Genomic DNA, 102,268 nt, shown 5'->3' with positions numbered 1-102,268 from the left:
CGTACAAAATCAAAACTTCAACTGGAAAGGTTTTCATGTACGGAAAGTTAAAAAATTGCAAAACCTGTATGTTGATGGCTGTTAACCTTCTTAATTCTACTATGCACCCCTGCAGAGTTAAGAAGATAACCTTTATCCATCAAATGTTAATTTTTTTTTATTTTTCAAAATTATACCTTTAACAACATTTTAGTATCTGAAATGAAAAACTGTTTTCAATGAAGTTAAATTTGACACGGGAAATTACGGAAAATACAGAGTTGTATATTGTTATTTGAAAGGAAGCGTTTTCGAATTTGTGTTTTTCAAATTTGTATATGATTATTTCGCGGTTTCCTGCATTTTATACCATCTTGCTATTCTTATTTAACAACATTTATTTAAATAAATATTTGATTAGAAACAATTACAAATAAAATCACCACCACAATGGCCAGACATGTGACCCAGGTTTTTGCAGAACAAAATGCAATTCAAATGGTTTCCGATTTCGTCACAGTACACCAACACCGGCTTTGTTCTGCCCTGCATCTTGGAATTGTCATCGAATTCAGTTTGTTGTCCTACAGAAATTGGAAATATGAGGAAACAAAACAAAAATTTGAACTCAAACATACTTTTCAGGTTAAGTGTGGGTGCTTTTTATGCAAATTCTAGTTACCAAGTATGGGCACGGCATAGCCAAAATTGCTGTGATGTGTCATAATAGCCAAGACAACTAGGAAGATTGTGACCATATTAATACGCCGCTGCAACATCATCGTTTTATTTTAGGCGATGGTGTTTTTTTGCTAATTGAATTTGGGAAATCAGTATTACCGTCACGTTTCGGAAACCACCGACGACTTTCAATTTCGTTCTTCTTTCAATAATTCGGAATGATGCACCGTGTGGAGCTGGTGAATTGAGCTGCGTTGTTGATACTTTGAGTAATCTTTTTCAACTGATTGAGGGACGCAATAAACGCATAGCCCACAGAACATTTAACATTTTTGTTTTATTTCGAAATTGTTTTCTTGCTTTTTTTATACTTTTCTTTGCCGTCGTCTGGGATCTGTGTTCAAACGACCAGCATTCTGTGAGGGTTTTGGCTTTTAATTGAATCTTATGAATATGAAGCGATTGAACGATGTGGATGGGTGGATGGATTGAACGGCTCGAGATTGATTGATAACGACGTAAACGTAACGAAAATGTCTAGAACACAAAGTTTATTTGTAAATATGAATATGATGGACGTTGTTCTCATCTCACCGAGGAAGAAATTTATTTAAACAAACAAATATGTATGCATGTGTGTGTGTGAGTAAACGGGTGATGCACCCTGATTACGGAAATGTAATAGAATTGAACTTGAACTTTCGCAAGAGTAAATAAATGACTGACTTATTCTTTTATACATTGTATAGCCCTCCAGAAATACAGACCTGAGGCTGTGTCGCTTCCTGTCAGAAATGTTCAGTATTTTATGCAACAACTACCTGATTCCGGTGCGCTTCGCTAACCCTTTTAATTTTATATGCATTCAAAATTTTATATACGAATATTTTGTGGTTAAAAAAAACGTATTTATTGTAATACTTTAATGCGTAAACAAACAAAACACCCGGTCCACCAACGTGTGAACATGCCAGGCACAACTGACCATGAGAAAATAGGAATATGCCAAATTTGTAAAATCGGCCGAAAATATATATGGAAGCTATATCCGAACCTCAACCGATTTAAATATAATTTGGCATTTTTGTACTAAATTCCGTGTATTCCAAACTTCATGGCAGTCAGACCTAAATATGGTGTTTGGTGCGTAAAATGTGTGATATCGGCAGAAAATATATATGGGAGCTATGTCCAAATCTTAACCGATTTTAATATAATTTCACAAAATTATTTTTGCTCGAAATTCCGCTACGCGCTCCAATATGTGCATACAAATTCTAAATTCTGATGCTATATCTTCGGTTCCAAGTATAATTTTAAAAAAGCATACAGCAAACGTTTTCATCTTTTATACAGGGTGAGATGAAAAAAACTGCAGACTGCTGTTATTTCTAAGTCACTCGTCCGACAGCTGTTAAAATTATTCCCGTGACAGCTCATTATATTTTTTACAAGCGAACAAAAGCATTTTGGTGAGAATTTTCCAGAAAAAAGTTATTCGTGATGGAATTCGAGCGTGAGAGTGTGATTTCTTTATATTTGGCTTGAAAACCACAAGTGGCTATCGTTAGAGCAATCCAGCATTTAAATTGGAATAAATCCTTTGTGTCCCGTACCATCGCTCGTTACCGTTATACTGGAAGTGGACGGAAGAAAATAGCAACATTAGCAGAAGTGGTTAGAAAAGTAAAGAAGCGACTTGATCGAAACTCGCGTGGCAGTGGCCGAAAAATGGCTCGTGAACTGATCATATCGCTATATTCCATTCGGCAAATATTGAAAAATTAGCTCGGGGTAAAGCCATTGAAATTCCAAAAAGTGCAAAAACATACACCGCAAAGAAAAAAAATATATTCGAAAAAAGAGCTAAAGAGTTGCTTCGCTTGGCCGAAAGTGGTGAACTGCCGAATTTAGTTTTCTCCGATGAGAAAACATTCGTTGTCCAGCAGTTTGTAAACAAACAAAGTGATCGTGTTTACTTGCCCACCAGAACTCAAGCGCCGGCCATGGTGATGGTGTGGGCCGCCATAACAGCCGAAGGTCGCTCTGCGCTCGTATTAATTAACAGTGGCATCAAGGCGCGATCGACGAAGGGGTTTTTGTTGCAACAGACAAAACTAACTTACATGGTTATGCTACTTCGTTCATGTAAAACGAACGCATAACAAGTGGAGAAAGATAAAAATGTTTATAAGTGCGGTTGTAAGATTTAGAAGATTTTCCAAAAGAATTTTAGTTTTATGTAATTCTTTGGTTCCACTTCGTTGAGCTTACGATTTCGTCACTTGGATAAAAAAGTTTTTTGTCATAGGAGTTGTTTTTAAAATAACTCCTGGGGAGAATATCCCAGACAAATAACAAGCGAACTGATGCGGGTTGGTGGCTGTTTCTGAAACCTAGGTATTCCCTGCCTTACCCTCTGGTAAACATTATCATCGTTCTCCACTAATAAACAAGTGTTTTTTTTCTTAACAACAATAATGGGATTAAGGAAGACCATTTGGCAACAACAACATATTTATTTTTAAAAACTCAAGCACAATTTGTTTCGTTTTGACAACTCAGCTGATAGCTTGCAAGTGTTTGCAGAGATTCCGTTTGTTTACTTTTCACAGTTTTCTTGCAAAAGAGAATAAAACTACCTCACTCTCTCAGAAAGAAGTTGCTGGACAATTCCTGCATGGAAAGTAACCAGGCATACCTATTTTAATGCAGTTCGTTTTTATATTATTTTTACAAAAAGAAAAATGAATGAATACAAACAAAACATAAACCGTTCCCATGCACAAAGATACCGTATGCAACAAATACTCATTAGTCCTACATCTCCGTTTTATATAGGCATGGGCAGTTATGTTTCACCAATGCACAATTTTTTAATGATTTATTTATACGATCTTAAATGATTTATTGTACATATTTACTTAAGTTATAATTATACAATTTTAGAAACTTTTTTCCACAAATAATACTTTTGGTTAATTGGTTTGTTTACCAACCAGATGATGTTAATGGATAATTTCTTCCCAAAGGATGTAAATTCTGCTATGACAAAACGATCATTCAAATCCTTTTGGATTTTTTTTTAATTATAACACTGAACATTTTCTTAAAACTCTTTTTTATTTAAAATCTTAATCATGGCGGTTAATAATGGATTTCTTCAAGGGGCTGCCTCGGCTGGCCATGCAGTAGCCAAGACGGTATGTCCAATTTTAAAGCACATTATCGATTGTGTGCAGCTTCATGTCAACAATCGGTTTTCGCCGCCAGAGCTGGAACCCACTATGACCTACATGTAACAATTTTTAGACAAATCCGTTAAAAAATGTGGCACAAATCATAAAAATACCAAATATCGGGAGGTACCGTTATACCAAAACGTGGACATAAATATACTATGTTCCGCTACCGGAGGTAGAATCCATTGCGAACTACAAATGTCATTTTTTAGACAAATGCGTGAAGAAATGTGGCAATGTGGCATGAAAATACGGAATATTGGGAGGGACCGGTATATGGGAGTTATGCAAAAACGTGGACCAATACATACAATGTTCGCCACCGGAGCTAGAACCCTTTATGACCTACAAATAAAAATTGGTATTTGTGAAATCCGTGAAATAATGTGGCGAGAATCATCAAAATACCGAAGATCGGTAGGTATTTTTATCTTTTTATTTAAAATAATTAGCAAATTTGTATAGTTATTGTTGACCTTTGATCAATATGTTTTCTTCCGGTTTTTCGTTTGGCTTGAGGTCAGAATTTAAAAAAACAGACGAATTTGTTTTTTTATATATTAATTTATTTGTCCGATATTTCGACTATCTTCGATAGTCATCATCAGGGATTTAAATTGGATTTTAACTCTTCTGTTTTTAAGTTCTCTGATGCAGCTTTTCCATCCTTTCCTTTTTACTCGAATTTTCCAACCAAATTTTAATTGTTTCTCAATTGACGAAGCCAATTTTCACTTGTGAAAACTAAACAATCTGACCTTACGAATGATAATTTGAAGCAAAGATTAGAAGAAACATAATAAACAAGTAAAAAGCAACTAAATGAAAATGTTATTTGGAGGCCTGCATAGTAATTTTTTGTCATTGGCTGTAGTATGGATTCCGAACTTCAAATACGAAATTTGAAACAATTCCGGTGAATAATGTCGCTAAAATCATCAAAATACCAAATAAAGGGAGGTATCATTATACGCGGTTTATACGAGACGTGGGCGTGGGTTGGTAATATCCATTACAAAATTTGAAACAATTCCCATCTATAATGTCTCTAAAATCATAAAAATAAAGAATATTGGGAGGTACTGCTATATATGGGCTATACGAAGACGTGGACGTGCAAAACTAATTTTAAGTCATAGGTTGTAGTACCCATTAAGATCTTCAAAAACAACATTTGAAATAATAAATAATGTCGCTAAAATCATCAAAATACTGAATATTGGAAGTTACCTTTATATGGGGGTTATCTCAATTCGTTCGAAAGATAGCTTGATTACAACAGACAGACAGCCGGACATCGCTAAGTGGTCTAAGAATTTTACGATTATCGAATATATATATGTATTTTGGGTCTGGCATGAGTATTTCGAGGTGTTACAAACGGAATAAAAAATTTAATATAACCTCCATAGCATGATGAAGGGGATAAAAAATTCATAAAATGGATTTTTGTGCTAAAACGTATTTTAAAAGATTCATTTTGGAATGTTAACGTTTAAAACAATTAGGGCGAGCACAGGACTTTGTTTATAAGTTAGAATTAAACTTGTTATTAAAGTGTCAAATTCACTGGGGTGGGACAAGGGATCAGAATCATCTCTGAATTACCTCCGCCGTATTTTTTCAGTATTGTTTAAAAATTAACAAAACTAGTTTTCTTTCCGCACAAAAAACTGTTTTGCACATACAATTTTTCACAATTTCCACTTCTTCAGTGTTTTCTAATTATGTAGTTTGTTTTTATTCCTCATCCATGGCAGAAGAATACAGGTAGATGCATCAACACTTGGGAGCATTGATATGTCAAAAAATTTAAATGTTTTTTTTTTTAAATATAAGTAGATTTTTATATGTTTTCTTATATTATAATTCGCGTTTTCCAAATTATTACAAATCTAAATAATTTTTCATTCAACATTTTCAATTCCAAAATTGGTTTGACAGTTCATTGTCCCAGCATCTGTGTCGATGCATATACCTATATTCTTCTACCACGTCCTCATCCATTTTTGTTCATTACATGGAAGAAGAATGGATGAGGACATGGTAGAAGAATATAGGTATATGCATCGACACAGCTGCTGGGACAATGAACTGTCAATCCGATTTTGATATTGAAAATCGTGAATGAAAAATTATTGAAATTTGTAAAAATTGTTGAAAAATACATATCATAAGAAAACTTATAAAATTCGACTTATTTTTGACAATGCACTTAACAATTTTTAACATATCAATGTTTACATGGTAGAAGAATATAGGTAGACGCGTCGACACAGCTGCTGGGACAATGAACTGTCAAACCAATTTTAGAATTGAAAATTTTAAATGAAAAATTATTTAAATTTGTAAAAATATTTGTAAACGCGAATTATGATAGCTTTTTTCTGACGTAGTATAAGAAAACATATAAAAATCTACTTATATTTAAAAAAAAAACATTTCAATTTTTTGACATATCAATGCTCCCAAGCGTTGATGCATCTACCTGTATTCTTCTGCCATGAATGTTCTCAAGCGTTGATGCATCTACATATTCTTCTACCATGGTTCATTCCTTCAATGTTGCCATATTTACACTGAATGGGATTTTCGTAGTTCATCAAATCGTACGGAATCTGAAGAAGTTAAAGCAAAACGATAGATTTTGAATTACGGAATTCAAACCATTCCGACTCGATTCTGTGACATGCGTGTACGATTGGAAGTGGAAATTTTTTATTTTTTTTTTTTAATTGTTTAATTTATTGAATCTTTCATATATTTAATGAAAATAACAATAAGGTTTCATATCTTATATACTAATATTTTTATAGGGAGGTTGTCAATACAATCACCCCATATTTTTTTCATGCTTTAATTATTATTGTTTTTTTTTATAATATAGATGTGTGTTATTTTGTGGGCTTGTGGATACAGTTATATCCGTGAATTGATTGAATAGGTAGTTAAGATTAGTTTAGATACAGATATATCTAAGTGAATCGCGGACTACAGAAATAGTCTTACGGATATAATGTTGCTTTGTTTAGATACAGTTATATATAATCATCCCGCGGACTACAGTAATAGTCTTATCGATTTCTTCACTAATCTTCCCGCGGACTACAGTAATAGTCTTTTCGATTTCTTCACAGAAGCAGCTTCCAATTTAGCATACTACTACCTGTAGAAGTATAAAAGTGGGCGACGTTCAATTGGCCAGACAAGAGCTGAAAATAATGAGAGCGTAAGACAAAAAAATAAACTATATGATAGAAAGAGTGTCACGTCTGCGCAGTCTATCGTGGCCTCCGAATAGTAGGAGTTGGCGGGCCAAGTTATTTGGGTGCTCGGATAGTTTGTGTAAGTACTTGCGGCAAAGCTTCTTTATTTCTTCTTCAACAGTAAGTATATTTAGGTCTTTGTGGATGTTTGCGTTCCTTATGTACCATGGTGCACCTGTAATAGATCGAAGAATATTCGACTGTCTTCTTTGTAGTTTACTTACGTTAGAGGCACTAGCTGTACCCCAGAGCTGTATGCCATACGTCCAAATTGGCTTTATTATAGTCTTATATAATAGGACTTTATATTCTAATTTAATAGAAGAACGTATACCAATTAACCACTCAAGATTGGCCTTTTTTAGTTTAATTTGTGTGATTTTTGCATCGATGTGTTGCTTCCATGTAAGTCTTCGGTCCAGGTGCATTCCGAGATATTTTACGGTATCTTTCTGTGGAACTTGAGTATTAAAGATTTTTATCGTGGGGCAAAGTTCACGTCTTAGAGCAAAAGTAACATGTATGCACTTACCGATATTCTCCATTTTGTCAGCCAATTTTCGAGAAGATATACATGGTATTGTAGTTTTTCCGACGCAATCAGAGGATCCTTGTGTATGCTAATGAAAGCAGTATCATCAGCAAACGTTGAGGTTAGAGTTTCATTGGTTGTGGGCATATCGGCAGTAAATAACACGTACAGAATTGGTCCTAAGATACTACCCTGTGGGACGCCAGCCAATATTTTTCTCGAATTTGAAAGTATGTCTTTCGATTTAACAACAAACGTACGATTTGACAAATAACTACAAAAAAGTTTATGAGTGTTTTTAGGTAGAGTTTCACAAATTTTGTATAGAATTCCAAGATGCCAGACTCTGTCAAACGCTTGGGAAATGTCTATAAATAGCGCCGAGCAGTACTCCTTCCTTTCGAATGCCATTCTAATGTTTGTGACTATGCGGTGCACTTGCTCAATAGTACTGTGGTTCTTACGGAAGCCGAATTGGTGGTCGGGGATAATACTGCTATTTGTAATATGGGGAGTTAACTTCCTTAGTAAAGTTGTTTCGAACAGCTTTGAGAGTATAGATAGAAGACTGATGGGTCTATACGATTTTACCTGCGTTGGATCTTTTCCAGGTTTCGGAATCATTACTATTTCAGATTCTTTCCATACAGACGGGAAGTACCCTACTCGAAGAATGCTGTTAAATATAAATAACAATAATTTAACGGCCGGTGTTGGTAATTTCTTGAGCATGTTTGGAGTAATTCTATCTTTACCCGGGGATTTTTTTAGTTTTATCGAGGCTATAGAACTTTCGATTTCTTTTAGAGAAAATCGTATTGGATTCGGAACAATGTCGTCAATTAAAGGTTGAACAACTGTCGATGGTCCGGGATTTGGGGTAAATACAGATTCAAGATGTTCGGCAAATGCGTTTACTTTATCTTCTGTAGATCTTGCCCAAGTCCCATTTTCTAGGCGAATTGGAGATTCGTGGGCGATAGGTCTTCTCAAGTTTTTTGTGGCTTTCCATAAGCTGTAGTCAGTTCTCTCTGTGGGATCCAGGTTATTTAGGAATATTTTTAGGTTTCGCTCTTCATTTAATCTGAGTGCTTGTTGTAAGAGTTTTTCACATTCTTTTAGTTTTTCCCGAAACCTAGGTGATCGGTGCTTCTGCCATTCTCTTCTGGCCTTCCTTTTATCAGACACGAGTTTTCGAATGGTCGATGGATTATAGGAATTATTTTCTAATTTTGAAAATTTAGTGGGAGTGGCAACATTGACAGCGGTGTTGACTATCGAAGTAAATATTTTAACTGCATTGTCAATTTCTTCTCCGGACTTTAGAGGAGTGTTAGAATTCACATGTGTACTGACATATTTTTTGTACTTCATCCAGTTTGTATATTTATTTGGTAGATAATCCGGGGAAGTTGCGAGTTGAACATCATTTAATGTTATTATAGTTGGGGAATGGTCTGACGACAAGTCAAACGAGGGTACCACGGACATTTGTTCCCTCTTAATATTCTTTGTTACCGCAAAGTCAATTAAGTCAGGACGTTTTTGAAGGAAGTGGAAATTGTAAAAAATATTCTGATTGAGAAAAGTTGTTTGTTTTTGCGAAAAGAAACTCAATTTTGTTAATTTTTACACAATCCCGTTAGTTTCGATTGTTTCTGTAATTGTAGCGCAAAGTAATAAACACAATATTAAGAAAAATTTTTGTGGTAAAAATATTTTATTAATTGGTTTCGTCAATTGAGAAACAATTACTTTTATCGATTTATTTTAAATAAAAGGTAACAAATGTAAATTTAATTGTATATTTGTATTACTTGAAAGTGTTTAAGAGTATTTTAAAGTTATCCCACGGAATTAATACCGCTTTCGATTGGAATGCGTTTCTGTAACATGCCTGATAACCTTCCTTGAACGGTTTTGTACGTAAATTGAATTAATGATGTACATATGTATTCTGTTTGAGTTTGGGTTTGCGAATTCGAGTTAGTTGGTAGGAAAAATTCGCATCCGAGATATTTAACTTTCGAAACGAGTTACATAGCCCCCTGATCTACTTTAAAAACACACATGTTGATGAAAGAAATGTTGTATGGTCCGTTAGCAACAAAATATGTATTAAAATATAATTAAATTTCAGAAAAATGTTCGCTTAATTTTAAGCGGAATGCGTTGTTTGAATGGGATATATTCCCATTGGAGGGATATATTCCAATTGGGAGGTAGTTTCAACATCACGCAACACGTACAACATAAAATTATATTAAATTCACATATTTTCGCCATGAAAATCCTAAAAAAATTATAAAAATTTCAGATATATGCTATCGAATAAGAACATTATAAACAAATTTTACAATCATATTCAAAATTAGTTCAAATTTGTGAAAATTATGTTCTGATGTTACAGAAATAATTTCTAATGCATACAACATATGCGGCATAATAAGTTCTCGAGCAATCCTAAACCATAAGGGTAAATAAATGCTGGTAGAATACAATTTACGTAAAATTAAATATGGTATCAATATGGTATCCAAAAGTTAACTTATTATCCAAAATTACTCCCAAACACCTGTCTATCAACAAAAACAACCCTAGAATCTCCTATAAAAATCTCAATATTCTATTCATGAGAAGCTAAAATAATAATTTTCGATTTCCACTAGTTAATATGTAAAGATTTATAATTCTTAGGATACCATTTAAGCAGGAATCTAATTTTCTTTTTTTAAACAATCCATGTTATTTGCTTCAGAATTAAAAAGCAGCGTTACATCATCAGCAAATATGAATAATGATTAGCTCCTTCTATTACATAAGGTCGAGAAAATGTATATTGTACGGAGAATTCCCTCCGGCGTATTAGACTTAATTAGACCATTATAAAAAAGCAAAATTTGAGATTAAAATGACCTAGGGCATGTTATATTTAATAAAGCATTTGATAACTTTATAAAAATGGAAAATGAACGAAAAAACACAATTGTCAATTACGCCTTTATAACTGCACATTTTTTTATAATTTTGTATAGAAAATTCCTAATAACAGAAGAGACATGCACCGCTCAAATACTGGACCTAGGAATCATACTTCAGTGGATTCTTTTAGCAAAAGAAAAAATAAATAAAATAGAAAATTTAACAAGGGAAGACTAAGTTCTGAATTCGCAACCCGTATGGCCATGTTGAAATTTACTGTCTGTTTTCGTAAGCGGTCAACTAATTGTATTTTATAACTTTCTCTTGGTTTGCCGACGATGACTTTTAAACTCACAACATCCAAAAGAGGGTTTATTTCCACTGCACTGTAATTGGTCAATTTTTTACTGAGAAGGTATGTTCAAATGACCTATTCCATACTTACATGACTCTCATTAAAAAAAGTAAACTCTCTAAAAATATGCACGATTATATAATAATACGTCGATATTTATTTCTAATTATTTCGTATGAATTTATATTTTATCCACAATAAAAGTAGTTTATATTTATTTTGTAGAATTTTCATCTCATTTGATAAATCATTCCTATTTAAACAATATTTTCATATTTTGTTTTTATGTTATATTATTTTTATTATCTTATAGAATAAAACTTTATCTCGTGTAAGAGAATCATTTCTCAAAGGGTTTAGCATTTCATAATTTGGATAACCTTAAATATAAAGTAAAATGTTTCAATAAAATAGACTACGACACAATAGCTTAAAGCCCAGAGTATGAAAATTATATATAGACAGATATAAATCAACAGGAAAGGATATTGACATTATTTCGGAAAAAAAGTTTAGAAACAGTTTATAAATAATAAATTAAAAATCTTTAGCAAACGAAATGCAACCGAGGAAAGCGTAAACCATTAAATGTAAGCATTGACATGAGAACGTATACTAAACGACTAAATAATCAAAACTAGAATTATTGTTTATTTTTTGATATTTACTTGTAGAATGCAGAAATAATAACAAATAATATAATAACAATTTTATGAGTGGGACAGGACCTAAATAGGATTTAGGCGATAAAAGGTTAATTCCAAACTTCTTTTTTAATTCGCCATTATGCTTGTAAAGAAATACGTTACGATTACAATTAATTTTTAGAGCACCTCCCACATACGGTTTTTGCTACGTTAAACTACATATAAAACGTTCGTTATAATTAAATAATAAATTCCTACGACGTTTCTTTCTTACGCTTGGTTTTGTTTTAAAATTCTTAAATATTTTGCACCCAAGCTAGGGCACTAATTTTAATGTTAACTACGAGAGAAGTTATACATAAAAATTGCACATATTCTTTACTGAAGTACCGCAAAACGATGACACCATTTTTCTATTGTCATATATTACGGGTCTAGCTCTTTAGTTAATAAATTTAATATATTCAAGAAATGAATATAAATTAACATGCAAAAGTTCATAGGTAGTCGTAGCTACAACTGACCAACTACCTAGCTTGGTAATCTCAATGCAATTTCTATATGTGTATGTTATACCAATTGGGTAGTTATCGATGTAATGATAACAATACATATTGGCCAAACTTTCTTCTCTTATATAAATCACGAAGCATAGATCGCACGATAAAAATTATATTAACCCGACTTTATGTTGAATATTTTATGATTTATCATCAATATTTTCTTTATAATTTGAACTTATCATCGATTATTAAATTACTATTTAACCTGAGTCCGTATGTGTTGCAAGAATTCATAGTATGATAAACTAGATTCACTTCTATCGTCGACTAACTTTTCAATTAGTTGTGGTTTGGCCGTACTTGTATCCCTGTAATAAAAAGAAAAATAAATGTACGTTAGAAAGAGTAGTTGTGGGATATGTTCATGCCTTTCATTACCTTATGATCTGTACAATGGGGGGATAGGGTTTTTCATCATTTAATTTCATTATGAAACGTTTGAGTGCATCATTTTCTGTACTATTTACACTTGGCAGACCATAGTAATAATCTGGCAATTCAGCGGTTGTTTTTATACCTAAAAAAATAAAATTCGTAAAAAATATTTAAAACCAGGCTAATGGCATTTTCAGTCTATGTACGTACCAAATACGCTTTCCAAGATATTAACTGGTACATTTAGACCAACATATATTATTATCAATGTACCACAATCCATTAAGAATATTGAGCGCGAATCCAAGCTATTAGAGAAAATGCGAAACATGTAATCAAAGAAAAAAAGAACAATAATACCTCATAATACTTACTGTTCCGCCGATAACTGTAAACGTTGTACCTCAGGCAAATCGTCATCTTCCTCATCTGCATCACCGGCGGCATTGGTGTTTGCATTTTGGTTATGGTAAAATAATATATCGATGTTGTAAAATTCAGGATAAATGAATTTCATCAATTGATCTAATGGTAATGATTTCATACAGTCCATGGCATACACACGATCGTCAAGGCGCGTGCTGGTACCAACGCGGAAGGCAGGCTACAAGAAGAGTAAAAATAATTATTATTTGTGACACTAGATCGTAGAATTTGCATATTTTTTTTTCTTTCGAAGTTATTTAAAAACTTCGAAGTTATTTAAAAGGGTAATAAATTTAAGGACGTATAAGAAACACTTCTATTGTCGGTTAATAAAAAAGAACATTTTTTCAAATATGCAAATTCTGAAAAATAACCGATAACCTACATGTTTCAATAAGGCCGAAATGTACAAAGGCAACAGAGCCAAACTGCGTGGAGCAATTAGTTGGCCCGACTGTCCAGACGGCAAATTTTGTGCAATTTTAAATGCATTCAATATATCAACTGTTGCATTAATGAATGCTTCCCGGGCGTCCGCTATATTAGAAGTTATGGACCGATCAACGGCCATTTTGGATAGCAATCCTATAATCGCTTCGGTGTCAGCGGCATGCATTACTTCGGGCAATGAAGCTGTAACTGGCAGACACATTGTATGAACTCGAATGCGACGTTCTCCTTCGCTGTTCGTATAAAGCAAAGCCGCTTGGAAGCATATGGTTTTGACGTCCGTTAAACTTTCCTCGTACGAAATCTAGAAATTTCCAATTAAAACAATCAATATGGACTACATAACTAACTACCAAACCAGACATACCTGCATACCATATCCAGCATCTGGATTAACATTGGGCAACGACAGTAAGTCTGTAGAGCGTACAAAGAAATTGCCATGGAATGTGTGTACCTGAAGACCCCTAGTACATCGTATACGCATTACAGCTTCAAAGCCAATCTTGCGCACCAAATAACGCTTAAAGCAATGTTTCAACGAATCCACCAAATGTGCCTTGGTCTTTTGATACAGCGGAAAATGATGAACACAACCACCGCTATGTTTGCTAATGCCAGCTATGAAATACAAAAGAAATTTATTAGGTTGATTTGTAGTCATTGAATGTGTAGACATACATATTGTAGCTATGTCACTATATTGTTGATTTAGAAGGAATAAATCACAAGCAATTTGATACCCGGAGCATTCCAAAGCATATCGTTTGTAAAAATCTGTGGCTGGATTTAAATGGGCGACATCCTTCGCCGAACGGTTGTTGGGATCTTCGCGAGGCTCTAATGCACCAGGCCCTTTATTAGGAAGGCACGTTTGGAAAACGGTTATACGACCACCCGAAGCTTGCTGAAAAGTTATTTTCCAATTAATATAAAATCAAATTGAATCAAAAGCGAAGGAGAATATACCATTAGTTTGAAAGCTACTTGTAAAGCAGCGCCCAATGCTGATCCAGGATCATGTGTGTCTGCAAAACGAGTTGGCAACTGATTTAGCAAATCCTTCACAAGTTCTTTACATTCCTTTAGATTGACCAATAAATTATCAGGCCGTGGCAAAAATGGATCTGAAATACAAATACATATTAAAGATAAGCAGGCTTTATGAATAGAATGAGTGTTAAGTTCAACTGGATGACCTTGGAGATCTTAGCTACTAGACCAGGGGCCCTATTCTGTAACCTTTTAACAACTTTACTGTTTATTTTCCAAAAAATACTTTTGTGTTAGACACAATAACAAAAGAATCTTTAACAATAACAAGAGTAGTTAAAAGTTACATAATAGGCCTACAGTTATGTTATTAGTGGTGATGAACTCAAAATATTTACCATCAATATCTAATAATGTCATTTCATGGGGTTGATTATAGCCCTCTGCCATACTATAAAAGTGAACGTTGCTGTTGTACGCAATAAAACCAACTTGGGTACGAGCATCGCCAGGCATATCATCCAAATGTTTCGTTAACAACGCACACACATTCTCCAAATAACCACATTGTTGAGCAATTATGGAAACGTCGAAAAGGAATAGGTATATTGCTGGTTGTGGGGGTCGCAACTGCAAATTGTAAATAAATAAGATTAAAATTATTGACAACACTCAATAGAATAATGTAAGTTTAAATAGTTACCATATATTCCGAAGGAGCTATAAACTCGATTGTACTTGAACGAACTTCCGGGCGACGAGTAACATCGCCATAGGTTTTCGTAGCGGGATCAAATTGAAAATCTTCGGGTACTAAAAACGAAAAAGCATATACATATCGTTTTACATAAGCGTACAGTTCTTTGCAACAAATAACAAATACAGATTGGAACGGTTTTTGAAACTTACGCTCATTAACTCTATAGCACAGATTGCATTTCCACATTTTACTGTCGACAAAATAAACAAACGGATTTATATATGTTCTGCACAAACGACAACGAACTATATTCGGACATTGGATTACTGGTAGGCTCTGTTCAATAGATAAGAAGTAAAGGAAATTAAAGTTGATTTATGACAATGTTCTCGTTATACTTACATTTATATCACGGAATGGATGAATTACAATTCCCAGTGGTAGCCGAGATTTTTGCAATAATGAATTGCTTTCTGGAATTTTGGCTAATGTACAACGCATTATACTAAAAAAAAAGAATTTTTAAAATAAAAGAATTAAAAAAAAAAAACAAAATAAATATAATATAGAGACATAAAGATAAATATCATAGTTAGGCTACGTACTTGGGATTACAGTTTATGGATTCATGGAACTGATTATGCAGAACTATTTTAGGTGGTGCTAATGTAGCGGGTGACAAAATGTGACGATTTTGCATTAAATCAATTGTATCTTGTCCCCACAAACGGTTAAAGCCCTGGTGTACAACACTACCCGCAGGATATTGAGGAGTTTGCTGTTGTTGCTGATACGCCTGTTTCTGATTTTGATATTGCAAAGGGCCACTATTGGGCTGACCATTAAACATGCCTGTGGGCTGAGGGGGGCCAGTCATTTGTTGCTGAGAATAATTGTAAGCTGCAGAATAAGCTTGCTGTGGCTGCTGCTGAAATTGTTGTGACTGTTGTTGCTGCTGCATTGGGGGAGGCAGTTGTTGATTTGGATACATAGGTTTTCGTTGTCCCATCGGTTGCTGTGATGCGTTAGCTTGTATATGTGGTGTTGGCTGATTATTGTTTAACTGATTTTGTAGTACATTGCCACTATTTGTTGGAGGTCGGGGAATCGATCCACTAATAGGTGGACCACCAACATTGCTATTGGGATAATTGGCATTTTGCGATGGACTCTGTTGATAAGTCATTGGTGTTGATGAGGGAGTGTTATAAGTGCTAATTGGAGGTCGTAGTGGTTGGCCCAATGGCTGTTGCGGTTGGGGAGGACGATTGCTAAGGTTAGCAGTGGTGTTTTGACTTGGATTTGGCGAACCCATCCCGACATGCTGTGTATTTAAAGCAGATGTTTTAAAGTTTGCCTGTAAGGATTTGACAACCATAAAAAGTTAGTTGTTATTTTTAATGTTTTTCGTACTTACCGGGAAATTATTCATTACTGGTTGGGCCTGTGCATTTGGTACAGAAACTGTAGACACATCTTTTCCGGCCATTGGCATTGATTGAGATGCTGACACAGTAGTAGGTGGCAGAGCTGTGCCGTTAATTCGGTTCATATTTAAGTTTTGCATACTGCTATTCAATTGATTCATGCCGGGCGTAGAAGCTGAGGCGATTGGAGGATGTGACGCCGGTGGTATCTTTCCCGAATTCGAGGATGACGTTGGAACGTATTGGTGCTGCTGTTGCGTTAATTGAATGGAAGGGGAAGCTGTCCTTGAAGAATTAGCACTTGCAGTTGCATTGACACCGGCGCCACCACCATTTGAAATTGAATTTGACCCATGGGTCGGTCCATTCATTGCGCCTGGTGGTCTCATATGGGGTGGTAAATTACTGGCTATTGGGGGTTGACTCGAAGGCATTCTTTGCGGGCCGTTGGTGTTTGGTGAAGGTGCAAAGTTTCCTGGAGTCCCACTTGCTGTCATCGAAGGTGGCATAAATTTACTCAAATTGGTGTTTAAGGTAGCCGGTGGAACGGGCATTCCAGGAAATTGTTGCTGTTTTTGCTGCATCGGTTGTGACATTTGTTGTTGCTGCTGTTGCGGTTGCTGTGGAATTTGGGTTGATCCCAGAGGTGGCATGCCGTTAACAGCATTATATTGTCCCATATTTTGTGGTGGTCCATAATTTGAATTGGCATATGACGACATTTTCGTTTATTTTTTAATTAAACATAGAACTTATGGAGAGTCTGAAAACAGAAATGAACCCTTTAGTAGGCACTTTTTGAGTATTCTAAAAATGACGGTGAACATAAATATGAACAGTCTATCTTATCATTACATTAAATAGCCGTGACCTTGCAAATTACAATCATATTTTTGGAGATATTGTGTTTGTTGTTTATCAAGAGTACCTTAATGGCAAGCACATTGTACGCCGACTGTGGGCACTGTCTTATCAATACGTGAAATTTTAAGACGTGTGCTACCTATACTTGTACTCTTGCTAAGTTTATCTATTCAAGAAGGCGGAGAGTCATTGACTGACATTGGCAGCGAAATCTTAATTTAAAATTGTTATTTGGGGAAATGTCAAATATGGGAATAAGAGAGAATGCAAAATGATTGGGAAAATGTTTACTTCTGAAAAAGTATGTGGTTAAGCACATTGTTCATATGAATTTTATTTTGCAAAAAAGCAAACAGAAAAGATTCTCTCTTACTTGGGTTATTTCCTATACAACAATTCACCTTAAAAATTACGAGTGAAATAACTTAAGACGGTATTTTTTAACACATAAAGAGTCTTCGTAAATTTCCGATTTCGATAACGTATGTTTTTATGAAAATGGAGGAAATTTACCCTTAAAAATAACTAAATGTAAACTTCAATGAATAATGGGATTGCAGCGCTAAATGTTTAATATATAGGTATTGACAGTTTAACTAAATTACTACATATTCGACTCAACCGCAAACACCCATAACACGAATTACAAATACGAAAAGAGATCTAACATTTCCTGAATAATAGTAGTAGGAGACTTTTAAACAAAAATGTATCTATGAAAAATATCTTAAATATGAGCAAAGTATTTTGATGAGCTCCAATAAGAAAATCGGAAGTAGAGGGTTCTCTTTTCGGTTAAAGCGGAAACAGAGAGCGCGTTTGATATTGACCCAGATAAAGCAGCGAAGATTCACCTCAGCAGACAGCGCGAATGTATTGTGGCTAACGCAAACAAAACGTGATAGACAACTGCATAAAAAATAAAAATGGAAACAAGTTATACGGGTGTAATGAACTACATTTGGGAATTTCAACAAAGAATTTACAAAACGAACTTCAATTTCAACGGCCCAACGAGAGTGTCAATTATAACAAGAAACGAGCGTATGTGTGCACAACTCATTCACACGTATGTACTTTCTTTCATTGATGTCAAGGCACGACACCCAATGATCGCTCCTCTAATATGGCTTATTTTTTTAGAAGATCGTCGAGAATTGGATAACGCTAAAGGAATATATTTAAGGGTCTCCCAGCAATTGTATTTCGATGACGTCCTATAATGGTCATGTTTAATTGAAATTTGACATTTGTTTTTGGCACGAAAGGCCCCGTAATTGCCTCGTACGAAACGCAAATTCATGGGGTGGTATATATACACACACACACTCACGTCACTAGACATCAGCCAGCAAAAGCAAAGAAATTACGATAATTGGAATGTGCATCCATCAAAAAATTCACAAAGGCAAATATATAAGGTCCAGTTTTCGATCTCAAAAAGAGTTGGAAAGAAACAAAACGTCACTTTTTTATTTATCTTACTTCCCGTTTCACTTATTTACCTCAAAAACGTTTTCTTCACTTAGTAATTTTTCTACGGAGGAAATCCTTGTAATTTTACAAATTAGGTTTCAAAGTTCGAGAAAACTTCGGTTGTCTTGCCTTGTGTCGTCTCCTCCCTTTTATGACCGACGATTAACGCTGTACTTTATCACTGTCTTCACAATAACCATATACACTCGTTTCTGCACTTATCACCGTCCTTTAACAATTTGATTTGTTTAATTAGTCGTATTCTTTTCCTCGAAACTTAACTATTTTTTTCATTTAGCAAAAAATGACAACTCAGCTCTCATTGTGAGAAGTGCTGCCCACTCAAAAAATAGGCTAAAAGAAGACATTGCAAAAAGTGCTGCCCAATCCGAAAATAAATACATATAGGAACTCACAATAAGTGATGCCAAAACAAAAATATAAAAAGGGTTCTGCGATGAAAACATATTATTTTTTATTCAACATAAAATCATGGTAGAATCAAGAAGGTAAAATCAGGCAATCATATGTTTGCAATTTTTTCAAAATTCTTCATTTGACAACATGTCATTGTAAAAATATATATTTATATATCCAATGTATTTATACAAATCAGAGATGGGAACCTATTTGCTATGAAGTAAAATTTGACAAGGTAAATTACAGAAAATACAGAGATGGATATGACTTTTTGAAATGACTTTACCTTCATAATTTTACCATGCATATGGTATTCAAATGGAAATTTCCTTAACACTTCGCACTTCAAATTTTGAACATTCATTTCTTGTTGGGGCCATGAAAGAATGAATGTTAAAACAACAATCACGGCTTTACGGTGGCGATACATAAGCAGTTGCACATTAAAAACGAACGAAGCGTGGAACACGAATTCTCGTAATTTGCACATAAAGGAACAAAACTATTCTGTCAAGACTTGAATAAAATAATTGATATTCCGAAAAATAATTAATTATCAAACAACTAAGGGATCTGATTATAAGGTATATACAAGGTTTTATTGATTGATTTTTCTTTTGCTAAGATCTATGATCAGGTCACGCAATAGACGAATTAATAGGTTCGTCTGGTTACTTTTACTGCAGGAATTGTACAGTAGCTTCTTTCTGGGAGAGTATGGTAGCTTTAATCTTTTTTGAAAGAAATTAAAAAAAATTAAACAGACGGAATTCCAACAACTTGCAAGCAATCAGCTGATTTGTCAGAACAAAACAAATTGTGTGCTATAAACAGAAAGGAAGCACGCACAAATTAATTTGAGCCAAAAACAATTACGTCTGCAATTTCCAAAATAAATAAAGGAGATGAAGGAGAGCAGCAAGTGAACATTTGAATATTTCTCTCTAAAATCGCTCTTTTACAGAAATTTTGTGTTAACAGACGGCTTCCAGTAAGAATTTGCAAAATTGTTACGAATTTTAGGGCAACCAGACACACCTAATTAAAACATTACCATTTGAATGTCAAAACTTTTCTGTCGTAGAGAATAAAATGAAAGTAAAACCTTATGTTAAATGAATTGCTTCGCCTTTTGCAACTGTCCTTTTTTGTTATTTTCCAGGAATAAACCTAAACTCGGCTGGCTCCCAAATGACAAGACTGGCAGGATTTCGGCAAAATAAAAGCTGCGTTTATTTGGTTTGTTTGTTTACAAATAGTGAGTTTAGTTGTCGTTGTTTATTCTCTGTAAGAATTTTAAAAATTTAACAAAAATTAAGTTTACAAAAAAAAAATAAAAATATTTAATTTAAAAACAATAAAAATTAACACGACTTACTTATTTTTGGGTTCTAACAAAAAAGGGAATAAACAATGGCCATAAGGGCCTATTTATATAAAAAGTGACATTAAGCAAAACAACAAAAATAAACAAAATGAAGATGTTGGCTTAAATTTAGTTTCGTCTCCCTCTTCGCTTGGGATATTTCGGCCATTTATAACAGTGGTATTTCAAATTTGGCTACACTTTTTTAGCTTTGGTAATTGCAGGGTTACCATCTCCAACATCCCCACCCCCGTGAACTGACCCAGAGGGGGAGGCTTCACCAACTCCGTCTCCAGCCGCTTCCACGTCCAAAATGGCAAGTTTGGACACAGGTCTGTGGTATACACCGGCACTCGTTCTCACCTTGGCTGATCGTGCCACTCCGTCTTTGCCCCTGAATACTTCGATGACTCGTCCACGTCTCCATTGACTCCGAGCCATCTCTGGATCACAAACAAACACAAGGCAACCAACATCCAACGACCGAGAAGGAAGACACCATTTTGTTCTTCGAGTTAATTCTGGAAGATATTCCCGAAGCCACTGATGCCACATGCCATTCTTCAAATTTTGGGTGACGCGCCACTGCTTCCTTAAACACATCAGTCTAGGCTCAAACGGTGCTGGAGTCTGGGTTGAATTGGTACATCCAAGCAGAAAGTGGTTTGGAGTCAATGGATCTGGGTCCTCTGGAGTAACTGGCAAATGTGTAAGTGGCCTGCTGTTGACCATATTCTCCGCTTCAATCAGGAACGCTTGTAGAGTCTCCAGTTTTGGGGCTTGCTCCTTTAGCATGATGTAAAGAGCCTTCTTAACAGATTGGACAAGACGCTCCCATACTCCGCCTTCGCTGGGATTCACTGGCGTATTGTAGACCCATTTTATTCCAAGAGCTGTCAGACCAGAAGAAACGGAATTAGTGTCTAAAAAATTGGTTATACCTTGCAGCTCCTTTGCTATGCCAACGAAATTCGTCCCATTGTCGCTTCTTATCATCTCTGGGACGCCTCTTCGATTGATGAAGTTCCGAATACACATTAGGCAGGAATCACTCGACAGGTCTGTTGCAATTTCCAAGTGGACAGCGCGAACTGTAAGGCATGTAAACAGTGCCACCCACCTCTTTTCTCGTTGTCTCCGGATTGACACTGTTACAGGACCAAAATAGTCAAGTCCTGTGTAGGTAAAGGCTCTGACATAAGGTGTGACACGTTCCAAGGGTAACGGGGCCATTTGTGGTTGAATTGGTTTGGCCTTACGAATCTTGCAGACAAGACATCGGGACTGAACGCTTCTTAGAAGTTGACGAAGTGACGGAATCCAAAATCGCAGACGAATTTCGCTCATTGTAGTGGCAACATTTATGTGACAAAAACGAGAATGGTAAAATTCCACCAGCAAAAGTGTAAAACGATGACCTTTGTGTAGAATTATTGGTCGTCTGGTATCCAGGGACAAAAAAACAGCATTTTCTATTCTTCCAGATACCCGAAGCAAACCATCACTTCCAATTTGTGGATTTAAAGACTTTATGGAGCTGTTGGCAGACACTGATCCAGTTCTCTGTATGTCAAGAATTTCATCCCCATATACTTCTTGCTGTACGCAGCGACAGAGATACATTTCTGCCCGTGCTTCTTCTTCCACCGTCAAATCACCCGACACCACTGATTTCCTCTTCATATTTTCAACGAATCGGAATGTCCACGCCATTGCCCGTTTCAGCCTACGATATTTTGAAAATCTATTAATATCTGGAATACAAAAACATACCTGGCAAGCCACCAAAACTTTGTATTTGTTTCTTAGCTCTGTTTTGCTGTGATCCACACATGTTCCAATTTGTTCCTCGTCCGGCCAATACTTCTCTTCTTTTCTCAGGAATTCTGGCCCATTTTTCCAACGTCCTTCTGGCTGGTACTTCTTGGGTCCTTTAGCACGGGTCCCTTCGTCAGCTGGGTTTTCCGCTCCTGGACACCACCGCCACTGCTCCATACGGCTGCTTTCCAGAATCTCCGACACTCTATTTGCCACATATTGTTTGTATGTACGGTGTTCTGAACGGATCCAACTTATCACTGTTGAGGAATCTGACCAAAAATAAATGTTATTAATATTCTTCAAATGATTTTCCAAAATTTTTTCCTTCATTCGCACTCCAATTACTGCTGCTTGCAACTCAAGCTTAGGTATAGTATGGTATCTTGTTGGGGCACAGCTCGTCTTGCCCATAACGAACACAACACTTACACCACAATTTGTTACTATACGCCAGTATGCCACAGCAGCCATTGCATCTTCACTGGCATCCACAAACACATGCAAATCTACTATACCATTAAAAAATCCATTACTGTAACACCTCGGAACTTTGAAATCCTTTAATTTAGGCAATTCCTCCAGCCAGGTCTTCCAGCGGCTATAAATCGCGGACGGCAACTCCTCGTCCCACTTTATACGACTTTTCCACACATTTTGCATAATTATCTTCGACGTCACCATAAAATCACCAAGAAACCCGAATGGATCGAATACGGACATATTTAAAGACAACATTTCGCGTTTCGTTGGCACTTTTTGCAATTTCAATATCTTTTCATCCACTTTGTGTAATTTTAATTCAAAACAAAATACATCTGATTTTGGCAGCCAATGAATACCGAGTACCCGTTCCATTCCATCATCAAAAATGGAGTTGCCATCACTTTCATCAGAAATAGGGTTGCCAAACATACGTTGTAAAACAAGGGAATTAGACTTGATGTTGCGGAGATTAAATCCACCCTCTTTGTGAATTTTTATGACATCACGTACCACTTCAACTGCCTCACCTTCAGTCTGGAAACAGTCGACGTAATCGTCTACGTAATGACGATCGATGATTCCTTGTACTGCTCTTGGCGACTCATTTATAAACCTTCGGGCATTTAGGTTTTTTACATATTGGGCTATGGTGGGCGAACAAGTGGCTCCAAAAATCATCCGTTCCATTACATAAGTTTCTAAGGGTTGACTGGGATCCCCATTTCTCCATAGAAATCGCTGACTGTCCTGATCTTCTTTGGCGATTACAATTTGGTGGAACATCTCTTGTATATCTCCGCACACGGCTACAGGAAATTCCCTGAATTTAAAAAGAATAGAGATTAAAGAGTTATTTATGTCAGGTCCAGGTAATAAGGCTTTATTTAATGAAAATTGTTGAACTTCAGCAGCAGCATCGAAGACGATACGAATTCCATCTTTGTTGGGATTTTTAACGCCAAAATGTGGCAAATAAAACGTTCGGTCGCTCCTTCTTTCTCGTTCTGCTACTGAAAGTTTACGGCAATATCCTTTTTCCTCGTAGTCTCTTATCTTTTTGCAATATTGAGCTGCATATACACTGTCCTTTGCCATTTTTCGTTCCACACACTGCAATCGGTTGTACGACAAATTGTACGATTCTGGAATTGGAGAAAAATGTTCTTTCCACAAAAGCGGACACTGATATCGCCCATCGATTCTTTTCGTGTTTTCTCTCAATATTTTTAACGCTCGTTCATCATCTATGGACAGAATTGGTGTCACATTTACCTTGGTACCCAATGTCTCCACGTCGAAATATTGCCGCATCATGGTATGCATTTCCTTAAGAAAGTCACAATTTTCTTCCTCGAAACGTTTCCTAACGTGTAAAGCCCGCTTAAGATTGGAACTCTTCTCGCCTGGGATCGGTCCATAAATTACGGCGCCTAATCTCGTTAGGGTAATGATTGGTCCAACATCGGTCATCATACGAGGAGCTTCCAAGGGAACTGTTAAAAATGAATGTTGCAAGCTTAATATTAGTTTAGGTTGAACATTCGAATAATCCCGGAATGGAATTTCGGCGATTTGGTCGATTTCACGGGATTTAATTAAATGAGCCAGATGGCAACTCTGTATTGGCAATGACAGATTGGACGAAATGTAAACATTGGTTATCGGGTACTTGTTGTTGTACTCACCGACACCACTAATTGTCAAATTAATTTTTTCTGTTTTTTCGTTTATGTTTTGGTTATTAAGCCACTGAATTTTTAAAATCTCCGGTTTCCCGTGTACTCCGAGTTCGCGAGCAACGTCCTCGTCCAGCATGGACACATTGGCGCCGTCGTCAATGAACGCGTACGTCGTTATTTGTTTGTGTGTTCCGTATAGCGTCACGGGCAAAATCTGGAACAGTACGTTTTCGGTGTAGTGGGCGGCATGACAATTTCTTCGTTGTGTTTGAGACGGCGGTGCGTCGGGAAGAGATGGGGTGTTCGTTCGTGGCTCCAAATCGTGTGTGGGTAATGTTCGGTTCGGTTCCTGGGATGGCGTCGCGAGTGTTTTGTGCAACAATTGGTGGTGTGATTTTTGGCAATCATTTATGCCACAACGACGCTTATAGTGGCAATTTTTAAGTTGGTGGCCTCTCTTTAAGCAACAAAAACAAGTTTTAATTTGTTTAATTTTATTCCATCGGTCATCGATGGTCATTTTTAAAAAGTGTGGACAGATTTTTATATTGTTGCACTCTCCCTGACAAATTGGACAGCTCGAACTGACAGCGACATATGCGTATTTTTTTTGTTGTGTTTGTGTGTGTCGGCGATTGGACGAGGTTGCTGAAATTGGCTGTGTGTCGTGGACCATATGTGCGAGACGGCGTAATATTCCCAACCAATCGCTGAAATCAACTATAGTGGCGGGGTGCTGGAGTTGCAGACATTTTTCGGCCCATTGCATTTGGCGGTTTATCGGCAGTTTGGACACTAGCTCACTCAGCAACGATGGATTGGATAGATGGTGTTCACCCTTGGCGTTTTTTAGGAAAGTGGCCATATTGGAGAGTTTGTTGGCAAAGTTGACAAGTGCATCCAAATTATCATCTGCCAGCGGTGGAATGGCTCGGACTTTTTCTACTTGGCTTCGGATAAGTTGCTCTGGTCGACCAAATGTTTCCTGCAGAATTTCCAAAATGGCGCTGACGTTGGCAGAACTCCCCAACATGGATTCCACTGTTTCCCTTGCTCGGCCCTTCAATGCGTCTCTCAAACGCATGATGTTATGGAGATTGGAGTAACCAAATTCGGTTGTGGTGCTCTCGTAGGCTTCGAAAAATGCCTGCCACTCCTCTGGAAGACCTGAAAAAATAGGCAAGGGATAAATTTTTTTATGTGCATTTCCGTTGGAGTTATTTGAAAGTGAATTTGGAAAAGACTCATCTGTGTTGATAGACAATGGCGGCAGTTGATGCACTTGAGTCTGCAACTGTTGACTTGTTGTTGGCGGTACTGTTTGTGGTGGCAAAACTACTGAATGTAATGGCAGATTCAATGGCGGCTGTGGTGGCAGATTCAATGGCGGCTGTGGTGGCAGATTCCTTTGTGGCTGTTGCGGCGTATTCAATGGCGGTTGTTGTGTCGTTTGATTTGAGAAAATTGGTGGTTGTGACGTCAGTGTAGGCAATGCTTGCTGCGACATTGTGTTTTGCAAAGAAGCAAACTGCTGTGACGTACTTAATAGTTGTGCTTGCATTTTTGCTTGTGCTGCTAAAAATTCGTCTTGCATTGCTTTCATCTGACGTTGCATCTGTTCCATTTCAAATTTCATAAGTTTTCTCATCTCGGCTAATTCATTTGCAGGATTTGGTGTTTTGGCTGGTGTATTTGAAGGCGGTTTTTGGAGCTGTAACTGAGAAGAAGAAGAAGAAGATTTAGAAGTATTGGCGGGCGGTGTATTGACGGCTGCGGCTGCAGCTGGCATTTGTTGCTGTTTTTGGTGGCTGCTGGTAGGCGTATCTCCTGTTGGTGAGCGAACGACAGACATATCGTAAGTGTCAGGGTTATATCGGGCTGGCGGAATTCCTTGAGTGCTGCGTCCACTGGTTCTTCTGGTTAGATCTTGGTTTTGTGGCATAAAACCGGCAGAATTTCTTGAATACAGGTAAGAATTATTTTTTTTTGTGACTTAAAGTGGTGACAGCTGTTTTTAAAAAATGTCCGTCCGTTTTAATGAACAGCAACAATAAACACGAATTCAACAAGACAATTGACGACAGAAATTAAATTGACATAAAACAAATAAACAAAGAATAAAGAATAAAGTTGTCCTTTTTTGTTATTTTCCAGGAATAAACCTAAACTCGGCTGGCTCCCAAATGACAAGACTGGCAGGATTTCGGCAAAATAAAAGCTGCGTTTATTTGGTTTGTTTGTTTACAAATAGTGAGTTTAGTTGTCGTTGTTTATTCTCTGTAAGAATTTTAAAAATTTAACAAAAATTAAGTTTACAAAAAAAAAATAAAAATATTTAATTTAAAAACAATAAAAATTAACACGACTTACTTATTTTTGGGTTCTAACAAAAAAGGGAATAAACAATGGCCATAAGGGCCTATTTATATAAAAAGTGACATTAAGCAAAACAACAAAAATAAACAAAATGAAGATGTTGGCTTAAATTTAGTTTCGTCTCCCTCTTCGCTTGGGATATTTCGGCCATTTATAACAGTGGTATTTCAAATTTGGCTACACTTTTTTAGCTTTGGTAATTGCAGGGTTACCATCTCCAACAGCAACCGAAATGAAACCTTTTTCAATCGAAATGAAAGTTTTTGCAAATCAAATGAAACTTTTAGATTTATAGAAGGAAAATACCAAAACATTTTTAATTTTAGTAGGTTCAAAATTATATCAACTAATTTTAACTAATATATGCTTAAAGAGAAATTTTTATTGATTATTAATATCTACATTTTTATATTATTACTTAAATTTTCAATTATTGTAATAACAAATGGTTCGTTATTGATTTGATATAAAATATTTCCATATTATTAAATTTCTAAATGCTCAACGCTAAAAAGATAAATTTAAACAAATTGGTGGCTTTTATAGGTATGGGCAGGAGTGAAATACGAAATTAAGCTTTACCACAATTTTTTATAATTATAGTATACTAATAATCTTACCTAATAAAGGATTCCCGCTTCGCAGCTTTATTGTTTATGAAAGTAGAGCAGTCGTGATTTCAATAGACAGATAAGTGGAAATCATTAAATCAACTATGATCATGATTGCATATACTTTATGGGGTCTACGACGAATATTTAGAGGTGTTACAAACCGAATGACAAATTTAATATATCCTCCTTTCCATGGAGGAGATTATAAAAAGATACCTAATTCGGGTCCTTTAAAAAAAATAAATGGAAGCTTTAAGAAAAAAATTTATAAAAACTTAGAGATTAATAATCAATAAAAATTCCTCTTTAACTATATATTAGTAATAATTAGTTGATTTAATTTTAAACCTACTAAAAATAAAAATGTTTTGTTATTTTTCCTTGTAAAAATCTAAAAGTTTCATTTGATTTGCAAAAAGTTTCATTTGATTTGCAAAAAGTTTCATTTCGGTTGCAAAAGGTTTCATTTCGGTTGCCAAAGGTTTCATTCCCGCTGCAATAGGTTTCATTTCGGTTGCAAAAGGTTTCATTTCCACTGCAAAAGGTTTCAATTCCACTGCAAAAGGTTTCATTTCCGCTGCAAAAAGTTTCATTTGGATTGGAAAAGGTTTCATTTAATCTGAAAATGTTATATATTATTGTTTTAAATTTTTTCTCTAAATGAATATAATTTTCTTTATGTTTAAAAAATCTTTTAATTTTAAAACAAGGCCAACATAATGTTTCACAAGAAGGCTACTTTTACCAACGATTTGACAGTTAGCTTTGATTTTCTTTGTATTTCAAGTCACAATTATGTTATATGACAGCAAAATTATTTGTCAAATGGGCTTACTAGCCTAACTTATATAGGCCATGTTTTGAAAAGCACGTCATACAACTATATGTTTACAATTGTTTCAAAATTAACCATTTGACAACAGTAAAATTTGACATGGTAAATTATAGAAAATGCAGAGATGGATGGATAAAGTCATAAGCCTTTCTTTTAATATGACTTTAATTTATCTTAATATACAGCATTGACTAAAATGTATAGAATTTAAAATCAGAATAACTTGAATTTATTGGAATTATAAACTTGCAGTCAATACTTATCACATTCTTAAATTGCCGACTCCTGAAACACTTATCCCATGAATGCAAAATACCATATGGTAATATATTCCCCTACAAAATAGTTGACAAGTTCTAGATTATGTAACGATTTTACATATTCTTTTATACAATTGTGTGTTTAGATACATCCTTAAGCTGCTATCAGACGATGTGGGTTTTACATACGTAGTGTCAAATTTTTCATATGTAGAAGATGCACACATCATGTGATACATGGACCACATTTCCGTTGTGAAATACATGAGTAAAGTACACTGTAGTCTTTCCACTACAGCGAGAGTTATTTTCATCGGAAACATATAATTTAATCAAAAGTGTTGTTTGTTTATTGTTTAAAAATATATAATATTATTTGTGGTAAAAAGTTATCCATAACGTATTATGATTTTTTAGAAAATACAATAAAATACCAATGAAACCAAATACAAATGAAAAAGTGTGTCGTAGCGAGATGAAAGAGTCACATGTAAATTGGCAGTTTTGATATACAGACGGAAATACACATGGATAATAAAAGTGACGACACTTTATCACATGTCCCTTATTGTCTGATAGCAGCTTTAGCAATATATAAATAACGCTCAGCTGATGTTTGTTTTTGTATATATAGACAAACAGAATGCAAAAAATAGCGAAAAATGTATAAAAAACGCTATATAAAGATAGTTGGTGTTGGGGAATAAGTGTTTAGTCACATTGCAAGGAAAATAATGCACGTTCCAGTGTATTATCTTGAGCAAATACACTCTTGAGTTTTTTTCCGTTACTGTCCCAAGCAAAATGTAAAGAACATTTTTGCGGAAATATTTGCGACTTTGGAGTGTACTAAAATACTTATGCTGTACCCAGCGATGCTTCCCGTTAGTATGTACAGGGTGAGATAAAAATACTGCAACAAAGTCAAACGCCGTAATTTTATTTTTTTTTTTTTAATTTTATCGAATGAAATCAAAAAATGTCGGAAATAGCATCAAATTTTAATATAAGTTTAGATTTGTTCGAATTAGTCACCTTTGGTCACCGCCTTCAAACGGCCAATGAAACCGTCATACGTTGCCCGAATGTTGCTCTGCGGTATTTTGGCCCATTTCCACTTTTTTAGTGCCAACCTTGCTTTCAAAAGTACTCCAGACACAGTAGTCCAACGGATTGGTATCCGGAGATTTTGGTGGCCATTGTGCGCGTGCTGAGTCTTGTTGGAATGTTCAAGGTCTGCGGCCAAAATGTTTGCGTGCCCAATGCTTTAATACGCCTTCCAGAATATTTTCGCGATAATATTCGTTCGATTAATACGAGCGGAGAGCGACCATCGGCTGCTATGGCGGCCCACACCATCACCATGGCCGGCGCTTGAGTTATAGTGGCCAACCGAAGGTGCACATTTTCAGCCGACCTCTTTGGCAAGTAAATATCATCATTTTGTTTGTTTACAAACAAAAGATTTATTCACAAGTGCTCTAACGATAGCTACTTGTGGTTTTCTAGCCAAATATAAAGAAAACTCACTATCACGTTTGAATTCCATCACGAATAACTTTTTTTCTGTAAAATTCTCACCAAAATGCTTTTGTACGCTTGTAAACAATATAATGAGCTGTCACTGGAATAATTCTAAAAGCTGTCGGACGAGTGGCCTAGAAATGACAGCAGTATGAGATTGGTTGCAGTTTTTACATCTCACCCTGTATAACAATCTACTTACTTTTGAAAAAAAAAAAAAAAAACATTTTAAAATTTTCAATGTTTCCAAGTATTGATACATCTATCAGTACTCTTCTACCATGGGCCCATGGTACAATGATATCAAGGTAGGGCTATGATACCATATGATTTTAATTTTTATATTTTCTTGGCTTAATATGTCATCTTTATTTGTATATGTATGTGTTTTCTTTGCAATAACAAAAAAATTGTTCAGAAAATATTCAAAATCGGATGTTTTCAAATGTTTATTTCAACGTATGCATCGACAAAATCTAGAGTTTTTGTAGCGAAATAATCCTTTAGAAATATATAGTACATTATTTTGAAAAGAAGTGTTGACCTTTCATTCAGTTATCGCGGTTTTCAATTATTTATTCTACTAATTCTGACATTACAAGCCAAACAGGTAGACCTCTATACTTGCAATTTTTTCAAAGTTGACCTACCTTCTCTTCATTGTACCATGGGTAGACCTCTATACTTGCATTTTTTTTTCAAAGTTGGTCTACCTTCTCTTCATTGCACCATGCATGGGCCTTAAGCAATAAATCCTGATAATGTGCGTTAATCTAAATAAATTTGTGTATCTGGACGCCAGTTGGAGGACGAACACTGCTCATTTTGACTTATTATATCCCAAATAAAAAATATTTATAGTACTTACATGTTACAGTTTTAGAGCGCCCAATAATACTACTCTGGCTTAAGTGAATATCCGCACACATGTGACGGCATTTCTTCGCCTCTCAACCTAATATGTGTCACTATCACTATCTATTTCTAATAAAAACTCTCCATTTTCTTTATATCTCTTATTTTTAAACTTACCATAGAGTGGCTGCGTATGCGTAAACGAAAGCAATCATACAATCTTGCTAAGCTGCGGGAAATTCTCACCACATAACGGATTATAAAAAACACGATTTGTAAATTTAATAAATAGCTTTTTATTTGTGCCTCTTAACTAGAATTCTTTATTATTTTTTGTTTAAAGATGTTTCTTATTAAGACGTTTACATTGCCTGAGTAGGAAAAACATCATGATTTTAATGGTTATTGGATTGGTCGATAGACGCCAGATTAAATTTTGGATGGAAGTAGGCGTTGTAAACATCTCGGTGAATATCGTACTGCAAATACAGCGAATTATGTTTCTTGAATAAAATTTCAAATTTTATTTGAATTCTTTAAGTAAATTGGTGTATATATTTTCTCTTTTATTAATAATCTATTAATTATATTGTTTGTATAAATGCAATGTAATGCTGTAATAATAAAAAGTCTGCACAATTTGTAATCAAGTGTTGTTTTTTGGTTATTGATTGTTTTTGCATGCATATTTTTGCTACAACAAATTAAAGAAAAACTGTGCTGAAAATGGTGCTTACTGTCTTTAATATAAAATATACTTATATGGTTGGTGTTTAATTAAAATGTTATATTGAAACTTACAAAGAAAATAATTGTAAATCTTGTCGCATTGGTACAACTGTGTTTATTTTTATTTATATTATATTAAGACAAAAATATTATTCACAATCATCTGGATCGCAGCATTCTGTTTTCCTATATCTTAATGTTTTATCTCTTAAAAGGCAATAATTTTCAAAACAATACGGGGATTTCTAGTACATGTTTGTTTGTTTCAGTAATATGAAATTTAAAAATATTGTTTCCTTTTTCAAAAAATTTATTATGTATATGTATTTGACCAACAACAAAAAAAAGCTTGACGATATAACGCGGAGGATTATTGGTATACCTACATAATGCTTAACATCGTTTCAACCATTTTTTGTTCACTAGATTTCTTGTTGCAATAAACTTTGTTTTTTTTGTCATTATTTTCCATTTTCTTTTGGAAAAGTTTTCCCTTACATTCGCTGATTGTTATGGTTTTATCAGTTAAGATAAGATGTATATATATTACTATTATTATTATTATTTTAACCATAAATCGGTGTATAAATCTACATAATTGCAATGCTTTTAAAACTACAAGTCTAATATTTGAATCGTTGTCCTAAGATTGTAACTACCACTGACTCTTTTGCCTTATAATTATAGTCTTGCAAAATAAATGGTAACCGGAAGAAAGAAATTAAGTCTTTAAGTGTTTTAACATAAATGCAATTGTTTTATTTTTTGCACTGTATTTTCGTCCAACACACAAGTAACGTTTACTGTGTAGGATTGGATTGTAGGATTGTAAAAAAGGCTTGAATACTTTAAAATTGATCAACATAATTGCTTTACACTAGAAAATTTTTGGCAACGAAACCGTTCATGAAGCCAAAAAGGTTACTTAAATAATGATATTAAAATTCTTAAGTGAGGTTCATCGTTAAAAATGATGCACAGCATCATATTTAAATAAGTGCAAAGATGTTGAACAAAACACAAAATCAGAATGAAGACTAAACCAATGCGAATTATAAACATTTTATATTCATCACACGATGTCGAGAACATTGGCAAAATTAACCTATTGAAATGTTATATCCATTTGATTCTACTGTATTTCCCATATTTGTAAAAACCACAAACAAATAGATGGACACAGATGGCATGACCCACAAATATTTTAAAATATGTCATTGTTTACATTCTTCAATATTGTTTTCCGTTCACTCTCGCTTTAATTCATTTAGAGTCCACAGGAGATGCAGAATCAAGTTCCTGATGTTGATTGAAATTATTTCTTGAAAAAAAAATTGACAAAGAGAATATATAACAAAAACACTTTTCTTATTGAAAAATAATGGTCCCGAAGAGATACAAATCAAATGAGATCTCTTGAAATTCTTTCAAGGGCACACTATTTTATTTGTAAGGAGATTCGAACCAGTTACAAATTAAGGAAACCGACTCAAAACCATCGTGAAGAATCTATGTTGTTAAAATTCTCATTGATTAAATTACGTTCACTGTGTTCATGGATTTATTCATTGTGGAGTCCTGTTATTTAATAATGAACCGCCTATTTAAAGTTGGCTTATTATTTTCTTTTAACTTGTTCATTTGTTTTAATTGTGCAATATCTCATACCAACATCATTTTAAACATTCTATATTTTAGTACCAATCAATCAACCAAAACATTCCCTAACATGATAATCATACATACATTATCTGCAGTTTTAAGACTGTCATATAGAAATCTCACTCAAATTTAACCTGCATGCTTATATTGTGCAATATTCTGTTAAAATCGGTATCGTCTTTAATAACTCATTTATATTGTGCGCTTCTAAATGACTCACTAAATTTTCAGAGGTACGTAAGAGGTTTATAAAATTTTGTAAGTTTTCCACAATCTCTTTTGTCATTGTATCGGAGGATTTATTAATGAGCTCTGCCAGTTTTTTACCAACTTCATATTTTATGAAGGCATCTTGCAATTGTGTCGCCGATTCCTCCGTCTTGGACGATGACGAACTCAAATAAACCACACAAAGTATACACAGAGCAATCAGTGCTTCATTTTGCATTACCAAGTGCTGAGATGTTAACATATTGATCATCGCTTCAACCGATCCCTCATGGCTAATGAATTTGTCTAAACTGCTGCGATCGTAATCCATGCTGGGAATTTTATCGGCCAATTGTTCAGCTGGCGCATCACCCTTGCGCGGCAAAGCGTAGGCAATTTTACTGAGATAGGCATGCTTAATTAGCCAAGCCATAAGGCGATAGGATTCGCCAGTAACTCCGGCATAATCTGAGCTTTTACTCCAGTGTACCAACTGATCGATGAGTGTGGAATTTTTCAAAAGTTCCAATGCCAGTTTTTCTGAAAGACAAAATTTAGTTATAGAAATATATATGAGGTGTCACAAAAAAAAAAAAAACACTCACCTTGACCATCAACCGTCATTCGTAATGTTCCAAGCAGTTTAAAGACGACCGGTGGTTGGTGTATTTCCAGCATAGGCAATATAGTCTCTACAAGTCCAGCTTGTATAACCGCACTTTTATTTACCTTTGGAATAACCAAATTCCGTAGCGTACTTAGCAAAGCATGCTGGAGTCGTACATCATCCCGTACGCCATTATTTTTGGACAGAACTTCAAGAAGTTTGTTCATAGTCTTGTTTTCGACCATATGAATGCAATGACTATCAGTTCGGGCAAAGTTTCCCAAAGCAAGCACACCGGTGGTCAATAGATCGACATCATCTGAATCTAGCCAATCTTCCATGTTTTTGAGTAACGACGTTGTATACAAGTAATTCATGGATTCGTCTGTAAAATTAAGGAAGAATGGATTAGGACTAACGCTATATAGCATTTGGACATGTAATGCAAAATTAAGTTAACACGAAGCAATTTTAATGAGCTTTCTATTGCGTGCGAACCACTTCGTTCCACTGCTAAACGAAATGTCAATGTCTATTTTTCGTGTCGCTGTTAACCCCATGACAAGGTTGAATGAAATTAATCTGGTGGGAGTGTCATGTGCGATAATAAAAACCTGTAAATTGCGATTCTCTTCGATATCTTTTAAATTCAAAATTTTCGCGTAAAAAAGAATTTAAATCGTAAATGGCAAAAAAAGTTAGAGAATCACACTACAGGAAACTATTTATCGGTGTTGCACAATTCAAAAGTTCATTAAAAAGAAGCGAATCGAGGGAGGCTATTACTGCAAGATCTAGCAAAATTATTATGATTTTAAATTTGAAATTAACAAGTTAAAAATTATCGGTCGATTTTGCCGACAGATATATACCTCAGTTTATGCTCGTTTATTTAAATATATTTTGACATAAATTACGGTTATTCAAGGTATTGAAGTTGTGGTCCAATATTGTCCGTTTCGCATACGACTTAAGTCTCATATAAATATTGCGACATACCAGGTTTGGGATATATCGACTTCTTCCTTCACTTTATTTGAGATTTTATTTGAGTGTGTATATATTTTTATACCCTCCATCTTTCTATGGATGTATTAGCTTTGTCATTCCGTTTGTAACTCCTCGAAAAATGCATAATAGACCCTACAAATATTCTGGATCAGCGTAAAATTCTAAGACGATCTAGCGACGTCCGTCAGTCTGTTGTAATCACGCTATCTTTCGAAAGAATTGAGATAGAAGGCTAAATTTTGCATACATGCATAGTATACCAGCAGGCAGGTTAAGTTCGGACCATGTCGGTCCACGTTTACGTATATCCCCCATATAAAGGTACCTCCCGATGTTCGGAATTTTTATGATTTTAGCAACAATATTTACCGGAATCGTTTCAAATTTCATATTGGAAGAACTTAATGGGTACTACAACCTATTGCGATGTTCAAAGTTTGGACCAAATCGAATGCTTCATTCATCAGCCAGACAGACAGACGGAAGGTCACCGCTAGATCGACTACAAATGTCTTGAAATGTGTGGATCGAGTACAAATGTCTTGCCCCAAGATACCTAGGTTCTAAACCCCTTATTTTGAGGCTGAGGGTATACAAATGGAATTGGTAATTTTCTTTATATTACAAGTGCAGTATGTTAAAACAACTAACAACCCTTTTACGAAGGCATCGAGCAACAGAAACAAATAATAATTCAAATAGAAAACAAAATTCGTTTTTATTTTACTTACCTCCCGTCAAAACAAGAACAATTAATTCACAGGCGAGTTTCATCAGAGCTCGAGCTTCACTAGTGCGGGCCAGAGTTTTATATTTTTCCAACAGCTGATAAATGGTTTCACAGAGTCCATCTTTTGCCAGTAAAACTTTGACGTCATCATTTTCGGCCTGGTAATGTAAAAGTTCAAGGCACATTTCTGCTAAGTCAGGGTTCGTTGAGGCGGCTAAAACTCGGGCTAGTTGTAAGTTTACATTTGGATCGAAATTCAAATCGGCCACGTTCTCGGTTAGTATACTCATCAGTGGCAGAGTATTTAAAAGTAGATCTTCATTTTCCTCAACATTCTCTACACCGATGGCGATTATCTTTGAAATTTTTGTCATGATGTTTAAGTCCATGGCCCGTTTTGAAAAAGTTTCGCCACCAAGCAAGTAATTCGATAACAGACCTCCTCTCACTTTTATGAATTGCAGAGCATTTGTTTTATCCTTTAAGCTTATTATATCAAGTAGTTTGATCAAGACCAAATCTCCCTTAAGGTCCAGTATTATCTCTCGAGCATCGTCATTCAAGTAGCAAATGTTTCCCAAGGCTCTGCAGTTTTGTATGGTCAACTCCATGTTGTCGCATTCATTATTAATATTCCGCAGATAGTCGATGAACGCTTTAATCACTTCCGGTTTGGTAAATTTTTTTCGCTGTTCCTCCGACTTGGTTAGCTCTGCTATACATTTACACGCCTCCTTGCAAACGGTGGCATTATCACATTGGATCAAGGTTAAAAATTCCTCGGATAGTTCATATTTGTCAAAAAGTTTTGGGTCTTTTGTGGCAGCTATCTCACTCAAAATGGTAGTAGCGTTGTCTGGAATATTGGTGGGATTAACGGTGGTGGCTTTAAATTTTTCAATCAGATCGTCAATTTCGCCTGTTGGAGAAACAGAAAAGTGGAATGTTTGCAGATTAATATTTATTTTCGTTAAAGACATTGGTCTCTTCTCTCATTCCCCATATCAATATTTTCGTCTAACTTAACTAAAAGTAGCATTGTTAGATGGATAAGAAGACACCTAATACCTAAACTATAACATTTATATTGGCATTATTAACCAAATGTATAGAAAAACACTTAAAACGATACAATGCTTAATTAACTAAATAACATTTGAGTATGATTTCGAGCGTTCATAAATGCTTACTTTTTAATTTTCTTTCCTTTGCAATTAAACCCTTTATTAATATAATATTTCAAAGAAACCACATAGCATTTCAGCTACTCAGAAACCAAATATTTTAACAGAAATGCTCACTAAAATTATAATAAAAATCGAAATCTAATCTAATTTGCGCTTACTTCTCCAAGATTAAAATGGATATATATCAATTTAAGTTGTAAATATGAAATTTGTAAAACAATTTTTTATCATCATAACTAACCGATGTATTCAACTCGGAAAAGTAAAAATGTTCATTTTTTTATAAGAATTTTGTTTTTACATCCATAACTAATCAATTATAATTTCTTTTTTTACATCATATTGTAGCTACTAGAAAATAATAAATATTATTTATATTATACTCGTTCTCATCATCATAACTAGATATTGTGTGTTGGCAAAACTCTTGGATTTGGCGCGGGAGGTTTAAGCATAGCTGTTAGAACTGGGAGTAATTTAAACAAAAACGGAATATACATCAAGAAGTTTAAATTTGTAAATTTCCTCAATCGATGTTGTAAAAATTAGTTAAACACCACATCTATTGCAATCACAATATCTCGGTACGACACTGGATCAACTCTTGATTTGAAAAAGGCAAATCAAGGAGAGGAGAAGAATGACGTTTCTTAAGACCTAATGCTACAAGAACTCCATAAACAGAATGAGAAACTTTTCCTTTCTGTCCATTTATCCCCCATTGGGAAGAAATCAAGGTTAATATCCAACTTCTAAATATTTTTTTTATTGTTTAAACCACTCGAAATATCTTGGGTGAAGTTAAGAAAATTAGTGTTGGCAGGTCAACCCTTTTGACGACAATCAACGCAATGTAACGACGACATTAATGTAACAATACCTGATCGATAACGTAGGGCCGTTGTCGAAACTCCTCTAGAAGATCTGGCTATTTACACAGACGCTTCCAAGATGGATGAAGTCACCTGCGCTGGCATATTCTGCCCTTAGCCAATTTCAAAGCTCATATGAACTTAATGATAATTATAGTGTTTTTATTTGGAGATTCTTGATATCAAGAAGACAGACGAAATGACAGGACCAGTACAATCAAATCATTTCATTTCATTTCATTTATTTACCTTACAAAGAAATATAAATAAGCCCACAGGGCCCATAACTTATATTATCTATCTACAATACCCTAACATAATACAAATTCAATGATTAATTCAAACTTAACAAATAACATATTAAACCTAATAATTTATCTTAATAATTCACGAGAAGCTCGAACCCTACACCTCGATTCACCATCACCAACTAAACAATAGTCTAGTAGAGCAGTGAAAAAGTATAGCAGAAACGAGCTAAAAATAAGAGAGAACTATTTTGAGAAATCGAGAACCATTCTTGATAGTAGGAAGGTCCTCTTCGAAATACGCAAATTCATTAAGTTTTGTTGGATCCCAGGCTATAGATTATAATAGAGAATGAAATGACTGATGAGTTAGCTCGAGGTGGTTTCCAGTCCATTGATCTATCGATTGTTGAGACTGTCAAACCACAAATGCTCTTATGGAAGAAGCTGGCACTTGGCAACCGGTTGCGGTCATAGAACCAGTTACCTTCTATTAAGGATAAGGAAGTTGTAGAGACGACTGAACACCTACAATGCAGGTTTCCCATGTTATCAAACAGGAGATATAGGCAATACGGTATATGGGAAATTGAAGCGATGACGCTTTTCTCAGAACGCTAAAGCATTTCCTGGCTAAGCACACCACCCTACTATCAACACACCTTCTTTATTTTCGATTATTATTCCTAGGATGAATACAATGGGACAAAAGTCTCCGAGTGAAGCAGCTCCCAACACGAATTAGATGCTCATCCTTAAACCAAACCCGCCAAGGAAGATAGGACATAAACCCTGCAAATGTCCTGTGTCATCTAAGTATGTAATAAAAAGCATTGACACCTCGGTAGATAGGAAATATAATAATGGAGGCTTTCAGGGTTCTGTAACACATGTAGTTTCACTTCTTTCAACTCGCCTACAAATTTCAAATTTATTTATTTAAATTTTCGAAAGTAAAGGAGAAAAATGAGGTTCCCCCATCATACAACACACAAAAAGTGTTTATGTATATGTCAACCAGCACTCAATCCCCATATTCTTTAACTTTCCCTAGCTACAATATTTTTGTAAATATGTAAACGTACAATATCATTAGCGAGGATAATAAAGTTACGTACCTACTGGTACAACGTTATTATGCAAGTAATGAACATTCGGCAATAATTGTGAAAACCTCATTTCCACAAAATGTACTTTGAACTAGTTATTTTTTCGTTCTGCATGCACGTGTTGATGCAAAGTTTGCTGCGAGGATGTTCAAACTGGCACAGAGTGGTATAAATATTTGTAACTAGTTTGCTATTTTTTTATTAACAACCGGCGTCATCACACCGTCTCAAATGCAATAACTTTGTTTTAATGAAATGAAAAAATAAAAACGAATTTAAAGACAGTACCTAAACTGGAAATAGGAATAGAAGTTTATGTTGAGAAGCCTGCTGAAGAGTATCTAAAGGATATTTATTCGAAAATATATTTAAGAAAAAAAACGATTATTATGCCCATTATTAAATACAAAAATTTTAAGCCACAGTCTTAGGAATCCCAACATTACCCCACTGATTCAATTTTCTTTTAATTATACCCTACACCACATAGTGGTAAGGGTATTATGTCTTTGTGAATTTGTTTGTAACATGGAGAAGGAAACGAGATAGACTCATAATTCGGTTCAGATATAGCTATAGTTCCCATATATATGTTTTAGGTTTCTTCTGAATCAAATGGCTAATATCAGTCCAAATGGTGTGAATTTTGGAACTTCCGACCGAATTTAGTATAGAAATAAGTACTTTAAAATCGGTTCAGATATAGCTATAGCTCCCATATATATGTTTCATCCGATTTGGTGTTTAAGTCCCTCACATAGGGTAATATGCACTGCACAAGACTGATATTTAGCACCAAATATCAGATACAGCCTAGCAATTCATGATTCAAATTTTATCAAGGTCGATATAGCTCCAATATATATCTTCATCCGATTTTAGGTTTCTTGTTCACCAAATGGCTAATATCAGTCCAAATGTTGTGAATTTTGGCACTTCAGACCGAATTTATTATAGAAATAAGTACTTTAAATTTGGTGCAAATCGGCTCATATGTAGCTACAGCTCCCATATATATAATTCATCCGATTTGGTGTTTAAGTAACTCGAATTCGTAAAATGCACGAAACAAGAATAATACTTGGTACCTGATAGCAGATACAACCAGATTTGGATATCGATCCAATATATATCATTATCCGATTTCAGGTTTTTTTGTGCACCAAATGGCTTTCATTAGCCCAAATGGAGAGAATATTCCCAATTCAACCGAGTTTAGCATACAAGCAAGAATTTCTCCCATATATATGTTTCATCCGATTTGGTGTTTAAATCTCCAACTGTCGGAATATGCACTCTACTCAACAATTGCAATATAAACCTTTCTTTTACGAGAGCTCTACTAAATATGCATAGTTGTGTAGGGTATCATATATTCGGCCCCGCCCGACTTTTGAGCTTTCCTGGTGCAAGTACTTTTATCCTCTAATAATAATTTTTGAAGAAAACAACATATCTTTACAACATTTTTCTTCTTATGAATATTCATAGTCCTAGTGATAGACGGCTGAGCAGCATAAACATTATGTTATCGTTCCGGCTATGAGTTTTTAATAAAAATAGTGTTTGATATAATAACAAAGGAAATTACTTTCTCCTCGGAAATATTATATTTAACAATTTGAATATTGATAACGTCGAATGTCAAATTACCGACACATTGGTTGGAAACTGTTGATTAACCAAATACTTTAAATCGGTATATACCATTTTTATTCGCTTTGCAGGAGATAAATTAAAAACTAAAACTTTGATGTACAGGAAGGTATTGGCACTAGTTCTCGTTTGTATTTTGTTTTTCAATAATTAGACAATATTATTGAGTCAAATGTATTAAAAATTACAAATTTATTTCTTGCAATATAGTTAGGCTTAATCCCATTATAGTTCTTTTTATAAAAACAACGTTTGTTGTTATGTTAGTTCGTTCAGACAAACGAAAGCATAACAAGTGGAGAGAGATGAAAGTGTTTATAAATGTGGTTGTAAGATTTAGAAGATTTTCCGAAAGTATTTTAGTTTAATGTAATTCTTTTGTTCCTTTTCTATTGATCTTACGATCTCGTGACTTGGGCAAAAAAAAGTTGTCATAGGAGCTATTTAAAAATAAATTCTGGGGGGAATATCCAAGACAAAAAGCATGGGAACTGATGCCTACACTGTTTAATTACTAATTTATTTATGGTATGTACAAATTTATAGTAAGACTAAAGTACTGTTTGTTTTGTGCATTAATAAACTGCAATATTGAGTCATGTTAAAATTTGTGTAGGCTACGAATGCCTGGTAAGTAGCTCTAAACCCCTCGCAAAGGATTACAAACTTATTGCGATGAGGGGGGTTCATGTGACAACTTTCTCCGGCAAATCAAAAATAGTAATCTAATGCCTCTCAGAGATACGACCTTTTAAAGCCGAGGTGATGGATGAAATCTGCGCACAATGTTTCAAACGTTTAAGGATCATTTGTGGAAACAGAAATGAATAAAAATACAGCATTCGGTGAAGCAGTCCACAGCGACACCAGCACTGGTAGTGTCTGAACCAAAAAACGTTCGAAAGATTCAGTACCGAAACACGAAGTATGTGCTGGCAACGTGATGGGGCGCATAAAATTAAACACATAAATATTGTAGAGGAGTTAAAAAAAGAAGTATTACTAACTTTATTATCATCCCTCAGTCTCCTAAGGTAAACGTACTCAAACAAATGTAGCAAAGTCCACTAAGTATTGTCAGCTATTGCCAAGGCAATTGCGGCAATTTTGTTTCTTTTACAATGGTGCTCATACGACTCCCACTTCTTCCTTACCTCGAGCGTCAGGACCATCCAATGTATAGCTTGCGATAGAAAAACACAAACCAACCCCGAGTCAGGATTTAATTTGGAATGCGACGGTTCAAAAATATTAAAAATTCTTCCAGTCGAAGAAGAATGCTCCTTTGGATGATTAATAAAGCTGATTAATAGCGGTCCTCGAGAGCTACCAAAGCACAACGACCTGAGTGTACTTATTTTATTTATTTTTATTTTTTATTTATTTTTTTCTATGCTGATGCAGCGGCCCTCAAGACATTGGGAAACAAGCATCAGGGAAGGTTGAGTAAAAATACTTCGTCCGCCGGTTCCAAATATGTAGGACGATATGGACGACGTCGACGGCGTCATCAAGCTGCTAAATTAACACAGAGTGATAGATTTTGACATTTTAATCGATTATCTTAAGAACTCTCTGGTGGTTAAAGGCATCGATCGTGATTTACACTTAGTCATAACTAAAGAGTATAACGTTCAGGGGAACGGCAAGCAGTCGTTAGCACGTACAAACAGTAAGCATTTAACAAAACATTTTCTGCTAGTTAGATTTGGTGATTTTGGCAACTGCTTCGCTCGTAGACTTTTGGTCCATTGTGTTCATCTTTGGAAAAATAATTTGAGATTGTTTTTTATATATTCGAATTATAAATGGAATATTTCGAATTACTATTGGAATAAATCGAATTACATTTGGAATTCTTGAAGTACAACTGAAATAATTCGAAATAGAATTCTCAAATTTCATCTGAAATAATTCGAATAACAATTATCGAAAGAATAAACGTTTGTAGCCTTATATTTTAGTAGTGTGGTTTGCCTGGCCAGTAGATGCTTTTAGCAAACCTACTAATGATGATGGAATCTGTGTCTCAGCAGAATTTATATTTATATTTATATTTGTTACTACAGCGACAAATTGATAGAAGAGATCAGGTTTTCCTTTTCTTTCTTCTACCTAACAATCTGTCTCAACTTCTTGTGTGCAATCTTCTTGTGAGCTTGTGACATAATATCGATCGATGGTTTGTCTTATCAGTCAATAGATCAATTGACTTTGAACAACACCAGGCTAATTAATTTAATATATATATATATATATATATATATATATATATATATATATATATATATATATATATTATATATATATATATATATATATATATATATATATATATATATATATTATATCTATTTGAGTTTAACAACACAAACGAATGTTACATACTCTCCTCCAGACTGATCTAAGAGCCACTTCAGTGAAACTCAATTTCAACAACTGGATATTAGTTTACTTTATATTTTGCATATCAAAAAAAAACACCAACCAGGTCAAATAAATCTGCCGAACCGTTCTGTCGAGCAGGTCGTATTAAACATTGAATACACATTTATATTGAGTAAAAAAACTTTGCTCTTTCAAAATCTAGATTGTATTTTTCGAATAAAACAATATCTTTTTTATTAATTGAATCGATCGTTTCTAATGTTTTGACATTTATTAAGCGAATGCTAGAGAACAACATGCATATTTTTATAATAATATTTATGTATGAGTAGTTATATTGCGTCTGAATTGGACAGCCATTTCGAAAATAAAATTAAATACATAAATAGACACACACACAGTCCATTCTTCCAATTGCAACCCTCCACCTTCAGTACAAGGAATAGCGAGTTATGCCAATTTTAGAGAGATTATCACATGAAGGCATTTTCAAGCCTTGAGCCTGGGCGAATTGTGCACGGCTGCCAAAACTGCGGGCACGTGCCATCATTGCTTCACCTGCAACACAAAAAGGGAAGGGAAACACGTTGTCATCCACATACAGCAAATGTGTGATATGATAGTTTAATATGGCAAGACTTGAGTGGCGTTCAACTTACGATAGCTCCGTTCACGGAAACAATGTTGTTTCATGGTGTAGACGTAATCCTCTTCAACGGAATTTTCTAAACGTGCCAATGATCCCTGGTAGTCATTCTCGAAATTCTCCTTTACATAGTATGGTATCGACAAATGCTGTGTTTGGCGTCGAACATTGAATTTGCTACAAAAGTACGGTGGATGGGTGGTGAGAAAGAATGAATAATAGGTCACATGGAAATTGATTGAATTCAAAATGTTTGCCAAGGTCATGGTTGTACTTAATTTGTTTACATCAAACCGGCATTTCGACCTTCAATCAATTATCAAGTTAAGGCAAAGCACTTACTTGGAATGGGATAAACTATATACGGGATCGGTTGAGAAGAGCGACATAAACATTGACAGCATTATCATCACAAGTAGCAGGACAAACACCAGGCTAGGTTGTTGACCATGTTCTTGAGGCTGGCGTTGATTGGCCGGTTGATAGGGACGACGACGATATGTACCCTGAGATGGTGGATAGTTGCCAAAGAACATGTGAAATAGTTCCTCAGCTGTGAAGTCTTCATTGGCATGATACGAAGCCTCCGAAGAACTGTACTGTTCGTGATGGCGATGATGATGGTGGTCTCTATCATTATGATAGAATTGGTGATATGAAGAAGACGTTTTGTGGTAAGCTGTACTACTATTGGCACTTACGTAATTGCCACCACCTAAATCATATTCCTTGCGCTTTCTGACATCGGTCAGAACATTCATGGCATTGCCCAAAGTTTTAAAAGCTTCGGCGGCCCCGGGGGCGTTATTCTTATCGGGATGTAAATGTAATGCCAGCTTCTTATATGACTTTTTTATTTCACTCTCAGAAGCATTGCGTGATACGGACAGGACATCATAGTAATTTTGACAACTATTTATTTTTTTGACTAGAGTCAGCTGTTCATTTGTATATTCAACACGTGTGGAGCCACCGCCTGATCGGGCCTCCTTATCCACATCGTGTTGCTTTCGTTGACGCAGGGTCGAACTCTTATTCTCAGTTCCATTCTTTGATGTATTAAGTTTTAATTTCATTATTAATTCCTGAAGTTCTTCGGCTCTTGAATTAGGATATTGTTGCTTAGCTGTGTCCAGTAGATCAATGGCTTGCTCATAGTTTCCATTGTTCATTTCAAGCAAAGCCGCGTCAATCATTTGTTGCATCTCTTCGCTGTCATGTTTTTGCTGTGCCTTTGTGTCGTTTGTTTCCCTTTCTCCATCTCCATTGTAGTTGTGATCCATAGGATTGGCAGCTTGTTTCATTGAAGAATAACACAAATATTTTGTTTACGTTTTGTTTCTAATTGCATTTTAACTTTTTTTTTAAATATGTACAAAAATCAGAGTATGTTTTTCTTTATTTTATCGAATGTCAATGATAAAAAAAAAACGATTGTGATTATCTTTTACAATAGAAAGTTCACAAAAATCACACAAACAAAAACGTAAAAAAATGAGCAGTACACGAATGTTGATAACTCTTTTACTTTTACGATTACATTCCTAGGCAGAAATAAAAGCAATTAAAGACAAATGATGGAATTCTTGAATTGATTCATTTCGAATAGTACTTGTTGGCCACTTTGCAATTCATCCCTGGACACTTAAAACACATTTTCGAATTATTTTATCTGATAAGACAACATTGGGTTAGCTAAGGACAAAAATTACTGTCTTAAATCTTGCTCAATTTTCAAAAATTTAATTTGAAAGATTTTAAGTTTTCTATTAAATCCAAGTTTCTATTAAAACATATACGTTCAAGTTTGAATAGAAACTTATGATTGACTTTATCAAAAGCTTTTCTGAAATCGGAAACATATCTGTTATTATCAACTTTAAAACAACAAGGTTTCGAAGATGTTTTTCTTTTTAAATTTAAAAAATCGTAAAAGGACTTTGGATTACATTTAAAATTATTTTTGACTGTATTTAGATAATCCTTGTATGATCTACGAGCTTCTATAGTATACCTTGATCTAGCAATTGAATAATTAGCATCAATGTCGGACCCAGTTTTCTTATATTTTCGAAAAAAAAAAATTGTTCTTAAAGTTTTTAATAGTTAACAAATTAGACGTAATCCAAGTAAGTCTTTTTTGAACTTATTTTTTCGCTTTTGGAAAACATTCTTCGAAAAAATTGTTTAAAATTTTATAAAATTTATTTAGTGCGGATTTATTTTCATCAGCGTAAAGAAGTCCAATCTATAGAAGAAATTAGTGAATTTAGTCTATGAAAATTAGTTATTTTATAATCAAAAACTGGTTGAGTTGAGTTTATCGGAATTATTCTACTATTCAGTGACATTAATATACACACTGGTTGATGATAATTATTTTCGGGTGTTGAGATAGCAGTGATTCTTAAAATGTCAAAATACTGTGTGATATTAACAAATGCTAAATCAAGAATTTTGCCATAAATATTGTCTACACAATTTATTTAACCAAATTTAAGAAGATAGGAGTATAGAATATAGAGAGAAGAAAAGGAAATGAATAGCGAATAGTGAAGGAGTGAGAACCTGAATAAAGAGTAGAGAAGTTAGTAGTTTTGCATCCATGGTGTATCAGCGTGTCGTCCTTAGCCATTTTAGTCTTCTGGCTAACTGAAGAATGATTGCTGGCTCGATGTCGGAGAAAGGGGACAAGTCTGGCAAAATTTGCTTACCAGGTAGTCTCTGTCTCACTCATATAACAGTTGGGCAGTGGTAGAGTAAGTGCTCCACCGTCTCAGTTTCTTCCTCGTCCTGACAAAGCCTGCAGTATTCAGTGTCGTCAACCCCCCAATTAGGTGTCATGGCCTTTATGTTGCAGTGCCCTGTTATAAGGCCAACCACAAGCTTCAAGTCTAGCTTCGTCATGGATATGAGTGACCTTGATCTCCTTTCGGAGATCAATTAGCCAGTTCTATTGAAATTTCCCAAGATAATACTTATGCAGTACTTGGAAGAAGTGACAAAAGGGTGGCTTCACTTCTGGATCTACTGACTCATATCCGCGTCTGGCCAATTCATTAGCCGATTCATTGCCTGAGTTTAACAAGCGATTTAACCTTTTCCAGAGCATTCCTGCATTCCAGAACTTCCTTAGATTACATTTTAAATGAAGGCTCTAAGCCTTCAGGCCGCTTGACTATCGACATATATAGTCATCGGTCCCTCCAGTTCATTGATTCTATTTGCTAGCAGCTCTATGGCCTTCCTGACAGCAAACATTTCTGCCTGAAAAACGCTACAGTCGTTGTTTAGTGTGAAGTTTGATCGTTGGTCCCGTTCCACTTTCCATCTTTGACCCATGGGATGAAGGTCTAAATCGCAAAAGCGATTCACAACGTCAAAAGAAAACTGGTTAGAATTCCCAGATGGGGTTAAAGGAATCGTGGATTCTGAATCTGGCAATGAGAGCCATTTAATGGATGGCAAGTAAAAATTTCCAAGGACCAAAATATAACCAATAAAACCCATTTTCTGAACTATTGATGATATTGCTGAAATATGAGGAGCATCTGACGATGGGGTGTAGAAGAGCATGAGACAAAAAATTTACATTTGCCCATATCGACAATTATGCTGATAAATTCAATATATGTTGCATGGGATATGTTGCATCAACAGCAATAAGAAATTCCCCACCTTGTTTATTTATACGATCTTTCAGATATATTTGATGTTTTGGATATAAAATGACGGTATTCAATATCTATTTGATCAAGTTTCGGAAAATGAGAAAATGTTGTAATCAAAAGCAAAACTAAGAGTGTATAAGGGATATAATTTAGATTTTATCCCCCTTACGTTCCGATTGAAAATTGATAAATCATTATTTGATTTTTTGAAGCAGGAACTGGTATATGATTTATGAGCTAATTTTTCAGATTTTTTTTACAAATGCCCTAGCAGGCCAAAATTTATTCGTAATTACCTTATCGAAAAGTTTTTGAGGTAAAACAACTTTAAAAGAAGATCTACTTTCCGAGAATGACAAACGTAGTTTGTAACATCTCAGAAAGTAATCTCATTTGATGTTCGGCTTTACATAATAACAGCACATGTATCTGGTGCGGATCTCGATACAAAAACTATTTTCACGGTCTGAGCCATAGGTAATGATTTATCTTTAACTTGCAGATAATGTGTCACTAAGTTGGAAGAGCTTGCGACCGGTTGCGGCAAAGTCAACACTCAATTGTTTCAACATAATCAGTAGGATTTTTACAATTTTCGTACGAACAATACATAATTAAACACAAATAATATAATTTAATGCTAAAAGTGGATATAATTAAATGTTAGAAGTGGAGAAACAAATTACGCACTGGGGTGTCACAGCGGAAATTAAAAAGAGCAACTTTTAAGAAGGACAGAAAGAAAGAGTTTCTTCGTTTGGCCGAAAGTGGTGAACTGCCGAATTTAGATTTCTCCGATGAGAAAAATTCGTTGTCCAGCAGTTTGTAAACAAACAAAATGATCGTGTTTATTTGCCAAAGAGGTCAGCTGAAAATGTGCACCTTCGGTTGGCCACCAGACAATTTGAAGAGAGTTGGATGCTTATTACGCTTTCTTTGAGCGTTTTGTTTTTCAAAATCTTGAACCCTATGTGAAGCAGGTAGCAAAAAAATGGTCCGATCTCTACCATCGTTATAACAGATCTTGTCTTGTTGAAAATATTGAGATGTACCATGTCTGGAATGGAATCGGATGTTGATTTCGCTTTTTATGAGCTTCATGGATATTTTGACCATTAGTGGGGAAGGTACTTGAAGGAGTGGACCGACATTGTCCATTTTCACATCTGACCTAGCACTGACGCAAAAATTAGGATATGCAAAGTTTGAGCAAAATTGGATTATTGCTTCTCTTTCTGTGCAAAAAATATATATTTTTTGAAAATTTCGACCATTTGTGGGGGAGGTACCGAAGGAGTGGACCGATATTGCCCATCTCCGAACTCGATCTAAGTTTGACAAAAATATTACGATGTACCAACTTTGTACCAAATCGAATACTCCCTTCGAGAGTCATCGTGCGAAGCCATTCTAAATATCGGACATTTATTTACCACATCAACTGTAATAATCATACTTCAACAGATTTGGAAATATTTTTTCTTCCTGATGGAGGGAATAATATAATGCGGCCCCAGCCCGAAGATAATTTATGTACAGATAAAAAAATATTTGTTTGTTTGATCAACCAAGAAAATATTTTCATTTGTTCAAATATTTACAAACAAAAGCATAGGTATTTTGTCCATTAATATATTATCCCATTTGGCCAAATCTCACAAATGAACAGACGTATCGACAACATCGCTACATAATAAATGTAATAGCGAACATCTGTTACTGATTTTGCACAAGCGCCCACTTTTCCCGCAGAAAATTGTTAAGGGGATAGATAACCCAGCAGCGTACATCATGTGTTACTAAGTGACATTTTTCCAGACATTACTTCTTCAGTTACGTTTGGTGTGTGAGTCGACGTGCTTTTATTACACCATTTTCCCTGATACTTTAATATTCAAGTTCCCGGCAGGCAATGTCAATCCACCACCATCACAGGCCGCCGGTGCCACCCCCATCCACTAGGCAAGCAAAACATCATCATCGTCGTCATACTTTACACTACGTTGTTTATGTGTAAATACAGCAGCAAACGCAAAATAGGCAAAGCGTAGAATGGGGAAAATTGGATAGCATTTGACAACAGACGGAAAGAATTCCACCGATAGCAAAGTTATCACTGTAAAGGAAGGTAGTCAGTCAGCCAGGCAGGCTGGCTAGCTGACTGGTTGTTGTGTTGGCATAATCGTAGACAGTAGCAGCACCAGAAGCACACTGGTGCAGTGTGCTCATATCTCTGCCATTTTATTGTTATTTGCCGTTTATTGTTTTTCCTTTCTTTCACAGAAGGGAGACACAAAGAGTAAGAAAACGATGATATAGGCGGCGACAACATTTCGTCAAAATATATCCCTAGTAAAATAGTTATAGGATATTTGAATATTCAGGGTTCTGCGATTTCAAAAGAACTTTTAACACATTCCACAAAGCAGATTAATCAAATGAAATTTTGTACAAAAATGTTAATGCGATCAGAAAAAGTTATATAAGCTAATTACAGTATTGAGATGGTAAAAAACATTACCTCAATCGAAACATGCTTTTAAAACATTTTCTACAAATTTCCGCACAACAAACATACAAAATCATATGTTTTCTTAAAGTTGTGTAACTTGTTCAATATGGTTTGGGTTGCTCCTTTGGCTATTACCACCCTGAAATCATATTATGTTTGTTGCTTCACATTAATTGGTCCTTTGTGTGCGATTCTATTGTCCGGCAAACGAAGGGAGAAATGTGGGGAGGTCTATGTAAAATCAACTGTTCGTGCGATGGCATAAAATGATTTTTTTTTGTAGCATAAGGCCAAAGCCAAAAAACGTATTTTTACTGATAAACTTTGATGCTCAGATAATCAAGAAAACCCAAACCACCAAACAGAAATTAAAATCAACCCCAAGTTATGTACCCACGTTGTGTTTTGAATATATTCCCCATTTTCCTTTATATTATAACTGTAACAAAATGTTATTAGAATTTTGTCTTACAATTTACAATGTTCGTTTAGGTATTCGTTCATTTCACGCAGATTAGGACCATTTTAAAATTATCCGCTATCGAATAATGACCGCTGACTTACATTAGCTGAATAATCAAAATAGCTCAGCAAAAATAAAAAAGGTTTTATGAGAAATGTCGAGTAATCCACTGGAATGGACTTAATAATGTGTGGATAAAGAAACGCCCTCTAATAAAACTCGATTTAGCAGTCGCCAATGCCGTTCATAAGGTGTTGAGTAAAAATGATATGTCTAAAATGTTAAAAATATTAACTTTTATATACTAAAAATAACACTTTGTCATACATAAACTGTTCATGATGACATCAACAAACTAAAAACAAGAAACAAATGGAATTCCAGAAAATAAAAATGTTTTCTAAGTCGAGTATAATGCTCGGCACCCTCGAAAAGGAAACTAACAATTCCGTGTGGCACATTCGACACTCATATCTCAATTTAAATCCTCATCGTACTACTTCATTTGGCGCCTACTTTTCTAGTAATGTTGCAATATCATGGAACAAAAAAATTTGAAAAATTTTTAATAATGATATGGCTGTTTTTTTTTTTAACCAGCAGATATATGTTAATCACCAACTTGCAAAGCGATTCAATGATATGGTAACAAACCCCTGACCCCGTTCTATTCTTCCTTAAATATTCATATGCTACAAGGACTGGGTTGGCGGCCTTTGGTTGGATGCTGTTTAAGCGTTCGTCCTCCTCTTGATATTAAGTTGCTCGATATCGATGCATGGTTATACTTTCACGAGGTTTCTCCCGCTTTGTAACAGAATCGCAGAGTGACCATGTGTTAAGTCGAACTACAAATATTATATTCTAAACCTCAGTGCACATGTAATAGGTATGTTTTGGGAAATTCCATCAAAATATTACTGTAAGTCCTTGATATATTCTGTGAAAATAAATGTTCGCGACTTTTGTGTATCAAAGAAATACAGGGTGAGATGAAAAAAACTGCAACCAACTTCAGGCTGCTGTCATTTCTAAGCCACTCGTCCAACAGCTGTTAAAATTATTCCAGTGACAGCTCTTTATATTATTTACAAACGTACAAAAGCATTTTGGTGAGAATTTTCCAGAAAAAAAGTTATTCGTGATGGATTTCAAGCGTGATAGTGTGATTTCTTTAGATTTGGCGAGAAAACCACAAGTGGCCACCGTTAGCGTACTCCAGCATTTAAATGTAAATAAATCTTTTGTGTCTCGTACCATCGCTCGTTATCGTGATACTGGTAGCGTAGCCCGACGTCAAGGGAGTGAATGGAAGAAAACAGCAACAGCAGAAACGGTTCGAAAAGTAAAGAAGCGACTTGATCGAAAACCGTGTCGCAAAATGTCTCGTGAGCTGAACATATCGCAATATTCCATTCGACAAATATTGAAAAATTAAATTCCAAAAAGTGCAAAAACTTACACCGCAACAGAAGGAAAATAGATTCAAAAGAGCTAAAGAGTTGGTTGCTTCGCTTGGCCGAAAGTGGTGAACTGCCGAATTTGGTTTTCTCCGATGAGAAAACATTCATTGTTGTAAACAAACAAAATGATAGTGTTTACTTGCCAAAGAGGTCAGCTGAAAATGTGCACCTTCGGTTGGCCACCAGACACCAGAACTCAAGCGCCGGCGAGGGTGATTGTGTGGGCCGCCATAACAACCGATGGTCGCTCTCCGCTCGTATTAATCGACCGTGGTATCAGAATAAATGACAAATATTATCACGAAAATATTCTGGAGGGTGTATTAAAGCCTTGGGCACGCAAATATTTTGGCCGCAGACCTTGGACATTCCAACAGGACTCAGCACCACCAATCCGTTGGACTATTATGTCTGGAGTATTTTGAAAAAAAATACCAAAGTGTCGATCACCTCAAGCAAGCGCTTCGCCCAGAATGGGCCAAAATACCGCAGAGCAAAATTCGGGCAGCGTGTAACGGTTTTATTGGCCGTTTGAAAGCCATAATTCGTGACAAGGGTGACCAATTCGAACAAATCTAAGCTTATTCTAAAATTTGATGCTATTTCCGGCTTTTTTTTGCTTTCATTCAATAAAATTAAAAAAATGTAAAAACTATGGCGTTTAACTTTGTTGCATGTTTTTTATTTCACCCTGTGCTATCAAAAGCTGTCTTGTTTTTGTATCTCCATTAGAATCAAAGTAAATAATAGCATCAACAAAATCTGTGTAAAGATTTCTTAGCATTGTTTGAACGCACACATTACGACTTCGTATTTCTATCTCTATATGTTTGCGGTGATACGCAAATCTGTGTTAATCGACATTGTTTATATGGAAAAAAAAAAAAGAAAAACTCAACTCAAGCCATCCATGATGGAGGGAGCCATAGGTAGACAGACATTCTCATAACAAAAAAAATGGGGAAGAAACGAATCCTTTACAAAAGGGGCAAACAAGCAATCATAATGAGTTGTAAGAGCTGTGAAGTGAATAGAAATGCCAAGCTGGAGGTTTATGAGGGCGGACTGCGAAATCTCTGCCACTTGAAAACATGTAGAATTCAATGGGGTGGCGAATTTTCCTGTTTATTTGCAGGCAAATACTTAGCCTCCTCCTGAATATACATTACACTTGATGACTGTGTCGGAAAATACGCAAAACGTGTACCACAATTAAATGGCCACTACAATACACTCAGAATCGCGTCCGCATACATGTGTACGTGGAGCAGTATTGATTTTCCCAATAGCCTTTAACAAAGACACACAGCCAGAAAGAAGACTTCTAAAGGTAGTTTGTGAAAACACTCGAACACTATAAAACAAAAAGCTGTAAACAAAAATGAGCCGACCAACAATCGAAAGTACATACAATTTCTATCCAATTAGATATTGTTTTTAACTTTTTGGTCTTTTTACAAACTCAATGCAAACTATATATTTAGATTTTGAATAGCTCAGTATGTCTGTTGTTTACATTACCTGGGTGAATAAACATCATAAATATTGTGTCTCATCCCCAAGATTTAGAGGGAGGAAAGATAACACCAAATCTAAACTCCTCCATGTTGGATGTAATGTGATTTGTGTATATGAGATTTTGTATTCTGTTTGTTTATGTGAGTACGTTTCTACCGGCCAACAGCCGTGTTAATTGGAGGAATTGGAGAAATGTAAGCAAAACACAAACTCCGAAATTCCATGGGGAAGGGGTTATGATTTGCTTGTCTGGAATGTTTTTTTTTTTTTTTTTTTTTTGTACTTACTCGCCATTGTTTGCTGTTTCCTAGTGTCTTCTAGCTGGCTGGATGATCACTTGTCTGTTGTCTGTCTGCTGTTCTTGTTTGTCGAGACTTTTTACACTTTTTACTGCATTTGTTTGGTGTTGGATTATTTATGTTTTCGAGTTTCTGTTTTATGTTCTCCTTTCTTAGAGTTTGAGCAACAAAATTTCCGTAATGAACTGAAATGCACTTCAATTGCGTTTTGTTTATCTAAATATCTATATCTCTTATTCGCCCTATAATTCTATCCTCGTTGTATAATTATAATTTTGGTTAACTTGCATTTGTTTTGTGGTTGAAGAATTTTTTATACTTTATGAATCACTTCTTTGTAATAAATTTCTTGGCATTTATGATAATTATTTCGGTTTGCAAAGTATAAAACTTGTCACAGTCGACAAAAAATATTCCTGTTTTTCCTTCGGCCGCTTCTTTATGTATAATATGAAAAACTGTATCAATACTTTTAGAAAATTTCACTTTTCACTTGCAATTCTATCAATTTTACATCGCAATTTTTGGTGTTGCGACAAGGTTTCTTTATTGATTTCACACAGAAATTCGGAAATTGTCAAAATGTCACTTTAAACTTCTTACATATTTACTCGAACAAAACGAACTATACTGTATCTCATTTAGGGAGAACCAACTCGATTTTTGATTTGTCGATTAATCCACTTTTAGTACTCAAAGTTCTAATATTCGTAATCGATAATGGACTGTGGGGAAAACCGATTAATCGAGAATTCATAATCGATTGTGCGACACATTTGGACTGTACCAGGACTGCAGGAACTAAAGAAAATCGTAATTAATAAAACATATTTTCAATATTTATTTACAAATACGCTACCTGTCCAACAAATGGCAATCCAATTCCAACCAAGTTGTTCAGGAGTTGATTTGTCTTTGCTTCAAGCGTGGTTGGTTGTTCGTTACGAGCGTTGGACACAAAAATGAAAAACGTCCCAACGAAACGAATATGAAGGCCATAAAGGAATACCTGATAAAAAATAAACAGAAAGCAAAGACTCGGGGTACTCTGGTAATGCATAATGCTAGGAACACAATTGGAGCGAACGACGAATTTTTTCGCGGCGTATGTTCGTCGTCAAAAATAAAACACATATGTGTATATGGAGGTGCACACAATCACGGCACCGGCGAAAATTTCGTCGGTCGCCGCGAACTCAATTAGCTTTATTTCTATTTCATACGCCGGCGACCGGCGAACAAAACAGTACAAGGTGGCCATACTTGTACGAATTTTATGTGTTTTAGTAAATAAAGTTACTTTTTACTTTAAAATTTGTTATGGTCACTCTACTATCTGTTACTCGTATAAAAAAACATAATTAATTTGTTTATTTATTTGTGTACTTGCGCCTGAGTGAAGATGGATATCAGTGAATTTATAATAGAGAAGATGGACATAAGTGAAATTATAATAGAGAACGTAAAGAATTATGTGTTCTTGTATAATTCATTGTAGTCAACAAATGAGCAAAAAGTAAACAACTTAATCAGCTGTTTTATAATTTCGTCGGTATTGTGTTCCATACGACGAATTTTCGCGGCTCATTTTGTCGCCGCGTAGGGCGAAATTCGTCGTTCGCTCCAATTGTGTTCCTAGCATTACGCCCGGGTACTCTGTTGTTTACGAATGAGACATGAGAAAATTGAACATCTTCACTAAAGAGCGCGGAACTAGCTGCTACTACCGTTTGCCGAACTCGACTATGGACTTGGGTGGAAACCGAGTACTCGACTATTCATAGTCGATTTCAAATTCCTGTTCTCGGGCTGGACACGTTACCTGGGGCTCCCGTTGTAGTTCGTGCAATTTTGTATTTGTATTCAATGTTTTATAAAAAAAGGAAAAAAAAGTTAAGTCATGCTCAAAACTATCCATTGGACAATATTTCATTGTCAAAATGTATATTCATAAATACAATATATACACAAATCGAAGATAGGAATCTTTTATTATGCAGTGAAATTTGACAAGCTAAATTGCAGAATATGCAGAGATGGATATTATTATTTGAAATGTGTAGAAAGAGAGGAAAAAAAATAATTCTTCTATGTGTTTAACTTATTTTAAGTATGGGGATAAGTACTTATGCACTGTTCCAGAACTTGCAAGTGTCTAATGGAACAGACCATTAATTAATTAAAAGAACTTGTTTTATATAATTTTGAATAATACCGACCGAAAGTGGGCATAACCTAAATACCGTATTTTAGTAGTTTTACGAAGCTGTATTACCTCCATATTGTACCATAGCTGCACCATGGTAGAAGAATATAGGTAGATTCATTAACGCTTGGGAACATTGATATGTCAACATTTTTGAATATTTTTTCAAAAATAAGTAGATTTTTGGAAGTTTTCTTATACGACTCAATTCGGTTGCTATAAAATGCATTTTTCTACAATCTTTACAAATTTCAATAATTTTTCATTCAACATTTTAAATTTCAAAATCGGTTCGACAGTTCATTGTTCCAGCAGCTGTGTCGATGCGACTACCTGTATTCTTCTACCATGAGCTGTACTCATGGTAGAATAATTACACAGGTATGACAGATTAACTAAATTTAAGAAACAAAACAAAACTCCGTGAAATGCAAAAAAAAAGTTTCCTTTATTTGGTACTTTTCTACCAATATTTCTATTTAAGAAGAATGAATGAAACGTCACGTATTCTCCACAATAACGATTTCCTAATATTACTTAGTTGTTTTCATTCCAAAATGAATGATTGATATTATAAAGCGGTTTTTTACTGGCTTATGTCATCGCATGGCAAAGCAATAAAACAGTAATAAGTCAAAATTTTTTGAACGTTTTTCAAAAATAATTAGATTTTTATATGTTTTCCTTTACGACGCCAATCAGAAATTGTTATAATATGAGTTTTTAATAATTTTTCAAATTTGAAAAATTTTTCATTGGAAAATATCAATTCCAAAATTGGCTTGACAGTTCCATGGCAGAAGAATACAGGTAGATTCATCAACGCTTGGGAGCATTGATATGTCAAAAAATATTTTTCAAATATACGTAGATTTTTATATATATTTTTTTTGTACTACGTCATTCGGAGGCTATTATAATTCGCGTTTTTTAACAAATTTTACAAATTTAAATAATTTTTCATTCAACATTTTCAATTCCAAAATTGATTTGACAGCTTGTCTCAGCAGCCGTACAGATCCGACTACCTTCTTCTACTATGCCAATTTTAATTGTGCCATGGAACTCATCTTCCATTTCCATTGGATCATTTTATCGGTAAAAGAAAATTTATAATTTTTTTACATATCGTACATTTTGAACAAGGAAATTTAAATTTTTAATTTTGAAAGTTGGATGTTGTCCATGAAATATTATTAAAAAATTTAATATCATATGTTAGCATAAGATTACCTTGTATTATTGCGTCATGAGACTAACCATGCAGAAGTAGAGATTTTAAACACTTCAACTTACGGAAAATTTCTTGGTGCTGTAATTTCCTGTGTCGTCCTCGAATTACGCATGGTACAATAAGGAGGTAGAACAGCTTTGTAAAACTACACAAATACAGCTCTGAAGCTATGCCCGCTTCCTGTCAGAATTGTTTAAAATTATATCCAACAAGTTTTTATTCATTTGATGTTTTTGTTCATTTTTAAAATGAGTCAAATAGCGCGAAAGATGAATGAAATGCCTGGATGATCTCTCAAAAATATGATGCTAAGTGTTCATTCCGTGGCAAAACTGGTTAATATCATTAATGCCAGCCCCGCAATTTAAGTTTCTTCCAATATTTTGTTACTATTTTTCAAAACAATAAATACACAAAATTGGCAGAAGTCGGGCACACTTAGAAAAAAGTTGTAATTAGCTGGTTGCTTCTTACATTTTTATTGTACCATGATCTGATTTTTGATCTGTTTTTAAGGATCAAAACCAGTTGAATGAATGTTGGCAAAATCTTCACCAACCTACTATGGACACTGACAATTTTGTGCAATGAAATTAAGGCCAATTCAATTGAAAACTCGGGAAATTCTAGGAGTGATATTGTCGATCTTCATAATTATTCTAGATTCCGCAAAGTTATACTTTGAAGCAAAATTCGATAATTTTTTAACCAAATCTTTAATTATTTATAAGGCTAATATTTACGTTGTCTGTTTTAGATTGTATTTTTCGTTCTCTTATATTTTCTAAAAGGCGAGAAAATGAGGAAGTATTTGGTCGAAAAAATTTAAATTTCTTGCCAACTGTATGCCCATATTCAAGGAAAATATATACAAAAAAATTTGAAATGTGAAAAGTAAAGATAAATTCATGGTACAATTAACAAGCTAATCTCATGCTATCATAAGATCATATTTTAAGATTATTTTTTTCTTTTATGTCTCTTCATTGTCAAATTTATATTTCTTAGTTTTTCCTTAAATATGGATGTAGGCTGGCAACAGTTTTTCATTTATTTCATTTTATGCAGCGGATATTGTGAAGATTTTGGCAACATTTTTCAGTTGGCAATTCTGCGGGTTTGATCCCAAAAGTCGAATGTAAAGTAAAACCTCATTTGAGGCCTACACAATAACTAACATCACATCGAAATGAGTTTACCTCTATTGTTTTGCCATGGATAAATTTTTGCATTTTTTTCCAATAACAGATTGTCATGAATATGCAATAAAATGGAAATTTTGTGGAAATACGTTTGGACGTATGTTAAGTTTAATTCGAGCAGACGATGAAGTAGTTGTTGTCGGATATTTTAATGAATACATTGTAAGAAATAATGAAGCAAATAAATATATCTAACTACATATTTGAAAAAAATAGTTATGAAATTGTGAACATTACATCTGCATAGATTTACCTCTTTTTAATTTGGTCATACGCTTGTTATGTCCGAAATTATTTGATCTTAGGCACATTTTTCAACAAAATTGTTACAAGTTTGACATTTTGTGCTTAGGACGTTTTATCATGGTAGAAGAATGCGGGTTGTCGCATCTACACAGCTGCTGGGACAATGAACTGTCAAACCAAATTTGGAATTAAAATTTTTGAATAAAATATTATTCAAATTTATAAAAAGTGTTAAAAAATGCATAACATAAAAACCCCGAAAGGAGAACCAACACTGCCTTTACACGGTGACATTTTTTAACCATGCCATTTTTTTTTTTTTGGTAAAAGGTGTAGAGAGACAAGGATAGAAGAATGGCACGATAAGCCACCGCACAGGGTTACATGCCATTTTCTTTGCATTTCTCTTTTTGCTTCTTCCGAATTTCTTATGATTTTGACATTTTATATCGTTTCTTTATTGTAATTTTTGATGCATTTCTTTTATTGTGATGTGATGTGTTTAGTGATTGAATTGTATAGTGAATTATATGAAAATTAATTGGAAGTTTTAAAAAGTAAAAAAAAAATGAAAACAAAAGTTAATAATTTTAATAAATATGTGGACCAGATCGACAATAACGTTTTCCATCATTTATTCTTTAGATTCACACATTTAATTTTAAATCACTTCCTTATAAATATCTGTTACAAACAATTAGCACAACAATACAGCTCTATACGAAATACTGAATAAAATAAAATGTCAGAAAAATGCCAAGCATAAAATGCCACCGTGTAAAGGCGCGAAGATTTACGCAGAAATTTTAAAAGAGAATTGATAAAAATGCCATGTAAAAATGCCACCGTGTAAAGACAGTGATATACAAATCCATGGCTCAATAAGAAAAGTTGTTCAACTTCAAAGAAACTAGGAAAATGCAACTCGGTACTGGAGTCTTATTGTGTCAAATAAACATTCAACACTTGGTTTTATATTTTAAAAATTTTCATAAAATTCTTTATTAAGGGAATAACAATGGAACATAAATGAAATGTTGGGATTATTTTACAAAATTGAGCCCAGAATAGAGGACAATATTTGGTCTGTTTCAGAACTGCAAGAATGTAAAAGTTCTTACTACGATAACCGATTTTCACTTTATGAAATCGTAAAAACTTGCAAAACTAGTAGATTCTTGTAGGTAATGGAACAGAGCAATTGGTGCATGCCATAGTTGGTAGAATTCTACCACAATTGGTAACGCTTATTTCCCGATACTTAGAATATTTTAAAAACCTTCATACCTAATGCAACAATTAGTATTTTTATACCTTCCACCGTAGTAAGGAGGGTATATTAAGTTTGTCGTTCCGTTTGTAACACCTCGAAATATACATTTTAGACCCCACAAAGTATATATGATCAGCATAGAATTCTATGTCGCCCGTCTGTGGAAATCACTCTGGCTTTCGAACAAAATGAAGTAGGTTGATAAAATTTTACTCAATTGTGTATTATGTCTGCAGGACTTTTGATATTGAAAATGGGTGGTATAGGTCCACGTTTTGGTATAGCCCCATATAATGGTACCTCCCTTTTTTCGATATTTTACTGATTTAAGCGACATTATTCACCGGAAATGTTTCAAATTTCATATAAATGCGTATAGCCTCCATATAACGGTAAATCCCGATAGTCGGGTTTTTGATGATTTTAGCGACATTATTAAGCGGAACTACGTCCTATGTCAAATTCGACATAGTCTGAAACGAAAATGGATAATCAAATGGAAACCAGAAACAGAAAAAGGGTCAAAAATAAAGTTTGCAATTCAAAAGTTGGCAACAGGAATTCAGTAAACTTTTCGTTAAAATATAAAATATGATCTGACCATTTGCTTATCGGACAGTTCATATTTAAATGAAACTAGCAATTTGGCAGCAGCGCGTCTGGATTGCTGAATTCAAAATGCTTTATACAAAAATAAAAAAGAATTTGCGAATCAAATTCCTTTAAGTCAAAATTGTGTTCAAGGCCTCGTCATTGTTTGGAGAACTTTTTGCTGCAAGAAAGCTCTGGAAATTACGATAGAGCACGGGTATAACAGATGTGCTATTTTCACAAATTGCCTTACAGCGTGTAAGGCTCTAAATTCAGCAGATTCAACAAATTATCTGGTAGCTCGGCATATTAGCTAAATGAAGTGATGTAATATAATTAAGGTGGTCAATTAGTTCATTTGAGATTCATCTTAAGAGACATTTCCAAAATTTTACACTTTGTTGGAATAACTATCTGTATTTTAAAATCAAATAAAATTGCAATATAACTGTTTGAGTATCCATTTCTTTCTTCTTTATTTCTTCGTTATTTAGAATCTCAACTTCTTCAAAATTAGAATAATCCGTGTCAAAGGACTCGATTTCAGTTATACATTGGCTAGGTATTAATAACATCTTTATGGTAATATTAATAACATCTTTATGGTAACATATCATACACATACTACTCTTCAATTTGTAATTTAACCAAACTGAAATAAGGGCATGACTGAGCATTAGGTAATAGCTCCTTTAATTATATAAAATGGGGAGAAATGTTCTTTGCACATACCCGATTTAATAGACAATTCAATACCGAATATTTAACTCCAAGCTTGTCGTACTTTGGGACAACAAAAAAGGTCCATATCTTAAAATCTACTAACAAAATACGTTGCAGAAATTGATAATTTTTAAAATTCATCCAACTGTTAAGTTTTACAATTTTGTTAAATGCGCATTGCATAATTTTGAAGAATTGGCATTAGTTTTCATGAATATTTAAAAATATATATTATACTGATTAATAATAGACAAGTATACATGGTACAATAAGGAGGTGGAACAGCTCGTAAAACAACAGAAATACAGCCCTGAGGTTATGCCCGTTTTCTGTAAAATTTGCATGTAACAAGTTCTTTTCATTTTTAGAATCAGTTAAACAGCGGGAAAATGAATGAAATGTCTGGATTTTCTTTCAAAATTATAATCTAAACAGTTCTATCTTTCAATTCCATGGCAAAACTAGCGAATAGTTTTAATGCGTGTCTCGCAATTTACTTGTCTTCCAATCAATGATTTTAAAAATATTTAGTTTTTCAAAACAATAAATACACACACAAAATTGACAGAAGTCGTTCACACTTAGAAAATAATTGTAATCAGTAATAATAATAATAATTTAATAATAATCAGTAGTAGTAATGATTTCTTAAAAGGAGAGGGTTTACACTTGATGTTTCTCCTTAGAATGGTGCTGCTTTTTCGTTTTGAGTAAAATGTTGCACAAGTTAAAGATTCTTGTATGTAAAGTAACTGATATATTTCTTTGGTATAAAATGCATATCAATAAGTGACAAATATATCTCGATTGAACTATTTTTATAATATCAATGTGGCCTAATATTCTGGTCAATAAAAATACGCCTTAAACAATTCGCAATATATATTTGATTAAGGTGCTCCATTCGGTTCAACAAGCATTTCATGTATTTGCATACGAGCTGGCGTGGACAATGTAAACATGACACAAGACGAAATATCCTCAGGTTGCATTATAGGATACTTTCCACTACGATATTCTTCAGGCACAATTTCCGTAGCCGTTAGACCGGGACTAATACTCTGAAATAGATATTGTAATGTGTAATTAATTAATTTACAACTTTTATCGGAGTAATGACGTACCGTTATCTTAATTTTCGTTCCGAGACCTTTAAATTCTTGGCGGTACAACTCGGTCATTGCTGTAACAGCATATTTGCTTGGACCATACATATTCATGTATGGCGGTTGATCGCCACTCGATGGAATCTTGTGCCCTAAATTGCTATTTATAATAACTACATGACCATCAAACTGACGTTCCCTCATCGATTTAAAAGCTCGTTGTGTACAATAGAACACCCCCATTACATTTGTTTGTAGCACCTGCTGTGGTATTTCAGCATCTATTGTGCTTAGCTGGCCTAATTTAAAAATTCCCGCATTGTTGACTAAAATGTCAACTCTGCCCAACTGACAAATGATATGATCAAAAGCCTGATCAACAGAAGCTTTACTTGAAACATCACATTCTAATGGATGAAATCTCGATTTTTGATCACTTTGCAATTTTGCCTTATAATCCTCCATGCGTTCCAGGCGACGTGCTAGACCGACTACTATGATATTTTCCTTAGCTTTTAAAAGATCTTTAACAATCGCTTCTCCAATGCCTGAACTCGCACCTGTTACAACAGCGACACAATCCTGCCAACGCTCCATTTTTTTAATTTAAGCGTTACTGTTTTCTCTGTTCGGAGTTAAATATCAGACTAAATTTTGGAGATAACTTTTGTACGATTTTGTTTGGAGTGTTTGTTTTGTTTGCGATTGTTGTGAAATAAACAAAGCTTTACCTTTTGTTTTTGCTTACATTTATATGGTATGATATGAGAAAAGCTTTCGATAACGTTTGTATGATTAGGAAATAACACAATTTCCACAAGTAATTTTGTTCGCATGGTACTATAACCAGAGGTAGAATAAATTCACCTTTCAAAAATTTCCCACCTACTGACTCTAATCAATTGTACCAATGCACAACTACAGAAGGTAGAACAAAGCTACCTCCTAACGTATACATATTTTTATATGTGTGTGTATTGTTATCAATAATAAAGAAAAAAAATTTGAAATTATTTCAAATTCAGTTGCAACAGAAATTCATATTTTCGGTATTATTGGGCAACAAACTGTACAATTTTGGGATAAAACAATATTTTTCTTCTATTTTGGATTCAGTTTTGTGGAATAACCCTAACATGCCATTCATGTTTTGTGGGATTTTCCTCAATATAAACATTTTATAAAAGAAATGTAAAACAAACGATACCAATTGTTGAATGTTTAAATGTCCATTGGACGCAATAAGACTCTAGTACAGAGTTGCATTTTTTTTGGTTTGACAGTTCATTGTACCATCAACTGTATTGATGCGTCTACCTGTATTCTTCTACCATACATACTACCATAGTACAATAAAAATTTAAGGTAATGTTACTAGCCGTTTACAATTTGTTCTGATTGTGCCCAACTGCTGCCAATTTTCGTTTTAGCATTAATTGTTTTGAAAAATAAAAACATTTTTTTTTTTCTTAAATCAATGATTGGAAGAATCTTAAATAGGGGGGCGCGCATTAATGATATTAACCAGATTTGCCACGGAATTGAAAGATTCAACACATAGGATCATACTTTTGAAAGAAAATCCAGTCATTTCATTCACCTTTCGCGCTATTTGTTTCATTTTAAAAATTAACAAAAATCTCAAACAAATGAAAACAACTTGTTGCCTATAATTTTGAATAATTCTGGCAGGAATCGGGCATAGCTTCAGGGCTGTATTTCAGTAGTTTTACGAAGCTGTTCTACCTCCTAATTGTACCATGTTTTTACCATGGTAGAATTAAGAATGTAAAGTCATGCAATCATATGTTTACAATTTTTGTCAAAATTTGTATTTATAAATCCATTGTACATTCACAAATCAGAGATGGGAACCAGTTTTTATGTAGTGAAATGTTAAAAGTTAAATTACAGAAAATAAAGAGGTGGATATGCTTATTTGAAAAGACTTTACCTCTTCATTTTACCATGAGTTTTAAAAAGCTGTTCTACCTTCTTATTGAAACGTGCGCGCTACTTCATTCCTGGTTGTTAGCAAGGGGATAAAGAAATGCTATCATATGTTTTCAATTTTTTCAAAAAATACTCATTTATATTTTATGTATTTTCACAATAAAAAACACTTGCTAAAATTATATTTTTCCGATGAAAATAGTTCTTACTGTGATCGAAAATTCACATATGTACTTATGTATTTCACCACTGAAATGTCGTCCAGCTGAACGCATCGTGTAATACTTTTACATATGGACCATTTGACATTAACTAATAACACATTTAATAGAGTTACAAATATAGGTAATAGAGTTAAATTAAGCCAACTACCCTGGCAAAACAAGGGCGGTGGACTCATTTACTAAATCCAATATGTCAAACGTATAAATGGAAAAAAGCAAGAAACATATGATTGTCAATTGCATTTTATTATTATTATTATTATTATTTTGGTCAATTGCATTTTGGTAGCGTTGTTAAAAAGGTTCCCAAAAATAAAAAATTTACCGATTTTGGTAGAATTCTACAAACGGTGTCAACCGTGTAGAGTAGACACAGCGTGTCGCCGTCAATTGTTTCACACATGTTATACCGCCGTCGAAAAAAATCGCTCTGCTTCGTCGTCTGCTAAAAGCTGAAGAATTTAATATTTTTCTTTATAAATTTGTTGACAAAATCGTCAAAATTACGGAAAAGAAGTTTAACTCCAAAATGCCGCCCGCTTCGGGGTCCAATAGTGCCACGAACGCGGCGGCAGTGCAGGCCAAGGCTGCAGAGAGGGAAGAGAAACTACGTGGAGCCTTAAAATCTTTTATTCTGAAGGAAAGGCAGAGGAAAAAAGAAGGTAAAATCATTGTATTAAAACTTATTCGATTTGTGTTTAATTTAATTTTCATTTACGCCTTTTTTATTGCGCTTGGAATCCAAAAGAGTTCGAGGCAAAACTAGAGGAGAGTAGGCAGCGTAAAGAACGCGAGGCACGCGAAAGGGAGAACGATATAACCCTAGAGGAGACTCGTGGTCAGATCACCAAACTGGAACAGAAACTAACTGAGCTGCATAATCAGAAAGAGAAACTGTCTCTACAGCTGAAGAAAGTCTTAGACGAAGATGAAAATCGAAAGAAACAGCAGAAGGACAATGAGACAATGTATGCTATGCAAGCCTTGCAAGCTCAAACCACCAGTGCGCCCCAGCAGCAGGTGTTCTTGCCTCCCGCAAGAGTGCAGCATCATCAACAAATTCCTGTACTGACAAAAGTGAGTAGCCCCTTCAGAATATTCATAAAAAGCTACTAAATAGTTTGTCTTAATTAATAGCCGCCAAACAATCCTCCAGTAAAGCGTGGAAGAAGTCCGTCTCCAACGCAGCAGGGATACTATAAGCAAACGAACTATAATCCTCCAAGTAAGTTATCACGTGTAATCTACAACATGTACTTTTACACCATTTCATTCCTGTACTATACATTTTTCAGAACACGATGAACGTCGTGGAGCAGATTCCGCCAGAGTGTTGTGGAACAGTAAGATTTTTATTAATGCAATTAATGGACAACATTTTACATGCTTTTTAACTAAAATCATTTTTTTGCAGAATATCCGACACCTGGGACGCTTTTCTATCAGACAGCAAGCAATGCACCTCCACCACCTCAACAAGCTCCCCCAGATTCTAGAGGACCGGCAATTATCTATGCACCTTACAATTTGCCACTACGACAAGGCTATCATTTAGAATTACCTCCGGGTTCTAGTATGCCTGGACCAAAGTCAGACGCGCCGGGACAAAAACCAACTCAAGTATATCACATAAACCTAGACCAACCCCCCAGTTCACAGCCTGGAGGAGGCGTGAATAGCAGTATTCAATCGCAAAAGCCTCAAATAACAATGGAAAAAATTTCGGATCGATATCATGTAGAAGTAAAACATGACTCACACGGTGGTCCACAGCCGACACATCAATTATCTGAAAGTGTTGTCTATATACCGAATTTGCCTTTGCATCCAAATGTGATGCAAATAAGTGGTGGTGCACCACCTCCACAAGTAATTATATTTTTATTGTATTATTTTTTAGGCCTTATTAACGTCATTTTAAACACTTTTTGCAGAGTACAAAACCTGGATCGGGCATTCAAGGATATGCACCAGGACGTGGGCCGGTTGGTCACGAAACTCAAATGTCACGTCAACAACAGATAACAGTTATGCCGGGGCAACCTGGGCAACAACCCCAACAACCTATGCATTATCCACGCCGCATGTTTTAGCTAAAGTAGCTAAATACTTTGTGTTTTTTATTCTAGATGACAAACTATATAGTCATTGTATTTTCACAACGTTTAAAATATTAATGTGGGTAAAAATTAATTTAGTTTATGGTATTTGTCTACATTTGCATAAGTGTAGATGCATCATATTTCCATTGAAGCTGGTGAATTGCGAATTAATTCGATGCTATTTAAATGTAAATAATGATTTTTGTGAAAAAATTAAAGATTTTGACTTCATGTATAAATTAACTACATTAAGAGATATTAATTTCGTACAATTGATATATTTCCAATATGAACTAGAAATAAATGATTGAAAATAACTTCTTTATTAAACGGAATGTTATATAGAAATAAAATGAAAATGTGTCCCAGATTCTAGTATTAGAGTTGGTTATGTTAAAGTTTTGGATGAAGACTAATTGATTGTGCCCAACCCAAAAAGTTGTGTTGTAGAAGAGAAAGGACGCGGAAAAAATGTCAAGATCTAGGTTTACCAGTGCGGTTCTATGGCTACATTGATCAGCACAAACAGGTTAAATATTGTCACTAAACAAAATATATATGTACATCCAATGTATTGGATGTGGACGAATAGTTAGTAAATCATAGAAAATTTCGTTGGTAAACAAAACATTTTGGTGTATTTATGGCTAATGCCAATGTAATAGGCGATTAATTATTTTATTTAAAAAAAGTGCGATGCATTTTATTTACCAACTTTTCTAAAATTCTCAGTCCGATATTATGACTTTGGAATTGAAACCCTGGAAGCAACAGCTGAGATGTGCGTTAACAAGTACATAAATACGCAAATATAAAAATTGTCCGTTTGTTAAAATTCCATCCTCATGTAATTACATTCAATAATTTGCTCAGCATCGTGTAATGTTATTGCTTGAAAGACAAACATAAATATTTTATTTCGTTATTTGAAAGCAAGAATAATTAAGGCGCCAATATATCTCTCTCATGCTCTCTCCCTCTCAGAATTTCAAATCACGAGGTCACTATAAGTTTAAATAGTGACCGTGAAGGCAAAATAGCCTATACTTGCGGTATGAATCAACAAGCAATATGATGTCACAAAGCGTATTTGGGAGACAAATGTTAGAAGCTAATAATACAGTTTTGTTTATTAGTGTGTTTATCTTCGAACACAAAGTTAAAAGTGTTAACCAAGTCAAGATTTATGGTTAAATCTACTTGAAACTCAGGATTTCCTCCAAAGTTATATCCGGCGACATATTTTTGACCGTATCAAAATATGTATATTCCGTGCATCCGTAAGGATTTATACCGATAGATTTATTATAAATTCCACCATTAGATACTAATTTTGTTATTCCGTTTGTGACACCTCGAAAAAAAGTATACACATTTATGTGCATATTATGTCATTGAAGGGGCTTAGATTTAAAATCTAATATGGCTGTTCCTACTGATTTCCGTTGTGGTCCTTTATTGTCATAGAGTGCATATTATGAAATTAAAGAGGCTTAGATTTAAAATCGTATAAAACATATATTGTGGGAGCTATAGCTATGTCTGAATCAATTTGATCTAAACTTGACAGAATTTATGCTAATCGGAACTCTATCCGTTTCGATATCTTGGTCCAAAAATCATTTACGTACTAATTTCAATTTTTATCACATATCATTCAGACAGTAATTTCAATTAGACTCTTATCCCATACACCCTAACGTGTCCACTACTACATTCATTAAGATATTATTTACTATTAATTTTCATATTAACAATCATCCAAGTCGTTGGCCTAGTCTTATCCATGATATTGTTAATTGAGCAGAAAAATAGATAGATGTTTGATCAGCGATATTAGCTGTATTTTTGCTCAACTAATTCTCTTCTAAGACTCCATGTTACATACACACACACCTATATCGTCACAGAGAAAAGTTCGTAATAATTTAAATTACGGTGAATTAATAAGTTTTTGGTGTATTGTAGTTGCTCTTAGGAGCTGATGAATTGAGAATGCGATGCTGAGAGCAACGCAAACTAGCGCCAAAAGCAAAAACTGAATGAATTGAATTGACAAACAACAATTCAAAATTATTGCTGGCTGTATCCGCCACACTGCCTCACTGGCCCAAACACAAAGTTAACACTTCGATCGAGGCAGTTAGTTTGTAACGAACATCACGCTGGTTTAGACGTGTTAAACGCTCGGCAATAACGCTTGTAGAAACAAAGGCAAGAGTGTTTCGGATTGAATAGTTTCAGTGAAACCAAACACAAGGTATTGTTTGATCGGAATGTTTAAAATTAAAATCTGAAAATTTTTCAAAATAACCAACCTTACGAAAGCCAGTAGAGTGTGTGTGTAGTTGTTAATGGTTTTTACTGATGCGAGAGCTTTAAGCTTAAAATGTGAATAAAGGTCCATGCTGGGAGCAGGGAGAGAGAGGAAAACTTGTTTTTGTTTTGAAGATGAACGAAGCAAAACACTAAAGCACAACACGAAATAAATGTCAAACACATAGGAGGTGGGGCAAAACAATATTTATAAATAAAACATAAAACCAAACCAGCCGAACCGAATGTCAGTGAAAGTTCAAAAACACAAAAATTTAGTGGACAAAGTTGAACGTTGAAAGAGTCGTATAAAAAAAAATACTCTATCATTTGTATATATATTTTATTGAGTAACGATCGGCCAGATAAAAGTCCATACATACGTAGACGAACCAAAAAGCAAAAGCAGCCGCAACATTAACGAAAGCACCAATCATCTAACTGCCTTGTCACAATCTCCTAAGATTTGGAGAAGACATATCGATCTTGCTTATTAAAAAGACTATGATGTCATCTCCTCCTCCTGCTTGCTAAACAAATTCAAATATGCTATAATTGCCTTACCTCAGCTAATGTCCAATTCTAATCGGTGTCTCAATTTTATAGGTTATATCACGGACAAAAAGAACTGAAATATACAAAAAGTGTACTTAAAAAGAAACCAATATAAAAGACTAGCCGCAGTGAGGCTGAACAAAACTGACCCATCGACACGACCACAATTATCAAACTTTTCAATTCTGTGATAAGGAACGAAAAAATCCTCTAATATGGACAAAACAACATCTTTCCTCAGCGAAAAGTATCAAAACTTATGCAATCTCATGGAACGCGAAACACTTGGCACAGAGGTCCTGATCTACGGTACATCAAGTCTAATGTTATTGGTAGCTTATGCCAAGCGCAAACCGGCATACCTAGTGCGTCCCTTCAAAAAGCCTTCCCACATCCCGGATCGCTTAATCAACGAACGTGTCATGCATACTGGACGCATAGCAGACATTCAACAAAAAGGCAGCGACACTCTACTATACATCAGCCATCGTCCACTTATTCCATTCTTTATGAGCAACAAACGTTTGCTACCAATTAAATTGCCTGGTGTGAAGGTAAATGGAAACGGTTTTGCCTGGTTGCAGCAATGTCTAATTGGAAAAGAGGCCACATTTGTACCACTGAACAAAAAGGCCTCGGATGAATATGTTGTCTCACAATTGTGTTTGGTGCATCCGCCCAAGGGTAATCGTCTGCTTGACATTTCAGAGACTCTCTTAAAGCTACGTTTTGCACGCTATGACCAAGATGCTAATGGGAGCATAAAGAAGAATGCCAAGTACTATCAGCATTTGTCAAAAGTTGAAGCATCTACACATAGTCGTGAAGCTTTATTGCTCAAGGTTGCCAGCGTCCCATGGTTATGGAAAAAGTTCTATGAGATGAAGTCTTCGTTGTTGCCCAAGGAGAAGTTATTGCCCGAATTAGTTCGTTAGTGAAACTATGTAGAAACAGCAATGCATTATATGTAGCTTCTAATTTATAAGATTTCAGATTTAAATTCGACAAATGGCATATTCAAAAAAATATGTTATTATATGCTTAAGCCTTATTTTTAAAACCGATTCATTAAGAAAGTTTTTTGGTAAAAACAGATTGGTGGATTGACGATATAAAAAATGACTATGTTCTGCGGCAACGCATTTAATTTGTTAAAATATTTATTTGATTGTTTTTGGGTACGAAAAAAATTAAAAAAATGAGAATTTTTGAATTTAATTTTTAAAAATATGGATGAATGTCCTTGACTAAAGTTTTTATGCTGTTAATCGAAAAGCGAAGGTCCCGAGTGTTTTAATCATTTTACACACTGAAAACCGCATATCGATAAGGCTGTTGACCTTATAAAAACATTATTCGACCTCAACATTGTTTGCTTAAAACTAACGTGTCAATTAATTGTGTCTATAGCAAACAAAAGTAAAATGACAAATCTTAACATTTTAGTTTCCTAATACCATTTAAGAAATGTATAGAAAAAACCATTACCACACCACACACACTCTCGTTAATGATTCGTTAAATAAAAACACGTTATTTTAGACAAAAAAAAAAATTAAAATTATATTGATTGTTTTAATTTTCAGTTGTAAACAAATTGCATCAAAATGAGTTGCGGAATGACAATGGTTAAATATACTCTATTCCTCTTCAATATTCTATGTTCGGTGAGTAATTCATTAGCATTATTTGAATTAACCTGCGTCAGTGTGGCAAACAAATGTTTGGGCACGACTGATCTTTGCTAATCCTTAGCCAATTTCCCTTCATATTTCTAGCTACATTCTGCAACAAAATGTTCAGTAAATTTGATACATTAAGATCAAGTGAATAATCCTTGTTTATGAAGACTTATTGTAAATAGGCAAAATGTTTAAAGGTCGATTTAAACTTGACTGACAAAAATCGGTAATCATTTAAAAAGTGAATGTTGTTTCTATTGTTAGTTATTATTGACATCTTTATTTTCATCCCCTACTTACCGACATATGTCACTCATCGCCGAAATTGTAAGTAATTCAAAAATTGCCACAATGGAAGTTGTATGTTCAATGCTAAATTGTTTTTAGTCTCTAAAATTAGTGACGGTCTCTTTATTGAAACATATAGTCCTGAGCAGTTTCAAATACCGGAATTCCTACCTATTAAAGGTCACAACTCTGTTGGCATTTTGCGAAATAAAAATCAATGAAATTTGTAATTTTAGTATATTTTATACATTACAGTGAGCTCTGAAAAGGTGTAGTTACAGTTTTCCCAAATTTAACGATTCGGTCGGTATTACAAAAGATTAACAGATGCCCAAAGGCATTAAGGTTGTTTTGAGCGAATCAAATACAAATTTTCTCATGAATATTTTACATATTTAATTTTCCATAAGATTATTACCCAGATGTACGTGCGTTTTAGAAAATTCACCGAAAACATGGTGACTGTATGAATCAAATATAAAAGTACACACCTCAAAATCGACTCATTTCATCAGTGGTATTTGTTGTTCACTTCAAACCACATTCGATTCTAAGCTTCCGTTCTCTGAAAAAGCGAATCGGTATGGAAACAAGTTTCGAACATTAAACCACACATACACACACCAAGATAAATACTTGTTACAAATTACATTGGAAAAATATCTTCGGCTACAGAATATTGCCTAATCATGGATCAGTACATCTTTCTGTACCAAATTTTAGCATTAGATCTATGAAATACTTATACATACTTGGCTATATTATAAACAATTATAAAAACGATTTGTATGTATTATTAGAAGAAAACATTGTGGTGTTTTTGGTTGTTATTAGCTTTTGGTGACCAGTTGAATTATAACATTGGCTAATGATTGTTTGGCTAAAGCTCTTAAAAAAGCTGTTGATGTTTTCGTTTTTTAATTTGTTTTTCATATCCCCCAATATTTTGACTGTCTTCGACAATTATTCTCAGGGATATTTAATTTGTAAGAAGACTGTGTGTTTTTCACTAACGTAAACGTGAATCAACTTTATGTAAAAGCATAAAAATAATATATTTTTTAACATACATATGTGCATAGCACATAGCAGTACGTACACTTGATTAAGACAAACAGTATTTTTGTTTAGAACTTGTATTCTCTAAACCGAGGTTAACCAGATGTTGTAGCGGTATAGAACTAGCTTTTTGTTCAGACAATTATTAGATGTTGCATTCTAAACTTTTCTTGACGAATAAAGAAGACAAAAAATAAAATCGCAAAACAATAGTTTTTTTAATTCATGATTTCTAAACTAAGCACAGAAGTAGTGGTAGACAGAGAAATATTTATGCCTCATATGAGACTTTTGAGATCGTATATGTGACAGTGAATTTTCGATCAATAATTAATGTTTTTTCGTATGGGTGGGTCAATATGAAGATCAACTAATTTAATTGGTTAAAGTGATACATGCAGATGGTTGTTTGTCAGTATGTGTGGCAGAAAGTCACGAAACTGAAAGTTTGATGCATGTAACGCAGAGAGTTTGCCAGAAGCATGTTGTAGCAGAAGCATGAGGTTTTTGACATCGGAAGTGGTGACCACATACATACAAAAATATGTAAATTAAATACGAGTCTAGGCTATTTCATTACAGTTTGTGTTAGATGTCATTCAATGGGAAAAGCTCCCACACTTGCTGTTGGAATTTCTTCTTGTGTATCTGTATAGAAAAATATTTTGAATTAATTAAAAATTCATTATATTCATAACCTATTACGTCATATTCTTTTTACTCTCAAACAAAAATCCGCTTATAATAAGAAAGCAACAACAAAAATACCACAAATGTTTTCATTTGTTTTTATGTCTTGAACGATGATGACATGAAATATTAAAAGTAAATGCGAATTATTTTATATCGCTAAATATTCTCACGTTCTGCCATTTTCTACATTGAAGTCGCATGTGTTTCCACCCCATTTCTAGAGAATCGTCAAATATTGTATGAAAAATATTTTTAATAGTTTAAAACTACTTTAAAAAAATTAAAAGGCATATTTTACAACCATCTCGACGTACACTTTGAATCATGGCCTATTTTGGGCCATGCTTTGAATTTTATTTTCAATATGTTAGTGTAGTTGACATTATAAAAATTACAAACCACAATACAAAAATTAAATTCATCTTCACCATTTTGAAACGTAGTTCCAAAAAATACTTTACAATTTGAAGCAGTTTCACTTGTAATTTGAGAACACCATTCGATAACAAAAATAATTCGTTTAATTTCAGTTTTACCGTTATAGATGCTCCATATTAGGTGTGTCTGGCTACCCAAAAATTTGTAACAATTGTCGAAAATTATTACTGGAAGTCGTCTGTTAACACAAAAGTTCTACAAAAGAGAGCGATTCGAGAGATAAATTTAGCCAGTTCTTTATAGTTTGCAAATCTTTGCCAGCAAACTTATTTTCTTGCAATCACTTATTCTCCTCCTTCCGGCGTTTTATATTAGTGCAAGCAATTTTAAAATATCTTTATTTTGGCCTAATTGCTTGGTTTTTCGGGACCATTTTCATTCTTGAGTACTTCATGTTTTTTTATGGAGGTTATATTATTTTGTTTTGACAAATCAGCTGATCGATTGAAAGTTTTTGCGGGGATTCTGTCTGTTTACTTTTTACAATTTTCATGCAAAACGGAATAAAACCATCTTACTTTACTGCAGGAAAAGTAACCAGACAGACCTATTTAACGTGTAGACAACCGTTGCTTATTTATTTATTTAATGCTTTCATTTGAAATGTGTGAAAATTTTGAAATATCTTCAAATTGAGCTATTTTTAAGAATGTTGTGAGACCTGTTCCACCTGTATGGATTGTACTGTCAGAATTGCCATAAATAATAATCGGCAACAAGTTGCTTTGTTTATTTGATTTTTGAATAAACAAAAAAAAAAAACGAGAAAAAATTAAATTTCTCTTCAATATACGTATATCTTTACATTTTTTCGTCACATAATGGATATCATTTGCAAGGCCCGCATAAAGTCGGCAAAAAGACTACTTTTGACAGCGATTTGCCATTTGCACAATAACAAGGTGTTTCCATGGCTCAATAAGAAAGGTTTCTCGACTTCAAGAAGCTAGGAAAAATGCAACTATGTACCGGAGCTTTATAGTGTCAAATAGACATCTAGGTATGCAACAATTGCTTTTGCTTATTTTATATTTTTTAACAAAATTCTCATATTGGAGAAAAACAACAAAACATGGACGGAATTTTTGGGGTTATTCCAGAATTGTGCAATTTTTTTATTGAATTTGAAATAATTTCAAATTATTTTATTTTTATTCAAAACAATACATACACATATACAAACTGTGTATATGTAATGACAGAATAGGGGCACCAGAAGAAAACAAATTGTATTTAGGGGGTAGCTTTGTTCTACCTTCTGTAATTTTACCATGGGTGTTCCTGAATATTTAAAAAATCAGCAGTGCGATTCTCTATCTCATTGATATTGTTAATTTTTTAAAGGTTTTGTTTAAAAATAAGTAGGCTTGCATACTTTTATATAAAAATATGCTTAGTTAAAAAAACGTTTTAAAAATGTTGACATATCGATGTTCTCATCTACCTGTTTTCCTCTACCATGCATATGCCAGATGTTTACACTTTGTTTTCTATTTGTTTATCTTTTGTTCTGTTATTACAATTCTGTTATTACAATTACAATCGGAGGTTGCTGACATGTTTTTTTTTTACAAATTTCAATATTTTTTCATTCAAAATTTTCAATTCCAAAATTAGTTATATAGTTCGATACCACAAAGGAATAATCGGTTATCGTAGTAAAAACATTTACATTAGGAGTGTTCGTATACTCGATAATTTGTACAAATTTTAATTTCGTTTATGCTATGTTCTCATTGCAGTTTCAATCACGTTGTTCGCTCTATGAATTAGATACACCAAATAACCCGTTCATATGGCACGATTCGTAATTCATAGTAACATAATTCCTTTTTTCAAAATGTTTGTTTGTTGATTTTTAATAGGAATTTGTACGAAAACATTTATGAATAGAAGAAAAATATTGTCCATTCATGTTTTGACCCTTTTCTGTAAATGTTGACATTTTGAATATATTTTTGTGTGTTTTTTGTTTTTTATTTTTGCTGGAGAGAAACTTGTCAATTTATTTTTTTCGATGCAAAAATATTCCAACCCTTGGACAATAAGCGTACCTCGAAAAACGGAGAGAACAAAATTTACTTTTGTTTGAATGCTCATACGCCATTCAACATTATGTCTTTAAAACATAATTTTCCGTCTTCCTGAAAAAATTTAAAATTTCATTAAATTATTCTAATTTGAAATGTCATAATTTAGGGATGGCACACATTTCATCGTAGTTCTGAGAGTGATTTGAATGGAACAAAGAACAAAAATCGTTGTTCGCTCAGAACATTTTGTGTGGGAGATCAAGTAGATACTTCATAATTAATGGTCGAACAACGAATAGAGAGGGAATCACGTGCATGTGAACTTATAGCATGTTTCCATTGGAAACCGAACAACGTTGTTCGCTCTCAGAATTAGGTACACGAATTAACCCGTTAATACGGCACGATTCATAATTCATAGTAAAATAATTCCTTTTTTCAAAAATTTTGTTTGTTGATTTTAATGGGAATTTATACTAAAATACATTCAATTCTCACTAATATGAATAGAAAAAATAATTGTTTTTCTCCCAAAGATATATTATATCATTAATTTTATAATTTTCATTCACGTTTTCAACTTTTTGTGTAAATGTTGACATTTTGAACATATATTTGTATTTTTCTATTCTAAATACTGCTGGAGAGACACTTGTCAAACATTTTTTCTGCCGATACAAACATTTTGAAAATATTGCCTCTTTTGTTTCCAGTTTCCTGTGGAAATTTCAACTCATGGACAAAATGCGTACCTCGGATGAGAGAGAAAAGAAAATTTACTTTCGTTTGAATGTACATACCAGACGGCTACAACGAGTATGCAAAAATTCTAGCATACTCGGTTTCTTACATGATTTTTGTTGATGCAGTCGTTTAGTTTGATCTGAATGAAATGACCGTTTTTCTTCCGATCGAATCGAACGCTCAGTTTGAATCACTTCACTCACAATCAAACATGAGCGTTCGAGACGGTTTGATGTGTTCAGCAACATGAGTTGATCGAACACATGAATGTAAATGAGCAATCTCAACCGTGATTGTCTTCTTTGAATCGAGTTCGCTCAGTGTCATTGTTTATTCAACCATTTAATCAAGATGGGACAGTTTATTTTGACTTTTTTATTTTTTGAAATAGAAGAATATTGTGATAGTGCGACCGAAATTGTTGCAAGTAGAAACTACACAGGTGTAGGTAAACGAAAAGGTCGAAGTTTGTGAAAAATCTTGACCAATATTGTAAAATAAAAAAATATTTAAACATTTTTAGTTTTCTAAATACCAACGATGTGTCTTTATTAACAAATTTATTTTTTTTTTCAAATAAGTTACTGAAGTCTAGCATACCAAAAACCCAAATAAAATGAAAAATTGTATGCTTATTAAATATAATTTGTACCAATTTCTTTAATGGGGACATCTTTTAGTTACGAAATCCTTAGTAAAATTACAATCATGAATTCGCTCAAATTCGAACATTTGTGTTTTAATCAAATCAAATCACTCACTTAACTAGGATAAATAAAACCTATCAGACTCATCATAGATGATCGACCCGTTATGAACAATTCAACATAAGTTCGTAAACAAATAACTAATGTGAGCTGTTTGATTGCGATCACAAAACTTCGATCAATACATGTTTGATCACAACTTTTTCGTTTGGCTTGAGTAACTCGAATGAACATGTTGCATCTGACCGACTGATTGAGTTTGATTGTATTTCCACTGTGTGTGATCAAGCCTACTCAATCATACTCATTGCAGCCCTCTGGTACATACGTAATTTAACATTGTAGTTTTCATTCATAATTTTCAGTCAGGAAATTAGCATTACCCAAAAGTCCAGTAAGGGAGAGCGAAAAGAGAGAGACATCAGGTGTGTTCGTTTACTCGATAATTTGTAAAATGTGTAAAAATTTGTCTAAAAAATTGTACATATTTTTAGTGGAAGCTGTTCGTTTACCCAAAACCAGAAAGTGAGACCGAAATGAGAGACATTTTGCCATTTGAGTTACATAGAGTTTGCAAATTCTTACTAGAAAAAGTTCCCCAGTAAGAATTATCTAGTAACATCAGCTGTCATTAATCAGTTGTTTTGGATCGTCCCCTGCTTAGCCCTTTACGTCTTAAGTGGGTAATTTTATTAGTATTGAGCTTATGCCATGTTTACCTTAGGACTTTTTGTAGGGTTAACCTACTTTGAGAGGATTTATTTGAAGTAAAAGTAATGGATATGACAATTTAAATCCAAATCCAGTGGGTTAACCCTCATATATATAAACGTACTGTTAGTTAGAATTTTTGTATTTGTATGACTAGCGGATTCAGAGTCTGTGATGGTACCAGTTACTGAAGCTTGGGTTGAACTCATCTAATCATTACAGTCTCCTCCTCCTTAATTTTGCCCCTAGGTTATGGGCTTGTTACATTACCCCCGACCACAGACGACAAGGCAGAAACATTGTAGATTAGAGCTTTCAAACGATCGCGGTCTACGAAGCGCGCGCGACTCGCAGGCAAATCAATGACACCAGCCGGTAAACTATGCGGCTAAGGGCCGCCAATGTTAGTGCTACGCAGTGAAAAATATTCAGTACAGCAAGAAAGTCGCGCTTAGAACCGCAACAGGGAGCCTCCTCATGACACCTGTCGGCAATCTAGTTTTGACATTATTAAGTTCCGGATTGTGCAGCCGGCACAATTCGTACTGGATTGACACCAATAGGTGTGTCTGGTTACCCTAAAATTTGTAACAATTGTTGCAATCTGTTGCTGGAAGTCTGTTAACACAAAATATCTGCAAAAGAGAGCGATGTGAGAGAACAATTTTGACAGTTAATTCATTGAGAGCTTGCAAATTCTTGCTGGACAAATTTCTTCTGGCAATCATTTGCAACTTTTCTTCTTCTCCTTCCGGTGATTTATATTTAAACTATATATTTTTTTTTGAAATTTCAAATACAATTGTGTTTTTTGTTGGCCTGTTTTAACACATTAAAAAAATGAGGACAAATATGAAAAAAATGAAAACAACCTGTTGTATATAATTTTAAATGAGTCTGACAGGAAGCGGGCATAGCCTCAGGGTGGGAATACATAAAGCGCATATTTGGCTGGCTTAAGTAATCGGCTGGTTACTTCGTAGAGAAACAAAGGAGTTTCAGGTTGACTTAGTTTGATTTTGGCCCTAGGCTCCTTTGTTTATATCCGAAGAAGCCAGACGATGACTTAAGCCAGCCAAATCCTCACCTTCAGGGCTGTATTTTTTTAATTTTACGAAGCAGTTCTACCTTCGTATTGTATTATGGTTTTTTGTACTTTTTTACATTGTATAAAGGTCAAATAAATAAGTAAAAATGAATAATTTTAACTTTTAATTATGTTGTAAATTTTTTGTAGTGAGTTAATATACAGGGAAACGTTTACGAACATTTGCAATGAGTATTGTATTGTTGCAGTTCTGTTTTTGCTTCTACTCATCTACACAAACAGTACAAAATAAGAAACAAGTCCCGTTATCTTAATATCGGTTTTTTTCGTTTTGTACTTCGAGAAAATACAGAACGAAACGATTGCAAACGTTTTCAAATGTTTATTTTCGTTCGCTGGCCCTACCTACGCAACTATCTTCAGCAGAGTTGTGCCATTCTTGCTCATACACCAGTTCCTAAAAGTATGAGTGATTTCATAAATTTAATATCACTCATACGCAAAGTTTTAAACAAAAACCAACAGAGTCCCCGGAACTAGTTATAGAACTAGTTTGTTCCATCGAACTAAATTGGCACAACTCTAATCTCCGGTATCATTGAGGACCCAACCTATACAGGTTGTGTCTTTCTTGAGGCTGGTTCTGGAAGCAGAACTAGATTGAGATGAATCAGAACGAACATAGCAGTAGGGCAACACCCTTCGGCAACACCCTTGTTTTAGTTTTTCAAAAACATACTGCATTAGCATTTTTCTGTTTCCCGCGGTTCACGGGGAGACACTAAAAACTGAGTAATATGACCGTCCTATTCACCACCTGAGGACGCGCTCGCTGGGAGATTGATAAGCTTCCTCGAAACTTGAAAGTTGCAATGTACAGGGTGAGATGAAAGAACTACAACCAATTTCAGACAGTTGTCATTTCTAAGCCACTCGTCCGACAGCTGTTACAGCTCATTATATTGTTTACAAGCGTATACGAGAAAAAAAGAAAAAAAGTTATTCGTGATGGAAGTCAAGCGTGATAGTGTGATTTCTTTATATTTGGCTGGAAAACCACAAGTTGATATCGTTAGATCACTGCAGCATTTGAATGTGAATAAATCTTTTGTGTCTCGTACCATCGCTCGTTACCGTGATTCTGGTAGCGTAGTCCTACGTCAAGGAAGTGAACGAAAGAAAACAGCAACATCAGCAGAAATGTTTCGAAAAGTAAAGAAGCGACTTGATCGAAACCCGCGTCGCAGTGGCCGAAATGTGGCTCGTGAGCTGAACATATCGCAATATTCCATTCGGCAAGTATTGAAAAATGATTCCATTGAAATTCCAAAAAGTGCAAGAATATACACCGCAACAGAAATAAAATATACTCAAAAGAGCTAAAGAGTTGCTTCGCTTGGCCGAAAGTGGTGAACTGCCGAATTTGGTTATTTTTCCGATGAGAAAACATTCGTTGTTGTAAACAAATAAAATGAGTGTTTACTTGCCAAAGAGGTCAACTGAAAATGTGCACCCTCGGTTGGCCACCAGAACTCAAGCGCCGGCCATGGTGATGGTGCGGGCCGCCATAACAGCCAATGGTCGGTCGATGCCGAATATTATCGCGAAAATGTTCTAGGTGTAGCCTTGTGCACGCAAACATTTTGGCCGATGAGCTTGGACATTCCAACAGGACTCAGCACCATCGCACTCAGCACGCGCCACCCAAGAATGGTTAAAAAATGAGGCTCCTACCTTCATTTCCAGCGCACAATGGCCACTAAAATCTTCGGATACCAATCCGTTGGACTATTGTGGAAATTGAAAAGCAAGCAAGGTTCTCACTAAAAAATACGAAAGTGTCGATAACCTCAAGCAAGCGCATTGCCGGGAATGGGCCAGATTACCGCAGAGCAACATTCGGGCAGCGTGTGACGGTTTCATTGGTCGTTGAAGGCCATAATTCGTACCAAAGGTGACCAATTCGAACAAATCTAAACTTATTCTAACATTTTTGCTTGCATTCAATGAAATTAAAGAAATGTAAAAATTATGGCGTTTGACTTTGTTGCAGTTTTTTATCTCACCCTGTATGTATGTTGCTTATGCAGTTTGTAGTGTCTTTAGCTAATTTTTGCATTGAATGTTGCCTCCATTTCAGTTTTTGCCGTCATATTTGTCTTCGACGTGGTTTGTTTGAAGCATCTAATAAATTTTTCGCTTCTCTCGTTCTCCGTTTTGTTGAACTCCTTCTTATTTATCATTTCCATTACCTCGTCTTCACATGAGTGGCTGGAAGATCGGAAATGTTTTGTATTAGGGGGAAATGTAGTGGACGGAACGGGCCCTTTCAAATCCCTTTTTGCATTTTTATTGCCCCATAAGGACTAAAGGTGAGAATACATAAAACGTTTACTTTTTGGCTTAAGTCATAGGCTGACTTCTTCGTAGAGGAACAAGGGAGTTTTAGGTTGATTTAGTTCGATTTTGGCCCTAGGCCCTTTTAATCTTTTACGAAGAAGCCAGCCGATTATTTAAGCTAGTCAAAAAAGCTCTTTATGTACTTCCACCTTAACATCGTGCACACCTAGCACAATGATCCAATAATTTCTGAAAATTATTTGACAGGAATGTCCAGTAAGTGAGAGCGAATGAAGAAAGCGATTTAGATATTTGAGCTTCTAAAGGTGAAAGTACATAAAAGGCTTAAGTCATCGGCTGTCTTCTTCGTAGAGTAACAAAGGAGTTTTAGGGTGGGAATACATAAAGCGCTTATTTGACAGGCTTAAGTCATCGACTGGCTTCCTCGGAAATGAACAAAGGAGCTTAGGACCAAAATCAAACTAAGTCAACCTAAAAATCCTTTATTCCTCTACGAAGAACCCAGCCAAATAAGCACTTTATGTATTTATGTACCTTTAGGTTGACTTAATTCGATTTTTGCTTTACGCTCCTATGTTTTTTTTTCCGAAGACTTAAGCCAACCAGAAAAGCGTTTTATGTGTTGTCACCTTAAATGAGAGCCATTGAGGAGATCAAGTTTTGGCTAGCCATAATAAATCGACTGATTTGGAAATCGAGAAACGAAATCGTAATAATTTAGACCAGTAATTAAATGTTATACTTCTTTTTTTATTTATTCAAGAATTTGCCGCAAATATTTCTTGACAATAAGGTACCAAAGGAAAATTTAAATGAAAATGTTGCTTCTGATGAAAAGCCCAAATTATTTTAAATTGGACGTTGCCGTAAAAGAGCGGCTTTTTAATTACTATTATTTATGTAATCGTTTCGAATTAAAACATATAATTATATTTAATACTTTCAGATATGTGGCATTCTATTGATAGTATTTGGAGCTATGCTCTTCTCCAATATCCACACAGTGGAGGATTTTGCAGAAGCAGTTAAAACGCAACAGGTGCCCCTAACAATGATTGTATTGGGTATTGTCATATTGCTGATATCGTTCTTCGGCTGTTGTGGTGCGATTCGGGAAAGCTATTGCATGTCAATGACAGTAAGTGACGAGTGTCATTATCCTCATAATGTTATTTGTTGGATTGGCAAAGTGCTGTTTTAACCGATAACAATCACTCCAATAAATATATGTATATCTGTAAATGCAGACATGACCTTAAGTTTTATGTTATATTCCCCTTTAGTATTCCATTCTATTGTTTGTACTGATGATTGGTCAATTGGTTTTGGTAACATATATGTGGCTGCAAAAGGATAAATACCTGGTCATTATGGGTGATGTTGTCGAAAAAGCCTGGCAAAATAGAACACGCAAATCCGACTACATGGATGCTCTACAAATCAGCGTATGTATTCTTGAATGAAATATTGATTGATTTATTCTTTTTAATTTCTTGTCTAATGTTTGCAAACAGATGGAGTGCTGTGGCAGAAGTGGTCGCGCTGACTACCATTTCCAAGGATATTACCCACCGTCTTGCTGCAAGGATGTGCGCCAGTGTAACGATTCGACCGCTTTCAATGTTGGCTGCAAACAGGCTTTTGTTGAATTCTGGGATAAAAATGCCGATATTATAAAATACGCTGGATTGGCTATTGCCGCTATTGAGGTAAATAAATATTTACGAATACATGAAATGGGAGTGTAAGATAACGTAATAACCATGGTAGAAGAATATAGGTAGACGCGTCGACACAGCTGCTGGGACAATGAACCAATTTTGTAATTGAAAATGTTGAATGAAAAATTATTATTTGTACAAATTCTTAAAAAATGTATATCATAACAACCTCCGATTGGTGTCGTATAGAAAACTTATAAAAATCTATTTATTTTTGAAAAAAAAAAAAAAAAATAAAATTTTTTGACATATCAATGTTCCCAAGCTTGGATGCATAGAATACAGGTAGAATCTTCTACCACGGTAATAACTTCTACAATTTATTACGAAATGTTATGCAAGCCCAGTAAATAATGGCGAGTGAAGAGAGCAATTTGGAAAGTTGAGTTACTGATAGATTACAAACTCTCAATGGGGAATTTTCTTAGCAAAAATTATAGAGTATCAACTGCTAATTTATAAACAGTTTTCTTTTGTGACCGGTGTGAAAATGTTATTTTAATGTGCATTTTTTGACTGGCTTAAGTCATCGTCTGGCTCAAAGACATAGAAGTATAAAGATTGGACAAGACAGAGTCATGATATGGCAACCTTGTGAAAATACCTCTGTTGTTATGATATCATAACAACATAGTTAGCAATGTTATGCGATTCAAACCGCTTAGGCAATATGCAATTAATTTGGCAAGTCTATAGAATAAAATTTTGAAACCCAATTTTTGGATTTTTCAAACTTTTGTTTGTCATTTTTTTCTATATATGTTTTTTATATTAACATGGTCCTGTCATAAGCTTTTACCTAGATAGTATAGACACAAACCATTTGCTCAGAATGCATTTTTTTCTAGTCTTTACCATTTTAGGTCTTTGGTAACATCTCATGGCAGAGACATGTTAATATAAAAACCACAATTACAGAAACAGATAACAAATAAAAATTTGAGAAATCCAACATTTTGGTTTCAAAATTCTATTCCATGGACCATTCCGAAAATTTGCACATTGCCTTAGCGGTTTAAACCAGTTAACATTGGTAACTATGTTGTTATGATATCGTAACAACAGAGTTATTTTCACAGTGTTACCATATCTTGACCCTGTCTTGTCCTATCTTTACACTTCTATATCTTTGGTCTTTACCATTTTAGGTCTTTGAGAGTGGGAGTTTTAGGTTGACTTAGTTCGATTTTAGCCCTAGGCTCCTTTGTTCATTTTCGAAGACTTAAGCCAGCCAAATATGTGCTTTATGTATTCCCACCTTTAGTTTTAAGACGTTTCTAACCACATCTTTCGTTTTCAGCATTTACAGTTTTGTCCTTGATTTTTATACACTCCTCCTTGAAAAGGACTAACTTTGTGATTCCGTTTGTAACATCCCTCAAAGACCTAAAATGGTAAAGACTAGACAAAATGCATTCTGAGCAAATGGTTTGTGTCTATACTATCTAGATAACAGTTCATGACAGGGCCATGTTAATATAAAAAATAGATTTATAGAAAAAAATTACAAACAAAAGTTTGAAAAATCCAAAAATTGGGTTTTAAAATTCTGTTCCATATTTTTTCCCATTTAATTGCACATTTCACAAGCGGTTTAAATCGCTTAACATTGCTAACTATGTTGTTACGATATCATAACAACAGAGGTATTTTCACAGGGTTGCCATATATTGACTCTATCTTGTCCCATCTTTATACTTCTATGTCTTTGCATCCCTAAATATTCGTCGTAGACCCCATAATGTATATATATTCATAATCAGCATAAAATTCTAAGACGATTTAACGATGTCCGTTTGTCTGTCTGTTGAACTCGCGATACAGCCCACATTATTTGACGTAGAGCGTCAAAATTTAACAAAATAATTTGTATTGTGTCTAGAATGGTTGGTATTGAAAATGAGATATATCGGTCCACGTTTTGGTATAGTCCCCATATAACGGTACATTCCGATATTCGGTATTTTGATGATTTTTGCCACACTTTTTCACGGATATGTCTGAAAATTGGTATTTGTAGGTCATAATGGGTCCTAGTTCGTGCTGCGAAACATTGTATGTATAGGTCCACGCTTTGGTATAGCCCCCATATAACGGTACCTCCCGATATTCGGTATTTTGATGATTTTTGCCACATTTTTTCATGGATTTGTATAAAAATTGGTATTTGTTGGCCACAATAGGTTCTAGCTCCGATGGCGAAACTTTGCATGTATAGGTCCACGATTTGGCATAGCTCCCATATAACGGTACCTCCCTGAATGAGAAAAAAACAACCCGAATGGTTTGGTTGTTGATTCAATTCTGATTTTATTTAAAAAATATGTTCCTTACGTACTACTGAAACTAATCTAACTTAACCTAGTCGCAGCCACACAATTGTTCTTATCTATTCTAATATTGAATGATCATTGCAGGGCTGCTTGTAATTTCATTCTAGTGATCTTGTGCATCTACCGAGCGCATCCATATCTGTGTGTGTGGGTCATAACCTTTATAATCTGACACATTATCGTATGCGTCAGCGCACAAGATCACCGAATTGTTCACATGTGGTATTTTATGGCGGCTGGGAAATATGTAATCTTTTAATATTGATTGTTTATTTCAAGTTTTTCCCCGCGCCTCAACCGCACTCAAAAGAATGTACAAAGTATTTTGTACACTCCCGATATTCGGTAATTTGATGATTTTTAACACATTTTTTCAAGTATTTGTCTTAAAAATGGTTTTTGTAGGTCATAATGGGTCCTAGTTCGTTCCCCGAAACATTGTATGTATAGGTCCACGCTTTGGTATAGCCTCCATATAACGGTATTTTTCGATATTCGGTATTTTGAAAGTTTTTGTCCTATTTTATCACGGATTCGTCTAAAAATTGTAATTTGTTGGTAATAATGAGTTCTAACTCCGTTGGCGAAATATTGTATGTATAGGTCCACGCTTTTGTATAGCCCTATATAGCGGTACCTTCCGATATTCGGTATTTGATAGACGAATATGTGTAAAAATTGGTATTTGTGGGTCATAATTGATTCTAGTGTTTTCATTACCCTAAGGTGGAGGGTATTAGAAGTTCGGCACGGCCGAACTTAATGTTTTTTTTACTTGTTTTAAATAATCTTGAAAATGCGTCCAACTTGTTGTGGAAACGTATGGGATTCGGCATATCCCTATTGAGCTTTTTTATAATTATTTTCTTTAATCTAAACTCTAAATCTGTCTCTTTCTAGTAATACATAAATTATAACCAATCCTAAATGATTTATTTTAATTTTTTTCAGTTTGCCGGTTTCATTTTCGCCTGTTGTTTGGCCAACAACATTCGCAACTACAAGCGTCGTTCTGGCTATTAGGAAGTAGTTGAAAAAATCTGACCAAAAACAGCAACGAGAGCCAGCTTCAATTCATGCATACATACAGCTCATTTTATCCGCCCACCACCCTCTACCCAAATATTGTAGTAGAGTAAATTATATACACATCTATACATACATATTACAAGAACTTAAAATTATTTTAAGTCAAATATTTGAACAAAAATGAATTATTGTTCTTAAAAAATATCTTAAGTTTAACATACAATACTTGTGTTTATATTTTACATTTGAATCTCTTGAATTGTAACAAATCGATTTTTTATAAAGAATATGATAACTTTTATCGTTGATTGTACTCATTATGAAATGTACAAATTAATATTAATAAAAAGTATCTATTGTACAATTTTCCATAGATGTACTCATTTGCACTCGGTCTTTTGATATATGCTTTATCGGTAGGTATTAATAAATATTCCAAGAAATTATAAAGATGTTGTGAATCCCCCTCCATCTATTATCGTCATTCAAAACAAACAATTTGAAAATATGTTTAGTTTTATTGATTAGATTAGTGCTGATACAAATGTTGGTCAAGTTTATAAACAAAATTTGATTTACAGAGAATACAAGAGTGTCATTTAAAGTACTATCATTGACAGCTATCAATGTTGGTAAATATTTCGAAGATAAAAGAAAAACATTGTGAAATCTTCTGTATTTGATGTGTCAATGAAAGAAAAGTTCGGTTAGATCGATAACAGATAATAAAGTTAGATCTTGTGGGTCTACATACGCTATTAAAGTACGTTTACATCCAAACCTTTCTTCTTTATTTGACTATGGAAAACATACCATAAATTTATTGTGATAGGTCAATTTTACAATGAGCTCATTGTGCTTTTACCCGTACAGTGTCACTTTCTAAATATGCCCGAATTAAAATGCACGGGCCTAAAATTTTTTATGCGCTATATATGTTAGTCTTGACTCACACATGAACTGATAAAAATTCAAAGTCCTTGATATCTTGAGTCATCAGTTAAGGGATTTGGCCTATGGGCGCGGATAATCAGTGTAGCATAGCCTGCATCTACCTTCTGTTAGCCATTCTACACACTGACCAATATTATCAAATAGTTTGGATTTGAGAGGTTCGGCAACATATGCTCTTTTGTGGGAACTTGATTCCGAAGCCGTCGAAAGAACTGGCGATGATGGAGCCGATGGTATAGAACCTGGTGATGAAGGAGTTGAAAGAAGCGATCTTGGGAGACACCTTTTCCTTGGTAAAACAGCTGTTTGAGTTGCGCCCAAAAGCTCGTTAGCAATGTCCAACTGGAATTTTGTAAGTGGCATATGCTTTACTTCTCCTTCTGTATATTTGAGGTCTCTGCGATACAACAGACAACTATTTACTATACAAGCGTTAAAACACCAGTATGCTATACGCATATACCATTGGTTTGAGCGGTGGTCGATTTTGTATAATTCCATCAGCATGTCGCAAGATCAACGCCACCCATTAGTTTGTTATAGCATTCCACAATACCTGGACGAGATATTATCATGAAATTCCTCTCCTTTCGGCACCATCTCTTGCACTAACTCATGGGGGTTTTACCTATATTGTCATACCAACGGCAAGCAATCAAATTGTGCGTTACCTCATATTTACAGTCGAATGAACCCCGTTCTCGTTTTTGAAGCTCCTTCTCGGATTGTCCCAAAGGATAATATTCCTCGTTGACGTGACGGAATCATCAAGATTATTGACGTAAACCAATTATCACAAAATAATTTGAAGTTTTGGTGCATCGGAATATTGGATGCTAAAGCTAAAGCAATATCTGATGATATTCTCATACCAAAAGACTTACAAGTTCCTTCACCAATGTAGAGAGTAAAGTCGTACATTATGCCCGATACACCAGCTCTAGTGAACATTTTGAATCCCCACTTGTGTGGCTTGTTTGGCAGATATTGTTTCAAATTGTGTTGGCCTAATAAAATATATATTTCTGAATTAGAAAGAAATATGTAAATATAACCACATTAATTTAAATGCCCTTATATGCTGCAATCATTTGCTCATCCACGCTTTGGAATTCTTCTTGGGGAATTTCATTGAATTTACTCTTTATAAAATTCAGCAATAGGCGAACTTTGTATAATTTTTCATAGCCAGGTTGACCCTTTTCTGTTTGAACAGCATTATTGTTAAAATGTCAAATCTATGTCTTGGCAATGCATTTCCAACTGCCAATGCTATACGATATGTTGGAATAATGGTATAGCAATATACCAACATATCTTTTTATTTCATACACATTACATTTTAGTTCAGTTCCATTTGTTTGTGCCACATAAAAGTTTGTCTCGTCACAAATCTTCTGCCAAAACGTCATCTGTGAAGAACTGGAAAAAATATTCGATTGGCTGTTTCCCTTTATTGCTGAGCACTTCGCTTTTTCAAGTGGTATTACAATCCGTAAACTCTTGACTCCTCCACCTCAAACTTTGCAAATCAATTTTCTCCATCATCCCTTGTAAAATCTCTCTATTTTCAGATCCTGCTCCGTCATTTTCACGACTAATAGTTCCTCAATTAGATTAACTTCCATATTTTCGTCACTATCAATCACATATTTAACGTTTTTTCGATGATGTTTTCGAAATTTACAGTTTTTTCCTCTTCTCCTTAATTTTCCTCATCCTCAGATGATATGTTTTTATACATAAAGAAATGTGCACTGTTCAGATTACCACACATGACCAATGTTGCCTATAGACAAAAGCTTTTTTACAAACATTTAAACAAACTAAAGACTTATCTTATTATACCCTCAGCCATATGGCTACAGAGGGTATATATCATTTGATACGGTCAAAACGTGCCTAGTCGAAATAACGGTTTTAGACCCTAGGTCTCTTTGGACCAAATCCGTCTCAGAACATTTGGAGTCGATCTAGCGATGTCCGTCCGTCCGTCCGTCCGCCTGTCTGTCTGTCTGGCTGGCTGGTGCGCACGATAACTCTCGAAGGGAGTATCCGATTTGGTCCAAATTGGCTACAACGTAATATTTTTGTCAAACTTAGATCGAGTTCGGAGATGGGCAATATCGGTCCACTCCTTCTGGTACCTCCCCCACAAAGGTCGAAATTTTCAAAAAAATATATTTTTTGCACAGGATGAGAAAGGATAATCCGAATTTGCTCCAACTTTGCAAATCCTAATATTTGCGTCAGTGCTAGGTCAGGTGTGAAAATGGGCAATATCGGTCCACTCCATCAAGTACCTCCCCCACAAATGGTCAAAATTTTGAATAATTACAACTCTCATAAAATGTTATGTAAGAGTCCGATTGTCTTCAAATTTCACACATCCCAATATTTATATTAACCCAAGGTCTGGTGTTAAGATGAACAATATCGGTCCACTCCTTCTGGTACCTCCCCCACAAAAGGTCGAAATGTTCAAAAAATATATTCTTTGCACAGAAAGAGAAAGGATAATCCGAATTTGCTCCAACTTTGCAAATCCTAATATTTGCGTCAGTGCTATGGCAGGTGTGGAAATGGACAATATCAGTCCACTCCATCAAGTACCTCCCCCACAAATGGTCAAAATTTTGAATAATTACAACTCTCATAAAATGTTATGTAAGAGTCCGACTGTCTTCAAATTTCACACATCCCAATATTTATATTAACCCAAGGTCTTGTGTTAAGATGAACAATATCGGCCCACTCCTTCTGGTATCTCCCCCACAAAAGGTCGAAATTTTCAAAAAAAAAAAAACAAATTTTTGGCACAGAAAGAGAAAGGCTAATCCGAATTTGCTCCGACTTTGCGAATTCTAATATTTGCGTCAGTGCTAGGACAGGTGTGAAAATGGACAATATCGGTCCAGTCCATCAAGTACCTCCCCCACAAAATATTTAAATTTTGAGTACCCATGAAGCTCATAAATCGCCAAATTAACATCCGATTCCATTTAGACTTGGCACATCTGTCGAAATATATATATCATATTTTGGGTCCGATAGGAAATGGGCAATATTGGCCCATTCCTTTGAAATCTGCTCCATAGAGGGTCAAACGTTTGAATAACCTTAACACTAGTCAAAATATATTTAGATAATCGAACATAGGCTGAGGGTATATCTCTGGCGGAAATACCGACTGATACTTTTTAACTTGTTTTTTATTTATATTCTTTATAATAAAAGAATTTTTTTAAAGTTTTTTTTTTTAATTTTTTATAAACACATTTTTACAAGTTCACTCTACCGAGATCGGCTACTGAATGAAATCCTGTCTAGCTGACAGTACAAAAAATGGATTTAAGCTTGCACAACTCTAATAACTACAAAATGCAAAAAAAACCGCATGTCAAATAATTCAATATAACGGGACTTAGAAGCACAATGTTGCCTATAGGCAATTGTGGGTATGAAAAGGTTAAGCAGCTAACCATACGAGTACGTTGGCATCCAAATCTTTATTATGCCCGTGAAGATAAATTTTAAAATGTAATAGAAAAGACACAAACCACCTGCATTTTATGTTGGTACACAAGGGGTTAATTGAAAAATAGTTTTTATTTTAATATTAATGATGTTCACTATTTTTTGGATAAATCAAAGTATTTTCAACAAGTATTAAGTTAAACCAATTCCACTAAATGAATTTAACAGGAAAATTACACAATTTCCCGACGAGGACGAATAACGAGAGTAGGGTCGGCTGTAGGCAAACTGCATGGAAAATGCTAAATTGAAAGGTCTCTCTGGGTTCTTTCTGAGTATATATGACCCATACTCCCAAATAATTTTAGATAATCGAATTTTTCCGATTTTCTAACCAAAGTGAAATGACGGTAGGGAAACTGCATGGAAAATGCTGAATTGTACAACAACTATGATAGCTGCGGTATCTCAACATTTCAAATCGTTTAAATCTGATGGTAAGGGTTTTAAATAAACTCGCTGATCATACATATCCTACACATGACATTGGTTATCAGAATACAACTATTGAAGGAACTGTATTTGAAACAAAATCATTATTTGTGCAAGATTTTAATCCTGAGAATATAACCATCGGAGAAACTCTTAATGAGACAAAATCGGAACAGATTGACTATTGGCAAATGAGGATATAACTATTGAAGAGACTCTAGGTGAAACAAAATCATCATCTATACAAGATATTAATCCTGAGAATGTGACCATAGATAAAAATATTAATGAGACAAAAATCGGAATAGGTCGACTATTATATTTTGTAACATGAAGTTATCTATCAAGTATATACTTATGTATTATGTTCCACTATATCATTTTTCAATGATATTTCAATGTCATCTGCGAAAATATCAGAAGTTCATCATGTAATGCAATCAACTGAAATATTGGAAAATGGAGATTCAGAATGCAATTTATGCAAATCGACTAAAAATCCAAATTCAAGTTGTGTAAAAAAAACACTCTTGAAAATTATGTACTACTTCGAATAGAAATATAAGATTGAACAAACCCCAAAAAATAGAATTAAGAAGAAAATACTCATACCGTTCTCCAAAAAAAAAAAAAACTAATTTTATAGAATGTGGAAAAATGGAATTAACACCTGCAGAACGTGTATTTTTCGAAAACACATTAAATAATAGTGATCAAGGAATTATAATAAAAGTTATTGAAGATTCCAAGGTAAAAATCAGCTAACGAAAACCAACGAAACGATTAACGTACCGCTCTTACTAAGACATAAACTTTAAAATTTCTATCGATCGTTTAGTACTCCATATGAAACTAAATCACAAACATTTCAATACCAGAAGTACACAAACAATACGGTTGCCTTAATGTACTTCGGTTGTGGGTTGCCGAGCTGTATCGTTTGCAAACGAATCGACGGGATACGTTTGCTGTGCGAAATGATGACTGGTACATTAAGAGTTGTTTTTTTATGTACTTTTTTGCATTGCATGATGGTCAAATAACTGAATACAAAGAACAATTTTAACTTTTAATCAGTTTGTACATTATTTGTAATGAGTTCATATACATGGAAGCGTTTGCAAGGAGTATTGTACTGTTTCGTTTCCAATGTTGCGTCGTCTAGCAAAGTATATTTCAATTTTGTTTTCGCTTCCACTCATCTACACAAACAGTACAAAAATAACAAGTTCCGTTATCTTAATATCAGGTGTGTTTCGGTTCGAGCTTTGAGAAAATACAGAACCAAACGACTGTAAACGTTTCGCTGAAAGGCATTTAAAAATATTTCATGCTGCATGTAATAAAATTTTAAAAATTAGTCGAAACACTTTATTTATGGATTCGACGGGTGGAGATGTAGACAGATTTGATGTTGCATCAAAACGTTTGCAAATCTATTCAATTGTGGCTCATATTTCCCTTGGCCCGAAAAAGATGGCATATTGCTACCTGTAGCGGAAGGAGTATTGTGTAGTCATTACGCCACAGACGTTCTTTCTTCTCTCAATTCTCTATAAATCTATTGCAAAGAGCATAGCATAGTTTGGTCCTTAGATAAATGGATTTGCTCCGATTGAATCGTAACACAAATAATTGCTATTATACAAGCATTTAATTCAGATTTTGGCATAGCAGCAATAGTAGATTACGCGGAAGAATGTTAACAAGAAAAGCCCTAAAGGACATAAAAGAAGTAAAGGGAGAAGAAAACATTTCCATTTTTTAAAGTGACAAATGTTTGTTGCTCTTAATATTTAGCAATATAAATGAACTTCTTCAATGGTTGAAAACTGTATTAATAATAGTTTGTTCACCATTTAAAGGAAGCACCCTCTGATTATAAAAGTCATTTTTTAATAAAAGCCAATAAAACATATTGTTCAATAAAAAACATTAGGTATGGATGTAAATAAATATCACTCCGAAGAGTTTGCATTGTTGCTTGTAAAAAAGTACATGTCATATGCCCCATTATGGACGAATATAATGGAACATATTGTAGAAACGGAGAACACAAGAGTGTCGACTAGCGCCGTTGAAACTAAAATATTAGATGGAAACGTCATTAGAACGTCAGATTATGTAAGAAAATCATATATATACAAAGAAGCGACAATATGTGAAGTTTGACAAGTGCTTTCCACAGCCAATATATCGTAGCTTTATCGTAGTTTTTATTCCCATAATATATAGGAGCCACTATACATTGGTATATTTGGATGTCACCTGAAAGTATTTCTGCTACATTGATCCACTAGGAGATGACGAATATTACTACAAAAAGTTCCTACAATCTTTTAAAGCTTTTTGAACACGATATTTAGCAGGACATATACAACTGTGGCGTTTTTGTGTGCCAGTTCATGCAAGGGATTATTACTAAGAACAAATTGACAGGGCTTAGTAATTCTCATACATTCAGAGAAACAATTAAGGGCTTACTAACAGTATACTCTGATGACAGTAGGGATTTCTGTATCCATTGCGACTTTGGTGGAAAATATTACAAAAAACATGTAATTCTTGTAAGAGAAGGGTGCTTTAAATATACATACAATAATAAGAAATTGGAAGTGAAAGAGATTTTCAAACTAAGTTTTTTGTGATCAAAATATGTTATTTCTGAGAAATTTATATATATTATGAATCAAAGTATTTTTTGTATTCCTCGTCTTTCGATTCAGAGGATGAGTACAAAGTGGCATTAATAAGGAAGAATATTCGTGACAAAAGTAGTCCTTTGGCATTGCCTGAAGTAGAGTAAGTGGTTCTATTTTGAAGTGAATGCCTTTAACTAATTGTGTTTTTAACATCCATAGATTTTGGCTGTCAAAAGAAGCTTTTAAATATATTCTTGAAAAAATATTTTTTTTGGTATTATGCTTTTGATCCACATAGACCTTGCACCAACTTGACATATTCTTCACTACAGGGTCCAGGAATTTAATTTTTTTGTTGCCATTATTCTTGGATCTTCATTTTTGCTTGAGCAGAGTTTTGTAACTTATTTTTGGCTAAGTCTGGATGCTCCAACATAAATTGAGCCAATGCCCTTTTCTGCTTTGCATTGACTATGTTGCAGTTCTTTTTTTATTGAAGCGACTACTTTCTTTCTATGATCCATTCCCCTAAATCAAGTAATATTGTATTTTCTTAAATGTATTTTGGCAAAATAGAATAATACTTACATTTTCACCAACTTCTTGTTTCTTTTTGTTTGTCTTTTTTTCGAGAAAAATCACTACATATGTTCCTATCGTGCACAACTTCGGATAGAAACAATTCGATAACGACTGCGGTGATCCGCGTAAACTACATTAGTTCTCACCTTTATGGTAGAAAGAAAATCCTTCTATGTATTCTCACCATTACAACCGAGGAGAATTTATAAGGCGACACAGAATTTTTCAACCTTTGAATTTTATTTTTGGTTTAAGACTTTGTTTTATTCAACTGTAAATGTGAGGATACATAAAACGCTTATTTGTCTGGCTTAAGTCATCGGCTGGCTTCTTTGGAAAAGAACAAAGAAGCGTAGGGCCAAAATCGAACTAAGTCAACCTAAGACTCTTTTATTTCTCTATGAAGAAGCCAGCCGATTACTTAAGCCAGTCTAGAAAGCGTTTTATGGTGAAAGGTCAAAGTCTGGGCGAATTGTGATACCCTACACCACTTTGCATATATGGGAGCTTTATCCAAATCTGAACCGATCTCGATAAAATTTGGTAAAGGTATCTCTGAGCTGTATTTGATATATTTCTGCGATTGCATATTACGGCTATGGAAGAGAAATTCAACAAATTGGATAAAGAATATATATTGCAACTATAACTAATCTGAACTGATTTTCACCAAATTTGACACACTCGTTTCTAGGCTCGATTTGGTTATATGTGCCAAGTTCCATTCTATTTGAGGTAATATTACACATTTGGTGCACAATAAAATGCAAATCGGGCGAATATATATTTGGGAGCTATATCTAAAATTTTACTGAATATCTCCAATTTCAATAGGGTTCGTCCTTTGGCCAAACAAATGTTTCGTGCAAAGTTTCATCTTGATTGGACAATGAATGTGAAATGTTTACAAAAATAAATGGGCAGACGGACGGATATACGTAAATCGACTCAGAATATAAATCTATGCAGATCATCAAAATAAACTATGGGTCTAACTCGCATCCTTCTCTATGTTACAAACAAATACACGAAGACATAATACCCTAACCATAGTGTGGTGTAGGTTATGAAAAGGAATGAGGAAATGGAAAATAAACAAAAATATAAGTTTTCATGGATAATTTTACGATTATTTTTTAAATGGACGGGAAAGATATTTTTTTTGAGAATCAAAATGTATTTCAGAAACAAAAATGTTTATAGATATACACCTTTTATTTGCGACAGCGTTCTGAGTCATCCGTTGTGCTCTATATACGCAATATTTGTTTATCTATTTTTGAAATTTTGTTATCATTTAAATTTGTTAGCAAATATAATTTAATAACCGCAAAGACAATAAAGATACATTTGAACTCAAACGACGTGAGAAAAGGGCAAGCGGAAACTTAATCGATGCATAGGGTCTTCCCATAAGGGGTGCTATTTTTGTATTCCATGAATAATCTGATATCTATTTTATAATATAGAGAAAAATATGACATTTATAATGCAGAACAATATGAGCCAAAAGGCTACCAAGAGGATATTTACAGCACCATTTGTTTTACTTGAAATTTTGCATAACCAAAAAATTGCATAATTTAAGAATTCTTTCATTTTACAGCATACATTGTATTTGGGTAATACGGACACATAAACAATTTTACCATAGTGGTAAATATCCCACGTAAAATTTTAGGCATCCCTGTAAAAAAAGACAAAAATGAGCTCTGTCAGAGTTAAGCTGGAAATACATAAAGCGCTTATTTGGCTGGCTTAAGTCATCGGCTGGATTCTTCGGAAATGAACAAAGGAGTCTAAAATCGAACTAGGTCAACCTAAAACTCTTGACTTAAGCCAGCCAAATATGCGCTTTATGTATTTCCAGCCTTAAATTTTCTGAGCCTTAATTTTTTACGCTCAAGGGGTTTCCATAATATTTACAGTGCAACCAAGGCAAATTTTTAGGCCTTAAGGTGACAATACATAAAAAGCTTTTTTTGACTGGCTTAAGTCATCGGTTGTCTTCTATGTAAAAGAACAAGCGAGCAAAAGAGCAATTTCTGTATTTTCACATTTAAGTTGGGAATGCATAAAGCGCTTATCTAGCTGGCTTCTTCGGAAATGAATAAAGGAGCCTAGGGTCAAAATCGAACTAAGTCAACCTAAAACTCCTTTGTTCCTCTACGAAGAAGCCAGCCGATGACTTAAGCCAGTCAAACAAGCGCTTTATGTATTCCCAGCTTTAGTCTTCTCTTGTTGTCACATATTTGCCTGCGATAAATCCATAAAATATATTTTTCGAATAAACAAACTTGGGCGTAAAACTATTTGACATTTATATTACTGTTTGACAGCAACAGAAGACAACAGCTGGGCTTACTATGTCCCTTGATCGCTACCATGGCAGAAGAATACAGGTAGATGCATCAACGCTTGGGAACATTGATATGTCAAAAAATTTTAAATGTTTTTCAAATATAAGTAGATTTTTATATGTTTTCTTATACTACGTCATTCGAAGGTTAAATAATTTTTCATTCAACATTTTCGATTCCAAAATTGGTTTGACAGTTCATTGTCCCAGCAGCTGTGTCGAAGCGACTACCTGTATTCTTCTACCATGATCGCTACCTAAAATTTGACATACTTGTTTGACAATTTCCACCACAAGATTAAGACATTAAGGTCGAGCGTACATAATATCAATGTTGAAAACGTTCACATTTGGTAGGATTTAGTTTCTTTGGACATTGATAATAAAACCTAAACAATAGGAACAAAAAACGTGAATGATTGGAATTGAAAAACGATACATTGGGAAGAATATGATCACTTCGCAGACTTTACGATACCCTACACCACAATGCATATTAAGTTACCAGTTACCAATAAACGTTTAAATTGGGAATAAAAGTGATGTAGATCGTTCCAGCTTTAACCTTTTTTGAACACGTATTATAGCTTTAGAGCTATTAATATTTGGAATTAGAGGAAACTAATATATCGGATGTATATCCGACCCTGAATCGATTTCCACCAAACTTGACGAAGGCATTTGTACATCTCGTGCCAAATAACCTTGTTATAGAGTGCATAATATGACTTCGACAAGGATTATATTAAAAAATATATATTGAAGCATGTCAAATCGAATAAATATATATATGGGAGGTGCATCCAAATCTGATCCGATCTCGATGGAATTTGGCAGAGGTATTTTTGGAGCATATATGATATCTGGTTTCAAACATCATTGATGTGGAGTGCATGTTCCGAATGAGAGGGTCTTCGACCCCAAATCAGATGAAACATGGAAGCATTATACAGGGTGAGATAAAAAAGCTGCAACCAACTTCAGACTGCTGTCATTTTTAAGCCAATCGTCCAACAGCTGTTAAAATTATTCCAGTGACAGCTCATTATATTGTTTAGAAGCGATCAAAAGCATTTTGGTGAGAATTTTCCAAAAAAAAAGTTATGGAATTCATACGTGATAATGTGATTTCTTTATATTTGGCTGGAAAACCACAAGTGGACATCGTTAGAGCACTCCAGCATTTAATGTGAATAAATCTTTTGTGTCTCGTACCATCGCTCGTTACCGTGATACTTGTAGCGTAGTCCTACGTCAAGGAAATGGACGAAAGAAAACCGCAACATCAACAGAAATGGTTCGAAAAGTAAGGAAGCGACTTGATCGAAACCCGCGTTGCAGTGGCCGAAAAATGTTTTGTGAGCTAAAAATATCGCAATATTCCATTCGGCAAATATTGAAAAATGAGCTCAAGGTAAAGCCATTGAAATTTCAAAAAGTGCAAGAACTTACACCGCAACGGAAAGAAAATAAACTCAAAAGAGGTAAAGAGTTGTTTCGCTTGGCCGAAAGTGGTGAACTGTCGAATTTGGTTTTCTCCGATGAGAAACATTCGTTGTCCAGCAGTTTGTAAAAAAAAAAAAAAAACAAAATGATCGTGTTTAATTGCCAAAGATGTTAGCTAAAAATGTGCACCTTCGCTTGGCCACCAGAACTCAAGCGCCGGCCATGGTAATAGTGTGGGCCGCCATAACAGCCGATGGTCGCTCTCCGCTCGTATTAATCGACCGTGGCATCAGAATCAATGCCGAATATTATCGCGAAAATATTCTGGAGGGTATATTAAAGCCTTGGGCACGCAAACATTTTCGCCGCAGACCTTGGACATTCCAACAGGACTCAGCACAATAGCACTCAGCACGCGCCACCCAAGAATGCTTGCAAAATGAGGTTTGTCGCTTTATTTCCAGCGCACAATGGCCACGAAAATCTGCGAATACCAATCCGTTGGACTATTGTGTCTGGAGCATTTTGGAAAGCAAAGTTGGCACTATGGCTCAATAAGAAAGGTTGCTCAACATTAAAGAAACTAGAAAAATGCAACTCTGTGCTGGAGTCTTATAATGTCAAATAGACTTTTAAATATGCAACAGTTGGCTTTGTTTATTTTTATATTTTTTTTTTAGTAAAAAAAGAAAACCCCGCGAAACAAGGATTGGGATTTCAGTGTTATTTTACAAGATTGAATCTAAAATAGTAGGGCAATATAGTTGTATCACAAAATTGTACAATTTGTTACCCATTTCGTCTAAAATTTGCATTTATTTTGCAACCAATTTTGAAATAATTTGAAATTATTGTATTTTTTATTCAAAACAATACACACACATACACAAAATGTGTATATGTTTTGACAGAATACCCTGCAAATAATTTGACTAATCCATACACGCGTGTAAAAAGTAGTCCATAACAGACCAGGAATAGTCCAAAACTAATCCAAATGCATTGAAAAAACCTAACCGATTTAGTAATGTTATGTCCTAGGGCCGGACCATGTAACCCTGCTTTGCATTACATCAAAGTAGTTTCAAAACTAATCAACGTCATTACTCTATGGTACACCACATATGGTTGATCTTAAAATTAATCCGTGTAACTAGTCCATAGAGTACCTCAGAGGGCTAGTTTTGAAACCAATCCATTAAGTGGTCTATTAATTTTTCGTTTTTCTCTGAGTGTGATATTTTTTAGCACTTTATCCTTATTATGACAAATAATAATTTATAGATAATTATAATCTATTAATTATTAGCATTATAAATAATTACCATAATTAGGATGAACTGCTACTTAAGCATAACAGTTTTAACGATATATACACTCAGAGAAAAATAGCAAATAATACAATATAACTAGCGTACAATAAGTATTTGTGTTTTATTGTATAAAACATATAAGTCGAAATATTTCATTTTACAGTTACATTTCGAGTTTTTGGTTTATAATGAGAAAAGGCAAAATAGAAAATAAATTTAATTAAAAAAACTCAAGTTATTCTCCAATCCACGGTTATATAATGCATCGAATATTATATAATTAAATATGTAATTAAAAAGTATATAATTAGTTTTTGCTTTTATTTTGGGAACAATCGAGTTGTGCTCGAAATTCCTTTTCATCATTGAGGAAGTAGTCACATAATTCAGCTAAAATAAAGACAGTCATTAAAACTAAATAATCTTTTAAAATCAGAATACTTACCAATAACAATTTTATATATACTTTTAAAATCATATTTCCACAAGCCCCATACGTATTGTATTGTATTTTATTGAATTCAATAGCCTTTTCACAAAATCTTCTTTTTCTGCTTTTAAAGGCCGTCTTCTATGAAGCGAACTATATTTCATATTAAAGTTATTCTTTTTGTCAATTGCTTTCTACTTTTGTTCGCACACTCTCTATTTAACTTTAACAATACGCACAACGATTAAACCACCGCATAACGCTTCCAGAATCAAACTAAAATCAATGTCAAATTTGTGCCCAGGGTATTTAGGGGGTAGCTTTGTTCTACCTTCAGTTATCATGCCAAGGTTTGGGAATGGGCAATAATACCGCAGAGCAACATTCGGCCAACGTGTGACGGTTTCACACTATATATGAGCTATATTCAAATCTGAATATCAGTAGGGTTCATCCTTGGGCTAAACAAATGATTTGTGGGAAATTTCATCTCAATCAGACAAAAAATGCGACCTGTACTTTGCTTACTAAAATACATGGAAAGACGTGCTGACGGACACTCTACATATAGTAGAGCTACATATAACAAATAAACTTTTTTTATGGGGAATTCATACCAAATGAATGAATACCAACTATGGTCGTTAAAGCAGTTAACCGATATTCATCAAAATCCATCCTATTTAAGCTTACATGGCACTTTCTAGGCACAATAATCGTGAAATTGGATGAATATATAAATGGGAGCTATATCCAAATCTGAACCGATCACTATAATATTTAGCGGAGGTATTTCTATGCTGTACCTGATAGGTGGCACCAAATATCGCTGTTGTGAAGAGTATTTTACAGGTTTGAGGGAGTAAAATACAAAATCGGATGAGACATGTATTTATTTATCTGATTCTTTCGTATGTGCCAAAATCCATTCAATTCGGGATTATATTAACCGTTTGGTGCACAAAAAACTTTAAATTTAGTCATGATATATATGGAAGCTATATCCAAATCTGAACCGATCTCGATAAAATTAATGCAAGGTATTTCTGAGCTTTATTTGATATATTTCCCCAAATATTGTTGTTACGGAGTGCGTATTACGGCTGTGGGGGAGAAATTTAACAAATCGGGTGAAAAATATATATGGTAACTATGGCAATATATAAACCGATTGCCAAATTTGATACACACTTTTCTACGCTCAACTTCGTTATATTTGCCAAATATTGGTCCTGTTTGGGCTAATAAACGGCATATCGGTTTAAGATATATATGGGAGCTATATCTAAATTTCCATTGATTATCTCCAATTTCAATGGGGTTCGTTCTTGGACCAAACAAATGTTTTGTGCAAAGTTTCGACATGATCGGGTAATAAATGCGACCTGCACTTTGTTTACAAACATACTTGGACAGACGGACGGACAACCATGCATAAATCAACTCTGAATGTGATTCTATGCAGATCTTCAAAAGTAACTATAGGTCGCTTTTTTCTCTTCTGTTACAAACAAATGCACAACTACATATTACCATAATAATACCCTGACCAGTGTGGTGTCGCTTATAAAAAAATGTGTCTGTGGATTAGGAAGTACAAATACTATAATCGTCAATATATTGAAGCAAAAAATATGAGAACACCAAAAAAAAAAAACTGCCATCACCCATTTTTTTGTGAAATAGTCCCAGAAGAACGCGCGTGTGCCATTAGTAGCAACATTAGTTTTATCTGTTTTATAAAAATTAAATTTATTATATGTATTGAAATCAATTGCTTCTGCAGATTATTGAAGTAATCTATAAAAAGTTTAAATTTACCCAGGGTAAATTACCAAATGTGGTATGAGTCACGGCCAGATGGAATAAATGCCATGGCAGTC

General features: G+C 34.5%; 7 protein-coding genes and 1 long non-coding RNA gene across 8 annotated transcripts; 4 read left to right on the top strand and 4 right to left on the bottom strand.

Moving 5' to 3' along the window:
- Positions 1-12,288: 12,288 nt before the first annotated feature.
- LOC131804078 (protein transport protein Sec24A-like) lies at positions 12,289-19,237 on the bottom strand. The gene is made up of 15 exons (XM_059126393.1): positions 18,928-19,237; positions 16,549-17,321; positions 15,737-16,488; positions 15,534-15,636; positions 15,341-15,467; positions 15,135-15,244; positions 14,830-15,061; positions 14,408-14,565; positions 14,120-14,345; positions 13,806-14,059; positions 13,374-13,742; positions 12,937-13,166; positions 12,773-12,870; positions 12,566-12,704; positions 12,289-12,495 (listed from the first exon to the last, which is right to left on the bottom strand). Exons 2-15 carry the CDS (start codon positions 17,278-17,280, stop codon positions 12,384-12,386), a joined length of 3,642 nt encoding a protein of 1,213 aa, XP_058982376.1. The 5' UTR covers positions 17,281-17,321; positions 18,928-19,237; the 3' UTR covers positions 12,289-12,383.
- Positions 19,238-20,692: 1,455 nt separating this feature from the next.
- LOC131804073 (uncharacterized) lies at positions 20,693-26,609 on the bottom strand. Its single transcript, XM_059126386.1, has 2 exons — positions 24,674-26,609; positions 20,693-24,481 (listed from the first exon to the last, which is right to left on the bottom strand). The coding sequence occupies exons 1-2, from the start codon at positions 26,607-26,609 to the stop codon at positions 20,880-20,882; spliced, it is 5,538 nt and encodes a 1,845-aa protein (XP_058982369.1). The 3' UTR covers positions 20,693-20,879.
- Positions 26,610-29,962: 3,353 nt separating this feature from the next.
- Positions 29,963-31,570, top strand: LOC131804071 (uncharacterized). Its single transcript, XR_009342888.1, has 3 exons — positions 29,963-30,584; positions 31,314-31,406; positions 31,475-31,570. It is a non-coding gene; the product is annotated as an uncharacterized LOC131804071 (long non-coding RNA).
- LOC101888681 (GTPase-GDP dissociation stimulator vimar) lies at positions 31,404-55,043 on the bottom strand. The gene is made up of 5 exons (XM_059126381.1): positions 54,972-55,043; positions 54,101-54,913; positions 36,082-36,999; positions 34,338-34,724; positions 31,404-34,272 (listed from the first exon to the last, which is right to left on the bottom strand). Exons 2-5 carry the CDS (start codon positions 54,105-54,107, stop codon positions 33,665-33,667), a joined length of 1,920 nt encoding a protein of 639 aa, XP_058982364.1. The 5' UTR covers positions 54,108-54,913; positions 54,972-55,043; the 3' UTR covers positions 31,404-33,664.
- Positions 55,044-62,244: 7,201 nt separating this feature from the next.
- Positions 62,245-63,468, bottom strand: LOC101896812 (farnesol dehydrogenase). Its single transcript, XM_005179615.4, has 2 exons — positions 62,712-63,468; positions 62,245-62,648 (listed from the first exon to the last, which is right to left on the bottom strand). Exons 1-2 carry the CDS (start codon positions 63,288-63,290, stop codon positions 62,478-62,480), a joined length of 750 nt encoding a protein of 249 aa, XP_005179672.1. The 5' UTR covers positions 63,291-63,468; the 3' UTR covers positions 62,245-62,477.
- A 1,592-nt stretch (positions 63,469-65,060) lies between these two features.
- LOC131804572 (trithorax group protein osa-like) lies at positions 65,061-67,342 on the top strand. Its single transcript, XM_059127612.1, has 7 exons — positions 65,061-65,069; positions 65,241-65,532; positions 65,619-65,947; positions 66,008-66,095; positions 66,166-66,213; positions 66,285-66,739; positions 66,805-67,342. Exons 1-7 carry the CDS (start codon positions 65,061-65,063, stop codon positions 66,961-66,963), a joined length of 1,380 nt encoding a protein of 459 aa, XP_058983595.1. The 3' UTR covers positions 66,964-67,342.
- A 1,751-nt stretch (positions 67,343-69,093) lies between these two features.
- On the top strand, positions 69,094-70,857 carry LOC101897159 (hypothetical protein). The gene is made up of 2 exons (XM_011292638.3): positions 69,094-69,232; positions 69,895-70,857. Exon 2 carries the CDS (start codon positions 70,059-70,061, stop codon positions 70,776-70,778), a length of 720 nt encoding a protein of 239 aa, XP_011290940.1. The 5' UTR covers positions 69,094-69,232; positions 69,895-70,058; the 3' UTR covers positions 70,779-70,857.
- LOC131804068 (23 kDa integral membrane protein-like) lies at positions 69,096-87,063 on the top strand. Its single transcript, XM_059126378.1, has 6 exons — positions 69,096-69,232; positions 71,430-71,510; positions 82,554-82,745; positions 82,891-83,052; positions 83,122-83,316; positions 86,613-87,063. The coding sequence occupies exons 2-6, from the start codon at positions 71,451-71,453 to the stop codon at positions 86,682-86,684; spliced, it is 681 nt and encodes a 226-aa protein (XP_058982361.1). The 5' UTR covers positions 69,096-69,232; positions 71,430-71,450; the 3' UTR covers positions 86,685-87,063.
- Positions 87,064-102,268: the final 15,205 nt, after the last annotated feature.

This window comes from Musca domestica, unplaced genomic scaffold, assembly GCF_030504385.1.
Source record: "Musca domestica strain aabys unplaced genomic scaffold, Musca_domestica.polishedcontigs.V.1.1 10, whole genome shotgun sequence".
Classification (NCBI taxonomy): domain Eukaryota; kingdom Metazoa; phylum Arthropoda; class Insecta; order Diptera; family Muscidae; genus Musca; species Musca domestica.
Note: the sequence above shows the minus strand (reverse complement) of the source record. Positions and strands in the feature narration are given on the sequence as shown.

Excerpts from the sequence above, each read along its gene's own strand:
- LOC131804068 (XM_059126378.1), top strand. The coding sequence starts at position 71,451 with ATGAGTTGCGGAATGACAATGGTTAAATATACTCTATTCCTCTTCAAT. Across the intron at positions 71,511-82,553 it reads TCTTCAATATTCTATGTTCG|ATATGTGGCATTCTATTGAT; the intron begins GTGAGTAATTCA and ends TAATACTTTCAG. Across the intron at positions 83,053-83,121 it reads TGGATGCTCTACAAATCAGC|ATGGAGTGCTGTGGCAGAAG; the intron begins GTATGTATTCTT and ends GTTTGCAAACAG.
- LOC101897159 (XM_011292638.3), top strand. The coding sequence starts at position 70,059 with ATGGACAAAACAACATCTTTCCTCAGCGAAAAGTATCAAAACTTATGC.
- LOC101896812 (XM_005179615.4), bottom strand. The coding sequence starts at position 63,290 with ATGGAGCGTTGGCAGGATTGTGTCGCTGTTGTAACAGGTGCGAGTTCA. Across the intron at positions 62,649-62,711 it reads GAACGAAAATTAAGATAACG|AGTATTAGTCCCGGTCTAAC; the intron begins GTACGTCATTAC and ends TATCTATTTCAG.
- LOC131804073 (XM_059126386.1), bottom strand. The coding sequence starts at position 26,609 with ATGCCACAAAACCAAGATCTAACCAGAAGAACCAGTGGACGCAGCACT. Across the intron at positions 24,482-24,673 it reads TTTGACAATTAGTGGTGTCG|TTCCCTTGGAAGCTCCTCGT; the intron begins GTGAGTACAACA and ends CATTTTTAACAG.
- LOC101888681 (XM_059126381.1), bottom strand. Across the intron at positions 34,725-36,081 it reads TGTTCTTGTTTTGACGGGAG|ACGAATCCATGAATTACTTG; the intron begins GTAAGTAAAATA and ends TTAATTTTACAG. Across the intron at positions 34,273-34,337 it reads AATGACGGTTGATGGTCAAG|AAAAACTGGCATTGGAACTT; the intron begins GTGAGTGTTTTT and ends TTTGTCTTTCAG.
- LOC131804572 (XM_059127612.1), top strand. Across the intron at positions 65,948-66,007 it reads AAATTCCTGTACTGACAAAA|CCGCCAAACAATCCTCCAGT; the intron begins GTGAGTAGCCCC and ends CTTAATTAATAG. Across the intron at positions 66,096-66,165 it reads AACGAACTATAATCCTCCAA|AACACGATGAACGTCGTGGA; the intron begins GTAAGTTATCAC and ends TACATTTTTCAG.
- LOC131804078 (XM_059126393.1), bottom strand. The coding sequence starts at position 17,280 with ATGTCGTCATATGCCAATTCAAATTATGGACCACCACAAAATATGGGA. Across the intron at positions 16,489-16,548 it reads CAGTAATGAATAATTTCCCG|GCAAACTTTAAAACATCTGC; the intron begins GTAAGTACGAAA and ends AAATCCTTACAG. Across the intron at positions 13,167-13,373 it reads TTTCGGCCTTATTGAAACAT|CCTGCCTTCCGCGTTGGTAC; the intron begins GTAGGTTATCGG and ends CTCTTCTTGTAG.